The 144,179-nt window shown below is 39.2% G+C and overlaps 5 protein-coding genes and 1 pseudogene across 6 annotated transcripts in view; 2 read left to right on the plus strand and 4 right to left on the minus strand.

The window, feature by feature from the left end:
• Positions 1-4,396, minus strand: part of pkaap (A-kinase anchoring protein pkaap) — a 22,587-nt gene extending 18,191 nt beyond the window's left edge. The window contains exons 1-3 of the mRNA XM_089240304.1: positions 3,964-4,396; positions 2,542-2,682; positions 524-1,351 (exon numbers count right to left, since the gene is read on the minus strand). Coding sequence (XP_089096430.1) covers positions 524-1,351; positions 2,542-2,682; positions 3,964-3,988 — 994 coding nt within the window. The 5' untranslated portion in view covers positions 3,989-4,396. The remainder of the gene's footprint in view (positions 1-523; positions 1,352-2,541; positions 2,683-3,963) is intronic.
• A 1,138-nt stretch (positions 4,397-5,534) lies between these two features.
• Positions 5,535-8,694, plus strand: LOC149079697 (nuclear valosin-containing protein-like pseudogene; annotated as a pseudogene). Its single transcript, XR_016193682.1, has one exon. The product of XR_016193682.1 is annotated as a nuclear valosin-containing protein-like pseudogene (transcript).
• A 14,388-nt stretch (positions 8,695-23,082) lies between these two features.
• Positions 23,083-31,430, minus strand: LOC149079698 (uncharacterized). The gene is made up of 2 exons (XM_089239980.1): positions 31,330-31,430; positions 23,083-24,396 (listed from the first exon to the last, which is right to left on the minus strand). Exon 2 carries the CDS (start codon positions 24,370-24,372, stop codon positions 23,140-23,142), a length of 1,233 nt encoding a protein of 410 aa, XP_089096106.1. The 5' UTR covers positions 24,373-24,396; positions 31,330-31,430; the 3' UTR covers positions 23,083-23,139.
• Positions 31,431-31,721: 291 nt separating this feature from the next.
• gry (trafficking protein particle complex subunit 11 gry) lies at positions 31,722-66,782 on the plus strand. Its single transcript, XM_089240306.1, has 31 exons — positions 31,722-31,800; positions 33,702-33,928; positions 36,451-36,620; positions 38,422-38,492; positions 39,513-39,627; positions 40,252-40,351; positions 40,535-40,608; positions 43,015-43,111; positions 44,466-44,599; positions 46,299-46,440; positions 47,014-47,104; positions 48,238-48,320; positions 48,475-48,553; positions 50,502-50,556; positions 51,936-52,081; positions 52,251-52,312; positions 53,528-53,663; positions 53,775-53,847; positions 55,458-55,515; positions 56,091-56,243; positions 56,743-56,921; positions 57,334-57,509; positions 58,088-58,176; positions 58,409-58,468; positions 58,596-58,721; positions 60,349-60,456; positions 61,371-61,422; positions 62,655-62,760; positions 62,904-63,129; positions 63,299-63,475; positions 66,612-66,782. Exons 2-31 carry the CDS (start codon positions 33,725-33,727, stop codon positions 66,666-66,668), a joined length of 3,399 nt encoding a protein of 1,132 aa, XP_089096432.1. The 5' UTR covers positions 31,722-31,800; positions 33,702-33,724; the 3' UTR covers positions 66,669-66,782.
• Positions 66,783-71,178: 4,396 nt separating this feature from the next.
• LOC149079700 (cobalamin binding intrinsic factor-like) lies at positions 71,179-98,448 on the minus strand. The gene is made up of 10 exons (XM_089240307.1): positions 98,313-98,448; positions 87,595-87,741; positions 87,306-87,434; positions 86,275-86,689; positions 85,907-86,178; positions 78,745-78,908; positions 76,229-76,430; positions 75,953-76,130; positions 75,663-75,850; positions 71,179-72,574 (listed from the first exon to the last, which is right to left on the minus strand). The coding sequence occupies exons 1-10, from the start codon at positions 98,440-98,442 to the stop codon at positions 72,510-72,512; spliced, it is 1,890 nt and encodes a 629-aa protein (XP_089096433.1). The 5' UTR covers positions 98,443-98,448; the 3' UTR covers positions 71,179-72,509.
• A 24,429-nt stretch (positions 98,449-122,877) lies between these two features.
• On the minus strand, positions 122,878-137,186 carry LOC149079701 (uncharacterized protein CG3556-like). Its single transcript, XM_089240309.1, has 8 exons — positions 137,055-137,186; positions 131,263-131,482; positions 130,897-131,150; positions 130,636-130,805; positions 127,549-127,729; positions 124,110-124,281; positions 123,848-124,017; positions 122,878-123,074 (listed from the first exon to the last, which is right to left on the minus strand). Exons 1-8 carry the CDS (start codon positions 137,164-137,166, stop codon positions 122,956-122,958), a joined length of 1,398 nt encoding a protein of 465 aa, XP_089096435.1. The 5' UTR covers positions 137,167-137,186; the 3' UTR covers positions 122,878-122,955.
• Positions 137,187-144,179: the final 6,993 nt, after the last annotated feature.

Raw genomic sequence — 144,179 nt, forward strand, 5'->3', positions numbered from 1 at the left:
TGGTCTTCAAACCCGAACAAACAATTTTCATCAAATGATGGCTGTGAAAACCTTATCAACTATTTAAATTTAAAATTGTGCATTATTTTCAGTGGGATTAAACAATAAGATACCCAATACAGTGCACAGCACTGTGATCCAATTAGGGGTCAGGGTTTCAGATAACAATAACCAACTGATAACTAAATCCAAAAACAAATCCAGGGGGCGGGGGAATATAAGGACTATATGGTCGAATGGGACACATGAAAATGTGATGCACAACTACACTGCAAGTCACTGAAATGATATGGAATGGCACCGTGGCCACTTCAATGATCTGAAACTGTGCCACTTGGTTCATTTTTACAAAATCATGTTTAAGGTCACTGGCTACATCAGATGGCTTCAAGGACCATATTTTGGATTGAGAATGTATGGCCTAAACAATAAACTACATAACTAAATTAAACTAAATAAACTAAACAATAATACATAAGACGCTGTATGTAATGCAAATTCTTGAAAGAACTTAATAACATACCAGTTATGCAACTATATAGTTCCTCACTTATTCCGATGGGGGATTCACAGCCACGAGCAATGTATTTATTATAAATAGCTTTTGCATCCTGGTCTATACTGGTGTGTAGCCGCATGAAACCAACATTTTCTTTATGGCAACCAAGATTCAGTTTCGAGGCTTCCTCTGCTAATTCCGCAACAGGATCGTCAGACAAATCAGACAAGCCATCAGAATTAACACTTATTGCTATCGGATGAGTCTCTAGAATATTAACGGATATTTCTTGAGAGCTCTTAAATCCATCATCTTCGTTACTTCCGGTGAGCTCGTATTGAATGTTGCAATCCCTGTCCACCTTTATTGCTTCATAAGAACTTCGAATAATACCACACTCATCTGGACTAGTTTGATTTCTACAAGTTTGGCTGGATGGTGCATCGGCAGCACTGTCTTTGGGAGAATTCGATTGGCAATAACTGTTTCCACCTTCTGATGTGGCCGTCACTTTTGCTGAGTTGTCGTTGTCTACTTGACTAGAGCCGTTTAGATTATTAGGCACAGTATCTGTATTACCTATATCACTAATCTGGGAATCCAAGGAATAGAAACTCGAATCTCTTCTAGATGTGGCCACATCAGAACTTGATAAGTCCCGCAACCGGGATGTGACAGAAACGTGATAGCTTTCTGCTTCCAACCAGAACTTGACCAGGTGTTTTGCTTTCTTCGCTTCCATGAACTGGATGAAATAGGCCAGGGCACCATTGTCTCGAAGGACATTTTCCAACGTCTTAGATAGCCTGGACTTGCTCCTAACTGGCAGAGATGGGTCATAGGTAGCTTCAGCTAGAAAACATTAAAAACAGATAAATTAAAAGAAGGAAATACTTTGCAATATGAACTCATCATCTCACATGGCATTGTATGGTCGTACCTCGACTTACAAGATGTGTTCCTGCAAGATACTTGAAAAAATCAAAACCCTAATCCAAACAGGCTTTATATTAAGAGGTTTTACGGGGAAGATGATAAAATAAATCCATAGATCCCTTTGATTTGTTCCAAACCCCCTCTCAGTTACTTTAAACATTACCTGCAATTAACATGTGTGTGTATTTCCAATCAAAATTTTTATATTGAAAAGCAATATTCGAGATTTTTGACGTGCCGGTTAAAACCGTCCAAAACATGCCAACCCTGAATAATACCAAATGCAATTGGCCAAGACAAAAAACGCACAGATGGTTATAACGGAAGAGTACCCAAACTCTTACAAATATAAATTATATTAACTCTGGAAAGGACCTGGACAAAAATTAAGACAGTGCTGTCTCATAGAGTGGTAGTAATAAGTACTCATTCAACATGTCAATATAAAGAAAATTCCATCTATTTTTTTCTGCATAGATAAAATGATCAGCACATCTTTGCATGGGATAAAGAACAAAATTTAAAAAACAAGAATTTTGCACCAGTGTTTCAGAACTGGATTATCGCATTCATATGTGTCGTGACTAAGGGTCGGCACATGGAAAAAAATCAATGTACAGTGGAACCTCACTAGAACGATATTTGATGTAAGGATAAATCCCTCTACAACAATATTTTTCCAAGTCTTGTTTGGGAATGTCTACACTCTAATGTTAAACTGCTGTTTCTCGATATAATGATAATCCTTCTACAACAATTCTGTCTCCGTCTTCAGAGTAGTCATAAAATAGTAATTAGAAAATTAGCAATTCAATCAGCATGACAGGACGCTCTGTTATTGTGGATGTTCAGTGAGCCAATCGACATGATTTTAATGAATCATTATACAAGTATTAATATTTGATCGACCGAGCGACCTTACGTAATTTTGAATATTTATTGAATAAAAGGTGTTCCAGAGGTACCCATGTCAGTAAGGGCAATGGCCGATATCGCCATAAGTTAATGTGGTCTGGGTGGCTCCAATGAGTATGGCTATATAGAGTTTCACTATAATATAAATCAAGAAAGAAAAATAGCAAAATATGCTAAACCAGACAACTCACCAAATGTCAAAAATGGCGGCTGATTCTCATCGAAGAATTCTGCCTTTCTGTCAGAACTTGGTTCATTTCTGGAATGCGATGGAGAATTTTGTGATCGTCCTTGACCGTACAGTGACAACGAGCTGGTTTTCGGTAGTTTCTCTGCAAAAAAAAATTCATAATCTGATCACCAATCTACCACTACATTCACATCCTTGAATAACCATTCAACCTCATCATGTCTAAATACTATTACAAATCATAACAAAATTAACACAGTTTGGGAAAAAATTCGATCGGAGACAGGATGAACTTCCCAACACATAGTATATTGCTGTTTGGTAACTTTTTTAATCACAGACGTGATTTAGTGCTATTTACTAAGGTTATCATTGGGATGATATGGGCGATCACAATGTTTGAAAATGCACCAAGGAGGATAATTGAAGTACTACTCAGTCAAACTGAATAAGACAAAGTGGTTGAAGACAAAAATGTGGCAAGTGGATGGTTATAATGGGAAGTACCTACTTGATACTGCGTCTGACTTTCCAGTACTGCATACTACCATCTATGTTTCAAGCTGTGAGTTAAATGTAATGATTCAATATTTGTATTGTTATAGGCCTGATGCTGTCTGTGGTTGGACTTTTAAGCAAGGAGATCAGCTCATATTCACTCCTTGAAATTGGGAACCACAGATAAGCAACTTCAGCCAACCATAACTGGCACTGGTGCGGTTCGAACACGGTCCTCGTGATGCAAATCTGTCACAATGATCACTAAAAAATGTCTGTTCTCTAAGGTAGATTTACAGTTACACCAGCACATTAGTCTAATTTCCCGACCACCTATTTCCGAAACTAGTTGCCCCCTAGCAAAGCACGCTTAGTGTGTCAGTAAATTCCCAAAACAGAATATGCCGAAATGTGTGACATACGTCACAGACCAATCAGTGCTACTGAAGAACAATTTGGAAGAATTTTAAGGAAAGGTGAAGAAAACACTATTTTATGGTGGTTTTTAATGCACACAGAACATTTCCGTTCAACAGAGGGCTCGTTGCAGAATAATACTAAATATTCTGCTTTGGGGCAGCAAATATGCCTCTGCCCCAGGACCACCTTAAGAACATAATAGGTCCCCCCCACCTCATCCGCGGGTAAAACTATTTTTCTGAGGCCTCACACTCGGCTAGAAATGAATGCCTATCAATTCACATGCTCACTCTTTAGAATTTTAGCCATATCCCATTTTTATGAGGCCCCGTTTACACTTGAGGGCCATCACACTGACCCTGGGCGGGGACAATGACGCATTACTCTGACCACCCCACAATAAAAATTGGTGCGGGAAAAAAGTCTATACTCACACGAAAAAAGGGAACATATTTTTGTGAAAAATTAGGAATTTAAAAAAAATCTTTGTAAAAAAAATATATACCTGATTTCCGCCGAAACAGTGGCATTGCGCTCTCACTAAGAAAACATTCAGTGGCGTAATAAGTGAGCCGCTTTTGTAGAATCCATCCCAATATGACGCCTTCATTTATTGTCACCAAGTGCTATACGACACTGCGAAAACTACATTACCAAGATCTCGGAAAACTTTATAATTTTCTTTCCCATGTTTACATTCCGAAACTATAGCATCGCATCGCATCACAAACTCAGCCGCCCCTGTGGGATGATTATTAAATCTTCAACTCATCTAACACCATAACGATGAGTGCAAGAACCATTTATTAAGGAAATAAAGATGACTCGAAGATGCGGAACCTAAATTGCACAATATGATTTTTGCAAGATATTTTAGAGAATTTATAACGAATTATGAAAATGCCAAATTCTTTAATAACAACATTCCCACAAATCAAGAAATCCCTACCCGAAGAAGGAACATAAAGGAGACTACGCTCTTTTATCCCTCTACAATGAAGGATTTTCGAAAATATGGCAGACATTTTCATTCTTTCACAACAAACTAGTTTTTTTTTGTTTTTTTTTGCACACTTTCTTTGAATATAAACTTTTATGGCAAATTTGGAGTATGAAGTAAAATTCAAAACTCTTAGGCTCTTAATAAGTGACAATAGTTGTAATTTACTGCTGAAGTAACTATCGATGCCGAATATCACTTTCTGTGACTATAATATCATAGTCATCTTTTGCTGTCAAAATTCAGACAGGAACTGGAATTTATCAGAAGTTGCTTGAGTTCGTAACTAAATACTGATCATAGAACGTAAAATTGGATATTCATCAACTCAGTAGCCAGCATCAAAACCATTGAATTCGGTAAAAGGATTGGACACGAAACTTGGGCATCTTCTGATGATTCGAACCGCTACTGCTGGAGAAACATCGAGAATTCAACAACATCCCACCCAAAGACTTTCTGTATACTTTTTGAATATCAGAAGTTGAATTTCGAATTGAAAATTTTGTGACAAATACATCGAAAAGTGTATGAAATATAAATTCAAGCCAATTGACAAATAAGACTGCAAATGCCGTACATGAGAAAAGAACAAACTAAAATCGGGTTGAAACATTTTATACTGATAGAGCTGCCATCTCATTTCAAAATAATAGTTGACTCATGAGGTGGTTCAACAGAATTTTCCGAAGACAGCTCAAAACCAGATTTCCACTACCTGATTGTGCTGTCATCTAACTTTGAAACTACAGACGATTTATAAGGTGATTACTAGGCTTTACGATATTCTGCACAGAAGGCGTGGGTTTGAGTCTGCCGAGGAGTCAGAGGTGAATTTTTCTTTCCAAAAAGAGCAGCATACACAACACCCAGTTTTCTGCGTACATTACATTAACAAGTGGAGAGGACATCTTTCTCTACATGAAAATACTGTTGAATGGCACAGCAAGATTGTCAACAATGAACAGAAGGCCAAATGCTGCAATACTAGTCGTTGTAAAGGCAACCTCAACTTTATATCAATGTTCAAACAAGAGAACAGCCAGGCTGCTGTGAATCCTGTATAGTTGAAATTGAATGTTTAAACACGTGTTGTTTTTACAGTAAAACCGAAGCCCTGTATAATTATTATCCTAGTGTATTATTTACAGGATATCATGTGGCAACAAGATTGTTTGTGTTTGTTGATTCTTGTAACAGGAAAGGGTGGTGGATGCATAAATCCTTGAATAGTATTCTAGTCCAGCGCGAGAGGGTGTGATCATGGAAGCTCTTTATTTACTTTACGTTTATCTAAATTTAATATTTAAAGAAAGTGATTTTATATAGTTCCCAATAGCAATTTTTTTAAGATTGAGATTTATATATCCTCCATAATTTTACTAATCTCTGTGTTGCAGCCACGTTTGAAACAAGATGGACAAGCTCTCAAAAAAGAGGAAAAGCATCGTTGATAGAATTAGCAAAAATCGACGGAAATTATTGCGTCTTGAGCGTTACATAGCGGCCAACGAACTGCGGAAAGAAGCGGATAAAGGCCAAGACTCACTGGCGTCACCTTCAGTGACTGATGATGACAGTGATAGCGAGGTGAATATTTTTTATGATGGACTAAAGCACGCCAATTTGGCAAATACCAGTTTGAGAGAGATATATTCTAGAAAAGCTGAGGAAAAGACACTCCAAGTTTCCTCTATCTCAAAACCTATTGTATCGTCAAACGAAGGACTCGCTAAAAGCAATGGGAGTTGTACACAGAAAAAGATCAAGTTAAAAAGCCAGCATGGTAGCTGTACTGAAGATTTGCATCACAATACCTCATTAACCGATGCGTTTGCTAAAAGCGGAGCCTCCAGTGGAAGTTCTAAACAGCAAAAAATTGAATTGAAAGCCCAAGTTAAAAGTACGAAGGATTGCAACGAGGGCAGGACTTCTTCTTGTCCAATGCCATCTACTACTGTTGCAAGTGGGTCTGGACATCAAGTTGTTTCTTCATCCAAGGATGAACTATCTTCACCTAAGGCACCATCTTCATTCGAAACACTGATTTCGATAGAGGGTAAAACATATAGACTAGTACCAAATGACTCCGCATTTCCACCGCCCTATTCCTGTGAGTTACCCGATACACCTCCACTGATAAAATCAGAGAGGTCTGTGCCATCACATTCTCAAAGTAATCAAGATTCAGAGCTTAAGATTGTGAACGATCCGAAACATTCTCAGTCCTTAAAGAAAAAGAAGAATAAAGAAAATCTGAACCCTTTATTCAATAAAGGTGAGACCGAAGCAAGTAGGGAAATAAATTTGGAACGATCAAGCACAAGATTTTCAGACATCGCTGGCCTTGATGGGATATTGAAAGAAATTGCTGTTTCGCTGTTGCATTTGAAACACCCTGACTTGTACAAAAACATTGGTTTGAAGAATCTACCTCGAGGGCTATTGCTGCATGGACCGTCAGGTTGTGGGAAAACACTCATTGCACATGCCATCGCTGGTGAACTGGAGCTGCCATTCATAAAAGTAGCTGCCACTGAAATGGTATCGGGTATCAAAGGTGATTCTGAAAAAAACATTAGGGAGCTGTTTGATAGAGCGATTCTTAGTGCGCCCTGTATATTGTTCATAGATGAGATAGATGCCATAGCTTCCAAGAGAGAGACTTCACAGCAAGAATTTGATAAACGCATGGTCGTGCAAATTTTAAAATGCATAGATGATCTGAATGCCAAAGATGCAACTGTTCAGGTTATGGTGATAGGAGCTACAAACAGGCCGGACTCTCTTGATCCTGCTCTGCGCAGAGCCGGGCGTTTTGATCGTGAAATTTGCATAGGCATTCCGGATGAATCTTCTAGGTTACAAATCTTGAAACTCGTATGCGAGAGTTTGCGCTTGGAACCCGATTTCGATTTGCATTGGCTAGCTCAGGTTACTCCAGGATATGTCGGAGCAGACTTGCAAGCTGTCGTTCGCGAAGCCGCTGTTGCTGCCATCAACAGGACTTTTCGATCTGTCGTAGAGCGTGAAAATCTAGAAGCTTCCTTGAGTAATGTTTGTGGTGATAAATTGAACATCCCTCTACCGATTATACTTTCATGGCTGAAAGACAAATTACCTTTCAAAGCAGATGAGTTATTTGTTACTAGCAGAGATTTCGAAACAGCTATTCAAGATTATGTACCGTCATCAAAAAGAGAAGGATTCGCAACTGTGCCGTCCACCACATGGGAAGATGTTGGAGCTCTCAATAGTGTTAAAGAAGCTTTGCAAAAAGCTATTTTATGGCCTCTAAAGTATAAGAAGGAGTTTAAAGATTTCAACCTATCCGTTTCATCTGGTGTTTTGCTGTATGGGCCGAAAGGTTGCGGGAAAACTCTTCTAGCTAAAGCAGTAGCTAATGAATGCAACATAAATTTTCTGTCTGTGAAAGGTCCAGAGTTACTTAATATGTACGTTGGTGAAAGTGAGCGAGCTGTTAGAGAGTGCTTTCAGAGGGCAAGAAATTCTGCACCTTGTGTGATATTCTTTGACGAGATTGATGCATTGTGTCCCCAACGTTCTAAAGGCAGCCATTCGAGTGCTTCTGATAGAGTTGTTAACCAACTGTTGACAGAAATTGATGGTATCGGTGGACGAAAACAGATATTTGTGATGGGTGCTACAAACAGACCCGACAACATAGATTCTGCTATGTTACGACCTGGTCGACTAGAGCAAAAAATATTCGTCGGTGTTCCCAATGAAAGCGACAGGCTTGAAATTCTGCAAACCATTACGAAAAATGGTACCAAACCAAAAATTGCTGAGGATATAGATTTAAATCAATTGGCAAATGATGGTCGTTGTAGTGGTTTCAGTGGGGCAGATTTGCACTCCCTCATTCGCGAAGCATCTTTCAAAGCTTTGGAAAGTTATATTTCTGGACAAACAACCGGCACTCTGGGTGCTTATGAGATCCAGTGGGAACATTTTGAATCTGCATTTGCGAATGTAAAACCGTCTATTTCGAAAGTGGACAGACGTTTCTTCAAAAATTTCAGTTAAAATTGATTTTTAAATTTGATTTTAAAATTGATTTTTAAAATTGATGCATAAAATTTTTTTATGCATCATAATGCAGCTTGAGAGTTCCGAAGAGACAGTTTATGACATTTAATTGGGTGATTGTGTTCCAATCATGTTGATTATCATCAATATTTCTACCATGTTGTTGAATATATTTATAAAATCGATCTAGTGGCATTTTATGAGTTGTTTTCTTGTTATGTATCTCTTACTTTAATTTCACATTTATTACATTATTTGACGTTATTTGTAAAAGAGATATACTTTTCAAACTTTGTCACCCGCGGCTCCCTAGAATAGTTTATATGGCAGATATTTTCACTTATAAAAGTACCACTTCGAAGTGTAAATAGGTACACAAAGTATAACCAGACAATAATGATCCAGATTATAAACACAATATATCCAGTTTGCTGCAATGCACACTTTGATGTATATAGGGATATGAGGGTAACATATTATGTGTGTGTTTGTCTGTCTGTCTTAACTTTTCGTTATGTGACTGGGAACCACAGGCGGTGATAGACTTGAAGAGGGTGGGGGTGATTTGGTGATGGTAGAGGGCAAGGCTTGACAAATTGGAAAAAAATCTAGGTGCCGGCCAAATATTTCAGGAACCTTGCACATCTTTTATCTGGAAAAATAGTCCAAAATAATGTTTCAGCTATTTGTGGACATAGTAACTCTCTTCCATTTTGTGAGATGTGCTGTTATAAATTTCACTATTATATATTTTTTTGTTGTGCTCATAATGATATTTACTACTAATCACATGTGAAAAGAATTTCAGGTTCCAATATCGATTTTTCAGTACCCATTGGCAACCTAGCATCTGCGAATCGTCAAGTCTTGTAATAGGGCAATAATTTGGCAATGTATGCTACTAATAGATTTTTTCTGCAATTCTAGATTATCATTATGAGCAGTTTACTACAATTTACATTTTATCGACTGTGTGTGTGTTGGGGGTGGTACGAAACCCCCCCCCCCCCCTTTTAGATGTCATTTCAAGTGTTGTCTTAGGTTTCGGAAAATTCCCCTTTTTGTCCTCGTTTTTAGGATTCTAGAAGAATTTCCCTTTTTTTCTGGGGAAATTTTTTTTTCCCCCGCTTTGAAACATATTTCTTCATTGATATGAGTGTTTTTGCGATTTTTTTCCCCACACGCATTTACCAAAAGCCACTAAAATTCCCAGAATTTTTCTGTTTCTGTTTTTTTAGCAGTTCTGTTGTTTTAAAAGATTCTATCACATACAAGACAAAATTATTCTTTGATTATTTACATAAGGACTATTACAGGCTTATTATCTGTAGATGATGCTATGATCACAATTTTTACTCCAGATTCTTTATTGTATATATGTATATCGTTGTTTGTTATTTTCACATACATTAATACATTTCTGGATACACCCATCCCCCGGGAAAGCTTCGATATCTCTCTGAGATGGGAAGCGGGGTGTGTCCGGTCCTTCAATGTTTTAGAAGAGCTGGCAAAATTACCCAGTTTTATTCGTCGGAACAGTGGCGTCATCTATTGTGAAAATTGGGATAAGTGACATTATGGTGTGCATGCAGGCGTCCTCTTTTCTCAGTTTTTGAATCAGGTAACCCTAGTTTCAGTGCATATGTATATGGATTTTTAGTGCTGTAACGAATTCGTACACTCCGGAATGTGCGTGTACGGGTTGTGAACCTAACGTGAAGTTTACCTCGATGTAATTCTTGTTATATGTAGTGACCCACCAATTTTTCAAACAGAGTGAAGTGATTGCATAATTGTACCGTTGTAGGCCCGTTGCTCTCTGTGGCGAGATGTTTTTAACGGGGAGATCGGCTCGCATTTGCGTCTCGAAGTTGGGAACCACAGAAAACCAAACTTCAGCCGACCACCACTGTGCCGACGGTGGGGTTTGAACCATGGTCATCGCGATGCGAGTCAGTCACTATGACCATTGGACCACCACAACGGCTATTTGTCCTGACTACTACTACTTAACGGTACATCTATTTGTCTTGACTGTAAGAAGTTCGTTGCAAAAGCATCTACTGTAACAGTGGTTCAAACTGTCACAAACCAACTTTTGTCACTAGCGGCTCCCCAGACTAGTTCAATAGATATTGTGCATTCATAAAGGAATCGCTTTAAAGCATAAATAGGCACACACGTCAATATTTCCAGCACGTCGCGACACCCCTTCGGAGCCGCAACGACACTTTGAGAAACACTTAGCTCAAAGATCGCCAAAAGTGAACCAAACCAGCACCTCCTAGAAATAGACGGCCTCGGCAGTCTACTTGTGACGTCAGTAAGTAGTCCATTTTTCCCTCAGAATATTCAGGGGGAAAAAATTCCCCGCTCGTGCCAGTATCGTCGTGAAAAAAAGAAATGATCGGGCTCAGAAATGGCGAATCTATGCCCCATATCCAATCACGTTCAAACGTTCATCAAGACAAATGTGGGAGAATAATATTCTTATTTATAGTCGTGATTATCATAATATAATTTATCAATTGAAAAATAATTTCAATCTTTGACTTCAATAAAGAATGAAAATTCAAGTTGGTTTCGCGTAAAAAACGGGAAAAACCGGGACAGCCAAAAAAATAGAAAATACTGGGAAATATGGGACGTATGGTCACCTTACTTATGTAGTCATGACGATGCTCAGGTATAAAAAACGAAATTCTTCATTCAGTTTTGCTTCTCATGAACAAAGCTGACCAAAAAGATCAAACTTCCAGCAGTAATTTTTTCAAGACCCAAAGAGACATCCAAAACAAAGGACCTCTACACAAGCAGACGACAGGTATGATAGTAAAAAGTGAATTTTTCTACACTCCACTTTATAGTAATGTGCTGCCATCTAATCTCAAATTTAAAAGCGACTCATGTGATGAAAATTAAAAAAACTATATTCTTTATTCCGCTCAGTTCCTTATGAACATAGCTCATAAACTGAACTGGAAATTTAAACTGAAAGTTCGGTTATTTTATTTGAGCATAAGGAGACGTCTAAAACAAAGAACCCCTTAATGAGCAGACGACAGACAAGAAGTCGATTGGTTCGGTTCCCTACAAGCTAAACTCACAAACAGAACTGGAAGTTTGAACTGCCAGTTCAGTTAATTTTTCAGGATATAAGGAGACGCCCAAAACAAGTAACCTGGAGAGAAGCAGACGACAAAGATTATATATTACAGTAGGGAGCATCCAGCCACCGCGACTGCAGCGACATCAAATGCAAGGAAATCACGTGACTCGGTCAAAACAAACTTCCCGCCTGTCGATTTGTCCATAGAAATGTACAGTTCGGTCTCAAAATATTGCGTTTTAAACATTTAAAAAAAGTACAGAGAACTCATCTAAAGGTGAAAAAAGATTAAATTATTTATTTCATTAATACCGGAATCATTTCTTTCATCATTTCTTGAATTTTAATTCATCAATTCGGGATTTTTCTTCATTAATTCTGAAATTTTCCTCCATTATTTCTTGAATATTCTTTCATCAATTCCAGAATTATTTTCTTTATTTATTATTATTTCTTTCATTACTTCTGAAATAATTGCTTTCATCAATTCTGGATTTGTTTCTTTCATTAATGCTGAAATTATTTCTTTCATTAATGCTGAAATTATTTCTTTCATTAATGCTGAAATTATTTCTTTCATTAATGCTGAAATTATTTCTTTCATTAATGCTGAAATTATTTCTTTCATTAATTTTGGAATTATCTCGTCGATGCTGAAATTATTTTTTCATTTATTGTTTTAACCTCCTACTTATGCCATAGGGGTAATTCAAGTATTAGGTTAGCATCGACGTGGGGGGGGGGGGGAGGTTTCCGATTTGCTGACTTTTGATGACAAGGGGGGAGGGGGGTTTGAAGGTTGCTTACGTCATTAACCGCTCCTTTTTGAAGATATGAAATATTCTAAGCTGCTGACGAAATTTTGTTGACAAGGGGGGAGGGGGTCATAAATGTCTGAAAATCTGCTTACGTAACTCGACAAGTTTGTAAGTCGGGGAGCAACTACATAAAATTTTTTGAGAGGAAGTCGCGATGCATTGGGTCGGAAAATTCTCCCAAGCCCGGACCTGTCTCCGATTTTTGAATTTAAATATCTCAGGTAATAATGCAGTTAAAAACATGTAATTTGTTTGTTGGGCTCAGAAAAGAAAGAGCAACAACTGTCTAATTGGAAGTCAGAGGATGGGTGGGGGATTGTATAAAAATTTACATTTTTTTATTTTGTGTACACTGTATTTTCATCTTCAAAACTCGTACAGGGTGATTTCTGGTCACATTTTGAGAATTAGAACCATATCACTACGACGAACTGTTGATGAGATGAAGGCTATAATAACACTTCAAGGAGAAACCATTGAATCTTAGATTGGCCATAATATTACCAATAGGCAGGGCCGCAACTAGTGGGGGGGGGGGGGGCAAGTGGGTCTGGTGCCCCGGGCGCATCACAAAAAATGGCGCAAATTCAACCTATCCTTCAGCATTACGGGGGTGGGGGGTGCCTAAATGAGTAGTTGCCCCGGCTAACCAAGTATCCAGTTACTGCCCTACCAATAGGTATCTTATTTCTGATGAATCAGCACTATATTGTGTATTTTTTTTGTTTTTGTTTTAGATACATTCTCAAGTTTGTAATTTACACCTGGTGGCATTTCTTTCACTTCTATAGATCAAACTACACACTTGATCCACTAATGTCCCACAAAAATCATGTCCTTATTCTATAGAACTTGGTTTACTACATGGGCCCATCTGGGAACTTCTGGCACCGAGACGTCAAGCAACAATTAGATCTGGTTCCGATTTTTAACAGTAAATATGCAAATAGGTTGGTAGGAATTTTTAGCAAGTAGTGCCTCTCTCAGAAAAATCGCTTTGTATGTGGGCGTATGATAATGTTAAGACAGCCCTGGGCGTACTTTATGAAAATTGTGAAAAGCTAATAAAAAAACTCAGCAAAATAATGTGGTCTAGTTTTATTAGTTTCTTATCTTTCGTGCCATTCTAGTGATAATGATCTTCAACTATACAATCAAGTGTTCTTACAATTTCAGGATCTTCTATCGGATGATTGATGTTGAAAAAAAATCGTGCATTAAAAAGAAAATACCATATGATATATTTTTGGTGGTGCCCCCTTTAGTACTGATGCCCTTTAGCACGTGCTTATTTTGCTTAATGGTTAATCCGGCCCTGTGACTGCGCACATGATTTCTCTGGAATATGAATGTTTCAAACAAATATTTAAAAATTTTTAACACGTATTTTAGTTAATTTTTTTAAATTCATAGTAAGACTACAATATGAATCTACATCGTTGATGCATGCATTATTTTTGAAAATGATGTGAAAGGTTGAACTTTTCAATTGTGATTCATTTGTGTGTGTATGTACTCCCTCATTACTACTTTTATGCGTATGAAGAGAATAAAATTAATAAAACTACTTGCTACCACTTTTTGCGATTTTTATCACTACAGGAATGCGTATTTTGGAAGCTACAACTGACATTTTCATACAAAAAAAGGTTGAGAACCACCGCCCTAGACGAAGAATTTCGGCTAGACGTAAAGTCTATAGGAGACCGAAGCAGATCTTTCACCTTCGGTGGGAGAACCTGATATAGCGGTGTTGTACATAGTGTATATATAAATTGCACCTATATCACATTTTTCCCTATATTACTTTGATTTTTCTTGAATATCTTCTTGCTCCTATTTAATCGCATCTTATCCGCATTTTACTCGCATTTATATCAAAACAGAAAAAAAAAAAAAAATCTTTCCTCCCCGAAGACTTGCTTTGAACTGTGAAAACTAATGTCATAAAAATTCTTTGATGGTGGACCGTCTCTGAGCTTGCTGTTTTACATATGTAATCCATTTTTAGTGTACATGTAGTGTTTTTGTGGGCTGCTTTCATCTGTAGCTTAGTTCGGATCTGTTGGTGTGTGGCGGCATTGTGAACTACATTTTGCCTGGCATAAAATTTCTTACAGCCATGACCATGCTCCTCAATTTTGACCTTAATCTTACATGAACTCACTCACTGACATACAACTTTCTTACACCTCTTCAAGGCCTATCTGGGCCCGTTTGGATTTCCCACTATCAGCCCATAGGCGCTGGGAATGGGGGAAAAATTCTGATGCTGGTCTGGTAGAGGTATGATTTCAAGTTAAACAATGCTGAAAAGGCGTTCGAAAATTACCCTGTACCAGTTTTGAGCGAGAAAATGCAGTGCGAACAAAATAAAAATCAAAATTTTCATACGGACCTCCCGTGCTCTAACTTCCCTGTTGCCGACAAAAACATCCCATGTCTCTAAGTGCAATATTCACAGAGATATTCGAAAAACGAAGGAATTTCGCAATGAAAAAATCTCTAAATACGAAAAAGCCGTTTTACCCGCATTTAACGCCGTTCTTTCCGAAATTATATATCCGTTTTTCGAATTCAAATATCTCTGTGAATATTGCACTTAGGATAATGGATTTTTGTTTTGTTGGTATCAGGAGAGACAGGGCAACAACTTTCTAATTGGAAGTTAGAACGCAGGGGACCGTATAAAAATTTAGATTTTTTTTTAAAATATTTATTTTGTTACGCACAGTATTTTCCCTCTCAAAACTGGTACAGGGTGATTTTTGAACGCCTTTTCAGCATGTTCAATAAATTGAAATTACACCTCTACGACGGACGGTTGACGGCATAAAGGCCGTGCTAGCACTTATAGGACACCCTGTATATTATGGCCCCTATAAGAAAAAATTGAGGCAAAACTAATTTTTCCCTACCGAAATTTCCTTAGAAAGTATCTATTCAGTAGCGTTGACTTATTTTTTGCAATGAACATTTGTTCTTGTACATTTTGGACACAAAAAAAAAACTCATCATGACAAAGACTAATCCTGTGTTTTGCTACTTTGAAAAGAGGTTTAACTATGATTTCCTCAGCTCTTGTAAATTTGTAGTTTCATTTTCACTTGGCAGTCAACTGACAAGGTTTGAAGTATGATACGTCAGGGCCGTCTTAAGAGCATCGTGGGTCCCCGGGCCAAGCGATTTTTCCTACCTGAAAAATTCTCGAAGAAATTCAACTACATATGTTTCTGAGGCCCCTCTTCTCTTGAGCCCCTGGGCCGTGCCGGGGTGAGCTCATGCGTTAAGACGGTAGTTACACTTCCGGCACAACTCACTAGTTAGTAAATCGCCCATAGATGGTGATAGACCTGAGTTGTGCTCGGTTTAAAAAAAAAAGATGCCGATCGCATTATGTGTGCGCTGAATGAGTTGATTTTGGCGGAAGCATCAATGACACTCTTCAGTAGGGCGATAAAATTGCACAATTTCTGTCAGAAATTTCCTTTGTCCGCCATTTCAATTTCGCTTGTGCCTGCTACCAGTATTATCCGGAAGAAATTTGAAGGGTAATTTCACTCTTTTTCCAAACTTTTAAGGGGTAATTTTGTAAAATGAGAGGTATTTTTTTTATGAAACACAGAGTATATATATATATATACATACTTTATATACTACTAGCTATAATACCCGGCGTTGCTCGGGTTTTCTTCAATGGGGCTGTTAGAAACATGTGATATCTCCCTCTTTCTTTGAGGGACATGCAAACCGTGTCTAAAGTTAACCAATATTGCGACTTCCCGCGCGACTCATGAAATAACCAAATCTAGATTTAAAGAAACTTTAAAATGAAGAGTTCCCCCCCCCCTTTTTTTGATGGACGCTAGGTATTTCGATTCCCTCCCCCTGAACTTCAAGTTATCCATCTCTGCCTGTTTCAGCTTCCAGAAATGCTTAATTAAAGCTGTGGAATTTTTTCGATGTACTTTATGGGTCCATAATTAATTTTAAAACATCCTAAACCATATGAATTAATGCAGTTGAATATCAAAAGACAATACGGAGACATTAATTTTCATGCTTGAGAAGATGTAAATAAAAAGTTTAAATCAATGTTATTGCATGAATGTCCAACTCAAAGTAGGTCCGGCTAATTACTTCGTATTTAATCTCCTGGGCTTCGTATATCTATCTCTAAGCGACCTCAATATTTCAGAAATCGAGAATTCTATTCAATTTTTAAAATTATTGATGGGGCGGAAAACACCACCAAATTTCCGCATTTCTTCAGTAAAATCGGCAATTTTAACACTAATTTCTATGGGAATCATCCTTTGCCTGACCCTCAAACTGATGCGGATGATGATTATGACGTCTATTCAAAAAGCCTCATTACTGGGAGGATGGAAAAAGTGGCCAACCATTATAAAGGCATAAACTGTTATACATACACCGAGCTATAAGTAAACTGGAGTGAAGACTTATGACTCCCTATTCAATAACACAGACGTTCGCGAGCCGACGCGGAGGAATACAAAAGTGGGCGTGACGGAGCGAGACTGGCAAAACATTGCTATTTCAGCATGTAATTTTATAAAAAAATAGTTCCTCTTCAAGTTTTGGAAAAGAAAGGGTATTTCGTGTACGAAAGTAAGTATTCATTTTTATACATTTTTTTGAAGATAAAGAATACATAATTATTGGCCGAGAAGTGAAAAAAAGTGGAATGTACATGTCTCGTATTTGAAATTGCCCCATTTCATTAACATGGTCAGGAAATGTTTTGCCCGGTTCGCTCCAAAAGGGTGATGCGGTCGCGTAGGACGATGGCTCGCGCAGTCCTCACTCCACTTTACTTATAGCTCAGTGTAGACATATACACTGGCAGCGTAAAAGAAGCGACAAACCATTGTAAAGGCATATAGACGTCTGAAACGCATTGCTAAGGAACCATGGTAACCAAAGTAAACGTTCGGAAAGTGATTGTTGAGGCCGAGAAACCATTGTTGCCCGACAGTTTTTTGCCCATTTGGGGCATTTGCCCTCGTCTGACGAAATTTTAAAGTAGCCTATCGTTCAAGTCGGGTCCCATTTGGTATATATGCAAAATTTGGCGACGATCGATCTAAAATTGTAGATTTGTATAGAGAACATACACACACACAGACACACAGAAAATCAATTTTATATATATATAGATATTAAGGAAATACACATACTTGAAATCTGAAGGAGTATTTTCACTCCTCTACGGATGGAGGGGTAAAATTGAAATTTGATCGTGGTCGGCTGAAGTTGGTTTTCTGTGGTTCCCAACTTCAAGGCGCAAATGCGAGACGATCTCCCCGTTAAAAAGTCTCGCCACAGAGAGCAATAGTCCTACAATGATAAATCATTCAATCATAACTCTTCACTCATAGTTAGAAAAACTGGTGGCAGATGGCAGCACTACACATAACAAGCATTACAGAGAAACAAAAAAACTTCACGTCAGGTTTCACTACACGTACACGCACATTCCCGCATGTACCGATTCGTTGGGGGTTCCGCGAGGGGGGTGGGTTTGGGGTGTAGCAGTAGTAGGTAGGGCCTCCAAAAAATGGCTCGGGGATCCATGATGTTCTTAAGTCAGTCACCTCGTTGGGAAATTTGCCTGTTGTGGCGTTGTATTTGTATAATCACGCGTTTAGATGCGTAATGGCGAACATTGCCTGCTACCTAAGACCTGCATTTTCTCTGCTTAGGGGCCATTCAAGTATTACGTAAGTAGATTTTCAGCCATTTTTGACCCCCCCCCCTCCCCTGTCAGCAAAATTTCGTCAGCAGCTTAGAATATTTCATATCTTCAAAAAGGGGTGGTTGAGTGCTTAAGCAACCTTCAAACCCCCCCCCCCTCCCCATCAAAAGTCAGATAATCCGAAACCCTCCTTTCCCCCCCCCCCGATGCTGACGTAATACTTGAATGACCCCTTACCAACTGTAGAGTTAATTTTTGCTCAGTCAAAAGCAGGGCCGTATTAAGAACATCATAGGCCCCCGAACCAAGTGATTTTTCTGAGGCCCACCAGACACATTTTCATGCTTACTCTCGTAAATTTCACCTAGATCTCATTTTTGTTAGGCCCCCTTTTCTCTCGAAGTTTCCGAGTTGTGTCCGGGTAGGCCCATGCGTTAAGACGGCACTGGTAAAAAAAGCGGTTTAACGGTTTTACCCGCTCTAAACGATGTTTCCCCCTCCCCATTCCGTTTTTCGAATTCGAATGTCAGTAAATATTGAACTTACAAACATGGATTTTTTTTTTGGTTGGCATCAGAAGCAGGGCAACAACGTTTTAATTGAATTTTAGGGCACACGGTACACATTAACTTATAAAAAGCGGATTATTTTTATTTCAATAACTATACAACCTCTTGGAACATGAATGGCATATCTGAATACTGCACGTTATTTGGAAACTTTCTAATTGGTAAAGTATACGTCAAGGATCAACGTTCGCCAGTAAAATGCCGTACCCTCTGTTTGCTATGCACTCTGTATACAGCATTTTGAAGAAAAAAACTTTTTAAAAAACAAATATATATATTATATAGCAGGCTCATCACTCTTGTAGTGGAAACCCTTGTGAGCCCGGTAATAGCCGACGATGTCTCGGAAAGCGTGTAAAAAAAATCGTTAAAATTTACTTCACGAAGACGAGAGTATCCAGTAGGCCCAAAGCCTCCTAGAGAGAGTAGTATCTACGATCATCATCTCCTACTAAGCCCCGTTCACATGTGCAAGATTGGGGGTCGCTTTGGTGATAATTACCGGCATGACAACTTTTTTCCCCTCGTAGGGAAGAAAAAGGTGGGAAAGAAACTCATCAAAAAAATCCATCTTTCTTGGGGTGGATTGGAGGTCGACACCGACCTTCTCTCCCATAATCCTTTGCACCGCGAAAACTGCTATAAGCTCCTTCGTCAACCATCTTGAATCAACCACTTCCGTTCAACCAACGAAACCAGTGACGACTTCCGGAAAGAAGAGGGGGATTACCGGCATAAACTTAACGTCATGTGTGAACGGTTTGTAGCGAAAATCCCCGTTACCGGGAACTTCCCGGGATGTTTTATTGTACATGTGAACGGGGCAGAGACAGAAGGCCTCTGCACTGTTTGCCATAAACGTCATTCACGAGCAAGGAATTTCCCCCCCGCCCCCGAATATTCTGAGGGAAAATGGACTGCTTACTGACGTCACAAGCTGAGTGCGGAGGACTTCTATCTCTAGGAGGTTCTGCTAGGATGCTTCGGTGTAAGCTCCTTCTACGTACCAATATTAAAACAGAAAATAATAAATCGAAAACTTCAAGAAATAATGGTTTAGAATAGCTTATATATGTATAACAAAAGTAAATGCGTAGTCGTCATACCCGGCATCTTGAAATTTACTTCACGAATATTATTATAGAACATACTGTAATTCTGGAAAATATACGTGGAAAAAAGACTTAAAGAATTAAATGTAAATCAACTCAAAAATTAATGAAAATTCGTAAATGAAAACAAACTTTGAGTTAATCAGAGAAATAATTCCAAAATTTATAATTATATTACACACACACAACATAGACAATACACACAAAAACAAAATACACATGAAATGCAAACTCAAAATATTACACATACCTATGACATGAATGTCGCTCTCCACTTGTTAATACAAGATATACAGAAGACTGGATGTTGGGAAGATATTTGTTATTTGAGATGTTAATTTTTTAAGGAAGGAAAAAACTCATCTCTGCCTCTACCGGGAGTCGAACCCGGGTCCCTCGATTGCCGGACGAGTGCTCTGACCACTAAGCTACAGAGGAGATAGAGATTTTCCTTCGCTAGAGCGTATCTCCTCTGTAGCTTAGTGGTCAGAGCACTCGTCCGGCAATCGAGGGACCCGGGTTCGACTCCCGGTAGAGGCAGAGATGAGTTTTTTCCTTCCTTAAAAAATTAACATCTCAAATAACAAATATCTTCACAACATCCAGTCTTCTGTATATCTTGTATTACACATACCGTTTACCTAATAGCCCAACAGATTACATAATCCACATACAGGGCATATTGATATTATATACACTGAAGAGCCAAAAAAACTGGTACACCTGCCTAATATCGTGTAGGGCCCCCGCGAGCACGCAGAAATGCCGCAACACGACGTGGCATGGACTCGACTAATGTCTGAGGTAGTGCTGGAGGTAATTGACACCATGAATCCTGCAGGGCTGTCCATAAATCCGTAGGAGTAAGAGGGGGTGGAGATCTCTTCTGAACAGCACGTTGCAAGGCATCCCAGATATGTTCAATAATGTTCCTGTCTGGGGATTTAGGTGGCCAGCGGAAGTTCTAAAGTCAGAAGAGTGTTCCTGGAGCCACTTTGTAGCAATTCTGGACGTGTGGGGTGTCGCATTGTCCTGCTGAAATTGTCCTAGTCCGTCGGAATGCACAATGGACGTGAATGGGTGCAGGTGATCAGACAGGATGCTTACGTATCTGTCACCTGTCAGATTCGTATCTAGACGTATCGGGGGTCCCATATCACGCCAAATGCACACGCCCCATACCATCACAGAGCCTCCACCAGCTTGAACAGTCCCCTGTTGACATGTAGGGTCCATGGATTCATGAGGTTGTCTCCATACCCGTACACGTCCATCAGCTCGAAGCAATTGGAACGGAGACCCGTCAGACCAGGCAACGTGTTTCCAGTCCTCAACAGTCCAATGTCGGTGTTGTCGGGCCCAGGCGAGGCGTAAAGCTTTGTGTCGTGCAGTCATCAAGGGTACACGAGTGGGCCTTCGGCTCCGGAACCCCATATCGATGATGTTTCGTTGAATGGTTCGCACGATGTTGATGGCCCAGCATTGAAATCTGCAGCAATTTGCGGAAGAGTTGCACGTCTGTCACGTTTAATGATTCTCGTCAGTCGTCATTGGTCCCGTTCTTGCATGATCTTTTTCCGGCCGGAGCGATGTCGTAGATTTAATTTTTTACCGGATGTAATTAATATAATTATAATTATTATATAGGCTAAGTATTATAAAGTGATCTGGGAATGTACCGCGGGGTAACTTGAGTGATGTAGAACTACACTGCGGGTGCATAAGTGCTCCAAAACTAGCCACATGCCATTTAAGGGATCTTTAAATGCGCCACGGACTACTTAAGGGGGCCGTTCAAGTATCACGAGCAAATTTGTAGCTATTTTTGACTCCCCCCCCCTCCCCTGTCAGCAAAATTGCGTCATCAGCTCTGCCCCCTCTGAATCCCAACACATATTGGTGGGATCAGAAACGTACGCGGGAAGGGGGCATGGGGGTGGGGTTCTTGTGCCTTTCCCCAGACGAGAGAAAAATAATTTTAAATGTAAAAAAATTTAAAAAAAAATTAAAATTTCTAAAGAAAATACCTTTATACATGTAATTATAGTCGATTTCTGTTAATTTCATTGCTATTTGAAAGGTAAGAACTTCAAAATATCTCTAAGAAATTCATTGCGACCAACCCTTTAAGTCATATATGGTAAACCCTTGACCTGCGGACCAAATGTGGCTCTGAAGGTTATGTGATGTGGCTTGCCCCCTCAAACCCAATTTTGTAAAAATGAGCTAAGCGGCACACTTACAGAACGCTTAAATGACCCGTGGCACAATTCCAGAGCATCTAAGTGGCCCGTGGCACATTTTAAGATCACTGAAGTGGGCCCACGGCACATTCAAAGATCACTGAAGTGGGCCCATGGCACATTCAAAGATCACTGAAGTAACCCGCGACACAGTTCCCTTAAACGATCCGTGGCACATTTACAGATCCCTTGAGTGAAATGTGGCACAATTTTAGAGCACTTAAGCGGCACCCCCGGTGCAGTTCTACGTCACTCAAGTTACCCGCGGAACGTTCCCAGATTACTTAAGTGATCCCCGGCATAATTACGGAACACTTGAATGATGCGTTGCACAGTTCCAGAGCACTTAAGCGGCCCGGAAATTTTTCCAGAGCACTTAAGCGGCCCGGAAATATTTCCAGAGCACTTGAAGGATCCGTGAAATATTTAGAGATCGCTGAAGTGCCTCTGTAGGGGACTTATTATTAGGAAGAATGTTATTTCAGGTGCCCACAAGCTAGTGAAAGATTTTTCTCGTATTTGGCGCAACCAAAGATTCAATTCAATTTTAAAAATTATTGATGTGGCGGAAAACTCCACTAAATTTCCGCATTTTTACGCCAAAATCGGCAATTTTAACATTTATCTCTATGGGGATCATCCAGTGAATGTCCCTCAGGAGTAATGCAGATGATGACGATGGCTATTCGAAAAGCCTCATTATCTCAGACGCATTTTCTGGGTATACTTGAAGTATGTTAAGGCACGTGTACACTTGCGCGCAGATCGTGCAACGCACGACCCCCTGCAGCGGTTCCAATCCGCTCGCGGGTACACAAACTTCCTTTGTGTTCGTTGAAAAAACCGATTCCAGGTGGGTTCAGTAAAACAGCTCAAGAATCGAACAACCATTTCCGAATGCTTTCATTGCAAAATCCGATAGCTAGTGTATACGGGCCTTTAAGTTGGGAACGACTGATTTGAAACCAAACAGTAACAGTGCCCTCTCCCGAGAGATTAAGAAAAAAAACCATAGGTTTTTATTATTTCGAAATACAGCCACAATATTATTCACTTCATTCGTCCATCATCGCTTGACATTCTCTCATCTCTTTTCTGATTCCTTTGGCCCTTCGCGGAGCCAAGCTCTGGAACTTCCTCGCATTGCCGACGGGCACCCAATCGCCGCCGTCGTTTCTGATGAAAAGCTCGCCCCTCCCGTCATCCATGTAACACGATTGTTCGGTGTATCCGTCGCGCGAGCAACCCCGATAATCCGGGTCGACGTCCATCTTGTAATACAGCCTCGCCGGATAGCCGGTCGCCCTCCTGATCGCCCTCGCGGCATCCCTGACGTCGCCGACCTGGTTGAAGTCCGCGGTGTAGCACTTGATAACCCCGGTGTCCGGGTCGCCGGAAGCGAATCGCCTCTGCCTTCGCAGGGAGGCCCTCGTCGAGCACGAAATCCGGATGATGACGCCGCGTCCGCCGGACTGCTTCGTGAGCTGCACGACCTTGGCCCAGGCCTCGTCCAGCTCCGTGAGGCCGCCGCCGTCGTCCGACTCTTCGGCGGCGTCCTGGAAGAGCATCCACTTGCCGACGTGCAGCTTGTTGTCCGGTGCCTTGATGTACCCGGAATCGAGGTAGTCCTTGTAGGTTACCCTCGAAGGGACCAGTTCGACTTCGGAAGGGACGCTACCGTTTCCCGAGTTGATCATCCTGGATTCTTCTTCCATCTGCTTCACGCGTTCCGGATTGATTTCATCCAGTCTTTGGGCGTCCCCGACGTCGAACCAATTGTCACCGTACCTTTTGGTGAAGAGTTTGTTTTTTTCGTCAAACTTGTACAGGGATATGTCCACTTTACCCTGGGACGACAGCTTCTTCAGCTTCGAGTCTATTTCCGCCTTGTAGTAGAGGACTTCGGAATGGTTCGTCGCGGTCCTGACTTCGAGGGCGACTCGCTTCACGTCGGCAATGTTCTTGAAGTCCCCGGTGTAACATCCGATGAAACCCTTCTTCCGATTGTGTGCGCTGCTGGTCGAAGTGGAGGCGGACCCTGTTCCAGCGGCAGAGCATATGATTCTGATGATCCTGTTCGTCCTCCGTTCCAGTAGCGGCACGATTCTTGCCCAAGCCCTGTCCAGTTCTGTCAGACCAGAGGCGTCCGTGGCGACTTCGTCGAGAAATAACAGCCATTTCCCGACCGAAAGCTCGTCGGATGGTTGTTTCAAATATCCGGAGTCCAGCTTGCCCGTAGACACGACTTGAGAGGGGATCTGGTCGATGTCACTAACCGTGGAAGCCATTTTAAGCCGGAATGGGAAAATGCTCTGTAATGGATAAAAATAGAAACATGAATTTTTAAGGTGCTATAAAAACTCACTTTTTTTTGCGCTAGTCAAGTTAGTGTGTACCCTGATTATGGCCTCTACGCAAGGCTTACTTACTAACCGAAACGGCACGCATTTCGGCTCCCCGTGTAATGAAGGAGGAGCAGTTAAAGATCAAATCGGGCTCCCGGCTCAACAGACCCACCCAGGGGCGTAGCCAGAAATTTCGTTCGGGGGGGGGGGGGGACCAAAGTGACAGAACAATGGATTTGGCCATCTTTTTCCTTTTTTCGGTCATTTTCTCACATTTCGGGGGGGGACCAGACCCCCAAGTACCCCCCCCCCCCTGGCTACGCCCTTGGACCCACCTGCTGTACGGTACAACGTATGGGAATTAATGGCGTATATACTGAGGAGCTGGCGAGCTAAAAAAGCCCAGGGTGACAAATTACAGGAATGAGTGTCCAAGAAAATTAGTATAACGGAAGAAGGGCGGCAAAATTTTGTATAGTTCACATGGCAAGCATGTGAGTGACCTACAGAGCAAAGGACTAAGCGAGTGGCTAAAAAAAAAATGACCAAAAAAAAATTTACCAAGCTAGTGTGCAAGCATGTGAGTGACAAAAAGAGTTACTTAGAGAGTGGAGTGGAGGGCGGCAAATTTGAGGAATGAGTAGTTCAGAAAATTAGGCTAGAATGGGAGAAGGGCGGCAAAACTACAAATCTCCCCAGACTATAGTTCAGCAGATATTGTGCATTCATAAACGAATCACTTCATAGCATAAATAGGCACACACATCAATATTTACAGCACGTCGCGACGCCCCTTGGAGCCGCGACGCACACTTAGATTAAACACTTAGCTCAAAGATCGCCAAAAAATGCCAAACGTGAACAAAACCCCGTAATCAAGATGGAAGTCTGAAAAATTGCCGAATGGCGGGACATGAAGGCGGCGGGATTCATAGGCGGCTATGGATTTGAAGGTCTGAGGGTGGTGGGGTACGATGGTGTCAATGCTGCTGGGAACACAGCTGCTTATTTTCGGGGGTAGTTTTAGTAGTTTCCTCGGGAGGGAATGATTAAATAGGCGAGGACGCACGGAAGACAAATCCGAGTTGAAAAAAAAAAAAAACCCGTAACAGGGACTCGAGCCATCCCTATAGGTAGGGTGAAAAAACGATCTGATTCACAAAGAACCCGTCCTTGATAAACAACATGATACCAGAAAATTGTGTTGTTGGTGTTCTGTTAATGGACCGACAAACTCAGAGGATTGTTAGTAGGCATCAAGGGGAACAAAAACTGCAATGGCGTCGCAAACCACGCTGAGAGGGTGAAAATCGCGAAAAACGCGCGCAGGTTTCGACGTCACGCAGGGACGACAAAAAGCACAATAATAACTACAAAAAGATTTATTTGATTAATTATTAAAAGAGTTGTTGGAAGTGGCGGCCGCTGACGTCATTGCGCAGTCTACAACGACGTAAAAACGATTCCCGGGCGCGATTCCAGACCGCCGTGTGCTGCACATCGATATTCAGCTGCAACCGCTCGTATATTTGTCGACGGGGAATCGGCAAACCGGTTCAGCACGGTTTCTTCCATTTCAAGAGTGCGTACATTGCGCAGTCTCACGGCATCTCGCCGTTCTGGGCGGAAGGTCCACGTCTTCCGTAGTAGTCGATCGATCGTGACGAAGGTTTGCATGGTGCGGAAAACGCCCCATCGGATATTGATGTTGGTACATCCGATGTGCTAAGCGCCCATTGCTATCTGCTCGACCGTAAATCAGATGCATGTGAAGTGTAAGGTCATACAGATACTCATTGAAACAGACAACTAACTGCTACACGTACTTACTATCACAATTGCGCTAATTTACGTCGTCCGCAGCGCGTGATCCTACCCCTTCGCGACGCTGCTTACGTCAGATGCGTGGTGAGCGAACCCACGAACGCATTCAGCGATCAACTGACATCCACCTTTCGTCTTCTCTGGACTCAGAGCTTGCATGCGTTCTTCGCGATTTCCACCCTCTCAACGTGGTTTGCGACACCATGTTCCGTTACAATTTTTGTTCCTCTCGATGCTACCAACGACCCTCTGAGTTTGCCGATTCATTAACAGCCCTGTATAATGAGTTGAAACAATCAGCTCTATTTGGCAAGAATCGGATAGATATTTGGTTCTTGTTTTATTCTAATTTCGTCACAATAAACTGTCTAATTATGCCCCCCCCCACATTCAATGAGGGGGTGACAGGAGCTCTGGGGGGGGGGGCAGCGGGATGAATCCAATCCAGTTGCTCCGCGATATCCTGCGTGAGGAACGCCAAAGATCTCGGCACAGAGGCCCAGCTCCAAGATGTCGCCAGGCCTGGATCAAGAGAAGGAAACGATAGCCAGGGTCTGTTCCTCATACGTTCGGGCCCTGGGCAAATATGAACTTTTGGGACCTCTTATAGAGCGCACATGCGTGTAACTACAATTCTATAGAACCCCCAGTAGTCTTCTTTGAGGTAGAAGCGAATGCAGGGGAAGGGGGGCACATGTACAAAATAATACATAATCTGGGCCTAAGATGTAAAATGCAGCCAATTTCGGGTCCCTGGGAACGTGCTCTCCCTCCACTTGTGGCACTAAGCCCGCCTGCTCCCTAAACCAGGGCATTCGGTATCCCCCCCCCCCCACTCCCGAATTGTCAGAAAATGACCAATATATATGGAATAACATGATTTGAAGTCCTCAAGAACCCAATAAGGGAAAATAATGGGCTTGCACCGTAAAATTAGGGTCATCTTAAGAGCATCATGTCCTCCTGAAAACCAGGCTAAGTGATTTTTCTGAGTTCCCCCCCCCCCCTACTGAGGATAGAAATACCCCCCCCCCCACCCACTAGTTTAATGCTTACTCTTGAAAATGCTACCCTGATATCATTTTCACGAGCTTCTCCCCCCCCCCCCCCGAGCCATGCTCGAGTGAGCCCATGCATTAAGACCGCAAATACGTAAACCTCCACCTTCATCATGGCCCTCGAGCTGGTAGTGAAAAAACAGGAACCAAGGCTGGGCCGCAACTAGATCCGGGGCATATCGGCATTTTGGCGCCCACGCCATGTTGAAAAAGCAGTTAAAGGAAGGTTAAGAATTCGGTGTCCCCTTTTGGTCCAGCGCCAGGGTCACTAGGTCCGCCTGCTCCCCCTCCCGAATTCATGTGGAATAACATGATTTCAAGTCTAATTGCTCTATCACTTTGGTCCTCTCCCCCGAGAGAAATTTCTGGCTACTGCTTCGATCGCCCTGGATGTGTGGCAACTTTTTTTTCCTTCATACCAGTGGCATCGGACAGTGCCGTCCCAACTCATGGGTCTACCCGGGCTCGGCTTGGGAAGGGGGCACAAAAATGTGATCTAGTTGAAATTTTCGAGAATTTACCATTATCAGGAAAATCACTTGGTCCGGGGGCCAATGATGCTCTTTACACGGTCTTGGTGTTGGAGCCGGGGGGTGCTCGAGCACCCACGATAATTTAGAGTACGGGTCCGAGCACCCGCTGAATTGATTCAGAAATCGAAATTTCCTATATAAAAACCAAGACGAGCACCCACAAGTTCCAAACATTTCCAACGCCCCCACTTTCGCCCCCTGCAAGGGTGGAGCTGACAGGGCTCCAGTCGTTCTGAATTTTTATTAAATATTATTGTTCTTTCCAAGATTTTGACTTTTCATTAGCTCTAAATTTTCTTTCATTATGGAGTTATTTTTAATTTCGGAATTAATTTTGGGATTCATTAATTTAGGAATTCATTATTGGATTCATTAATTTAGGAATTCATTATTGGATTCATTAATTTAGGAATTCATTATTGGATTCATTAATTTAGGAATTCAGTATGGGATTCATTAGTTTCGGAATTCATTATGAAATTCATTCATTTCAGGATTTTCATTGATACACCGAATTTTCACTAATTTTGTGATTGCTTCCAAATTTTATAAATTGTCATTAATTCTGAATTTCAATTAATTTTTATGCATCCATAATTTTCATTAGTTTTTAGAGAAAAAAATCCACTTTTATTTTTCTAATAGCCTACGAAATTAAATCCCATTAAATTTCTGAATTCGGCGTTAATTTCGAATATTCATTAATTATGATATTTTATCGATCGATAGAGGAATAATTTTTCACTAAATCTGAAATTAAGTTATTAATTTCACTAATTCTGGTGTTTCATTAATCTAGTCGTTTTCCATTAAACATTAATTTCCAGCAGTTATGGAATTATTTATTAATTTTTAATTGTGATCAATCCTTTCATTTGTTTCAACTTTTCACAAATTCCAAATTTTCATTCATTATGGGATTAATATCGGAAATTAATTTCGGAAAAATTCCATCAATTCCGCTAATTTCGGAATATTCATTCATTCCAATTTCTGTTAATTATATAATCTTTAATTTCATTAATTGTGATTCATTCTAAATGTTGAATTTTCTTAAATTCTATATTTTCATTAATTTTCATAAACCCTGAATTTTCATTAAAATTTTTATCCCTCCTAAATTTACGTTAATGTTTATGTATTTTCAATTTCGATTAATTTATGTAAATAGTTTTCATTAATTTATGTAAATTCATTATTTATGTTACTTTAAGGAATAATTTATCAGAAAAATCTGAATTTTCAATAGTTTTTAATTATTCATTAATTTCGAATTGCCATCAATGCTGATTTTTTATTTCATTGTGGTCACGTTTTTACATACGGTATTTTAATATATTTTTCAGCGCATTCCTGTACTTTATATTTTAATTAATGTTATGTCTTCATTAATGTAAACTTTAATGACCAATATATAATATCCAGGCTCCGGGAACCTCCCAAATCCCAAGGTTGTAGGCCCCGAAATCGTTTCCTTTTGAAAACGCGCGTGCACTTGAAATACGTGCATCCCCACGCTACGTGTCTGGCGTGTTGACGTCGTCGCACTCGGGTCCCGCCCACCCGCGAACGCTGCACGCGACTCAATTTGCGCTTATAGCTTTATTACAGAATGAATTTTGTTGGAATAACGCTTGTGTACCTAATAGTCTGGATGCGTATCTGTAGCGCCGTGCGTGGAGATCGGAGATGCGTGGGAAATCGCCACTTGTCACGCGGCACAAAAAAGTATTCCTAGAAATAGGTAATAATTAATAGTACATAATTACGCTACGCGTTTGTTTTCCTAGCTTGGAACATCAGCTCAGGGCGGCTGTCGTCTGCATGCTCCGGTTTGAACGGAAGGGAAAGAAAACAAAAATGAAGAAGAGAGATGAGCGAAACGCGCGGCGCATTTGACTCTAGAAACAGTTGGACCAATCACGCCCGACGTAAAACTGAATAATATAACAATTCAAGAACAGTGTCCCCTTAACGCACGGCCCAGGGGCCCTCAAGCGAAGAAGGGGCCTCAAAATTAAATCTGGTTGACATTTCCGAGAACTCACCAGATAGGGCCTCGCAAAAATCACTTGACCCGGCGGCCTATGATGGTCTTGTGACGGCCCTGTTCAAGAATAAGACATTCCTTGAAAAAATATGGGGGGAAAAAACCAAGCCACATTTTCCCTCCACATTTAAATATCAAGTCGCTTGGAACGCCTTATTCAGGACCCCTATAGGCATGGCTTTCACAAGGGTAGGGTTTCAGCCCTGGAGGCGATTCTCTTCATGTTTTGGTTTTTTACGCAAAGGGACAAGTGAAATTTCTAGCCTGGAGGCGGGGGGCATAGGCGGTGATAGACTTGGAAGTCTAGGGAGGGGGGGGGCCACGATGATGTCAATTCATATATACATTAGATGTGTCGACTCCACCTTTGACGTTGGGGGGGGGGGGCAATGCCCCCCACGCCCCCCCCCCGTATCTCCGCCCATGGGGGAAGCCAGTGCCGTCTAAACGCATGGGGCCTACCTGGGCACCTCTTGAGAACAGGGGCCTCACAAAAATGCAATCTGGTTGAACTTTTGAAGAATTTGCCAGGTAGGACCTCAGAAAAACCTCTTGGCCTGGGGCCCAATGGGCGGAGATACGGGGGGGGCGAGGGGGGCATTGCCCCCCCCCCCAGCGTCAAAGGTGGAGTCGACTGATCCAATGTATATATGAGCTAACATCATCATCATCGTGTCCCCCAGCAATAATGACCTTGCCCCCCCCCAGACTTCCAAGTCAATCTCCGCCTATGGGCCCCATGATGCTCTTGAGACGGCCATGGGGGAAGCGCCAAATGTCCCAGCTAAGATGTCCTGCTCTATAATTTGGGGGGGGGCCCCCCCCACAAGGGGTGGGCTGACAAGGCTCCAGCCCTGGGACAGTGTCGTCTAAAGGCACGGCCCGGGGGCCTTAAGAGAAAAGGGGGCCTCACAAAAATGGGATCTGGTTGAGATTTTCGAAAATTTGCCTGGCAGGGCCTCAGAAAAATCATTTGGCCCGGGACGATTTTCATAGTTTTTCTTTGCTTTTCACGCTATAAATTCATCATAAAGGGGCCCGTGAGAGATCCCAGCCCCTAGGCTGGAATCTTTTACGGGCCCCCCGACCAGACTTTCATGGGGCCCCCTTTATGATAAATTTATAGCGTGAAGAAACAAAAAAATGATTAAAATTCTCCCGGGCCCCAGGGCTGGAGCCTTGTCAGCCCACCCCTTGTGGGGCCATGGAAGCATGCCACTACGCTGGGATCTTTTGAGGGCTGAAAAATTTCACCCCATATAGCGAATTCAGTGTGGGGGAAAAAACAAAAGAATCTTCCCCGGGGATCCACGTGCTTGACGTCATCCCCAAACGTTTTGGGGGGGGGGTCTGCATGTCTTTTATGCAATTGAAATTCTTAAACTTGTTAACATAAAAAAACAAGAGAAATGAGTACGGTGCATTGTTTACTAACCTTTCGAAAAATTGACCTTATTTTCTTGAAGGAAGAAAAACATACGTGCTTGCATCCACAGGGACAACAAAAACCAAAAACAAAATTATAACAAACTGTAAAGCTTGATCTGGTGCTGCCATCTACTAGACACATGTGTAACTTTATACGGGGAAAAAGGAAATTGAATTGCATAGTTGTAGTTAAAAATATATATATTTATGAGTTTAAAAATAATTTCAATCTTTGACTTCAATGAAAAATAAAAATCCAAGTAGAATTCGCGTAAAATAAGGGAAAAACCGGGATACGCCACAAAATCGGGACAGCCAAAAATACAAAAAATACGGGACGTATGGTCATTATACTTAAGTAGTCAAATCAAGTCGTAGTCTTCGAAATCGAATCGCAGTCATCGCCGTCCAGAACAGGCTCTAAAGTTTGTTTACGTTACGAGTTCCGCCCTAGCCGGAGAAACAAATTTCATGCCCAGTAAGTAGGAAAATTACACTGTATGAATTCAATACTTTATAGATTAAAGTTTTATGATTTATATAAATTGACGATAGAAAAACACAATGGGTTGTTTGTGATAATTGATGATTTTTATCATTGATGATGTTCATCAATGATTATTGTGATGATGTTCCATCAATGATTAACCTATGTTGAAATATATTATTTGGATTAACCAATGGTAAAGCCGGGTTTTCCTAGGAGCAGGCTTTCTCCTGCGCGTCCATCGTGGAAACTGTGATTGGTCAAAAACCCGAATTTCAAGTTTTTAACCAATCAGCGTTTTCACGCTGCACAGAGCGCAAAAGTTTTTCTCCTAGGAAAACCCGGCTTGACTGGAGAGCGCAACGCGGCTCACGATAGCTCTTTAAGTCGGGCGTGATTGGAGGACTGCTTCTGGAGGAGACAAATGCGTCGTGTGCCGCGCGTTTTGCCGATGTTCTCTTCACTCTTGTGTTTTCTTTCCCTTCCCTTCAAACCGGACGACAGAGTAGCTGATGCCATGGCCGTATACTACAATATAGCCGTCCTGATCTGATGCGCCATACACTAGGAAAACACAAATGCGTAGCGTGATTATGTAATATGTTTCTGCCGACGCGAAATTATACTATTCGGTTCACGCGGCGCAAAACACGTATTTTTAAGAAAACCCGGCTTTAACCAATATTTTTATGTTGTATACTAGGTGTGCACAGCCGAAAAGCGGCTAAAATGTGGTCCGCCAAGAGATTCCATTCGGCACTGCAAAGAGTGTTCCGGTGGTAAACTATCAATCCACGCAACACGATAAAAGCCCAAGCTGATCACATTTCCTTCATTAAAATATTGGAAATCGTGATATCGCCATAAGCTAAAAAAAATTGTGGAAGGGAAGTTAAGGTGTCAACCACAGCTAATAAAGTTGTCACAGGTATCTCAACTTGCCTTAGACAACATTTCTGGCGGTATTTGGCCAATAAAAATTTTTAAGGTAAGTAAAGTTGCCAATTACAGCCAAAAAAAATTGTCAAAGGCAAGTGAAGTTATCAGTTTAAGCTAAAAGGCAAGTAAAGTGCCCTAATACAGCCAAAAAAAAAAGTGTTAAAGGCATTTAAAAATTACCTTTCGCAACTTTTCCTGCTGCCGAATGCAGTCAAGAAAGTTGTCAGAGGCAACATAACTTGCCTCTGACAACTTTTCTGGTGGTATTTGGCAAAAAAGAAAATTCAATGGCAAGTAAAGTTGCCAATTTCAACTGAAAAAATGGTTAAAGGCATCAATTTATGTCATGAAAGCAATCTTAATTCTTCATTTAAAAAATTAGAGTGAGCCTCGTTGGAAACAAAGGAGAAAACGGGACATTTTATTAAAAAAATAAAAAAATGGGATGATTAAAATTATAAGCATATTCTGTAAAACACAGGTCAAATGATCACCCTACATATAGGCCTATATAAAAGTTTCTCGCCCATGAGCAGAAGAATTTCAGCATATTTGTCCCGCAGACAGAAAAGGTTGTGCACCACTGTTGTATGCAGTAAAATTCCACTGTATGGAACCTAGCTTACAAAGAATCCTTGGATTACAACAAACAGGAACTTTTTTACTTTGTCCCATATGTGCTCTTAATTGATCGGAATAACAAACATAATTTTTGTTCTCTTGGAGTTCGTTGTAACAAGATTAAACAGTATGTATTGATAGAAAAGCAACTGTAGTTACTATAACTTTCATCAGGAGAAACCATGTGTAAAAAATACAAATTCTCAAAGAAAGAATCTTTGATGCTTTCGTTATCAGTTGCATTGAAGACTGATTTCTAGTCTGGTAGTAATTTTATATGCATAAAAATTAGCTTTGCACTTGAAAATAAGCTTTTTCTTCTCTATTTAAAGTTTATTCCAGGTACTGAAGGAAAATGGTGCTCTTGGAGGTTGGTGATCTTCCCATTGAACTCACGTCCAGTCCTTTGGCATACGTATCATTGATTGGTCTCAACATAATCAGTAATCCAGTTCACAAAGCAATATGGGAGTCATTTACGATCAATAGGAATGATAGACCCCCTCTTTATTTGAGATTATTGCCAGAAGGATATGAATTCCCGAAGGCTAAACAAAAAGTAAGTTTGTATTTTCTTTTCCGGTTTTAAGATCCTGTACATACATTTGGTCTTAATGAATTGGGTCATGATAAACCTCCAGATGTAACAAACATAGTTTTGGTCCCATTGGATGTTTACAGGGAGTCCGGTAACCTGGGTGGATAATATTTGCCTAAGAGAGCAAGATACTTGCCTAAAGTACCATATTCGTCCTTGACAGAAACTTTCCTGATGCTGAGACACAACATAAACAGTGACAACATAACCACACACACACAGGAAAAAATTTCTACTGCAGGGAGTACCACATTGAGGGGTTAGCGCACCAACCTCTCGGTAAGTATAGAAAACTGATAGATTTTGAAGGCTGCCATTCAAAATCTGCAATAAATCGTAGATTCCCAGTTTAATTAGCCCTTGTGTACAGAATGGGCCAATTTTCGGTTCCCCTCCTTGAAACCTCATCTGACTCTGTGGTCATCTTTACTGAGATCCAATGATTTTTTTCCTTGATTCATTGAATAAAGATACAGTGAGCAGAGCGTAATACAATCACATTAGAATTAAAAGTTTTTGATAACAACAAACCTATTAATAACTATATCAGAAAGAAACCAGGTAACACAATGTTTTGGGCAGTAAACGGGACAGCCCCATTTTATTTACACTAGGAAACGTTAACTGGCTGGGTAATGTTGAACTGTGCTGCTGCATTCCACAGACTCAGTTTTTTTTCATTATAATGTTCTTGAACACAATTTTTTCTCTTATAAGCTGAGATCATACTTATTCATTTATTTTTTTTGATTCAACTATTGTGAGAAGTCAAAAAAAATTTATTCAACGTGAATCACATAGGTGCCAATGCTTCAGATTTTTTTCAGCCTTATTAAAATTTCCTGTCAAAAATGAGGTTCTTCCGGCTTCTTCGTATCATTATAAAGAAAAATCCCTGATTATCCTCAAACTGCGCCATATTAAAATGGAACCCCCCCCCCCCCTCCAAAAAAAAATCCTTTCGTCCTTGTAATTCTAGGTTGACCATGTTTCCTCAAGAAAAAAAATATTTTATTATGATTTCCAATACAATAGAGATCACTAATTGTTGCCAAATACGATGCCATAAGTGAGCAAAGTTGCCAATTATTGGTAAATTAGCAAAAAATTACTGATGGCAGGATAGGAAGCTACTGCAAATCACAGTGGTTTTGAAATAAATTCTTTCACACATGACTGATAGTTGAGATAAAAATTAATATTGATATTCATAATTATCATAAAATAGTTTATATGCTGGTGAAATAATTTTAATCCCGATTTTAGTATAGGATAAAAATGTAAGTGTTGAAAATGGGTAAAACATGGGACATCTTTATAACAAAAAAAAAGTTTGAATAGTCTAAATTACAGTAAAATGTAAAATATTCCAAACAAACCGGTTATATGCAGTCTCCCAAAAAATACCCAATTTTCTCATTTATTTGTATGACACATTTTGTTTGGCAGCGAAATATTTAGTCATATGACAAAATATTTTTTGTCGATGATTTTTTGTCAGGAAATTTGCACCAATGAGATTGCAGAACTTTCCTAATGTGCAGCATGATCCATAGATCCCCTTAAGAAAGTCTATTGGCAGAAAACTGATTTGGCAAGCTGTCTATTGTAAAAGCAATTAAATATACATACATGAATCATAGTGGCTATTACAGCCGAGTGGTCATAGTGTCGGATGCATCATGAAGATCCAGGTTTGAACCCCACCATCGCCACAGTGGTGGTGGGCTGAAGTTGGTTTTCTGTGGTTTCCAACTTCGAGACTCAAATGTGGGCCAATCTGCTCATTAAAAAATCTCGCAGCAGAGGGCAAAAACATACTTTTCAATCATTAAACTTCATGCATTTAGTTATAAAAATTGATGGCAGATGGCAGCAGTGCACAGAACAAACATTACACAGAAACAAACTTCATGGAAGATTCTCTCTCTCTCTCTCAGTACACTTACACACACATTCCAACATGTACCAATTCGTTAGAAGTTTCACAAAGAAATGTGGAAGAGGTGCATGTGTGGTTTAGTAGTAGTGGCTATTACAGTCCAATTGGGACGATGTGAACTACGTATGGAAATGTTTCTCTCAACAAGGGAAGGAAGATGCACCCTGGTCTTCTAAATAGTCATTCAGATTGAGGGAGGGGGGTCTGGTTCAACCTTATTCTCAAAAGGGGGGAAAAATTGATAACTTTAACCAAAATCCTGACAACTATTAACAAAACTTTTCATCTGTTATGATATAGGTCTGTTTAGTACTTTGCAAAAGTGAAAGCAATAGCATAATTATGACATTATTTGTGATTCCTATATGTGGTGTCTACTGTGGTATTTTCATCTCATTTGTTAAATATGGGTTTGATTGGATTTGTATTTAATGATGTTGATCAGGATTTTAATCTTAATTGGTCGTTGTGATGTATTCAATATCTAATAAAAGCTTTCGAGCGTTGTAACATTTGATAAGATGTTTTGTTCTTTTTCCAGCGTACTTCGTATGAATGGTACGTTCCTAAGGGAATTCTGAAGACGAATTGGATGACCAAGCATCTGACAGAGATACCTGCATTAGCGGTGCAGTTCATAGATTTAGATTGGGACAGTCCTTCCTGGATGGAGAGGCGGACAGAATGTGCTACTAAATTAGAAAGCTTGAGGTATAAACAGTTTTTTTTATAAAAAAAATATATCTTCTAATAAATTGTAGTTAGCATAGATGTTTACCATATTTTTTCAGACTTTTTTATGTATAACTTTTAAAACTATACCCAGAAGGCTTGTGACATTTACACAGATGCAGTGCGTATGTATATATTTTTTATTTCAAAAAACATAATCTCTAAGAAATTGATCATAAGCATCATTATACAAATATACAAATACAAATACAACGCCACAACAGGCAAATTGCCCAACGAGGTGGCTGACTTAAGAACATCATGGATCCCTGAGCCCCTACCTACTACTGCTACACCACACATGCACCCCCCCCCCCCGGAACCCCCCAACGAATCGGTACATGCGGGAATGTGCGTGTAGTGCAACCTGACGTAAAGTTTTTTGTTTCTGTGTAATGCTTGTTATGTGTAGTGCTGTCATCTGCCCCCAGTTTTACTAACTATGAGTGAAGTGTTATGATTGAATGATTTATCGTTGTAGGACTGTTGCTCTCTGTGGCGAGACTTTTTAACGGGGAGATCGGCTCGCATTTGCGCCTTGAAGTTGGGAACCACAGAAAACCAACTTCAGCCGACCACCACTGTGGGGTTCGAACCCGGATCCTCGCATCACGAGTCCGGCATTATAACCACTCGACCACCACAGCGGCAAATTATATGCTAGTCAAATACCAACTAACAATAGCATATCAATTACAGGAAAAGTTTGTTATAATGAGTATGGCTTGTTGCAAGAATCACGAATTCCACAGAGGAATGTGTACGAGGTGCATGTTCGTTTATGTTGCTGTAGTAAGAATCTTGTTATAACGAGTGATTTGCCAGTGATCATCAAATAGCTAATGTTAAAGATACAAAAAATATATTTGGTTGTAGCGAGTTGAAAATTAGGAGGCATTCGCTATAAAATCAAAAGAATTCCAAAAAATACTAGTTTTTTCCCTCTTTCTTCAGGAAGTGAACATGATGACTCATTGCATCATGACTGCATGATGACTGCATGATGCATCATTGCAGATGCTCCTTGTAAAAATTACTCGGAGGTACTTCAAACAAAGCATGGGCACCGGAAAGTCAAATTTTTTAACCCGCTTCTTATTTTTGGGCTTTCCCCATATATGCATGGGTTATGTGATGATTTTATTCAACTCTCCTGTAGTGGCTAAAAGATCATGTGACACCAGAACTTGCAGTTTAAAAGTCATTTCCGATTGACTGCAAAAGTTTTGCTAAAAGAACTTTCAGATTAGCAGGAAAATGGTGATGAGTTCACACAGCCATGGAAGTGAGCAGTGATATATAATGATTCAGAATTTTAATTGTGCAGTTGGTCAACTGAATCAGTTTGATAATACGAAATTCTATGCAAAAATGTTTTAGGGAGTTGAGTTTTAGAGTCCTGCATTTTTTAACATGTGGTTAGACCAAAAATAAATTTCATGACTAGAGTTCTGTTTATTTGGTAATATCAGAATGAAACAACTTAATTCTGAAAGATGTTTTAATACAGACAAAGCTGCAATTTTCTACCATTTTGTAACCTGACATAGCAAGAAATGGAGATTCACTTATAATGAGAAGTCTGTTATAACAACAATTTTTCTCTTGATTATGAACTGGCATTATAATAGACTGATACTGTACTTAGAATTTATTCTATCCTTGTCATAATTATCTTGGGCATTAGCAGATGTGATTTCATAATGAATTTATGAATTGAAACATTTTAGAATTTTGCTGTATGTTATTTAATCAATGTCCATTTCTTGAAATCATTCAGGGCAAGTCTGCAAGGACGAAGTACAAGAGTTGCTCTAGTATTGATTCAGAAAAGAGCTACACTACCTGGCAGTAAGTATAATATTACTTTAAATAAAAAATGTACTTTTTCTTTAAATGGCTTTATTTCTACTTTTAAACATTCTCGCTCGAATCTGATTGAATGTACAGGGAATCATGTTATGAGGTACAGATTTTTTTAGAAATTGTTTCAAGTTTTCTTCAAACTGGAAAATTATTATTCATGAGATACCCTTAACATGTTGCAAGAGTCACTAAAGCAGTTGTGGTATGTATCTGCATGTGAGGTCTCCTTTTTTGAGCATTTTTGCCATCCATGCATTAAAGTTGCAAGCCTTTATACAGGGTACATATGTAGCAGGGCATATGACATTTACTGTCAAACCGTTGATCCTAGAGACATACTTCCAATTAAAAAAATATCCAAATAATGTGTAATACTCAGATATGGCATTCATGTTGCAAAGGGTTGTATAGTTATTAAAATAAAGAAAAATTACTTTTTATACTGTCCCAGTGTGCCCAAAAAGTTGTTGCCCTGTCTCTCCTGATGCTAACTTCAAAAATTCCACATTTCTAAAGTGTGATGTTTGCAGAGAGATTTTGAAAATAAGGGAAGAAAGTTGGGGAAATACAGCTTTAAAAGTGGGTAAAACGGTTTTCCATTTGGATTCCATAAACCTTTCAGAAATTCTAATTGGAAGTATGCCTCTAGAATCAATGGTTTGCCAGTAAAATGGCATATGCCCAATTGCCTATGCACCCTGTATGTATGTATTTCTGCAAATTTTTTTTTAAATCAAATCCACATGTATTAAACAATTAGATATAATTGGGTAGTCAAATTTTTTTCTTTTTGTCCTTTCCTGTATGTGTAACACCCTTGATGCTGCCTGCAGACACAAATTCTTTATAAAAACCAACTGGTTTTTGTATGCCTGATTAACTCTCGAAAGTTTGACTAAGACTTTTTTGAACACTCTGTATAAATATGTAATTTATAAATTTGTTTTTGTTGTCACCCCATTTTTTAAAAATTAATATTCTTTTATAACTTTTTTTACTTTGCAGCAGATGATCAGATTGCCTCAGAAAGAGCTGCATTTTTATGTAGTTCATGTGATCTTTCGGCTAAAACACTATTTGTCTTACCTCATTCAGACCACCTGTTTGAATATACCTTGAGGTAAAGTCACTTAAAAACATTTCATTCGGGATAGTTATCTATCATGTACAGTCAAATCCTGTTATAAAGAACTTCACAAGACCGGAGAAATCACTTGGTTGTAATTAAATTCCGTTACAAAGGAATTCCAGGTTTTTGCATTGTTCCTATGCGAACTTATCTGGGAGATTAGAAAAGTGTTTGTTAAAACAGGATTCGACTGTATATTTTGTTGAAATTTTGACAATAATCATTGTCATATACAGTAAAACCCCTGTTTTACGGCCACATAATAATTACCGTTTTTTAAATTTCTTCATTAACAACCCCTTCATTAAGAGGCTTCCCCCTTTTTTATGAATGAATTTTTTTGTTCAGCCAGTGTCCGCAAAACAGAGTTTTACTGTATTAAAAAAAATACAATACAATTGTTTCTATATAAATATAGAAAAAAGTTTGTCACTTGGTTCACATTTTCATTTACTGTACATTGGAAATTATTTCTCTGTAATGAAGTTTTTGATAGGTCAAAGGGGCTTTGCTGTATGAAGAGTAATTATTTTTCGAAGATTTTAGAAAACCAGTCAAATTTTCATGCTCTTTAAAATTTTATAAATTTTTAAAGTTTTCTTTTTTTCTTATTAGGCTTCAAAATGCATTCTGGGAGCTTTCTCAGACTTATTATCATCATGAAAGTCGTCGCATAAAAAATCATCGGGAGCATTTGAATAAGACTACCCATCAGGTATGTATGTACATCTTTAAAAATTCATATAAATCTCGATTTTGTGTAGCAATTCCATTGATAATTTTATGCATTATTCCAAACACTTAAATTTATGCCATGATGGGGGGGGGGGAATACTTTAATTTTTGATGCTTTCTATAATAAAATTTAAAATTTTAATTTTAGTTTTTTTCATTTTAGCTTTTATTTGTCCGTCATCAATTCAAAATCGCATTCCTCTCTGAGTTAAAGCAGGAGGCAGGAACTGCTCTGAAGTAAGAATCTTAATAAAGAATTTTATTACTGCTGTGTGTATATAACTTACCATATTATGTCTTAACTTTTTTTGTGATTTCAACAGTGGCGGGTCGTGGTAGGATATTTTTGGGGGTGGGGGCACAGATTTCCAAAAGTATACTGCCATCTATCGGTGATGATATGCAGTCAAATACATATACTATTTACAATTAGTAAAGTATTGCACTGCATTGAAAACTTTTATTTTTGTTTTCAAATTATTTTTCACATTATCTGTATATCTATGCAAAACTAATAATGCTCTATCAATGCAACATGTCCATAAATAGTTTGTGCAGTGAGCCTAATCGATATCTTAACAATGCTGTAAATCATCATTTATGTTTAGCAGTTGACATCGCCTAGTGATTTTCGCGCATTGTGAAAATTCATACTTTTCTTCCAATATCAGGGGTCTGCACCCAGCCAAAATTTGGGCCCATTTTCCAGACCGTTCACAAAATTCCGGATCTAAAAAACTGACCCTTTACAAAATTCTGGACCTGAAAAATGATCCTTTCACAAAATAAAAATTAGTGAAACCATGAATTTGGAGTTTCATTTCTTTTGTGATAGATTAGCTTCACTTCTCCCAAAATTGATGATCCTTCTTACAAAAATAAGAAAATTTTTTGCAAAAACAGGACCCTACAAAAAAAAGTCTGGACAGACTCCTGTATATTATACTCTTAATTTAAAAGGTGTATAAATTTTTATGATAAAGTTATAAAATATTTATATTTTTTATTCAAATACTGTATATTCTCATTTAAAAGATACAACAAATTTAAAATATAGAAAGTAAATGGCAGAATCAGTATCTGTGGTGTGTTTTCAGTACGGCCAAAACAAGCATTATAACCTGTGCTAACTATCTCCCTTCTCTCATATTTCTACTCATATGGCACACGACGGAAAGCGCCTAAAGAGGAAAGAAGAAAACAGAGCTCTCTACATGGAAAGCGCTGCTGAACCTTGACCATATGACCCATATTTTATGGGATTTTTTTTTTATCAATGCTTCCAAAAATATTTATTTTCTAATTTATCAAATTCATTAAAAAAAAAAGAAAAAAAAAAGAAAGAAATTCAATGTTATTATGTTGGTATCAAATCCATTTGAAGAATTAAATTAATGACTTATAATTGCAGGTGCACTCCTACATATCTTCTTCACGAGCCGCCCCTAGATTTCGAACAACTCTGAAAGCTGGAAACCATCGTATTTTTATTCTAAAGCAAATACAAAGGCCACAACAGGGAAAAATCCACACTAGGGGGCTGAAAAGAGGTGCCCATAAAAAACATGCATGTCGAATATAACTTAAATACAGCAACCTAAAATAAAAGAAATTATCACACAAAACAAAAAAAAAAACCCCAACAAATACACACTAAAAGAAAACTAATGCAAAAAAATGATAATGATAAAAAATACACTGCCATAGAAACTTATGGTTGTCTTATCTAAGTATGGATTGCTTCTCGATTTACCCCAGTATGTTTATCGTATTTCTTTTTTTGAACGTGTCAATCGTGTTAAAAATTCATGACCCCATAGAGTAAGCTATTCCATTTATTCACACCTCTATTAGAGAAAAATTCCCTGCAGCACTTTAACCTGGAATTGTCCCTTACCTTAGAGCAGTAGATTGACAGGGTATAAATAACATGTTCCATCCTATCCATACCAGTTGAAAAATTTAAACACATCAAGCATATCCCCTTGCACTCTTCGAGTGTAAACATATTCAAAAATCAGATCTTTTTTTATTGCTCAAGCCTTGTGTATCAACAAGAATGCACGTAGCTCTTCTCTGCACCCCTTTGACCAATTCCATATCTCTTTGTAGGTATGGTCTCCAAAACCGTACTAAAATAATTCAAGACAAATCTTGAATTATTTAAAAATATTTTACTGTCATTTCTATCATCAACCAGGATTTGTACGTGTATTATGCTCTTCCAGTTCGGATTTTTCTAAAAAATGTCTTTCTTATGAACTTTTATAATATGCAAAGATAATAGCTGAATGGTTAATATCTAGTTTTGAAAGTTGTGCACTGACAACAACAACTAATACGTGAAGGCGTAGGCTTATGTTCATGCACACCACTTGTATTGGAAATGTAGTATCCAGAACATGAAAACAAATTTTTGTCTATTTCATTTAGCTTTAAAATAAATCACTGTTGACTAGACTCGCATAAAGTGAAGTGAAGACAACAAACTGGTTGGTTATTTTGTATAATTCATGTTAAAGAATGTGGGAGAATTTTTTGGTGTAATTGCTTCATACATATAGGAAAAAAAAATCATTTTTCAGTGTTTTTGTTGGATATGTTTGTGTACATGCTTGCCAAAAGATAATTTTTTCTTCTCAGAAATTATAAACAAGCCTATGCTAATTTGATGGAAGTTAGAGCAGCTGATGCTAATATGCTTGAAATAAAGACCATTGCTGGTTTCATCAATTATAAAGTGAGTGTTGAGAAATTTCAATTATACTTTTTCTTTAAACATGAAATAGCTCAAAAATCTTTATTTGATGGCTGAATAGTCTACTTAATAAAAAACTTGCATCTCTTTGTTATGCATACATATAAAATAAAGATCTGAGGAGGGTATCTGACTATCCAATACTACTACAGTCGAATCCTGTTTTAACGAATGCTGTCGTAGCGAAAATCTCATTTTAACAAACACTTTTCTAATCCCCCATATAAGTTTACATAAAAACAATGCAAAAAACCTGGAATTACTTTATAACAACATCCACAGTATAATAGGGTCATTTCACAGCATTTTAGCATTTATTCGTAAAAATGCTTCAAAATCTGGTTTGAAGCACATTTTCATCTTATCAGCTCTCTCATATATGAAATACATTTTGCGTTATTAGGAACAAACTAGAAAAATTAATGAATTTTTGTTTCATGCACTGTTAACACTAGAAAGGCCAGACTACGTTATTCCTATAAGGGCTCCCGGCAGTCATATTTTAACTGCTGTTTCTTTTCAACACAATATATTTAATCACACTAAATTTTTAAAATAAAAAGCAAGCATTAACCTATGTGGTCAATTAATTTCAAAGAAATTTACTTTTTCTTAAGCATACAGGGTGTCTATAAAATTTCTTTCCAACTTTAAATATGAAAATCTAGAGGACAACTGTTGACAAGATTTTCCATGAAAAAAATATAGATAAACATTACACCCACATCCCAACGTACATTGCTTCATTTTCATGACATGTGTCTTTTTGTATGCGTATCAAAGTCTTTTATATTCAGACTATTTAGTTGTTTCCATGCACACTGTGGATAACATATAATCTCATGTCAATATGAATTTACATTATTGGGGAAAAATACTAGAGCGCTTATTATAATTCTTTTCTACAATTTATAAAGAGAATACACTTTCTCTTTATAAATTGTATTGTATTGTATATAAAAAATACATTTTCGTCTTTTTCATCAGTGTTATCTGATTCAGACCAGTCACTTCTGGTTCTCTTCAGTGTAGGCCAATCCCTTGGGAGGTAATGTGCTTATATCTCTCATGGGACAGAGCCTGGGTCATGTCCGGCACTACAGTCACTTCTGGAATCACCATTTTCTCCTTCGGAGGGATATAGCAAAAAGTCATGATCTGCATTGTCAGAGTTTCCATCATAAATCTCCTCAGCCATAGATTCAATGTCCCAAATATCATTTAGTATTGATAATATATCATTTTTGTTCCTCTCCTAAGAGGAGAGGAAAAACTTTGCTTTTAGCTTGATATATATATGTGTGTGTTTTAATATTTCTTTGTTTTTTATTTATAGATGTGCCGTCTTTCATTCTTTAGTGGAGCTCCTTTAGATGCCATTGCTCAGTTCCGCAAGCACATAGATATATTCAAGAGCAAAATTGGACCTCAGAATCTTGCGTTTGAGCACAGCACTTGGATGTCAAAGCAGTTAGTGATTTTTTTAAAATGCATTTAATCATTTGGCATATCATTATTACATAACTGTTATCTTTAAACATAGTGAGAGTTTCTATATACATTGGAACTTTTTGGAAAAAACTCATTGGAACAATTTTGATTCAATTAATGAGCGATGATTTGCATTATGAGAAAAAATTTTGCACTTTGTTTACTTATTGTCGAGTTATCACAACTGAGCTGATGGTTTTTCACTTTTGTCCACACACGTACTGTGGAATTGTAGGTAATATTCTCTCCTATACAGTCTTCTCCAGTCAGCATGCCTTACTCGAAAAAAGAAAAAACCCATGTATATATGCTTGACTAGTTACAATACGAAACTAGATGTCAGATTGTAACCATGCGTATGAGCGCTTGGAGCTTTTTGTTATTATTTTTTTTAATATGAATTCTGATTGGCCAGGAGGTGATTGTAGACAAACTGATGGACCTCCATTGCCTTCAACAGCAAGATATTATGGAGGGGGGGGGGGTACCTTTTCTGAGGAAGAGAAAAGTGCCTCACTTCAAATAAGATGAGAGAAATGTGTAAAATGTGGGAATTCTGTAGAACAGAACCAATCAACTAAAGCTGTAGCAGTGTACAAGAAATGAATCTGTCCAAGAAAAATGCAAATTCCCCCATACTTGAGAAATCCTAAACAGGAGGCTAAAGCAAGTGTCATTAGATACGCTATTTTTCAAAGTTGGACAAAGAGAATAAGTTTTCAGAAAAAAAAGTGGGTCCCTAAGTCGTCCAAAACACTATTCCTCCTCTCTCTCGTCGTTTAGAGTAAGTTACTTTGTAAACCTTATTGTATTGCATGTTTATTTATAGCGTTATTATATCATATATATTTTATTGTATTATTTATTATATTATTATTGTGTTGTATTATTCAATGAAGCCATTTTTATTAGTCACTGTATTATTTGTGAATGAATTTGCATTTTTGAGAATGAGTAATCGTGGAACAAATTTATGCGAACTTCTAGTATTTCCTACGGGGAAGTTTGATTCAAATAATGAGCAACTCGTGTAATGAGCACATTGGTGGAACGAATTAAGCTTGTTATATATAACCGAAGTTCCACTGTATATGATGAGGAAAGTGGTAATTTTTATATGGAATCAGCTTCTGCATTTCTGTATCAGATATTTACAGATTATTCGTAAATTTTGGAGATATTCTCATGAAAACTGAAAATGTTATTGAAGTATTATTGGCTTTTTTATTGTGTTTATTTTCATTCACTTTGAGTCATTATAAACAATTTACCATTATGAACCCTGTTTGCATGGACAAGATCATGGGAACAAAGCTTGTTCGTTTCTTGAAATGGGATGTGCTTGATAACTTTTTTCCCCGCTCATTGGGGGAAAAGAGGGAAAAATAATTGCGTTCTGTTTTTTTTTGCTAAATTATACTTTTCATGGTGAATAGAACAGAACTGTTAAAAAATGTCAGACATTTTGGTGCAGTGTAAACAGGTTTTTTAGTAAAAATTCCAAACACTGGTAAAATGCTGCCCTTTTTTTTTCTCATGTTAATGGGTGTGGCTATAGCATTTACTCTCAGTGAAATCACAAATCATAATAAAAGTGATTCTGTACCAAGTACATGCTGTTGTTATTTTTTTAAATTACATCTGCAAGGGATCTTAAAAAAGTTAATGTAATTTATAGGTTTAGTCATTTTGGTGATCTCTTCGAGGAAGCTGTACAGCAAGGCTTGAATGCAATACAGACTCAGCACCCTGGATTTTACTATCAACAAGCTGCAAATCATGCTGTTACCAGAAAGACTTTGTGTCATAAGTTATGCAAAGTATGTCTAAAAAAAAAATAAGCCGAATATAGCTGTCATCAAAATCAAAAGGTTGTAGGGTTAGAGCTGTGGTCCAGAGGAATTATTATTTCTAAATATTTGAAAAAATATGCAGGGAATATCTTCGGTAGGGAAAAGAGCAGGCTTCTTCTTGACTGTCTAGAGTTGCCACATTAGAGCTGCATTTAGGCTGCAGTTGGGCTGGGGACCAATCACCAGTGATAGTGTGGCTTTACTTTCAGTCAAGTTTTATAGAGTACAGCTCGGTGCTAAGCTTGGCTGAAATATAGATGAAAGGTTTGGAAATGATAATTTCTCTGAAGCATGGTTCTCTAGTTCAGAATTTTCCAACCCTAAGTTTTAATTTCTTTCATTTAGTTTCTTTAACACATACATTTCGTTGTTTTGCTTTGTCTTTATTTCATTTTCTTCTGTGATATAAAAGGGTATTTTCTTTAAAAAATTATTTAAAAAAAGATTAGCACAAAATATCATGCAGCTAGATTAATGTTTCTGTTTTTCAACTCCTTCATTCAATTTTTTGTTGTATCATATCTCGTTTTTTTTTCCTAGCCGTCAGCTGAAACCCCTAATCTTGAAATTTTGGCTGGAGTTGATAGTCTTGAATTCTATGGGCAACGCCCTTGGAGGCCATGCTCTCAAAGTAAATGAATTCATAGTTCATCTTATATCTTATACAAAGTAAACAAATTGCAATGATCAGGTATTTGTTTTAAGGCATAGTCTTGCTGATAAAAAAAAATACATATGTTTCTATCGCTATAAAAAAAGGTGCTTTGTATATATATCAAACTGGAAACACTAATATGATGTTTTTGAATGCTGTTTTCATTAGGCAATATTTCTCTTTCCTGCTGTTTGAATTTATCAAAATATTCCTTCTTCCCATGAATAAAGTATTCTATTTTCTGATTATCATTAATATATAATTCATTCATCACAAATAAGTTGCGTAATGGGATGTATAGAATGAATATAACTTAAGTTCATCTGTTCAGAGCTGTCTTTACCTGTAATTATCTACCAGATGGGAAAAAAATTAAGAGTAAATAGAAAAAAACCCCAAATATTTCCAACATTCATCACCACTAGAGGGTATTTTCCCCACACAAATTATAATGTATATCTAATTTCTTGCAGGCATGTAACCAAACTGCTCAAGCTTCATGAGTGGGCGTCTAAACATTTCCAGAACCATTTCCATTCTTGTATATTCACTGAAAAATTTGATGTTGAGTTTACAGGAACTTACTTTACTGCTGAAACTCTTTCAAGAACACTATGAAAATCATGCAGAAGTTTTGTTTTTTACTGGGTTTCCAAAATTCTCTCCTGTACTTTCAGTATGACAGTCTAAAAGTTTCATTTTTTTTTATGGGTAGTTAAAGCTGTAGACAACGTGCCAACTTTAATTACAAACATCCTGTACATTTCTTTCTTGTCTAGACTTTTCAGATAAGTTGGAATAAGTCATACGAAGCAGCTCCAAAGCAGAATGTTTAGCTCTGTTCTGCGACGAGCCCTCAGCTGACTGGAAATGTTTTGCAGTAAAAATCCCCATACATATAATAGTGTTTTTTGAACTTTTTCTTAAATTTTTTTCAAATTGTTTTACAATAGCGATAATTGTTCTGCGACGTATGTCGCAGATATCGGCACATTCTGCTTTTGGGCAAAGCGGAAAAACATTATAAATGGGATTTGAATGTGTATGTTTTATACTTAGTAGGCTTATTAATTACTAAGCTGTCAATAAAACTTTCTCCCTCCTCAAAGGTTTAGAGCCTCCAGATCCTCAGCTAGAGCATGAAGGCACATTGGCTTTGCAGTATAAGGAACTGCAAGAAACTAATCATTCGGTAATGTGGAACCGTAATTTCTACTAATTTAGATAGAAATAAATATGTATGTAGAATATTTTTTAAAATCTTTTTCAGTGGATATTAGAGATGCCAACTTGAATGATTACCATGTTTATAATTTATGTCCTCTTCTCCCTTATTTTTATTATAGATGACGATCATACCATTGCTGAGTAGTGCTGTAGCTCAGTTCAAGAAATATAAATGTCCACGAATGAAGAGACAGCTAAGTATGGTTCTTCAAATTATATTTGGAAACAATAATGTCTTGATTAGAATCATATCCATATATATTTCCCTCAGTATCTGATGCACTTAAATTATATTGTAAAAACAGAACATAATTAGAAATTCAACAAATTTTAAAAAAACATGAGAAAAATATTTTTTAGGCATGAATATGTACCGAGAACATTGAGAAATGATCATTTTTCAAAGGATAAAAAACATGAACTATGGAGAAATCACATCATATTCATTCATCACAACATGCTATTATCATCAATGGCCTTTACATCCTCTAAGCAAGAAGTGAACGTTCTTGTAATAGAAATGCAGGAGGATCCCAAATATCTGCATCTCAATTAACCAAGTTTTAGGTTATCTGAGGTACTTTTCATGAATTCATTTTAAAAATTAGATGCAGTAAAATAATGTGGAAAACACCTAGTGTTGAGAAAAACTCGTTCAGAGAATGCTGCAGGGTGTAAAAGAGCTCCATATGGGTTGTGGAGTTTTTCGCTCTTAAGAAAGACGATATTGCCCTTAGGAAATTCTCTGGAGTGATGGGAGTTACAAATAAAAGATGAGATCTTATGGGTTGGCTTTCCCAGGGGTTGATAATTTAGTTTTTCCAAGGAGGTTGATTAAAAAAATTAATTTAAAATACTCTTGACTAGACAAACATTTTAAATCATGTTTACGATCATCATGGTGCTCTCTGAAACATTTGAGAGTGCTTGATGACAGAAGACTATGCTTTAACCTTCTATGGTCTTGTGTATATTTGAATATACATGGTGAATACATGGCCAAAAAAACCAATTACACCAGTTCTTTTTCACAATTTTTCTGGTATTTCAGAAAGTACATCTTTTACTGTCATTTCAGTACAAAATAAGGCTATATGACTATAAAATGTTTTTTTATGAGAAAAAGTTGATTCCCTGTGGGTGTTATTTATATAATAAAGCTGCTGAAATTTTACATGTTCAGCAATTTTTGAAATTGCACCAAATTGAGGGAATTGGAAATAAAATTCAAGGAAACAACTATTCCTTTGCTGAGTGAAATTCTATCTGTTTATAGATAACAGTAGAATAAAGGCAAACACTATATTTCACCTTTAATTAACCATTTTAGTTAATTAAAAAGTCCACTCTAATTAATTGCTGTGTTGATGTATTGTTTCAATTTAAAATATGCTAACACAGTACCAATTCACATCCGTTTTTGCAATTTTTTTAAAAAATAAATTTTTATTGGGGAGGGTAAACCATAAAGAATTAGAGCTCTATGTGTACCTATCTACTAACTATCTCTACCCTCAAAAAGTTATAAACTGTAAATACGTTGCAGTATTTAATTTAACTGTACTTTTTTTCATTTGATCATTTTATTGCACTATATAACGATTTAAAATAACTTTTGCGTAAACACAATTTACACTATTTAATGACTTTATTTCATTTAACGCCAAAATTATGTAACATCTGGATTATTCAACTTAATTCTGGTCCACATTAGCTTGGACAATCAGGATCCTACTGCATTTAGGTTTTGAGCTTAAGGATGCACCAAGAAAATTTAATAGATATGCAACTCTGTGGTGAATTGATGCTTTGGCATGGAATGTTTAATGTAGCTATAAACTTGTGTAAAAGTCAGGTTGAAATATCAGTGGATTGAAATAAGTGTAGTGAAACTTTCCACTATAACTGTTTAACTATTAATGGTTTATTTTGTTATGTAAAGACATCGGATCTGGAATTGTCATATAACTCGATAATTGGGAAGTGGTTTAACCTTTCCATAGTCATTTTTTTACAAATTTCAAGTTATGAATTTGGATGTTCAACTCATATTTATATTGAATTTCTCTAGATTTTTTATGATTTTTCCATTAAATTCTACATCTTTATTTATTATTGTTTGTGTCTTCCCTCCCTTTATTTTCAGCTGTAGAAATGGGAAAGGAATACTATTGCTGTAAGGATTACACCAAAGCATTAACGTAAGATATGTGCTTAAATCTTTTAAAAATAAGATTTCTTCTGGGACCACGTTTCTATGTAGAGACAAATCCATAAAGAGTGTTTGTTAAAATCAGGGAAAAAATTATAGGCTCTCACTAATCTGGCATATATCAGGGCGAGATGGATCACTGGAAGGTAGTGGAAAAATGCCCATCTAAATGGCATAAATATGCAGACATGCAGTGACGTGTTTTTCCATTCTACACTCACAAGAGACCTGCCTGAAAACGCTGGATTACTGGACAGCCAGATTATATATAAAAGAAAATAAATAAATAAATTTAAAACTAAATATCAGAAACATTTTACTGTATTTTTATCAATATCAATAATGATAACAAAGTGAAATATTTTCCTTGATATTGCCATTTTTTTAAATTACTTATAAATTCTTGTTAATTATATTGCTGCACATATTATGATAAGACAGTTGGGGAAAATAGAAAAGTGTATTTATTTTGCACTATCCAGATAAAAAATAGTGTTACAATAATAACATCACAATTACCCAAGTTGAATAATGAGGAATTCCCAAAATTTTAATGTACACAAATGATGATAATTTTTAATACATATCTTGTCACAGCTCTCCTTAATCCCCCAAAGCAGAACGTTTTACATTATTCTGCAATGAGCCCTCAGCTGGCTGGAAATGTTCTGTGGTAAAAATTTCCATAATATAGTGTTTTTGCACTTTTCTTGAAATTCTTCTAGATTATTCTGCAGCAGCACTGATTATTCTGCTACGTTTATTGCAGATTTTTCAGCATACTCTGCTTTGGGGGCTTCAATTTTGATACTCATCTATGACACTCAAAAGTGCCATAACATATTTTTAAGAAGGGGGTGTGGCTATAACCTTATTACTATGTCCAGTTAACCCCCTTGTAAAATATCTCATGGCATAGAATAATGCTGCAATTCATTATTTGGGCTTCACTGGTACATAGTCATTGTTCAACCCGTTTTCCAACAAAATCACTCCCTGCCCAATCCTAAAATCCCTGTCATTTCATACAGAGCTTAGTTCTTTTCATGTGCATTAATTTTAGTTTGAATAGGATTTCAATCCGCAATTATGCATCATGATTTATCCCAAGCGAAGAGATTTCATTTGTCAAAACTAAAATTGATAATCAAATCTACTCAACTGATATGTTTTAAATGTCTTCAAGTATCTAATGTAGCTCTTTTCTGAAAAAATAAATCATTTATATTATTTATTTTCTTGATTCTATAAAAATTTCAATATCACTGAAAATTAGTTCCATCGCTTCCCATGCTTTATTTATGGCATGAATCTCTTCTTTCTTGATTTTAAATTTATCATTGATTCTTTTTTACTTATATTTGTTAGATTGCTTAGGCATGTTCTTTGGGACTATCGGATTGAAAAATGGAGACCGATTGTTTCTAGCATACTGTGGCTTGCCCTGAAATGTGCATATTTGTCTGCAAATGTGCAGGAATATATATTTTGCGGCTTAGAAGCTATCAGCTACTGTATCCTTTCTTTGCGTGCATGAATTTTAACCAATTACTAATAGAAGTGCAACCACTGTATGTTTAGTTTTGATATTTTGTAAGGCTGATGGAGATTATACCATATCTTATCATCCATTGCCTCACATGAATGAAATTTTTTATTTATTTTTCTTGATTGAGATACTAGGGATTTTGCATAGCTCGGAAGAAAAGTCAGTGATTCAAAGTAGTCTCAACAATTTGATTCTGGTATTTTGATTTCATTGTCTCTTTCAATATAATATATATTTGTTCACACTTTGTTTCCCTCTTAATTTGAACTTTTTCATCTGTATGCATGCTAGAATAGTTTGTCAATATTAAGAAAAAAATATGTATTTTTGGAGTGAATCGGAAAAAAAAAATTCAAATTTAACCTGCACCCAGATTTCTTGACTGTAAGAATAAGGCACATTTCAGATTCAGATAAATACAGCACATTATGTATGTTTAAAAACTTTGGCAAGTAGCAGCCATTCAAGTGTTTTCTGTATGATAGATAATTTTTGAACATTAACTGTGAAAAGGTTTGTGTGAGGTAAAAAAAAAAAGGTGCATGGCTGATTTGATTCTTTTTTGGAGTTTGATTACTAAACAAAATCTCAGATTCAAGTTTTATTATTGGAAGAAGATCCATGACAAATTTTTATAATAATATGCATAGATACCAATTTTTTTTATAAATGGGCATCATAGAGATGCCAAATATAACTTTTTTAACCCTTTGTCAGACACAATGCACCTACCATTTGTATCTATGGAAACTTTCGATTGGGATAAAAAACATGAATCAAAATTAGGCATAAACCTTCTTATTATAGTTCTTTAGTATAAATCTCTATTTAGTCGCAAATGAGAAAAAAGAAAATAACCAACAAAAAGTAATCAGATTGCTCTACATCTGCTTCAATACTACCAAGGAAATATGGTAAATTCTTCTTCAATCACTTTTTTACAAATTGCTGTTGCAAGCTCAAAAATTTTTTCAAAGTGTTAGAAGACTTCTTCTTTATTATTTTGAAATTAATTTAGTTAATTTTCTAAAATTATTATGAGGAAACACAAAAGAAAAATATTTTGAACAAGAGCAATTTACCCGTCAAGTAATTTTTTTTCCAAGTAGTTTAAAAAAAATCTGTTTACACCGGAGTCATAAATACAACAATATGTTGTAATGTTTCAATTGGTCATTCCAGTAAGATGAATAAAAAATAAATTTAGAAAACACTATATTCTGAAAATTTTATGACAGTGATTTGTTTTTAATTACAGTGTTACAAAAAAGTTTTGTGAATTTTCTTTTCCAAATTTTAAGTTTTAAGCCTAAAAAATTCTGGGAGGGGGATCCTTATACACAAGGGAGCCTTTTTTCTTTGAAATACAGTAATATAGTAAATGGTTTGATATTCAATCTCGTTCTTCTAGGGAAGCTCGCCAGGTATTATACCAGGGTTGACAGAATTTGAAATTAAAGAATCTGAGCAGCTTTGGGCAGAAAGCCTTGCTTCACTAGCATTACCCGCTATCATCACTGTGCAGATGGCATCGACTGTTCCATTCAGTATGTTTTTTATTTGGTTCAAGGCAATTTTGTATTCATTTTGTTAGTTCACAAGTTTTTTTTTCTCTTCATGTATGATGAGATGTTTTATTCCTCTCATTTATTCACCAGTTGAATGTAGAGCTGGCTTCGCTTGTCAAGATTATATGCTGGATCAAAGAATAACAGTTACCACTTATATCAGGTACATTGAAAAATATAATGCATTCCTTAGATTGAAACTTTTGTCAGTAATTGCAATGCTTTGAGTTTCACCGGTAAAAGGCAAATTAAAGAAAAGTTTTTGTTTTGTACTGGGAATTAAAAACTATTTTTTACTTCCATGCACAGTTAGTGATGAACAGCATTATACTATATAGAGTGTTTCACGAAAAGTGTCAAAAAAAAATAAAAAAATAAATGAAAATTCTATGGTTGTTTCTGAAATTAAAGTAAAAAATGAAGAATTATCAGCAAATAAAAAAGAAATTCAGCTACAGGAAATGGTATTTCTGTTTTCAGTTATATTCTGGGTCTTGCGACAGAGCCTGGGTATCTCGCGGTTTCTCCAGTTATATTCTGGGTGAATGTGAAAAATAAGATTTTTATACAGCCCCCATCAGAAAGACAGAAAAATTTGCACCTGTTTATTGCACTGCAATAAATTTACTCAGTAACATGTCAATTAAAATTAGATGAAATATCAATTTAGTTAAACTTCTGGATTTTTATTATTTTTTTACACACTTAAATATTTATTTCTCAATACTTTGAAAAGGTGTGGAAAGTAGAAAAAATCAAGAGTTTCAATCACTGATATATTGTTGTATTTGCATCAAATTCATGTTATGGTGTAAATCAAGGCTCGACAAATCTCAGAGAGTTTAAATGCAGACTTGAAATAATACATGCTCACAACAATATTTTATATGTGCATAGATGAAAAAAACTTTACTTCCAGTCAAGATTTTCACAATCCCAGGCATGTCGGGCAATAGATCCGTTCAGCCTTTGTGTTAACATCATTCAGTGCAATAAAGTAACAAATATTACTGTGATAATTTCTTGCATATAATCCATAGATTATATGTTAAAAATCATGCAGATTATAGACATCTGCAGTACATTTGTAACTTTTTCTTTCTGAGAGGTTGGAATAAAAATAAATGTTTCAGAAAAATAATTTCAAATCAAACAAGGGCCCCTAAACTATTGAAGGCTTTCATTTATGTACATATTATGAATGAATGGAATACACTGTCAATGCTTGATGTAACGACCCTCCCTTCATCCCATCAAAAACAGACGTTATATTGGAAGAGTCATTACATTGAAATTAAAACTTATATGATAGTCGTTCTATGAAAACATTTGGGACTTATCTTACCAGTCATTGTAATGGAATGGTCATTATAACGATGAGTCAACTGTATATATATTTTATTTAGTGTCTTTCATTAAAATAAAATAAAGAGTCCTTCAAAAAATGCTCAGGTCTTGTCTAACTTGTTAACATGGTCTTGCCCACAATTGAGAGAAAGACAACCGTTGGCTTAGTTGTGATCACACAACGCTCAACAAACAACACGAATACGCAAAGCCTCGTACAGACTAGTCTTTATCTAGGAGACTTTGGCTATGCATATTACTTGTATTGTGAGAAGTCTCCCATCTATCAGTCAAAAAATTTTAAAAACTTTTGCTTGTCTTGCAATATACTCTTAACCCAAGTTATTTGCAATCTGAACGTGTATTTGTTTTTTGTTATTCAAGAGTTAACAAAGGTATATCTTGTTTCCTCATCATGTTTTACAGAATGAATTGTCCTCTTCCAATGAGCTTCACAAAACTGACAGTTCTCTTCAATAAACCAGTGAGTGCTTTTGTTTATTTATCATTGAGCATGATTACACTTTGGTGATTATACACAACCCTGGTTTATCACAAATGAGACGGTTTGTTACCATTTTTCCCTTGAAGACGTGGCTGTGTCAGAACCAGCCAGTTATTTTTTGTGGAACCAAACTGTACATGTTATGTGTTCTGGCACTGCCATCTATCTTCTAATTAAAATAAAAATGGTGAAAAATCGGCAGTGGATAAATATTTTTATGAGGTGATCTAAATGCTGCAAACCTCCCTTTTGAAAAAAAAAAATTCAAGGGTAGATTAGCTGTCATTTGTACCTGAAAGATGAAAAACCAAAAACCATAGAAAACCAACCTCACCCAACTGTCCAGTTGTGCTACAACCAGGGCCGGCTTCACTGTTCAAAAGAACGATAGTTCAGTCCATGGAATGAGATGAATATTGTTTTTCACTTATTTGCTAGCTTTGAACAACAGTAATTGGTTTAAATGTGTAACTGAAACTTTTAAGGCTTCAATTTCGTTTATGCACATATTACTCCTATTTTACTCTTTCCATACAGTATGCTTTCCTTTTCAGTACTACAACGGTTTTTGTGAAGTTCCGATGACAAATCGGGAGATGAAAGGTCAAGATGTGGGTTCATGCAAAATGAATCTGGTTCCTCGAAACACTCATACATACAGCTTCAACTTTATTCCCAATCCAGATGATACTGGGGAAGAGATACAGGTGAGATGATAAGATCTGGATTTATTCCTTGTTTGCATGATAATTAGTTACATTAGAAGTAAAAATACATAATGATTCAAAATAATGGTTATTGACAAAGTTATTTAAAGTGGTTCCTGGATCATGGGATGTACCATTGATACCCTAGTATAGGGAAGGGCCTATGCCTATTCTCAGGCATAGAGAAATTGTCCAGATAGTTGTACTGCACATTAATCAATCATTTTAATTGAACTGTCACATTTAAAAAAATTCTGATCATAAAAATAAACATTAATTTCTTTTACCCTCAAACCCAGAATATATCAAGCCTGGAAATTATTAAATTTCTCTGATGAGTATATTACGTGGTTTTAGTTATATAGAATTCATACTTAATTACATTATAGGGCCAGACACACCTTGCTTCACGTGCCAGAGAGAGGTATCAATGCATCATATTTATTTGCAAATAAGTTCATCCGTATTATTGATTTTTCATTTTGTCTTTATATTCCAGATAACATCCATAGCTCTGCATCTTGGTTCAGAAAAGGGGCTGAGTGTTGTTTTGCACTGGATTGGCTCAGGACTTGATAGTCTATCATCTCGAAATCTGTTGTCTCCATATGCAACAAAAGCAGCATCATTTAGTGATGAGCCCACATTCCATCGGATCATGCTATATCCCTTGACCAGGTACTGTGTAACGTACATTCTTTAGTCATGTGGGAAATATTTCAATGAGGTAATTAGCATATTTGACATGACTCCTTTAGATTACATAAGACAGTTTCATTATTCCTAACTTTGTATTGCCAAGTCTTCGTTTATATAAATAAAAGTAGATGCATGCATATGGGTGAGACCAATGGTTGTGAAGTTAAAATTTAATAATATGATTGCGCTGATTCAATGCACAAATGTGAAACCAAAATCGTTGTAACTACTTTTCTTAGAATTAAATACTCTTAATTTTAATCATTCATTATCATTGAGTCAAGAAACAAAATTCACACAGTTCTGCATTATCCACAGTGATAATGCTTTCAAATACATCATGTTTATGTTTGTGATATCCTAACCTACAACACGTGTATTACTTTGTCAGGATACTGCCAAGAAATCCAAAGTTGCAACTGAGCGTCAATCATGAGCCACCTGCTCTGATAAATGAGTTTTATGCATTCACAATTGATGTCACTAATGAAGAATCTGGTGCGATTGAAGATGTTTTCCTTTCAGTTGGTTTCATAGAAGGACAAGCTCAGAGTTTACTTGAAAATAGTGAGTGTATTTATAGCCGGCGTCCTTTTGGTTTTTTTTTCTTTTTACTCTTCCACAGTGTCCAAATATTGTGTAATTTGAAATGAGAGTTCTTATTGCCAAGTTTCTTGTGGCTATAATTTTCTTATTCAAATAATTTCTTTTCTGAAGTTTTCGTACTAAGATCCTGAGTCAATCAAACGTTGATTTAACATCACCATTAATTTTTCAGAATTCTGATACTGTTACAAGTTTGGTGTTGCATTGAATTATGGTTGAAGCAGTGTAATCTCTCTTAAGTATGAAAGATTAGATCAAATTCACTGAAATGGTGGTGCTAGGGCAACATTGAGGGGCACTGTAATAGGGTTCAACCAGTGTTTCATGCATCAAAATTCAGTTTCGCTCCAACTTCACATAAAACTTGCATTTTTACCACCTCTTCGTATTTTAATATCTTATATTATTCGCAAGTTCAGGCACTTGAAATTTGAGGTACTACCGTATTGTTTCGTATAAATATTTTTTATATAAGGAAAGCATAAAATTTTATCTTAAGCATTAAAATTCTAGTTTCATTTTTTTTTATATATTTTCAGCTATCATTACCGATGATTGGCAATCGGTAGAAAATAATAGGCCATTTCTATCAAATGTTCAAATGAAAAACTTATTGCCTGGTGAAAAAGTATGTTTTATGATTTTTTTCTCAGAAATCCTTCATTTAAGTAATCTTTTATTAAAGCTTGTAATTATGGCTTCCAACCAAATCTTCAGATTTATTTTTGTATTTTTAAATATTTTTTAGGCCACAAATTTAATGTATAGCATGACTTCTTAGGCTTCCCAAATCCTTAAAATTAAGAGTAAATAGGCTTCATTTCTGATGAATAATATAAATAGTATATTTTACTTCACAGGTGTCAAAGAAAGTATTTATGAAAGCAAGCAGTGTTGGGGATCGAAAAATAATTTTTGAAGTGAGTTTTTAAAATTACTCTTTTTAAAATTAAAGATTTTTTCTCCAGTAAGTTCTATAGCATTTTATGAATTATTCTCATTTTATGACCACTATACATTTCCTCTTTGTTCCTGTCATATTCCCAGGTGAAGTACAACATAACAGTTGAAGTAGATGAGCAGCAGCTTCTTTGCACTTGCAGAAAACTGGCTAATATCAACATTAAAACTGAAGAGCCGTTTGAGTTTTCTTTCAATATTTTGAATATGAAGGTGAAGCAATTATAGTGATTTCTAATTATATAAGTTGTTTATTCTTAAGCCAGAATTGGGACTAGATAATTAGTCAGCCAAGCGAAACACATTTTGGTGCCCCTGTATGATGTTAAATTAAAGAAGCATTTTAATTGGTGAATTTTGTGCCACACCTGGGACATCAGTCCTGTCTGCCACCCTCCTAGTTGTGGCCGTGTTGGAAGCCTTTGATAGAAATTTCAATACTTGTGATACAATTGTTATTTTATGCAAGATCTATCTGCATCCAAGTTATGGATACATCTACCTCCTGTTCAGCAGGTTTGAACAGTAATCCACCTGAACCTCAAAATTTACAATCATATACAGTAAAACCAGGCCCATAATTAGGTTGAGCCAACCAGGGCACTGCCCCAGGGCCTCAAGCCAAATGAAGAGGCGGTCCACAAAAATGTACACTTGTTTTTCATAATAATAACCTTTTCAATGGAGGCTCCTAGAAGGCACACTAGGGCACTGAGTAAAACCTTTCTTTTGCGGACACTGGTGGGACAAAAAAAAATTGTCTGTAAAAGAAAGGTGACTGTCAGGGGTTAGAAAAGCATATTTTTATTTTACTCCGGAGGAAGAAATTATTATTTGGCTGTAAAAAAGGGCTGACCACACATATAAAGGGTGTCTGTTAAGAGCGGTTTTACTGTATATCATCTTGATCGACATTTCAAGAACTGGAATATGAAAATAAAATGAGACAATGCATTCTTTGGGTTCAGTTTTTTAGTGATAGAAAAGTTTGATTGCCATTTGCAATTACAGTGTATTAAAGTTGCATCATGATGGACTTCATCACTGCAACTCAGGTTCGATTTCCGCAGGGGCACAGCTGTAGTTGGCTGAAATTATTTTTCTGTGGTTTTTCCCAACTTTTTTTTTCCCGTGGCTGAGTGTTTTGGTCACACCAAGACCAATAGCAATTTTTGATTTAATTTCAGTCCTAAACTTGTTTTACCAATTGCCACTGGGCCATTTGGCACATTGGTTCATTTTATTTAAGTCTTCTGTAAGATGCCGTACATCATAATATATTATGTATATCATAAAAAACATTTATGATATGACGTAATATTGTTGTCGTCATCCCCGTATGCCAGCAGCACAAATGTGCAAATTTTCTTTGTTTTTTTAAATCAGCTGGTTGGATACCTTATTAACTCATAAGTTTTGCCTGAAATGGGAATGTGCATCCCCATTGAAACACTTTACACAACATTTTAGGAAAATTATTTTCACAGGGTAAATGGGTAGAGAGTAAACATTCAAACGTCATTTCCCACAGACATTGCACATTCATGCTTCTGGCGTGAGGGAGATGATATTAATATTCAAGTTAGGGTTAGGTTACTGTTAAGATGTGCCAATTGGATTCATTTTAGCCACAGTTTATGTTCAATTCCAAATGGCTAAAACAGACTTTCAGTCTTGTATAATATCACTATTTGCTTATTTTCATATTCAATGAACAAATTAAAAAAGTTTTATTTTATACTATTAGTATCTAGTAATTACATTAAAATATAACTAATATCTCAAAATGTACATCCAGTACCACAAAATGTTCACAACTTGTTTCTTTTATCTGCTTTAGTATCATCTGCAGCAAAGTGTCAGAGCAGAGGAGCCATTCCTCCTGAAAGTGAATGTTACTTCACGTTCTTCAATACCTTTGTACCTTGAAATTGGAAAATTAACCTTGGTAAAAATTTTCCAATATTTCAGTTTTGTTCATTTCTTTCCAATTTGATTTTGAAATGTTATGAATCTCTGACATTTTGATAACGTCAGAGGTACGAAAATTAATTTTTGTCAAGTTTCCTTAATTATTTATATCACACATAAAATTTGCCCGACATAGAGGAACTTTCATATTAGGACTTTCATATCTGCTGTTGATTGGTTTGAGTTTCTTCTATGGATACCTGAAGTCCTGATGTCATTCTATTCTCTTTCTCCTGGGCCCTTGAACCCTAGAATACCTGATTTCTTTATGAGAAACATTTTCTCTGGGATTCAGGAATTAATTTTTTATGTATCCTGTTTTAAAATTTTGGGTATTTGGTATTCTATAGCGTATCAATCACATCACAAGCTCACAAGCATGAATGCAATAACATTAGCTCGCAAGCTGACCCCCCCCCCCAATTTGAGAATCTTATCCAGTCAATGTAAATTTAAATTTAATGTCTTTATATGCAATAGAATTGGGCAAACTAGGAACATTTTGATGGTCAAGGGAGCTGCATTTTCATAGCTAAATGTGTGGTCATATTAACTTGCTATGATTAATTCATCAATTTATAATAGCGTTAGACTCTGTTATGACAAACCTTGTTTATAATGGGTAGCCTGATATAATGAGCTAATATTATCCCATAAGATTGTTTCTTTAGATCGGATATAACTCAAAATTTCTGATCCCTTGACATTTAACATAATAGGGTTTGACTATATTTTATACCGTAGTTAATATGTTTACGATGGTTACTTTATAAATGTAAATATATACATATGTGTGTCTGTGTAATTATGCCTATATGCATGCAAGTTTTCGAAGTATGATCAGCTGAATTATGTGAAGTAAAGATCTGTCTTTTTTTCCTTTCAATCCAGGTTGATGCCATTGCATCTGTTGATGAAGAAATTGTATCTTCACTGCAAAACCGTAAGCTGTTGTGTTTTTATATTGTAAATCTTGTAGCATTAGACACATACATAGTTTTTTATACATTATTTTGCACTTATGTTATGTAGAGATATGTGCATATTTGAACTTACGTGTATATATGGAGCTATCCCGACACAACAATATAATTCTGAGTAATTAAGCCATGGGTGGAGAATTCAGACTGAAACATTTTATCTATGTATAAAAGACACACAGTATACAATCTTCTCTTTGCATTTTCCTATTGTCATTCTTTTGCTTTTCCGAGGCTTAGTTCGTTCTGGACTGGAATATGCTGTTAGGTTCTGGAGACCATACCTACATAGGGACATAGACTTGGTTGAGGGGGTGCAGAGAAGAGCTATGCATGCTCTTGTTGGCACGCAAGGCTTGAGCTATGAAGAAAGACTTGATTTCGTGAATATGTTTACATTGGAGGAACGCAGGTGTCAGGATATGATAGAAGTGTTTAAAAATTTCAACGAAATGGATGGGCCATGAATTATTAGTACACCATCAATCAACTGCTTCAACAAGGGGACAACTCCAGATTGTGGTGTTGCAGTGAGTTTTTCCCCTCTAATATTGTTGTCAATAAATGTAATAGCTTACTTCTGGGGGTTGTGAATTCTAACACAATTGACATATTTAAAAATGCATACGATAAACATATTGGGATAAATTGAGAAGCTATCCGTACTTAGATAAAACAACCATAATCTATTTTATGAGCAATGTATAATGTATCATTAAATATTTTTGAGATATATGCTTTTATATTGGGTTGCTGTATTTTAGTTATATTTGACATCCATATTTTTTATGGGCATCTTCTTTCAGCCACCTCATTGGGAAATTTGCCTGTTGTCGCCTTTGTGTTTGTATTTGTACACAGTTGTAGCAGGCAGATCTTGACACGATACTTACATAACACGAAAATTCATCTGACATTTTCACTTAAAAATATGATAGTCCGATGGCAGCACCAATGGAACATAAAACACTCATAACTCTGACAACATAAATGTAGTAGGGCCACACACTCATATCACACAGTCAGTGCCAGCACAGATGTGTTAGAGATTCCAGAGATGAATGTTTACGAGGTTCATGCATAATTAAATAGCAGTTAGTTGTTGCTCTAAATAGAAACGAGAGTAATTCTTTTGATTAGTATGTTTGATCCGTTTCTCTGTTTGACCTTTTGAACATTTCTCTTCCTTGTGTAGTGTATTTGATGCCTGATGAAGTGGGGAGTGAATGCTTCTGTTTGGTTTCTGATGAAGAATGTCCACCATCTTTGCCACTTGGTTCATATTCCATCAAATGGAAAAGGTATGCATGTGCTGAATAAGAAATTGTGTTATTAAGTTTGTGAAGTTCTTGGCTGAAATAAATTAAAAAAAGAAAACAGTTTTTGTTTGTTTATATAATAATGCTACATCACCTAATTGATTTTTTAAATTGATTTGATTTAGGAGTTCTCCAGATGGATCAGACTCTTTAGTCGAGACCACAGTATCCCTTCCAGTGATCGATGTTGTGCACTCGCCTGTTTTTCTTGAACTGGAGCATCCTTCACATGGGTTTGTTCGAACACCAATGACTGTAACTTACACGCTTCATAACCGTCTGCTCACCATTCAAGAAATAGGATGGGTTGTTGATAATGATGGTTCCTTCATGTTCTCTGGGAACAAAGAGGTTTTAGCATTTTTAATTTCTCTATTCTATTTGTTTTGAAACCTTAAATATACAAGGTGTGGCAACTTTTTGAGGCTTTGACTCGCAGTAGAATTAAATTATACATTTCATTATTAGAAAAAATACATAATTTGGTTATTTCACCATTGATGAATCAATTTGATTTCAGATGCACTTCAAAGTTATGCCCAGAAGTTCCACAAAGTTGACCTATAACTTGTATCCACTGACACCTGGATATGCCCTCTTACCAAGACTTCATATCGTAATGAATCCTCATCACACAACCTCACAGAACATAGATGAGCTGATTCAAGAGATGATACCAACCCACTTATTCATACTAGTAAGTTTTTGTAGCTCATAATATATAATTTAAGATAAGTTTTCCATTGAAACGCTGGGTTTTTTGTTCACCACAGCTTTGCATAACCAGATGTGTCATCTTCATTCAGACATTAAAACAAATTTGATTGAAATCTAATTTTGTACATTTAACTTACTGTTTCAGTTTTCCTCAAAAGTTCTATAATGATACTGATTGAATATTAGGCATTATTCTTGAGTAAAAAAATACTACATGATGAACACTCAAATTCCTTTTCCGCAAAATTACTGGCGAACCGTTGATCCTAGAGGCATATTTCCAGTTAGAAAAATTATCCAAACAACATGTTGACTTTAGATACCTCATTCGTATTGCTAGGAGCTGTGTAGTTATTAAAATAAAATAATTTTTTTTATATAGACAAACCTTGTACTCTAAAACCCATTTAGAAAGTTGTTGCCCTGGCCGTCTTGAGGGTAAGGGAAAAAAATCCACTTTTCTAAGTTCAATATTCACTGAAATATTTGAATTAAAAAAATCACTGAAAAGAAGGAAAAGAACACAGCATAATGAGCTTTTCCGTTGGTTTATTCAGTTTTTTTTTTTTCTAATTTTCAGCAATTTTTGAATTCAAATATCTCAGCGAATATTGCACTTAGAAACATAGAAATTTTTTTTTCTTGGCCCCTAAGACAGTGCAACAAATTTCTAATTGTTTTTTGAGCACAGTATGTCTGTATATAAAAAAATTATTTTTTTTAAATTTTAATAAGTGCTCAACTCCTTACAATATGAATAATGTATCTGAAGTCAAAATGTTATTTGAATACTTTTTCTAATTAGAAGCATGTCGCTAAGATCAACGGTCTGCCTGTAATTTGCAAGAGAGCCAATGGACTTGAATGTACACCCTGTATATTTCTCACCTATAATCAAAATAAGAATGCACCGTTTTATTCAATTTTCTATATTATTCATTAGAACACCCTCAAAGTTGGAAAAAATGTTATTGAATAGGTTTCGAATCTGCAGAAAGAGCTAAAAATTAACTTTTAAAGCAAGTTACATAAGCTGCTGCTTTATTACAGGAAAATTCATTAAAAGAATTACGGGAGGAGGAATATCCAAAAGAAAATGTTTGTACAGAGACCCAATGGAGTTAATGATAAAAACAATGTCTCTGACGTCAATATCCCACAATAACCCACAGAGGGGTTTGAAAGGCATACTTTAAATGGGGTTTTTTTTCCAGAGCAAATTATAGTTTGAAACTTGTTCCCCCCTTAAAAGTTTTTGCTGGCCATTTATTACTTTCCAAACAACCCTCTTTCTTTTCTGTACATAAATACTGTGGCTATGGTTATAGACTTTCATAGGAGTATTAATATTAAATAAGGGAGGGCAGTTAACATGGTCTTGATTATTTCATATCAAAAAAATTTGCTTTGGGATATAAGATTTCCATTAAACAAATGACTTTCAGTGGCAAATAATTACATACATTCCTTGCTTTACACGATTAGTTGGTTCTGCTAAATATTCACATAAGACGAAATCACGTAAAATGAGTTGAATTTAGCATGGGTAAGATAGCAATTGGGGAGGGGGGGGGGGTCTTCAGTACAATTAAAAAAACCAATTTAATTTAATAAATTATTTAAGCTTACAAATAAATCTGGTAATAAATAAAATCTTTGTTTGGTTAAATGAATTTAACTAATGCTATTTTACACTGCTCAAAACAATTACGGGATGTATATTATTTATTTAAATTCATTCAATTATTTGCTTTAAATTCATTAAATTAATTAATTTAAATTTATTAAAATTTTGTTGATTAACTCTCGTGACACAACTCTTTGTGGATACCTAATAATGTTCTTTTTATCAATTAAAATGTTTAAAAATCACAGTTAAATAGAAACTACATTTCCCCTAATTGTTTTGAGCAGTGTATAAATGATATATATATATATTTCTGACCATCTTCAGTTGAATGATGAATGGACAGACTAATTCTGAGAGATAGACGACCTTTTTCCTCAGCTCAAGATATCAAGGAAACGGGTATTTACTGGAATTAGGCTGAGGTGAATGTGGCAAGAAAAGTAATCTTTTCTTTCCTGTGGAGACCAGATGACTTTTCTTTCAGAATTCACCTCGGCGTAATTCCAGTAAATATCTATTTCCTTGATATCTTGGATGGAGAAAAAAAAAACTGCCTATCTCTCTGTACCGTCCCACCTGGGGGCCATTTACTGAAATTAAGAGAGGCTACTAATGCCTCTATGTACTTCAGTGTCTCACACCACAGTGCATGAAATAAAGAAGGCAGGGTCATGTCTCTAGTAATGTAGATGGTAGCATGCTTATCCAGTATGCAAGAGGGCTTTTGTTCATGTCTAGATGACTTTTCTTTCAGAGTTCACCTTGGCATAATTCCAGTAAATATGTTTCCTTGAAATTATTTGTGGTCACTGTGTGTCTGCTCTTCTGAAATTCTTGGGTTGATATGCTCATATGAAACAGACTTTTATGAAACAGTCTAGATTTATCTTAGGGATAGTATTTTTCATTGTATCTCTATTAACAATTTCTAACTACCTCTCACGAATATGAAAATTCTATTCTCATTAGAATGATTTTTTTCATTACAATTCTGATGGCACAATCAATGTGTTAAAAAAACCAGTCATTTAATTTGAAAATTTGGGGAATTTCTCCAAATTTCTTGAAAATTTGGATTGTATCCAGAAATTTCGTTCGGAAGGGGGTGGGGCAAAGTGATGGAACAATAAATTTGGCTATCATTTCCCCTTTTCCTCAGTCATTGCCTCACGTTTCTGGGGAGAGAATCTGGTTCTTCCCCCCTCGCTACGGCCTTGTTTGAAATGTTTTAAACCCAACTTTTTGTTTCGAAATTGCATTGAAGCAAAAACACATAAAGCGAGGGATACCTGTACTGTAAATTCAAAAGTACTAATACATTATATCTATATATATTGATGATCAAGTTATACCCAAGAGGAGCGTAACATTTATTCCTCAGAATATTCATTTTGCATTGATATACTAATGAAATTGACTGTATGGGATTTCAAAAAGAAGAATCTTCTATTTCTCACTTCTTTTAAAATTTTTCTCCAAAAAACAGCCACAAGATAAGATTATAAAGAATGCAGATTCCTGTGTAAAATCCAGTGAAGGATAAGTACATTGAAGGAATCCGGAGTAGCATTGGTGAACTGCAGGATTGAAAACTTGACAGTTTTTTTAAAGTTAATTTAATCTGTATAATATTGTAAATAAAAAAATTTCTGCCTTTGCAATGTGTTTTCATAGCTTTTGGTTATTTCTGACCATTTTAAAGAAGGCCCATACTATTTTGAAACCAAAACAGTTTTTTGGGGTGATTTTAGTACTTTTTGGAATTTTGTTGCATTGTGTGTGGAATTAGCTATTACTTCTTGCACTCCCACAGGAACATTTCCCTTTGTTTCCCCTTACACCATAATGGATCTTGTTTCTGATTAGGCGTGTTAGTGTCTCATGCTTGCCAGAGATGCCAAACTGCCTGTTAGCAACATACTATAGGATAAAAATACTCATAAGGTTTTTAACAACTGGCTGATGCGAAGATGAATTTAGGAAAGAAAGAACATTCAACTGCCCTTGTGAGTAATCGAACCCATGTCCTCTCACTTGCCGGGTGAGCACACTAGACTACAAAGGCAACAAGTCACAATCTTTCCTTAGAGCTTGTGTGCACTGAATGGGACCTAAATTAGTGCAAACAAGCATCATAGGCAAGTCGCCCAGCAAGTGAGATGACGTGGGTTTGATTCCCCGCAAGGACAGTTTAATTTTCTTTCTTTCCTAAATTCATCTTTGCATCAGCCAGCTGTGAAAACCTTTGTATGGATAGCGAAAATGACATCATCCTTGGATAAATCATCATCTGATGGTAGTGTCAGAAATTGTGAGCTTTGACCTGAGTTAGGTCCGACTGGCCATGTACAGTCCTGTTCAGTGCACACAAGTTCTAAGGAAAGAGAAATTCATTGCCTAGGGTGCTCACTGGGCAAGTGAGAGCACGTTCGATTCCCTGCAAGGGCAGTTGAATTTTCTTTCTTTCCTAAATTCATTGTCACATCAGCCAGTTGTTAAAAACCTTCTTGGGGATAAGCGTAGAGTGACATCACCCTCGGATAAAAATACTTGTTTGGAACCAAAAATATGGAATGGGTGGTTGTAAATACAATTTTATGTAAGTAAGTCCTCTGGTCACCTCTATATGCCGTGATTTGTTTGTGTATAAAGCATCCATTTATGTTTTTTACCCCCCTCCCCTTTTTTCCCATGTTGGTTCGTTTGCATCTGTCATTCGACTGTTGTATTATAGTTAATAAAATAGTTTTTCTACAATTTATTTGCTCTTCCATACGTATGTTAAGTTATTTTGGCCCCCCACATGTTGCCCCCCCTTTAATTATACTACACCAATAAGCATACTGATGCTACTTTACTCCAGTAAGTTTAACTTAGAACACTTTCACTTGAATCAAAATGTGCAGCATTTTCACTTCTGTGGCAGCAAATATCCCTCATTAACTTTTCCTAAAGAACATATAAGATACTGTTACTTGGTATTACTTGAAGGCGAAAAGATAACATTTTTCTACATTCCTTACTAAAGGATAGCCTTAAAAACACTAATTATGCTGATAACTTAATTTTAACTACATTTGTGATATATTTTGATTCTAAGCTTTTTCAAATCAAAATTTTAATTACCGTATATACTCTTACTCTTGTATAAGCCGAGTTTTTTTGTGTCGACAAGGGGGGGGGGGGTTCAAAAATGGCTAAAAATTTGCTTGCGTAATACTTGAATGGCGCCATTTGATCATTCTTCTAATTTTGCAGCTGTAAAATCTACATAATTTCTGCTACCAGGAGACACCTTATAATTTTGGGGCATTTTTCGATTTCAAATCTGCAAATGAATGCTCATGAGATGTTGCTAAACCAGTTAATGAAAGGAAATTGACAAAAAGTGATGACATCACACATCAAATATCTTTTCGGTGAAATTTGAAAATGTATAATTCGACATGTATACAGCTGGGGGGTTACTTGGAATCATTTCCTGGCTGGGTCCAAGTAACCCCATTTTTTGTTTATCAGCACATTTTTTTTCTGCACAGACGCCAGCATTTTTTGATCTGGAAAGAAATAATTCTGGAACTTGCTATTTTCGTCTAGGAAGAAATAATTCTGGAATTATTTCTTTTGCTATAGAATTCTGCATTTTCATCTCAAGAGAAACAATTCCAGAATTCTGCATTTTTTATCTAGAAAGAAATGATTCTGGAATTATTTCTTTTTTGATTATTTTGAATTTTTAGGGATTCCTGAATCATCTGTCCATTATTTTCCTAATTGTCGACGATGTATAAATTTTTGGATGCCCACTACCCTCTCCTCCAGAATTGTATTCATTTATTTATTCAATATTTGATTGGCAGAGGCCTATACAAGAGGATGTGGAATTATATATGGCGAAAGTGACAATTAATGGTAGGAGAGAATTCGGAAATCTTGGTGTAATCTACAATATTTGATGGTAGGTTGTTCCAGTCGATAATAGTTCTTGGGAAAAAAGCAAGAATACATAAAATCGGGGCGCCGAAATTATTGAGACGCCTCTGGCCCCGCGATTATTTCTGCACCGGGTCCCGTGTCTAGTGAGGGTGGCCCCGGGTACGGCCACACCCTTCGCACCTGCCCAAGTCCAGCGGTTATTTTCTCTCTCCAAAAAAGAAAAGTTCAAATTCTGGAAAACACAACCAAGGCTGGAATTCCTCCATCACAGAAAACAGTACTTAGGACCCAAGGTCAAACAACCCTTTCCCCCCCTCCCCCGCCCGCCGCTGTGATATTAATCTCTCCATATTATATCTTAAAAACGATTAATGTCATCACCATCATGCCTTCAGACTATTCCATGAATGCAGAATATCCTCATCATCATCACACACAACTATTTCGGAACCTTTTACAAACGAAAAACAGAACTCGACACCACCATTGATCTCCCTGTAATAACACTAATCCAACGCCGATCCTTCATAAATGTGGAGAGAGGCGATGACATGTCATCATGAGTTTCATGTTCACTTCGACGAATCATCATCTACAGACGGTAATGAGGTCTAAAGAAGAGATCACACAACAAAAGTTGGGGGGGGGGGGCGGCTAAAAAAAAAAGAGAACTGGATAATTCGGCAAAAACACGCGAGACGCAAAGAGGTCCTCAACAAAACACTGAGGAGGAGGGAATTGGGTCATGAAGCCAAAACAAATCGGCCGACGACATAATGGACAAAAAAAGGGACCTGTCGTAATAATAGTCCTTTTTTTCCCCCTTAAAGAAAACAAAAACTAGAAAAAAAACAACAAAGGGATTCTTTAAAGACCGAGTCTCGAGGACTCTTTTCGGTGCTTGAGAAGCGCGTTTGAACCACTTCCGACCCAACGAACACTGTCCATACTCATGTCTGAGGTTTCTAAAAGGTCCCACCTTCTTCACTCTTCCCGAAGACTATATCACATACAACGTCTTATTGTTTCGGTGTATGACCGGGACCCTGAAATGCGACATTGAAAAGAAAAAAAAAAGATGGCGACCTTGTTGGGTCCTCTCTCTCTCTCCACTTCCCTTTCACTGATTAGTATAATGAGCATTGTGAGCTGGAGCTACCGTGAAACTGGAGCCTTTCATCAAAGTAGAGCGCTTGAAGACACATAAAGTACTGAGAGAAGTACGACGCACTTACTATATTACAAAATAAACTAGACTATACTATTATCGATGGTTCGACGTTAAGAACTGCTCTACTGGCTAGTGATATACATGACCTCGATATATGTCGATCTCTTCAAGAGTTATTATTGGGCATGACAGAAAAATAAACACACTCCACTATATTGCCTTATTTAAAACCGAGTCACTGGGTATCCCAATTTAGTGGGACAATCTACTGATTCCGATAGAGATCACCGAAACGAGCATTTTGATATTAACGTGAGGGGACCACTGAAATCAAAGATCTTGTCTTAGGCAGTGAATATGTTTCGATCAGGGGTGGTCAACCCGCGGCACAAACGTCACTCGAAATGTTTCTAACGAAAAGTTGAAGAAAGTATACTTGATTTTTGAATCAAATTTTTCTCTCCTTTCATTTTTTTAACAATCTCTTCCACAATAGTCCCTACCAAACATATGTTTGGTGTGGTAGACCTTAACGAGGATTATGGGAAAATTTCCGACTAAATTGCTTACTTACATTCAAACGAAAGTAAATTAAACAAAATTTATGAGATAATAAGGAGCATTTTGAGATAACACTATCGGCCCGAGCAAAATGATACAATATTCTGGATTCCTATCTAGCTCAAATTACCTCTCAAGTGACCCGCGGCATATTCACAGATCACTTAAACTTTCTGCGGTGTTGTTCCAATTCGCTCAGTGAAGTGGCCTGAAACTAGGTTTTCGAATCAATGACGTGGCTCCGCACTCTCTTGAAGGTTGAACACCCTTTTGGTTTAGATTATGGGCTTTCGGCAAATTCCTCACTTATCCAGGAAAACGCTGTAGGAATATTTAAGGATAACGTGATAACGCAAAGTCATGTCCAGAATGAATGTCAACGACATATTTCAACGACCAATTTATTCAGAGTCCAGTGCATCTACAATTCAATATTATGTACATTGATATTGCCAATGTCCTAAGTCTAGCCAGTTGGTGAAATGGCCGGCCACTCCACGTGATGCCTAGAATTCGGACATTGGTCATTACATATATAAGCCTTACACAGATGAAAGGGACAAAAAAAAAAAATCACAAAAATGTTTCGAACACTACCCCCCGCGAAAATCTTCCCACGTGATTTGAACACTGACTGTCCAAGTTGTGAACCTACGCAGGGCTTTATTTTGGAGCACATGAGCAGGGCTTTCCAGTTGATAGTTTAAAGTTTTCTTGCATCTCGATTAAATAGCGAAATTTCGAAGGAATTCAACTCGGGAATTGAATAGGTCTTACACGAATAACATTGGCTAACAATTTTGGCGAAAAACTTCCGCCCTATAATTTTTTGTTTTGATAACCCGTTAAATACCGAAATAAGAATTTAAACCAATCCCGGTACCGTTACAATCATTACCTCCTACAGTTACAGTCCACCCACCACGAGAAAAGACTTTGCCACGCCTACGTCACGTGATAAGTACATTCAACGAATCAGGAACTGTGACGCACAGCAGCTGAGTGGCGAGAAAAGAGAAAAATTTGGTGACAATACAGGAAAAACGTTATTTTACAAACGTGAAGAATACACGCAACTCTTCGTGTATAACGAAATAGCAACCATCTCTTACGAAAATGGCGTGTGTCCGTGAAGTATCAACCCCTTTCACAGAAAAGGCATGGCTAAGTCTCTTGTCGCGGTGACCGGACTATAAATACCATTTCTGGAATTATACAGATAACAAAGACAAAATACACAACTTCACATGAAACCTAGCAAGAAATGAATCATTGAAATTACACTTAATTCATCCTAAATATGAGGAAAAACGAAGCTATTATTAACAGGGTGGGGGGGGGGGGGGAGATAATGCTCACGTGTTTTCCTGGATTATGCACCAACACAGTCGCATGTTCGTTTCCTTAGATCAAATCTTGGAAGAAAGGCTCAATCAATCAATTTGTGAATGTAATCGTGCACATCATCATCATCTTCGTGAGATAATAATTACCATAATTGTAATCCATGGTCACCTGATAATCATCAGGATGCCTATTAATGAAAATAACTCGTTATAATAATCTAATGCTGCGGTCATTTTTTTTTTCAAGGTCACGGAATGTGTCCGAAAAATCCTTTTAACGCTCTCCTCGAGGAACACAGCTCTGTCCAATTACTCTCGACGTTCTTCCTCCTTCAATATCGGGTTAATGTCTCTATGAAATGGGGCTCTGCTAATAGTAGGGCTTGAGCCAAAAGGCTAGATGCTCGCCGTCTTTCGGATGGAGTTTACGGATATCTGAAAGAGGAAAAATATATTTATATATGCCAGACTCGGTGTAAACCAAGACAAGGCCCCCCGCACGAAGCTTGTGACGTCAATGAAGAAGGCCATTTCTCGTATTGCCATTGGATATATTGCAAAAGAAGGTAAAGATATCGCATGCGTCGGCCTGCTATATCCAATGGCAATAGGTAAAATGGCCTTCTTCAGTGATGTCACGAGCTTCGTGTGGAGGCCTTGCTCTATAGGTGGTGTTGTGTAAACAAGAACATATAAGTGTCGAGAGAGAGTAAGACGGCTTTTTTCTCAGCCCAATACATTCGAGAAATAGACCTTTTCTGCAAGATGGAAGTACAGCGAGGTGTATGGGACCGTGATTTTCGTATACAGGGTGATTAAAAAAGATTCATCCGATTTCAAAATGATTCTACACTTGAAATCGACCATTAACAAAAATCGCTAATAAAACGTAGACACATCCCCCCCCCTCCCCCGTATATTCACATATTACTTATTCTATTCCGTGCTTTTAATTTTTAAGAAATACACAGTATTGAAATCGGGTGATTCTCTCCAAGTCACCCTGTAAAAGTACTAACTTGATATCGTCCGCCGCATGCCAGAAGCACCAATGTACAATTTTTCTTCTTTTTTTTTTTATCAGGTGTTTGGATACCTTGTTTTGCTACCTAAGTTGTGCCTGAAACTCGAGTGCGTATTCCTATTGAAACACATGCTACAAAACATTTTAGGAAAATAACTTCCATAGAATAACATGGGTACAGAGTAAACATTTAAACGATATCTCCTACGTTCTTTTTTTTTTTTTTTTGCAAGGACATTGCACATTCGTGATTTTGGCACGACGGAGCCGATATATTGATTATTGTACAGGTAGAATTTGACGAAATTGCGTTGTGTGATACATGGTAATTAGCTCAGCTAAATAAATGCATTCTTTAGTTTTGACGCATTTTTAAATAAAAATAAATTTCTTGTTTGGGAGTTTTTATTTTGGAGAATCTCTCGTGACCCCCCTCCCCCCAGTTCGTAATGCGTAGATCCACGGTTCGCGCACTACTGCTCTATGGTCTCGTGTAAAATTTGAATATACATGGCCAGTGGCGTCGGAGCCGGGGGTGCTATGGGTGCTCGAGCACCCACGGAAGTTTGTAAAACAGGTCCGAGCACCCACAGAATTGATTCAGAAATCGAAATTTCCTACATAGAACTCAAGACGAGCACCCACAGGTTCGAAACACTTCCGACGTCCCTGTACATGGCAAATTCAGTCAAAAAAAAACCCCATTATACATATTTTAGAAAGTACATCTTTCAGTGTCATTTCAGTACAAAATAAAACAAGTACACTTTTAAAAAAAAAAAATCTAGAAGGAGTTGATTCCTTGTCGGTGTCATTTTTTGACAACTGCTGAAATTTTACGTGTGCGGAGATTTATAAAACCGCAGCAAATGGAATCTAACCAGCTTTGTGTTTAGATTCCATTGCTGCGATTGCTAGAATCTAGCTTTACAAGATTTCATCTGTAAATAACGGTAAAATAAAGGCAAACTGTACATTAAGGTACCCTCAACTAACCATTTTAGCCGATTAAAACATCCACTCTAATTAATTATAAATCAGTGTATTTATGAGTTGTTTCAATTAAAAATATTCTAACAGCACCAATTTACATCCGTTCTTATATAAAAAAAATTCTATACGTTTTAATGTGAGTGGACCACAGAGAGCTAAGCTGAGGCGGACTCGAAAAGAAAAGTCATATGGTCGGTCTCCACCGGGAATAGAATACAGGTCTTCTTGCAAACCGGGCAAGTGCGCTACCATATACACCACTGGAGACACGACCCTGCTGCCTTCCTTATTTCACGCAATTGTGGCATTAGGTACTGTAGTAGAGGCATCAGTAGTCTCTCAATGTCTCTACTTGAGCAGTATATGGGTAACGCATTTGCCCGGTTTACAAGAGGCTTGGGACTCGATTCCTGACGGACAGCATATGACTTTCCTTTCCGAATCAGTAAGTTTTCAAGTATTACGTCAGCAATTTTTTTTCAGCCATTTTTGACACCCCCCTCCCCCTTGTCAGCAAAATTCCGTCATCTCTGCCTCCCTACCTCTTATCACATATTGGTGGGATCAGAGACTGTACGAAGTGACCTTCCCCCCCATCAAACGATCAAAAAATCATATTTTGAATTCAAAAATATTTAAAAAAAAACCAAAATTGTGAAAGAAAATACCTTTTTATGTTAATATAATCAATTTCTGTGAATTTCAGTGCTATTCGAAGGGTAAGAACTCAAAATTTTCTTTTAAGAAATTCATTGTGACCCACCCTCTAAGCCATATAATGATGAATCTCTTAATAAATTCAATATAAAATCTGGCCCGTGGACCAAATTTGGTCCGGAGGTTATCTAAGTGGCTTGCCCCCTCAAACACAATTTTGTAAAAATGAACTAAGCGGCACATTTACATATCGCTTAGGTGACCCTTGACATAATTCCAAAGCATTTAGGCGACCCGTAGCACATTTTCAGACCACACAAGTAGGCCTGTGGCACATTCACAGATCACTAAAGTGACCCGCGATACAGTTCCAGAACACTTAAGCAATCCGTGGCACATTTAGAGATCCTTTCAGTGACATGTGGCTCAGTTTTAGAGCGCTTAAGTGACCCCCCAGTGTGGATCTACATCACTCAGGTTACCCCAGATTACTTAAGTGATCCGCGGCACAATTACGGATCACTTGAATGATACGTGGCACAGTTCGAGAGTACTTAAGCGGCCCAAACACATTTCTAGATCACTTGAAGGATCCACGAAACATTTTCAAATTACTAAAGTGGCTCTCTAGGAGACTTATCACTAGGGAGATTGTTAGTTCAGGTGCTCACAAACCACAGTTCAGGATGCCATTAAGAATATTTCATATTTTTATAAAGGGTGGTTGATGACGTAAGCATCATTCACCCCCCCCCCTCTCCATCAACAGTCAGCAAATCGGAATCCACCCATCGATGCTGACGTAATACTTGAATGATCCCAAAAAGGTTAAAGTATTAGAGTGCCTACCTTTTATGTACTTCGTCGCCCCGAGGAGTTTTAACCTCGCCGTGGTAGCGGTGGCGTTGTGGATCTGCGGTCGGAACGGCAGCGGTACCTTGCGGTACAGCGTCCAGTACAAGCTTCTCTCGATGTCTATCGATCGTCCAGCGATGGATTGGACAACCGGACCCCTGTTGCCCATCCAAATGTCGTGCCTGTTTAGGGGGAAATACAGAGAATCAATCCGGCCCTTTTTTCAGAAATAAAATAGTGATGTGTATAAAATCTGTTAATTGAATGGGTTATGCGACCCGTACTTGTATTTAGGATTGGCTTTGGCTGCGGCTTCCATGACGTCCAGGAAATTGGAATGCGGTGGTAGGGTCAGGGTGATGGTGTGCATCTCGTTCTTGTCTCCACCTCCGATCCACAGCGAGTAGTGGACGTGGAGTTTCTTCGTCTTCTTCTTGCCCCTCTTACCCTTATTGCTGGCTTCTGGAAAGATTAACGGGAACATGGCATGGAGTCTCGGAATAGTGGAACCCACATACGTGCAAAATACCAGTGAAACATGATATATATACAGTATTTACCGGTGCTGAGAGTCGAGCTGGGCATGGATTTGCAGTGGCGTTTGCTGATGGACGCCATGCTGTTCAGGTTCAGCGCCGGCAACGTGTAGAAGTTGTCGACTTCGCTGCCGAATGTACCGTCCCATTTCTGTTTGAGCTTGAGGTAGGTCATCGCCCGGCCCTTCGCCGACTCTGTACCTTGCTCTTGGGCCGCTATCAATGCCTTAAGAAGAGAAAATGGCGATGGAAAATGCATATCTATATTATTGAATACTATTATTTTTATAAATTGCAATTGACAAACGCTATCAGCCAGAAATCATGATTCATTTCCATGAAAATAGTAATTTTATTAGTAATTTTGAACAGATTCCAAGACATGGAGAAAGTATTTGGGGGGAGGGGGTGTGTGAAAGGGGGGCTTGTATTCCCGTATATACGGGACTCAAGCACGTACGCAGGAGGAGGGATGCGTTGCATGGAAAATTCATTATGGACGTCATTAAGGCGTAAATGACCTAATTTTCACGTCATATATGATACCATGTCACTACTTGATGTATAATCAGAAACCGATAATCGGGAAAATGATCGATTATTTTGAATAATTTTTTTTTTTCGTTTTGGATCATTACTGATTATTTCATGAATAATCGATATTTGACTATCGTATATGATGGGTGATTGCACATGATTAATTGTTGGTAATCATCGATTATGGATTACAGATTGTTTGTAATCATGTTTTGCACTGCGGATTGTGGGCAATCACGAATGTCCAATCAATAATAACTGATTGTTATAGTGTTCACGGATGGTCAGTGATAAATAACGATTGTAGATAATCACGAGTGATTGATTTAATAACCGTGTTATCGGTGGTCATGAATTATCAATCGTGAACCACAAGCTGTTAGCAATAACGAGTGGCCAATTTATACATTTTTGATTGTGGGTAATCACGAATGTGGTTTTTTTTATGATGACAAGTTTTCAATCATGGAAAGCAGATTATCTACGACCATAAATAATCGATAATCAATCATAAATGGGCCGTCATGAATTATGTATTTATTATTGACAATCACGATTGTGGTCAATCACTAATAACTTGTTGTTTGCAATCGTTAATGATCAGTTACGAACAAACGATTGTATGAATCGAGAATTACTGATTGTATGCTGTAACGAACATGTGTTCAATCACGAATAGCCGATTGTTGGAGATCAAGAATAATCAATTGTTGGAAATTAAGAATGCTTACAATCATAAATAGCCTCTTGTAGGAAACACGTGCACGTATCCCCTCCCCCCCAACCCTTAATAAATGCTGGTGATCCAACACCGTCTATAGTAGAAGGCCTCCGCGCGAAGCTCGTGGCGTCACTGAAGAAGGTCATCTCACCTATAGCTATTGGATATAGCAGGCCGACGCATTCGCCATATTTATCCCTTTTTTTTGTAGTACATGGCTACAGGTCAGATGAGATCTTCTTCAGTGACAACACGAAGTCGCTATAGTGGTCGAGTGATCATAGTGATGTACACGCATCGGGAGGTCCCGGGTACAACCCCCCCCCCCCCAACGTCACCACAGTGGTGGTCGGCTGAAGTTGGTTTTCTCTGGTTGCCAACTTCAAGGCAAAATTCGAGCCTGATCGCCCCGTTAAAAAGTCTTGTCACAGAGAGCAGCAGGCCTACAAACATTATATAAATATTAAATCATAACACTTCACTCACTTCACGTCTGCAATATAGATGGCAGCACTGAAAAATCATACTCGCTCAGACTGTTAGGTGCGCACACTTACACTTCTGGCACAACTCCGTAGGTAGTAAATTGCCCATGGCGATAGACCTGAGTTGTGCTCGGTTTGAAAGAAAGGAAAAAAAAAGACGACACGAGCTTCGCGTGGAGGCCTGCAGCTTTAAATGGTATTGGGCAGGGCCGTCTTAAGAGCATCATGGGCCCCCGGGCCAAGTGATTTTTCTGAGGCCGTACCAGGCACATTCTCCAAAATTTCAACTAATTCTAATTTTTGTGAGGCCCCTCTTCTCCTGAGGCCCCCGGGCCGTGCCTGGGTGGGCCCATTCGTTAAGACGGCACTGGTGTTGGGTGATCACGAATAACCGATTAATGGCTTTCATTCGTGCAATTGTAGGCAAGCACGAATTAAGAGCTCGCGAGTAGCCTACGTGATGACAGGCAACCTGCTAGGCTAGTCGGTGGCTTCTTCTGTTTCGTCTACATACGCGTGCTGTTTGTTGTCCTTGAATTGTTTGCTGAAATTTTCATCAATATATACGGCTTTCAGTCAGGGAAAGGCGCACTAGACAAACGTCAAGCTTGGGACGACCCACCGACGGTAGGAAAATCAAAGAGAATTGTGGAGCTTCGATCGCAACCGGTTTATTCGTGGGGCGGAGGAGAAAGAAGAGCACGCAATATAGGGGCGGCATACCAATTAATAACACCAAAGTCGAAGCAAGAGTATATGTGAGTTTTGCCTTTAGGTTTATGGCATACGTGACATACCTGTAGCGCTAGCGCAGTGCTGTAAACACTGCCGAAACTTCCGTCGCCCAACTGCCATTCGGTCAGATTCTTCGACACGTCCTGCTTCAGATGATTCCACTCCGGTGACGTGTTGTTACGTTGGCTGTAGCACGAGATGGTCAGCAGAGCGTACGCTTGCGTATCTGACAGAACAAACAAGCGTAAATTACAGATCTACACAAGCATCAGTAATATTGCAGAATCTTTCAGAAAAAATATCAATCACTAGAGACGGAATTTATGGTTTTGCGGCCTGTAGAAACTTTTTGCTGCCCTTCACCCGACGACTCATTCCTTCAATTCGCTGCCCTAAGCCATAGTCCGCTTAACCCCTTCCCCCCCCCCCCCGTAAATATGTCCCGTCTAAGTCACGCTGCTTTAGACCATTCACATGCGTACGCACTCTCTAGGTTATTAACTGACGTGGTTAAGCACCTCCTAGAGATAGAAGACCTCTGCACTGTTTGCCATAAACGTCATTCACACAGACTACCTAGCAAGTTTGCCACATTTTGAGACACAACATCCTATTCCGTTTCTTCTAATTTTGGCGTAGAATCTTCCTGATTGACTCACAAATACCGTATAGTGATTGGATGTGGGGCATAGAAATCGCCAATTCTGAGCCCGATCATTTCTTTTCCTCACAACGGATTTTTTTCCCCTGAATATTCTGAGGAAAAATGGACTACTTACTAACGTCACAAGCAGACTGCGGAGGCCTTCTATCTCTAGTAGGCGCTGCTTGGTTCCCCCTACTTACATACACATACTTGATCACTCACTGACCTGGCCCCTAACACCAGGTCACTGTTTTGGCCTCTCACTGACGTGGTTTCCCACTCTTTAACCATTCGCACACTCAACACTCTTGGTCGCTCCCACTCGCAAATTCTATAGGTCACTCTCCACTCTCACGCACCCTCTAGATCACTCCCGTACTTACACACTCTACGTCAGGGGTGGCCAACAGCTGGCCCGTGAAGTGATTTTCTGAGGCCTGCGACAAAGTAAAAGTACTATGAAAAAAATTAAATTTTGTGATTATTATTTGAACTATTCCGGTTCCAACAGCAGATTTCTTGATTAACAAACTGCTTACAAACTTCTTATTTCTAGTGACGAAATTAATTTAATAACTAAATAATGCAATTCAATTAATAAGCCCGCGACGCTATAGCTGACCATTATGTTGGCTCGCGAACAGAAAGAAATTGGCCACCCCTGCCCTAGGTCATTCTTTCGGCCACTCACTGACCTGCCCCCCCCCCAGAAAGAGGCGGATTTATGATTCTGCCGCACTCCCCCCCCCCCCCCCATCTCTAATTTTCTTGACCACCAATCCCTTTAACTTGCCGCCGTCCTAATCCTAAGCTGCAAACCTCCCCGCTCAGTCCACCACCCCGTAATCACTGCCACAAACCTCTCCATAATTCCCGCCTTATCTAAAAACCACTAATCCAGACAATTTTCGGAGAGACCTTAAAATTTTCCACCAAGCATTCCTCCGAAAGCCGTTCACCACGATAAGCCATCACACACACACACATCTCATCTCATCCGAACCTAATTAACCACAGGATCCTCACATCGAGACCCGACACAGATATCCCAAGCACGAACAAGGCGTCCTTTATGACAATCTTTATTTTTAATCATCATCATCATCATCAGAAACCACTTTGGCTTGTGTGGAACCCATCTTCGTTCCACACAGCAAACGAAACCAAAAAAGTAATGTGGAACTCGATACACACACGATTTCGCGGAATAATAATAATAATATTAGAACTAAGAAACACGACAAGATCTTCTTCTTTGATGGCATTAATTATATCCCGGCATTCCTCGAGACGACCCCCATTTGGTAATTTTGTTTATTTATCTGTCGTTATTTCACTCACATTTGACACATGGATGTCCATAAGGATGATACAGTATGACCCTGCTATTTTGAAAGAAAAACAAGTGTCTTGGAGGAAGAAGCATCCGGTTCAATGATGGCCGGTTTGAACAACAAGAACAATAAATTGTTCAATGTTCTTAAGGAATAAAAACCGGGGGTGAGAGAGAGAAATTGTTTATGATTGGATCTGATATGGCTTCTTTTTTTGAGACACGAATTCAGCAGCAACATGAGAAAGAAGAAGTCTTTGAGAGAGAGGTCAAGTGGTCATCGCTGCTTATATAACAACTTGTAGTAGTCATCTTTATCCGGTCTTTGTAGCGGGATCGTGGATCTTTTTCCACATCTTGGATTTCTGCAAGTTATTAATGCCAATAGATGATGAATCCAGTCCTCTTTTATTTTTTTATTGATCGATTGATTAGTTTTTTTTTTTTTTTTGTTTGGTCATCGTGTTACGAGGTGCTCGTCACGTCGTCGATTTTTTGTGTGTTTGATGCTTCTTTTATGCTTATAAAATGATATAATCGGCGTGGATCCGTAAACACATTGATGAGGTTGGAGTGGGGATTCGTGTTGAACGCCACGTCAACGTGCATCAAATCACGACTTTTCTGGGGTTTTTTTTTTTTTTTTGGAAAGAAAAGTAGAGTCTCATCGCAGATATTCGATGACATATGATCTTTGTTTTTAATGGTCTGCAGCTATGTTGGAAAAAAAATGGCGGTGTTGGATTATATCTCTCTCAAAATGTGTCGGGAAGTGGGACTTTAGGGGTTGATCAAAGCTGTAACCCAGAGGTTCTTAACCTATGGATCGCGACACAAACGAAGCTTAAGAGGTGGGTCGTAAAAATCAGTTACAGCGAGGGATTCCCTAGATATGGGTCATACACAGGGCCGCAACTAGATGCTTGGTCACCCGGGGCAAGCGAGCATTTTGACGTCCCGTTGTAATGTTGAAGGAGAGGTTTCAGAATGAAATTTGCGCCCCCTCGGGTCCAGCCCCCGGGGCACGAGACCCGCCTGCTCCCCCCCCCCCCAGTTGTGGCCCTGGTCGTACAAATCCAGTTACAGCCAAGGATTCTTGAACCATAGGCTCCGGAACCTTGGAGAGGAGTCCATTTGTGTTCCCCCGCCAATAAATTTTATAAGGGGTCTGAGCAAATGAAAGTCATGCTTAAATGCTTTAAGGACTGTAACACTTTAGAAGAAATAATCTGCTTTGTGCTTGGAAGAAAGAAAACAACTTCTGCAGCTACGAGTTGAAATTAATGAGTTTCAGACCAGATGCATCGTCTCATTAAAGAGCATAACATCAAGCAAAGTTACATTTTAAACTGGTGCTGGACTTCAGGTATAAAGATGTGACCTTCTTTGAATAGCAGATACCAAACAAGAAGCCTTGGGATTCCATTTATAAATCCCGGCAAAGTTTCAATCTTTATACAGGGTGTCCAGCAAGTGCTAATGCGGCCTTTATCTCATCAACCGTCCACCGTAGAGGTATGATTCCAGTTTAAGAAAATGTTCAAAAGGCGCTCAAATATTACCCACGTGCCAGTTTTGAGAGCTAAAATGCAGTGCGTCACAAAATAAAAAAAAAATCTGAATTATTATACGGTCCCCTTGTTCCAATCAGGAAGTTGTTGTCCTGTTTCTTCCGAGACCAACAGAAAAAATTCCACGTTTCCATGTGCAATATTCACCAAGATACTTGAATTCAAAAATCGGAGAAAAGTCATGAAAGAACAGCTAAAAAAAAAAAACGAACGGACACGACGCTCCTTTCCCTCATTTATATGCTGTCCTTTCCCCCAACTTTTCTCCGATTTTCGAATTCGAATATCTCGGTGAATAATATTAAAAATGGAAACATGGAATTTTTTTTGGTTGCCTCGGGAGGTGCAGGACAAAAACTCTCTAATTGAAGGTTAGAGGACGAGGGGGACCGTATAAAAGTTTAGATTTTTTTTATTTTGTTGCACACTACCCTGTACCGTATTTTCACTCTCAAAACTAGTACAGGGTAATTTTTGAACGCCCTTTGAGCATTTTTTAAACTGAAACTATATACCTCTACGACACACTGTTGATGAGATAAAGGGTTCATTAGCATTTAGGGGTCATTCAAGTATTACGTAAGCAGATTTTTAGCCATTTTTGACCCCCCCCCCCGTCAGCAAAACACTGATTCCCCCCCCCCCTTGTCAGCAAAATTTCGTCAGCAGCCTAGAATATTTCATATCTTCAAAAAGGGTGGTTGATGACGTAAGCAACCTTCAACCCCCCCTCCCCCCCTTTGTCATCAAAAGTCAGCAAATCCGAACCCCCCCCCCCCCGATGCTGACGTAATACTTGAATGACCCCTTACAGGTCACCCTGTATACTGTAGGCTCTTAAAAATTGTTGTAGTTTCATCTCGCATCACGTTCTAATCGAACAAAACAATCCTTTGATGGCTTTTTCTCAGCCCGAGATATCAAGGAAACAGTATATCCGGAAAATAACTGTTTCCTTGAAATCCTTTTCACCCTAATAGTTTTCTCCCGCTCTTACATGCATATAGCATAAAAATACGCTATATGTGTGGGAAAAAATCATCATTAACAGGGGTCTAGAAAGAAAGGAGGGAAATAAAAAGCAACTTCCGTAGAGGATAGGGTTACCACAAAGCTCCACGATGGTGAAGAGAGAAGATAGAAAACGCAGAATTTATTCCACTGGCGTTTGGACGCGACATTACGTTCGCGATCGTAAAAGGGGGTTTAAAGTAACTGCACGTCATTTGAAAACTTGTTTTTGAAAGCTTGTGTCTCTCTAATGTCAACAGTTGCAGAGATATCTCCAGTTTACAATTAACAACTTTGCAAGAAAATTAACAAGTTTCCATAAACAATTTGGGACACCCTGTATAAGTAATTTGCATTTGGACCATTAATGAATGCCAATGGATGATGAATCGAATCCTTTTATAATTGATGATATGTCTTCAACCTCACGCCACGAGATGCTCGTCACGTCGTCATTTTTCTTCAATGCCCAGGCAATTAATGAATCGTGGAGACATTGTGAGCTCTTTTCGAGCAACGTGCATCAAATCACGATTTCTTTTTTCCTCCTCTGTTTGCCATCGGATGATATATATTCGATGACATCTGATCTCATTGGATGTAGTTCACCGCAATCTTGTTTATTGCAACGTTGTATTATTTTAAATAGTGTCCTGTCGACAAGAGTCTGCTTGTCAGTGTAAAAGAAAGAGTTTGCTTGCTCGCCTTTACTCTTTGACAGAGGTCATATTTACTGGATAAGTAATGTCAGAGATCTGAATTTTGACGGAAAAATCCACTATATGGCGCTCTTTTAGTGTTCTTATCGAAGAGGAATGTTTTAAACAAGAATACGAATCCTCTTTCGGAGTCGAACACACACTCTCGTCGCTGAATAGATCAGAGAAAAATAATTTTGAAATCAATGACAAATCACAGAAATGATGAGAGAATTAATTTAATTGTAACAAACAACTCCATGATTTGCGATAGTTCAGAATTAATGAAAACCAAGAATTTCGGAATTGACGAGAGAAATAATTTCGGAATTAATGAAACCAATAATTTCAGAATTAATGAAAAAAATAATTTCAGAATTAATGAAACCAATAATTTCAGAATTAATGAAAAAAATAATTTCAGAATTAATGAAAAAAATAATTACAGAATTAATGAAACAAGTAATTTCAGAATTAATGAAACCAATAATTTCAGAATTAATGAAACCAATAATTTCAGAATTAATGAAAAAAATAATTTCAGAATTAATGAAACAAGTAATTTCAGAATTAATGAAAAAAATAATTTCAGAATTAATGAAACAAGTAATTTCAGAATTAATGAAACCAATAATTTCAGAATTAATGAAACAAGTAATTTCAGAATTAATGAAACAAGTAATTTCAGAATTAATGAAACCAATAATTTCAGAATTAATGAAACAAATAATTTCAGAATTAATGAAACCAATAATTTCAGAATTAATGAAAAAAATAATTTCAGAATTAATGAAACCAATAATTTCAGAATTAATGAAACCAATAATTTCAGAATTAATGAAACAAATAATTTCAGAATTAATGAAACCAATAATTTCAGAATTAATGAAACAAATAATTTCAGAATTAATGAAACCAATAATTTCAGAATTAATGAAAAAAATAATTTCAGAACTAACGCCATTTCAGAATTGATGAGAGAAATAATTTTTTAAAAGTAATTTATGGCAGTTCAGAACTAATGCGAGAAAAATAATTTTAAAAATTTTAACTCGAGAAATAATTTTAAAATTAATAAAAGTTCGTAATTGATGAGAAAAATAATTTCAGAATCGATAAGCATTCAAAATCAATAAAGATATTTAAGAATTAATTAGGGGATCCCACTGGCTACCAGCTAAAGCACTGGTTAGTGAGCTCAATTGGCTAGAATCACTACGAGACCAGAACTTCTCAATGCATTGGATCTAACCGGACACGGCTCTGGAGCCGGGGTCTTAAGTGTATGGGGGGGGGGGGGGCACATGATGACGAGATTTAGACCTAATGAGGACTTCGATTTTTGAGAGTTAGTATGCAAACTGGAAGTCAGGTACTTTTAGCGAAATAAGGGCCTCAGAATATCATTTTCCGAAGGCCCATAGTGCTATTAAGACTGTGCGAGACATCAGAAGAAACTAATTACAGAGGCATCCGTCTATCGGAACTATGCCCGTCTTGCAGCTTGTCTCATCCGCTTGGTTGTCCTTTATTTCTAAGCGAATCAGAGCGCCATCTCACCCGCTTGGTATTTCTAAGCGAGTCAGAGTGCCAAGTTGGGCACAAAAATTAGAATAGCATTCATACAGTTTCGCACCATTTTATCCATTTTCTTATAGTAAGTTCTTTGACATCAAGGTCTGGATCCTAACTGGATTTGGATTTAATCTGGACGCTTACCCTCACTCTCTTGGACATTGATATTGGGTGGATAGGCCTTGATAAGCCGATAAAAAAAAAGTACTTTGGTTGATGTTACGCTGGTGGTGGTGGGGAGTGGGGAGGTAGGCCTTTCTCGAATATAATGAAAAAAGTCCGGTGAGAGTAGTTTCAATGTGGATTGAAGCATGTATTATAGTCACGTGACATTGTCCGTATGATACGTGATAGGGTTCTATAATAGAGGAATGTCAATGTTTCACTTACCAAGCCACCTTTGTTCCTGACTCCTCCTGTAAGCCATGTTTTTCATCCTCCTGATGACCTGTGCATCCGGGCTGCTGCCGTCTCCGGCGTTGCACAGAGCCAAGTACACTATGGGAGCCACAAAAAGCTTCTTGGTCCTCCTGTGGGACATCTCCTTGCGCAGCAGCTTGAGCAGGTTCACGCCGTAGAAGTTCCTCGGGTTGTGGCAGGTTACCAGCAGTGCGTGGACGTAGTGGGCCAGCTCGGGCAACCGCAGGGGCGATTCGTCATTTCTAGTAAGTCGAATGAGAAAGACAATGACAACTTTTGGAGATTTGCTCATCAAACCTATCGTTCCAGTGAAGTGCTTAGAAAAAACGGGCTCTTACTTCATTAGATCGACGGCTAAACGAACCTCCAACTGCTTCGCGCTGAGCTGGCCTTCGAAATTGTCTGTGTCGAAGTAGGTGTGATTGGCAAGGTACAGGGCGACGGCCATCTTGGCTGTCGATCTGCCCCATCCCCATTGCTCGTCTCTTTCGTCCAAGATGTGCCGGATGCCGATCTTGAGCGAATCCGCGGACGAAGGTAAGGACGACAGCAATGGGAGACGAACGTCACCGCGGCCCTGCTGGTCATCGTAGTCGTCTGTTACTGTCTTTTCTTGCTGCTGATGGGGCGTCGTCGCGGCCGAAGATGCTTCGGTGATGCTGCTGGATTCCCAGCGTAGGCTAGGCGTTGTCGGGACTTCTTTGAGGGTGGTCTCCTCTGGTGTTGGATCGAAGCCGTATTCGAAGTAGTAATCTGGAAGGGAATCATGAAATTACGAATAATGATTAACTATTTGAACCAATATTCAATACTATTTCTTGTAAGATACTGCCTCAGGGATTACCCCCCCCCCCCCGAGTTCCGTGGAATGCTAGTTGAGAAAAGCAGGTAAAGAAAAAGTGTTAACAAAAGTGTCACAAACTGTTAACGACCCAATAAAAAAATTATTTTGGACCGGTATGGGTGGAAAACTTCCAACAGGTAAATAGGTTTTCATCATTTAAGGCCCTTTGCCTTAACGATGGGCACCCCGGCCCCCATAATATTTTAAACTAGTTTGACCAATCAGAGACCTTTTCTGTACTATAAGGAACTTATTACGGTTTAGCACAGTGGTTCTCAACTTTTGTCACTCACCCTTGCCCTTTTCATCTGTGGCTCCCCAGAATAGTTTGGCAGATGCCTCTACCTATAAAAGAACCACTTCAAAGCATAAACAGGTACACAAATTTATATTTTCAGCTCGTGGTGACGCCCTTGACAAAGGTTGTGACACCTCTATGAGCCGCGACCCCACACCTCCACAAAAAAAAACACCGTGAACCTCTTGGGGTCCATCTAGTTTTAGAATCACAACTTGACTTCTTACCGCAATTTTCTTCATCTTCCCCAGAAGAGCAGTCTGGCATGTCATCGCATCTGGCAGCTTTCGGGATGCATTCATCCGTCTCACATCTGAAATGTAGGCTCTTCTGGCAGCCATTGATGTTTACCTCTTCTATTTGAGCCAAGAAAGGATAAAAATTAATTTAAAAAAAAACAAAAAAAAAACCAGCCAATACGCATTACTTCAAACCAGTATTATTGTCCCCTATAACAGTAGACCGGTGGTGTACCAGGGTAAAGTTAAGTAAAGGTAGCGTCGATGTCATTCTTACTGTCGAACGGACTCCTTTTACGGCAGTACAGCTCGTCGGACCCGTCGGAACAATCTGGAGGCCCGTCGCACCAGCCTTTCCTCATTATACATTGGCCATCGTCGCACGGTAAGTGACCGAATTCACACGCCTCCGAGGCATCGAAACCTGCAAAAACATGAGAAAACACCATCATAACCACGAAACACAAGATTACACGTTTCCGGAAAAAAAGTGAAATACCACAATCAGAAAAATTACTCACAGACTCCGGACAGAGAGAAAGTTATGTAAGCACAGACGGTATCTATACTCTATTTCTTTTGAAAGAAGCAGATGTTATCCCATCACTAAATATTTAAATTCGGAGAAAGGCGGGGGTGGGGGAGGGCAGAAATTCAGAAAAGGGCAATAAACATTAATTCAAGAAAAGACAGAAGTTCCAATGGGGAAATGAAGCAAGATTAGGATATTCAGGAAAGAACATGGGGTGGGGGCGATTCAGAAAAGGATAAAGAAGGGTGGCAAAAATCCAGGAAAGGATAAACAACGGAGGCATAAATTCAGAAAAAGATAAAAAACGGGGGCAAAAATTTAAAAAATGATATAGAAGGGAGGCAGAAGTTCAGAAAAGAATGAAGTAGGGGAGGCAAAAAATTCATAGAAGGATAAAGAAGGGTGGCAGAAATTCAGAAAAGGCAAGGTTAAAAGCATAAATTCAAGATGAACATACCGTAAGAATGGCATAGTGAGTGACCGTATGAGTGACCATGTGAGTGACCGTATGAGTGACCATGTGATTGACCACATGTGTGACCTAGTGAGTAATGGTCACTCACTTGATCATTCATATGGCCATTTACTCAACCATACAGACACTGATACTCACTTACTCTCACACGATCACTCACTTCGTCACTCATACAGTCAATCGCACACTCACTTGATTACTCATACAGTCACTCACTCACTCATATGGTCACTCACTTGATAACTCATATGATTATTTTCTAAACCATATGGTCACTCACACTTGCTTACTCATATGATTATTTACTCAACCATATAGTCACTCACACTTGCTTACTCATATGATCACTCACATGGTCATTCATACTGTCACTCATACGGTCATTCACACTGTCACTCATACGGTCATTCACACTGTCACTCATACGGTCATTCACACTGTCACTCATACGGTCATTCACACTGGTCACTCATACGGTCATTCACACTGTCACTCATACGGTCATTCACTCACACAGTGGATTACACACTCACTTGGTCATTCATGCATGCACTCACTTACTCATGTGGTCATTTACTCAGCCATATAGTCACTCACACATACACTCACTTACTCATGTGGTCATTTACTCAACCATATAGTCACTCACACATGCACTCACTTACTCATGTGGTCATTTACTCAACCATATAGTCACTCACACTTACTTACTCATATGGTCATTCACTCACACAGTGGATCACCTACTTATGTGGTCACTCATACGGTCACTCAATCGTACACTCATTCACTCATACAGTCAATCGTACACTCACTCACTCGTACAGTCAATCGTACACTCACTTGGTCACTCACTTACTCATACGGTTACTCTAACGGTCACTCACGCAGTCAGTCACTCATGCGATCAGGGCAGGTGAAATGCTAGATGCGATATGTCCGGGGCGAAATTTCCCGATCCCCCCTCCCCCTACGATAGGTCGATTAGGGGCCGTTCAAGTATTACGCCATCATCGATGGGGGGAAGTGGGTTTCCGATTTGCTGACTTTTGATGACAAGGGGGGGGGGGGAGTTTGGATAAGGCTTACGTCATCCACCACCCTTTATGAAAATATGAGTTAGGATTCAGAGGGGCAGAGCTGATGACGAAATTTTGCTGACTAGGGGGGGGGGGGGTCAAAAATGGCTAAAAATTTGCTTACGTAATACTTGAACGGCCCCTTAATGACCGGACGTCGGCAACGGTACCTTTCATTCTCGCCATCAAAATAGTCATCGGGTGCTGGCATAATTATTACTAGAAGAACGTGTTATCACGTCGGAGAAATTTCTATGTCCCTCTCTAAATGAAGACATTTTATATAGACTCCACTCGTCATTCATCATGAAATATGATGGCTAATTCTCCCCTCCCCCCTCCCCTCCGTCCTTCCATTTTGAGGAAGAGTCTCATCGTCAGGGAGGGGGGGGGGAAATGAAATTTGTTATTGACACGCGGAAGCTAAAGATTGTTATTATGTTACAACTAATATAATAATGATCCGAAGGATGCTTATTGGGCAAGAATGAATGACGAGATAAAAAGAGATGAGAGAGAGAGAAAGAGATCGGGAAAATGAGAAAAAGGAAGAGATAAGACGTGCAACAAGACAACGTATTGACAGCCATTGATCGGAATTGAGAGCGAATCTGGAACGTGACACTGGGTGTGACCTCCTCTTCTTCGATAGACCGCATGTCCGCGCTACTTCCAATCTTCTCCTAGATCTGAATTTATAGAAAATCAATCGAATTCGATGATTCATCGTCTGTCGTGGATAGCGTGGGTGGCTCGTCTCACTTTGATTCCATTTCTGGAGATGTCGGCCCGTGACGTGGTGGGTATCGAAATTTCGCTTGACGTGAAGAAATTGAGCAGCAATGATTCACGGCAGAAAAAAAAATGTCTCTCCGATAAGCAAGGTTTTGGTTTGTGTTGCACCAAATACAGGGTGATTATGATCAAGGTTCACTCCCGAACTCTGAGTAGTTTTTCCTCAAAAACTGCTTATCCGAATGCAGCCAAATTTTTTAGGATACCTTAATGAGACCATGGGAGAGAGATCTTTGAAATAAAAAAAAAAAAGTCAAATTTTCGACCACCAGGTGAGAAAGTGGCGCTTTTTTATTGCATTTTACATTTTCCTATGGTGCATATACCAAGTTTCGATGGAATACGTCTACCCGAATGGACGCTATATAGGTCTGAGTAGTTTCAGTATATTGACACTACTATGAAAGAGATCAATGTAGCTCCCGTCGCCGTCGGTATACTGACACTACCTATGTAGCGCCCGTTTTGTGTGGAGAACGTATTCCATTGAGATACTTAGTATATACAAACTGTATATTGAAACTTAGCTGCATGGTCCATGGGGGAAAAGGAAAATTCGATTGAAAAGCGCCAATTTTTTGCCCCCTGGTGGTTTGAAAATTTAACTATTTCTTTATCTATATATATAAAATTGATTTTCTGTGTGTCTGTGTGTCTGTGTGTGTGTGTGTGTGTGTGTGTGTGTGTTCTCTATACAAATCTACAATTTTGGATCGATCGTTGCCAAAATTTGCATATGTACCAAATGGGACCCGAATTAGGCTACTTTAAAATTTCGTCAGAGCAGGGCAAATGCCCCAAATGGGCAAAAAACTGTCCGGCAACAATGGTTTTTGGGCCTCAACAATCACTTTCCGAACGTTTACTTTGGTTACCGTGGTTCCCTAGCAATGCGTTTCAGACATGCATATGCCTTTACAATGGTTTGTCACTTCATTAATGCTGCCAGTTATGTATAATAGTTTATGCCTTTATAATGGTTTGCCACATTTTCAATATTCTCAGTAATGAGGCTTTTGGAATAGACAGCATCGCTTTGAGGGTCAGGAAAAGGGTGATCCTCCTAGAAATCAGTGTTATAATTGCCGATTCTATTGTATAAATGCGGAAATTTAGTGGGGTTTTCTGTCACATCAATAATTTTAAAAATTGTATTGAAATCTCGATTTTTGAAATATTGAGGTCGCTTAGAGATAGATATACGAAGCCCAGGAGATTAAATACGAAGTAATTAGCCGGACCTACTTTGAGTTGGATATCCATGCAATGACATTGATTTCAACTTTTTATTTATATCTTCTCAAGCATGAAAATTAATGTCTTCGTATTGTCTTTCGATATTTATTTGCATAAATTCATATAGTTTAGGATGTTTTTAAAATTAGTTTTGGGCCCCGTAAAGTGCATCGAAAAAATTCCACAGCTTTAATTAAGCATTTTTGGAAGCTCAAACAGGCAGAAATAGATAACTTGAAGTTCAGGGGGAGGGAATCGAAATACCTAACACCCATAAAAAGAAAGGGGGGGGGGATTATTCATTTCTACGTTTCTTTAAATTTAGATTTATTTCTTTTATGAGTCGCGCAGGACGTCGCCATATTGGTTTACTTAGACACGGTTTGCATGTCCCTCATAGAAAGAGGGAGATATCACGTGATCCAAAAAAGCCTCATTGAAGAAAACCCGGGCAACGCCGGGTATTATAGCTAGTTTATTTCATAAATTTAATTTCTCTCCAATGGTCTAATATTCTAAAAATTTGGCTGTATTTGTATAAGTAATTTTTGAGAAAAACTACCGAGTATGGGAACTTTGATTATAACCACCCCATATGATCAATTTTTGTTTATCTTATATTATTTTACCATTTTGATTATTTTTACATTATTTTATCATTTTGATTATTTTTTACATTATTTTATCATTTTGATTACTTTTATATTATTTTATCATTTCTATTATTTTTACATTATTTTATCATTTTGATTACTTTTTACATTATTTTACCATTTTTATTATTTTTTACATTATTTAATCATTTTGATTATTTTAACATCATTTTGTCATTGTGATTATTTCAGAAAATTCCGAATTAATTAAAGAAAAAATTTTTGAATATCTGATAACTCCAGAATGATCAAAGAAACAGTTTCGGAATTTCTCAAAATTCTGAAATGATCGAAGAAATAATTTCGGATCGCTGAAAATTTCGAGTTATTGAGAGAAATAATTTCAGAATTGATAAAAGGAATTGTTAGAGAATTAATAAAGGAAATAATTTCAGAATTAATAAAGAAAATAATTTCAGAATTAATAAAGGAAATATTTTCAGAATTAATAAAGGAAATAATTTCAGAATTAATAAAGGAAATAATTTCAGAATTGATAAAAGGAATTGTTAGAGAATTGATAAAAGGAATTGTTAGAGAATTGATAAAAGGAATTGTTAGAGAATTAATAAAGGAAATAATTTCAGAATTAATAAAGAAAATAATTTCAGAATTAATAAAGGAAATATTTTCAGCATTAATAAAGGAAATAATTTCAGAATTAATAAAGGAAATAATTTCAGAATTGATAAAAGGAATTGTTTGAGAATTGATAAAGGAAATAATTGCAGAATTGATAAAGGAAATAATTGCAGAATTGATAAAGGAAATAATTGCAGAATTGATAAAGGAAATAATTGCAGAATTGATAAAGGAAATAATTGCAGAATTGATAAAGGAAATAATTGCAGAATTGATAAAGGAAATAATTGCAGAATTGAGATAAAAGAAATAAATTCGAATTGACGGAAATTCAGAATCAGTAAAAAAAAAGGGGGGGGGGGAATAATTCCGCAATTGATAAAAGAAATAATTTCGGAATTGATGAAATTTACGAATCGATTGAAGTAGTAATATGCATTTTCAGAATTAATGAAGTCCTCGTGTGCGGTAGCCCAGGTAGATAAGATACTCGCATTAAGTACCAAAGGATGTGTCTAGAGGTGTCGTGAGTTCTCTACCCGGCTCGTCCTTGTCAGAAACTTTCCTGATGCAGGGTTACAAGAGAAACGGTGACACGACCACAGAAAAACCAACTAGCTGAGTATATAAAAAATGCTGCCGTTCGGAATCAGCAATAAATCGTAGGTCCCGGTCTAATTAGACCTCGTGTGCAGAAAATGATCGTGGTGCGACAAAAAAAAAATTATCAAATCAAGTCCTCAAATTAATGAAAGATATTTCACATTTGAAAACTGAAAATTCTTCAACGATTTGGTGTCGCTGTTGGACTGGGTCCAGGTCCTTTTCAGCCAACAACCATTAATACGCCACTGAAAAAGTCACACAGTCTCGAAGTACAAGTTTCCAATATTCACATGTAGAGAATGCACGTTAAATTAAGAAACATATCCACATAAAAAAAAAATTGCTATCATTTTTTTTTCAGGGAACAATTTCCTACCGCCTCCAGGCTATTCCAGGTCCCACAAATGAAACTGGAAAATATCTCCAACAAATTCTTATCATTTTCCCCCATGATGCTAAACTTACGCATTGCTGAACACGAGACGCTCTATCTGAAAGGGAAAACATGGCAAAAAAGCCATAATTTGCTCATTCAATAACACGCAGGAACCATCATGGAAGCGTTTTTTCAACCTTTTTTATGATAAAGTTGTAGAATGTATAAAATTCTATGATCAGTTTCCATTTTTGATATTAATCGTTACAGAAAAGCTGCGTGTGATTACACATGAATTTCATGTTAAGAACAGAATAACTGCTTTTTTTTTTTGGAACATTTCAAAATGTTTCATCAATCGATTCCCAAATTTAAATCTATTTAAGTCGAATCCCGTTTTAACGAATACCGTTATAGCAAAAAATCTCGTTTTAATGAACACTTTTCTAATCCCCCTGATAAGTTTACATATTAACAATGCCAAAAACCTAGAATTCCTTCATAACGAAACTTCGTTGTAACGAATCGATTTCTCTGGTCTCTGGGAGTCCGTTACAACGGGAATCGACAGTATTTAAGAAAAATAATTCAAAATTTAATATCTCTATGTTTTAATGGTTTAAGGCCGGGGTCTTCAACACATGGATAATTTCTTTCATTCTAGAATCATTTCTTTCATTCTAGAATCATTTCATTTATTCTATAATTATTTCTTTTGTTTATTCTAGAAAAATATTTCTATCATTTGTTCTAGAAAAATATTTCTTTCATTTGTTCCAGAATCATTTCTTCCATTCATTCTAGAATCGTTTCTTCCATTCATTCTGGAATCATTTCCTCCATTCATTCTGGAATCATTTCCTCCATTCATTCTGGAATCATTTCCTCCATTCATTCTGGAATCATTTCTTCCATGCATTCTAGAATCATTTCTTCCATTCATTCTGGAATCATTTCTTCCATTCATTCTAGAATCGTTTCTTCCATTCATTCTGGAATCATTTCCTCCATTCATTCTGGAATCATTTCTTCCATGCATTCTAGAATCATTTCTTCCATTCATTCTGGAATCATTTCTTCCATGCATTCTAGAATCATTTCCTCCATTCATTCTGGAATCATTTCCTCCATTCATTCTGGAATCATTTCCTCAATTCATTCTGGAATCATTTCTTCCATGCATTCTAGAATCGTTTCTTCCATGCATTCTAGAATCGTTTCTTCCATTCATTCTATAATCATTTCCTTCGTTCTAGAATCATTTCTTTCACTCGTTCTAGAATTATGTTTTCATCAATCCGGAAATTATTTATTCCTTTTATCGAGGAATTCTTTCTTTCATTAACATTCTAGAATTAACTGGTTTTTCACCGTTTTCAATGATTTTCTGGAAATGAAAAGACATCCCTGCCCCTGCTGTATCATGTATAGGTATTTTTTTTCCCCACCTTATTTATGCTCGTATATCATCTTTCCAAATCAAACACTCACGGCCGTAGAGAAGAATTTTTCGTTCTAAGGAAGAGCACCTGCAAAGGATCACTACGAAGGTAAGAAAAGCCAAAATTAAAAATAAAACAAGAAAGATAAGTTTTTGCGGCCGATCAGCAGCAACGATCACAAAACCCATGATGATGGTGATCGGCCTGTTTTTAAGAAAGAGGAAAACAAAATAAATATTTTAATAATATAACAGAAAAAAATAACTTTTCCCGCCCTCCCAGCAGGTGCCTTTAAAAATGGCGGCACGATTGTGTTGTTGTCGTCTGTATCTCTTACCACAAGAAATACCGGTCCTTGATTGATGGTGGTGGTCGCTGGTAAAGTCACTTTACTCTTGAATCTCTGGAGTTGAACCTTTTTTCTATGTGGATGGATACCAGTGGTGGACATAGGCGTATTTACAGAAAGGGGGGCTATTGTCGGGCTATATAGCCCAGGGTGGCAAGTTCTGAGGGGTGGTAAATTTGAGGAACGAGTGGTCAAGAAAATTAGCAGAGTACGAGAAGGGTAGGACAGCTCACGTAATACTTGAAGGGCCCATTCACGGGGCTCTTTTTCGTTAGCCCCGGCCCATTCAAGTATTACGTCAGCGGTTTTTTTTAGCCATTTTTGACCCCCCGCCCCTTCCCGTCAGCAAAAGTCAGTAAAAATCTGAACCCCCCTTGTCAGGAAAAACTTCGTCAGCCCTGCCTTCACCTTCTAACGCACACGTGGGGTACGAGCCTCCCTAAGCCCCCCCCCCCCCCCAGAGACGATCACAAATTCGTTTTTTTATGCAAAAAATACTTAAAAAATAGTAATGATTAAAATATAGGAAGAAAATACCTTTATATGCTATTACAGTTGAATCCCGTTTTAACGAACACCGTTATAGCGAAAATCTCGTTTTAAGGAACACTTTTTAATCCCCAGATAAGTTTACATGGGATCAATGCAAAAACCTTGAATTTCTTTGTAGCGAAATTTCGTTATAACGAAGTGATTTCTCCCGTCTCCTGGAATTCGTTATAACGGGATTCGACTGCATAAGAAATTTCTGCTGATTTCGATGCTATTTGAAGGTCAAGAACTCGATCCATTTCGATCCATCCTCTAAGCGACATACATGCTGAACTCATGTCCCACCGGTCGAATGTGGCCCTCGGTGTTATCTGATGCGGCCCGCCACCTCAAACCTTTACCTCAGGTGCCGACAAACTAGGAAAAGCACCCTCTTCCCTGCCATCCCAGCAAATCCCAAACCCTTCCGTCCCTATCAATACTGACGTAATACTGGAATGACCCCAGACGTAAATACGTCTCTGCCTAGATAGCGATACACTACGTCAGTGAGCGACCAAACAGCGTTTACAAGCATGAGAGTAAACAAAAGATTGACCTAAAGAGCAAGAAAGCAGGTCAATGAGTGACCGAAAGAGTCTGCAGGCATATGAGTGACCTATAGAGCCAGAGACCAGGTCGATGAGCAATCAAAAGAGTTGTGGTTCTGAACCTTTAGAATCCCGCAACCCGGTCGAATTCCTTTTTTGAGCGGAAGGCCCGGACATAAACACGACTAATGAGGAAATACATGCGGAAAAAAATGAAACGATGAATTACTAACGGCCCGGGTTACACTGATGTCAGGGCCGGGCGGTTGAGAAACACTGACATCGAGAATGAGGGACTAGGGCACACACCCTAGTGAGTGACGAAAAGAGTAACCTAGAGGAGTGTGTGAGCATGGTAGTGAGCAAAAGAGCGACCTGCAAGTGACCAGGTCAGTGAGCAACCAAAAGAGTGATTTAAAGAGTTTCCAAGCATGTGAGTGATTTAGGGAGCAGGGGGACAAAGTCAGTAAGAGATTAAAAGAGTGACCTTATAGAGTGAGACCAGGTCAGTGAGAGACTAAAAGAGTGACTTAGAGAGTGCGTGTGAGCATGGGAGTGAGCAAAAGAGTGATCTGCAAGTGACCAGCATTGGCCTCACAGGGTCCAAATTCATGTTTTTTTAACCAATCCGTAACGGCGCCAACACGGAGAATCGGAGACCAGTATGCACCATGTTTGTACTCACAGACGGGAAGACCATAAATCCGCCTCTGGTGGAGGATTGGAGGACATCCATGGACAAAATTTAATTTGGGGAATTGAGTGATTGTGTAATAGCTTAAAGAGTAATTTTCCACACCCAAATCGGTCATTTAGACAGCTGACATTCATGAAAACGTAGTTGGAAGACCATTGTTGTCAAGCGATTGCGATATTGTTGCATCTCCGAAAGGAAATTCCAAACCGATACCAAATCCAAAACTTTTTTTTATGCTAGGTGTTCTTTACGAAACGTGTAAATCCAATCTTTTCTTTCGATTGTTGATGGAACAAATACAAAAAAAAGAGCCATTGTTGCGTAACAATGTTTAATATTGTTACTAATAATTATCCATTGTTACCATTACTTACCGTACTATAACAATTGTTAATTGTTCGTTTAATGCGTTTTAATGTTTTGAAGTTAACAATGTTTATGTGAGGAAATTATTTCACACCTCAGTTATAACATGAAAGAAGTGGTCGTTCAACAATGCTTTCAAAAATTGCGAAGTTTTCGAGAAATTCAGCAGCCAACAATCAGTGTCCTGGGCAAATATAATTTTTTTGGGGGAATCTTTCTTTGAGATAGAGGCGAAAGCAGGGTAAGGGGAGGGGCATGAGGGCCGTGTATGAAATATACAAAAATCTGCCGATTTCGGGGGCCCTGAAAATTTGTGGGTCCTGTACAAGTGCCCCGTTTGCCCACGCGAGAAATAGGCGCACTCAACAATTACTTCAATCCACCAATGAACAACAAAAATTGAAAAATTTTCAACTTATCTCTGTTAACTTTAACCTCATTATTAAAGACACATTTTGAAAGTATGAAAATTTCTCATTGGGGGCCCCCAAATCATCGAAATAGGGACCCGATGCTTGGATATTCAGTGGGGGCCCAAGGGCAGTACTTTTAGCGGAAAATTCTGTAATCAAATTTATCGTAAAAAAAGTCATATCCAGGGTCCTAAGGTTAAAGCCCTTCCAGTTATCCCCCCTCATATGGGCCCCCCCCCACGATCTCCATTTAGGGAAGCAATTTCATACACGCATTATCGATGGCATATCAATCAATCAATCATCACTTACCAGCATCGTGGGAAAACTCTTCGGCAACCATCGGACCGATCACCGCGGCCAATAACAACAACACTACAAAGGCCGGGGCCTTTAATAGCGGCCCTAGAAAGCCTGTCGCCATCCTCACAACACGTAACATTATCACGGAATGATCACTACAAACTGAAACTTTTACCTCCAACAATCATTCTTTTTCCGAAACCATCGCCAAAATATTATTCGTCACCAAAAATTATCGCCAAACCAAAAATAAATTTCGCCCCTTCTCCAAAATCCAAAGAAATCTTTTCCATCGGAGAGAGACTCGCACAAAAAGCTCTGGAGGATCGATTTCTCTCAGGCCTCACCCTTGCGGACCGGTGGAAATGAGAGAAATAATTTGCGGACCTGAAAAAAAATAAGAAAAATAATTTGTGGATTGCAAAATATGGATAAATTAACATTTTGCGGACTGGCAAAATATGAATAAATAGTTTGCGGTCCGGGAAAAAACAAATAAAAATGGAAAATACTTTGCGGACCGTTAAAAATAAATAAATTTGGAAAATAATTTGCGGACCGTTAAAAATAAATAAATTCGGAAAAATAATTTGCGGACCGTTAAAAATAAACGGAGAAGAAAATTAATTTTCCAACGGGTGAAGAAAATGTATAAAATAATTTGCGGACAGGCAGAAATGAAGAGGAAAAAGGATTTACTAACCGGTAAAAAAAAAAAAAATAATAATTTGCGGACCGGCGAAGTACAGGTCGGCCTACAATAAGTAGAAGTAGTAATTTGCGGATCAGCAAAAAATAAATAATAAGAATATTAGTTTGCGGACCGTTAAAAATAAATAAACCGGGAAAATAATTTGTGGATCGGTAAGAATAAACAAAGAAGAAAATTAATTTCGAACCGGCGAAGAAAGTTTATAAAATGATTTGCGGACCTGCAAAAATAAAGAAAAATTAATCACAAAACCAGTAAAGAAAACATGAAAAAAATTGCGGACCGGTATAAATAAAGAGGCAAAAATAATTTGCTGACCGGCAAAAAATAAATAAATATGAGAAATAATTTGCGGGCCTGTAAAATACAATTAAATAGGTAAATAAAATTGCGGACCGGGCTGACGGCAAAAACAGAAATAAAAACAAATTCTGAATGCTAAGGGGCCGTTCAAGTATTACGTCATCATCAATGGGGGGGGGGTTTCCGATTTGCTGACTTTTGATGACAAGGGGCTATACAGCCCCTTGTAGATGACGAATGTTGGGGCTATACAGATTTGGTGATATTTTTTTGCGGACAAGCACAGTTGAACAGCAATTACATCACTATTATTTATTTCGCTGCTCTGATCTCGCGACGCTCTAAAATCTGGCAGGAGTGGATTCACGGAAAAATTCCGGAAAAAAAACGGTCGATTTAAAGGGCCAGCAAAGGCCCCTCTCACACGGAGCGGACGCGGGTCCGGAAGAAATTTTAATAATTGCAATAAACTGAGCCTTTCACAGACGAGCCGAAATTCGCGCGGGCTCCGCATCCGCACATATAAGTTTTGACAATAGGTTTATTCGGAGCTATTCACACGATGCGAAGCGAATTCGTCCGCATCTTTGGCTACTTTTTAACGGAATTTTGCACGGAATTCTTTTTAATTATTTGCCATAAATACCCTTAAAAACACCATATGATGGTCCCTGCTCATTAATATAATGTACCTACATACGTCTATCCCTCTGAGATGGAGATATAGCAACTTTAACTGCCTTTTGTCCATATCTCACAAATTTATACAATAAAACCTGCCAACAACGGCCACTGACGGGACCAATATTACAAGCCCCGTTCTGTTCATTAAGAATATCTAATTGACTAAATACTTTAATAACTTCTAAATTTAATTCAAAAATTTTAATTTTTTTCTTTTTATTTAAATACTTAAAATTATTTAAAAAATATAAATATTTGAAATTATTCTAAGTATATATATATATATATACTCAGGGCCGGATTAAGACGTTTGAAGACCCCAAGCACTTGAATAATTTTGGTGGTCCTCCCCCCGATACCTACAAGTATATTTTACTGTTTACTCGATATTCAGTCTATAAGGTGCCATTCAAGTATTACGTAAGCAGATTTTCAGCCATTTTTGACCCCCCCCCCCCGTCAGCAAAACACTGACTTCCCTCTCCCCCCCCCCCCCGTAAGCAAAATTTCGTCAGCAGCTTAGAATATTTCATATCTTCAAAAAGGGGTGGTTGATGACGTAAGCAACCTTCAAACCCCCCTCTCCCTCCCTTTGTCACCAAAAGTCAGCAAATCCGAACCCCCCCCCCCCCCGATGCTGACGTAAAGCCGGGTTTTCCTAGGAATAGGTGTTTTGCGTCGCGTGAACCGAACAGTATAATTTCGCGTCAGCAGCAACGTGTTACATAATCACGTTACGCGTTTGTGTTTTCCCAGCGGAGCGCATCAGATCAGGGCGGCTATATTATAGTATATGGCCTTGGCATCAGCTACTCTGTCGTCTGCATTGCTCCGGTTTGAAGGGAAAGAAAACACACAAGAAGTGAAGAGAATATCGTCAAAACCGCGGCGCACGACGCATTTGACTCCCCCAGAAGCAGTCGGCCAATTACGCCCGACGTAAAGCGCTGTCGTCAGGCGTATTGCGCTCTGTAGGAAAACAGTCATGCTGTTTTTCTTACTGGTGAGTGGACGGCGTGTCGCGCTGGACGAATCACGTTGCGCGCGGCACAGGAAACCTGCTCCTAGGAAAACCCGGCTTAATACTTGAATGACCCCTAAACTGAAAAAAAATAAAATTTTATGTTTCAGAAGTGACTAATCTAAGGATGGGATTTCACTCTAAAAGGTTTATGAAAGTTATTTTATAAAACATGAAAAAAAATTCAACCAATAAAGCTCATAGGTTACATTCGAGCAAATGCAACCGATAAATTTATTGGTTGAATTTTTCAAGTTTTATAAACGAGCTTTTACGAAACTTTTACAGTGTTATCCCGGCCTAAGACACAATTGTGATGTGAATATTTCTACGCACAGACATTTTGAAGGTTCCCGCCCCTCCCCTTCTTTTTCTACTTGCAAATTCTTTGATATCTCCTGAATTTATTTATTTGGAACATTATTGGATGTTTTTTGGAATTTTTCTTTCATATTTTTCCGAAACACTTTTAAAATCTTTTGAAAATATTTTAAGATATTTTCCCGCATCGACTACTTGTGAGGATCGGAATGAAGGCATCTTTAGATCCATATTCTATGGGGCTCTAGATGAAACCACCAAAGAATGGCTCTGGGCTGCCTATGGCACTGAATGAGGGAGGAAGAAGAAAAATAATTACAAAAATTGCGAAAAAACAATTTTTATGCACGAATTTCAAACTAAAGATGCGGGCGATTCACCGCATCTTGTGTGAGCGAGCCTCATAAATCACATAATATTATACATCACACACTCGAAATGCCGGGTGTGAAATATCCGGGGCTGAATGTCCAACTCACTTAGTCAGTCACTCACTTGATCACTCACTTTGTCACTCATACAGTCACTCACTTTTTCACTCATACGGTCACTCACTTTGTCATTCATAGGGTCACTCACTTTGTCATTCATAGGGTCACTCACTTTGTCATTCATAGGGTCACTCATACAGTCACATACTTGGTCACTTATACAGTTACATACCTGGTCACTCATACAGTCACATACTTGGTCACTTATACAGTTGCATACTTGGTCACTCATACAGTCACCTACTTGGTTATTCATTACTCATACAGTCAAGTCACCTACTTGGTTATTCATTACTCATACAGTCAAGTCACCTACTTGGTTACGCATTGCTCATACAGTCAAGTCACCTACTTGGTTACTCATTACTCATACAGTCAAGTCACCTACTTGGTTACTCATTACTCATACAGTCAAGTCACCTACTTGGTTACTCATTACTCATTAAGTCAAGTCACCTACTTGGTTACTCATTACTCATACAGTCAAGTCACCTACTTGGTTACTCATTACTCATACAGTCAAGTCACCTACTTGGTTACTCATTACTCATAAAGTAATTTACTTGGTCACTCACTTTGTCACTCATACGATCATGCTCTTTTTCACTCATACGGTCATGCACTTAGTCACTCATACAGTAACATTTTAGCCACTCATACAGTTACGTACTCGGTCTCTCATACGGTCATGCACTTAGTCACTCATACAGTAACATTTTAGCCACTCATACAGTTAGGTACTCGGTCTCTCATACAGTCACATCTTAGTCACTAATACAGTTACTTACTCGGTCTCTCATACAGTCACTTACTCGGTCTCTCATACAGTCACTTACTCGGTCTCTCATACAGTCACTTAATTGGTCACTCATGCGATCATCCATTCGGTCAGGGTAGGTGAAATGTCAGGGGATGAATGTCCAACTAACTTGATCACTCATAGGGTCACTCATACAATCACTCACATGGTCGCTCACTCGGTCGCTCATACGGTCAGAGTAGGTGAAATGTACCGGGGACGAAACATCCCAGGGAGTGAAATGTCGGGGACGAAGTTTCCTCAAACCCTAAAAAAGTATGTGGGGAGCGGGCACGATCTACTTATGGAGTTACATCTTAGTTCGGAAATCGATAATCCTCTCAACAAAAAAAAAAAAGAAGAAACCCGCAATTGATCGATGGCGTCGGGAAAACGATAGTTCGTTCTAAGGGGAGGGGGCGGACGGATTCGATCATTTTTTTAACGATGAACAATGATCCTGTGAGGGGCCCGGTCGGACAGTCGACGATCCATCACTGTACATACAAAGCCCGGATAAAAAATTCCAAGATTTATAGAGCAAGAGACTTACTGGGTATGAGACTTTCGCAAGTACACCCCGCAGCAAAGAAAAAAAATCACCCAGAAAGAATTGGGGCCCCCAGAATATGAAAACTGTCAGGGCTTTGACCGTGGGGGGGGGGGGGGAAATAATAAATATGAATTTCATGTTGGTTCCACAAGTAACACTTTAATCGAGCACATTCTGAAATACGTAGTTGTAACCCATCACGTGTTCATCCTTACCCATTGCATTCATCCTGTTCAGGTCATTCATTTCCTGGCCCAACTATGTCTTTAATCGAGCTTGTCTGGGACATGCTTGGGTAAGTATGTATCTGCAACAGGGCCTTCTTAAAAGCATCATGGATCCCCGGGCCAAGTGGTTTTTCTGAGGCCCTACCAGATAAATTCTAGAAAAATTTAACTAGATCTCATCTTCACGAGGCCCCTTTACTCTTTAGGCCTACGGGCCGTGCCCGGGCGGGCCCATGCGTTAAGTCGTCACTGAGCTGCACAACCATCATGGGTTCATTCCTTACCCAGTGTCATTAGTCTGTTCAATTTCGTGGCCAACTAGATTCACCCTGTTCAGTTCATTCCCTCTTACTAACTAGTCCCACCATGTTTAGCTCCTTCCCTGGCCAACTAGACTCATCCAGTTCATCTCAATCATTCTGTTCAGTTCAATCCCTGGCCAACTAGACTCATCCAGTTCAGTTCAATCATTCTGTTCAATCCTTGGACAACTAGACTCATCCAGTACAGCTCATTCACGTTGTTCAGTTCACTCCCTGGCCAACTATATTCACCCTGTTTAGTTCATTCTCTGGCCCAACTAGACCCACCCTCTTCAGTTCAATCCTTGGCCAACTAGACTCACTCTTTTCAGTTCCCTCTGTAGTCAGTGAAACTCATCTCTTGTTCAGTTCATTCATTCTGCTCAGTCTATTTCCTGGCCAAATAAACTTACCCTGTTCAGTCAACTTCTTGACCAACTAGATTTATCCTGTCCAGTTCATTCCCTGGCTATGGGCGGAGATAAGGGGGGGGGGGCATGGGTGGTGATGCCCCCCAGCAATCATCCTGATTTCCCCCAGACTTTCAAGTCTATCTCCGCCTGTGAACTAGACTCATCTTGTGCAGTTCACACTTCACTCAACAGCCAGCTAGACTCATCCTGTTCAGTTCACGCCCTGGCCAACTAAACCCACCTGTTCATTCAAGCCCACGTCTTAACGACAGGTTGCCATCGTTTAGTTACAAAATAAATATTCAGTCACGCTATTCTAACTATTCCATTCTCTGTACATACGCATTTCATTAAAGTTATTGGACAATTCTTTCAGGTAGCGGCGTGTTTTCCTCTTTATTCTGAAAACAGAATACATTTGGCCGACTAAAAAAAGTCGCCAGATGATGAGAATTTTATATGATGCCAAATTTATTATTATTATTATTTTTTTTTCCATAATTATTATCATCTCACAGCGATGTTATATATATATATCCGTTCTTCTTCTCCTTTCAACACACTGTAAACAGATACTGATGAAGTGGCCCAGGCCCCGCCCAGAGCCTTCAACGCGTCCGTTGGCTGTTTACGCCTTGTGCGGCTTAAATATCATCGCCCCGAGTGGATTAAAAAAACAACAAGGCAGCGGCGGCCCTTCTTGTTCTTCTTCATGTTCCAGTGTTAATGATACTGTAATAGGGCCTTCCCCCCCCCCTTCACTCCTAAGCCCGAAATAACCCAAACAAAATCTTCAAAAAAGGCCGTACCCCCACTTTAGTCGTTTAATCTTTAATTAAACCTACCAGAGCGGCCGCTCAACAAACAACGGGTCCGGCCTTGGTATTCCGGACACGTCCTTGAATTATAAGTCTCAATTTATCTTTGATTTATATATATATATATATATTTTTTTTTTTTTTTTTTGGCCAAGGCCCACCTGAGCGTTTAAGGCTTTCGAGAACGTTCTTGTTTTTTGCTCAATTCTCTTAATGGGGCCTTAATTAATGATAATAAATTGCGCGCTGGGGCGAAAAGAAAAGGGATTCCGCTGGGTATTACGGAAAAAACTAACGCCGTGATGCTTGAGTTGTTGGTGCAGGCCGATTATGGTTGTTCGTTTTGGGGGGGGGGGGGGAGAGATCGGGTTGTTACTAGATTCATTACCTTCACGGGGGTAGGCTGACAAGGCCAGGGATCCATATTCATCAGCAGGGCCTTATGATTGGGATCTTTGGCGGGCTCCTAGGCATTTCCTTTATACGGTGAATTTATGCGTGAAAAAACATAAATTTATAAGAATCGTTCCGGAATCAGGGCTGGATGCATGTCAGTCCCCTCCCCCTTTGTGGAGGTAGGCTGGAAGGCGAGGGATGAAATCTTCCTGGTTTTTCTTGTTATGCAATTAATTCACTTTAGTGGGTAGGGTCCCCTGGCAAAACCTGGACTTGGGCAGCTAAAAAATCGCAATCCTGGGAGGGCGGGGCACATGTTTCTACGAATGGTTGCCCTGCCTGTGCGTTTGGAAGAAGTTACGATAGTCTGAGTTGTGTTTATTTTGATCAGCATGCCCTTCATCCTAGAGCCGGGGCTCTCTGGCTATTCTGATCATGGATCATTGAAATTATTTTTCAACTCAGAAATTTCATTATTCGATGGATTGAAATTGTTTTTCAACTCAGAAATTTCATTATTCGATGGATTGAAATTGTTTTTCAACTCAGAAATTTCATTATTCGATGGATTGAAATTGTTTTTCAACTCAGAAATTTCATTATTCGATGGATTGAAATTGTTTTTCAACTCAGAAATTTCATTATTCGATGGATTGAAATTGTTTTTCAACTCAGAAATTTCATTATTCGATGGATTGAAATTGTTTTTCAACTCAGAAATTTCATTATTCGATGGATTGAAATTGTTTTTCAACTCAGAAATTTCATTATTCGATGGATTGAAATTGTTTTTCAACTCAGAAATTTCATTATGATACATACTTATAACTAAGGCTCGGATTTCTATGTCTTCGCATATTTCGCTAGTTTTATGTGATAGAATATATTTTCAAAATTTTAAGGCATGTTTTGCATATTCCATGATTTCCGATAAAAAGTGAATTTTTTTCCCTCGCTATTACGATCCCGCTTCAGTACTGGGTTTTTGCGGTTCCCGCTTCTGACGAGAGCTCTTAGGGATAGTATTTTTTTATGCACTAAAAATGAAACGCCGTTGCGGATTGGTAGAAAATCCTGAAATTCAGGTTTTTCAACCCATCAAGCAATGATATTGAATTTTTACAGCATAAAAATACTAGCCCTTCAACGACACTGGTGTGTGGCTGTAAATAGATTAATCACCTGAATCGGTGAAACATTGGCTAAAATTGGTAAATGTGATTAATTTTTTTAGCGTTTGTGGGATATGTTGAGTGTTTTTTATCAAATAAAAGATTTACTTATTTATTTTTAATTTTGTGCTTTTCTAAAGCTAAATATATACGCTACTTGGTTAGGTATTCTTACCTATAGACGGCAGCACATTGATTCTGAATTTGGAGGGGAAAAACATACTCAAAAGGGAAATTTTGTCTCGATGAGGTTAGTTGAGGCTGACCATATTTACTCGAGAAAAATACGGGAAATTGAGCTTAGTAATACGGGGAAATACGGAACATCGCTAACTATCGCCAAAAACGATGCCAAAAGTAAGCAAAGTCGCCAAGTCGTGCTAAAAATCAGAGAAAAGTCACCAGTCACGGGAAATGAAGCACCGCTTCAAATTGCAGTGAATTAAAAAAAAAAAAGACAAATGTGTGCGATGCATATTCTCTTGTTTGTAGTCGTAATTATCGTAATGTAATTTCTGTGTTGGAAAGATGATTTTAATCGTTGATTTAGACACAGAATAAAAAGTCAAGTTGGCTTCGTGGAAAAACCGGGACATTTTTGCAAAAAAGTCGGGACAGCCTTTTTGGCTGAAAATACCGGAACTGTCCCGGAAAATACGGGACGTATGGTCATCCTAGTGTAGTTAGTTAAAATGAATAAAATTTATGTTTATACAATAAGTAATGGTTCAAAATAGTTTAGACTGCATCAACACTTCTCATTATCATATTGTTTTGCTTAAACTAATGTTGTTTGAGATAGGAATGAAAAAAGTTTTAGGACATATCTTTTGTTTTATAGGGCATATTTTATAGAGCATTTTTTAGCAGTTTTTAAAGCTTGAAAATCCTAACCCTACTCACAACTATAAATAAGAATATCCATCTGACATATTCGTCAAGTTGAACGTTTTATTCCGTGGCATTCATTTTGATTCACTGCAAAATTCGCAGAAATGCTTCCTTTTCCCCCTCCCCTTGCATTTACGATTTTTCAATGAGGGGTCATTCAAGTATTACGTGAGCATCGAGGGGGGAAGGGGTTTCGGATTTGCTGACTTTTGATGACAAGGGGGAGAGGGGGGGGGTTGAAGGTTGCTTACGTCATCAACCACCTCTTTTTGAAGATATGAAACATTCTAAGCTGCTGACGAAATTTTGCTGACGGGGGGGGGGGGGTGTCAGTGTTCTGCTGACAAGGGAGGGAGGGGGTCAGAAATGGCTGAAAATCTGCTTACGTAATATTTGAATGGCCCCTAATTCACTATTGAGTATATATCTGCCATGTAGAGAATACATCTTTGAGGAATTTTTTACCAACAATATATCTAAGGTCAGTATTACACTATGAAAGTTTTCTAAAAGTCCTTTTATAAAACTTGAAAAATTCAACCAATAAGATTATCGGTTGCATTTGCTCGAATGTAACCTATGAACTTTATTGGTTGGATTTTTTGAGTTTTATACAAGGGATTTTATCAAACTTTTAATAGGGGAAGGGGTTGAAAATGGCTTAAAATCTGCGTACGTAAAACTTGAATGGCCCCTGATTTATTTTCATCAGCAGTTGGCAACTTTGCTTACCTTTGGCATCATTTGGTGATTTTCCGTATTTTTCGTTTAACTGGATCTGATATCCGTGAGTAATTATACGTCCCGTATTTTCAACGAAGCCAACTTGAATTTTTTTATACTTTCTTGAAACCAAGGATTGACATTATTTTTAAACTCATAAATTATACTTTGATAATTCTCTAATTAATAAACGATACTCAATAAATGCCGGAGGAGAAGGGTATCACGGCACAAAAGAGGGTGATCTTACGGGAGAGAGCCGTTGGAAGAGATTATTTTCAGTATGTCTTCCTATGGAGCTCGCTTGTCTTATGAAGCGAATATCTGTCAGAAATAGGACTTGGTGCCCTCCCTATACTTATATGTGTAGTGCACCGAAAGTACTGCAAATTAATAGCGTTATCCTTAGGCTGACCATAGATATCCTCGAAAGAAATACGGGAAAATATGGGACATTGGCAATTATCACCAAAAAAAGATGCCAAAGTTGTCAAATATTCCTGAATCAACTGAAAAATCCACCAATGGTGGGATTAGGTTAAAATCAATTCCACGAAATAAAACGTTTGCAACGACAAACGAGAGAACAATATTCGTAATTTATAGTTGCACACTATTCGAATTCAGTTGTACAATATTCGTATTATTGTATAAGTTTGGCTATAGTTCGAGGCGCCGGCGTGAAGAAAACACTGCGGGGGAGGGGAGCTGAAAATCGTTGGACGATCCGTGTATAATGGACTCGCGCACTTAGGGGGGGGGGGGAATGCTCAAATGGCCTCAGGCCCTAGGTTCCGGTGCCTTTGGTTGTAGTTGTTGTTATATAATTTGTGAGTTGGAAAATTATTTTGATTTTTATAAAGAATAAAAATTCGAGTTGGCTGTGTTTTAAAAAACGGAGAAAACCAAGGCATTTTTTGTAAAAAAAAACCTGGACTGTCCTAGGCAGTACGGGCGTATGGTCACACCAGTTATCCCGGTATTGATGTAAATTAGGCTGACCATATTTCCTCGAGAGAAATACGGGAAATTGGAATTCCAAATACGGGAAAATACATGACATTGCCAAGAACAACGCCAAAAGTGCACAAAGTTGCCAAATATAGCTGAAATTACGGAAAAATCGAAATGGCGGGAAACGAAGCATTACTGCAAATTGCAGAGTATTAAAATGAATTCCACGAAATAAAACGTTCAACAAGACAAATGTGGGAGATTAATGTTCTTATTTATAGTTGTAATTATCATAATATAATTTATGGGATGAAAAATAATTTCAATCGTTGACTTCAATAAAGAATGTAAAGAATAAAAATCCAACCAGGCGTCATGTAAAAAACGGAAAAAACCGGGACAGTCCCGGGAATACGTATGGTATACAGACATATTTACATATAGTTCTTCACCTTCGGCATACAAAACTATAAGAATATTCATCTCATATAATTGTCATGTTTAACGTTCATAAGAATTCATTTTAATCAACTGCAATTCGCAGTAAATGGCGGGCTTCGTTTCCTGCCATTGAAGATTTTTTGTGCTTTGCTTACCTTTGGTGTCATTTTTTTGCGACAATTGGCGATTTTCCGATGTTAGTTTTTCCTTAGAGGAGAAAATAGAGTATATTATAATTATATATTTATACCTCGATGAGTTTTTCCTGTATTTTTTTTTTTCTTTTGCAATCTCCCGTATTTATCTCAATGAAAAATGGTCATCCTACCGCACACCCGTATTTTTGTCAGGAAAATATGGTCAGCTTAATTGTCAAAGAAAATTCTCTTGAACTCCGTAGTGCTGCCATCTGTTCGCATAATTAACAACTAGGAAGATGAATCATTGTTATTCTGGGAGTTCAGCTTTAATGGAAATCAGCATCTCGATTTTTGTTCACGAGCACCACCGGAACACCAAGTTTGATGAGTTGCACCAAGTTGACATGTTTGATGACAAGTTGACACCAAGTCAGTGGTAATCTCCATTTGTGTACAACGTTGGCTGGCTGAAAAATTGTGGTGCACCAGAGACGTCGACATAAAGAAAACATTGAGGGGGGGGGGCTTAATGTCACCAGGCGTCCCGTATAAATGGGACTCAAGCCTTAGAGGAGAATTGGGGGGGGGTGAAATAATATCAGTCCATAGGTTCCATCTCCCATAGTTTATCTGATATGTACAATTGAATCCCGTTTATACCGTTGTAGCGAAAAAAATCTTTCTTTATAACGAACACGTTTCTAATCCCTCAGATAAGTTAACATAGGAACAATGCAAAAACCCGGAATTCCGAAATTTCGTTATGACGAAGAGATTACTCTGGTCCCCTTGGACAGGGCCGGAATTAGGGGAGAGCGGTCTCGTGCCCCGGGCACCGGACCATAGGGGGGGATGCAAATTTCATTCGCAAACCTTAACTTCAACATTACAAGGGGGGCGCCAAAGTGCGCACTTGCCCCGGGTGATCATAAGCATCTAGTTGCGGCCCTGCCCTTGGAGTTCGTTATGACAGTCCCGAATTTCGGGATTCGACTGTATTTTAATTTTAAAAATAGTTCTAAAAAGTGAACAATAGACGACGTTGACTGGCTTTAGTGTATGAAGCAGAGATTATCGGAGGATAAGGATTAACAGGTTCGCAAATTGAGAAAGGAAGATGCCTGCACACGCATCCTTAAGTGACGGCGCTTATCCTGATTTCCCCAATAGATGGCACTACTATTCCGATCAATTAAACTGTCCACCACACAGTAATATTTTTCTCCCCCAACTGTAGAACAAAACTACTAAAAAAAAAGCAAAAACAAAAAAGCTCTTGGAATTTCGACGTGTTCCCATACTCTGCCACGAAGCTGGGCTGGAAGAGACCTCGGCAACGGGATAAGTCCAGTGGCAAAGTTCTGGCGTTCATTCATTCATGGGAATTTCGACGGCTATTGGTGAATACGCGTGGTGGGGGAAAAACACCACAAAAACACATCATATCAATGAAGTAAATAGTGGAAATGTGTGTTTCAAAGAGAAAAAAAATCCCCCCCCCCCACCAGAAAAAAAAATTCCGGGAAACTGAAAAGGGAGGACAAAAAGGGAGAATTTTCCGAAACGTAGGAGGACGCTTGAAATGACATAAAAAAAAGAGGACAACATGTCAGTTGATAACCCTATCGTAGGCTCGAAAATGTAGGTCGCGGACCCTGCCCTCAGAGGATGCCGTTAATGAAGATGGGGGCAGTACCGCAACTAGAGGGGGGGAGCAGGCCCCGGGCGCTAGACCCGAGGGGGGCGCAAATTTCATTCTGAAACCTCTCCTTCAACATTACAATGGGGGGCGTCAAAATGCGCACTCGCCCCGGGTGACCAAGCATCTATTGTGGCCCTGGTTTGGGGGGGGGGGTCGCGAATGGGCTCTGCGTTTGATAATGATGACCCTGAATTTGGTTACCAAGCTATTCATTTACAACATAGCATAGTTGGAGATACGGGGGAGGGGTGGGCTTGGGGGGCATTGCCCCCCCCCCCCAGAGTCAAAGGTAGAGTCGACTGATCTAATGTATATATATATATATTGTGTGTGTCCCCCCCCCCCCCCAGCAATAATGAACGTGCCTCCCCAGACTTCCAAGTCTATCTTCGCCTATGCATAATAGTTTTGTCTCACCGTCCCCTTCTTCGGAAATTTTTTTCTCCCATCGCAACCTAACCCATAGGATCCTGTGTTATACCCGTAGCTTCTACCGCCTCCTGGAACATTACATTGCCCCCAAGGGGGCGTTGACGCCCACGTCAATCCGCAGGATTCAAAAACCATAAAAAGCATACATGGGTAGTTTGGAATTTCATAATAAAACAGTTCCGCCAAAGAAATATTGAAAACTAATTTGATTTCATTCATTACTGCTAATGGAAATTAAAGCACATTCATTAGCCAAAAAAAAAAATCATGAGTGTCCTGGAAAACTGGGACATATGGTCACCCTTAAGGTAAAAGTTACCGGTAAATATTTTATCAAAAGGAGGGTCGCGCTTCAAAAAGTTTGAAAACCACCGTCTCAGGCCAACCGAAAAAATCGGGATTGGAAAATACGGGTAATACGTAGGCTGACCATATTTGTTCGAGAAAAATACGTGAAATTGAGCTTCGAAATACGGGATGACGTGAGCCAAAAAGATCGCCAATTCATGCTAAAATCTCAGGAAATGTCGCCAATCGAGAAAAAATGAAGCACCACTTCCAATTCCAGTGAACCAAAAAGAAATAAATATTCTTATTTGCATTCGTAATTATTGTAAGGTAATTTTTGAGTTGGGAAGATAATTTTAATCATTGATTTGAAGAGTAAAATCCAAGTTGGCTTCGTTAAAAATACGTGAAAAACGGGGCATTTTTGCAAAAAAAGTCGGGACAACCGGAAAAACCAGGACTATTCTGGAAATACGGGACGTATGGTCACCTTATATATAGCGCCGTTTCTAGTAGAAATTCCTTCGATACTTGATATATACGCTATATAGAGCGGGGGGGGGGGGGGGGAGAGAATGCAATAAAGCACCACTTTTTTCACCAGGTGGTAAAAATTCAACGTTTTACTGCACAAATATGGGTTCAAGATATCCGGAAACTGTTCAGACGAGTAGATAAGATTCTTTAGTACGGGAACTTTTATTATACATACAGGGTGTATGGCCAATACCTTCTAGAGCAGACCTAACCTGCTCTAGAAGGTATTGGTATGGCGGTGCATGTAAAATAACGTCAATTCATCACCGCCAACAAAAACTGCTGAAGCTATGAATGGTGTTATATAGACACTAAAAAAAGGTATTTTTCAATTTTGGGGGGGGGGGGGGGGAGAAGAGTTCAAAAGGTTATATGAAGCAATCGTCACTTAAACTATAAATATTGAATTTAACACCGCCAAATAACTCGCTATAGAGGAGAGGGACTTTCAACCTCTTAAGGGCCCTTTCACGCGGAGCGGATACGGAAGAAGTTTACAAACGGAGTCTTTCAGACGATGCGGAATGCGCCCGCAACTTGGAAGTGTTCATGCGGACCCGCATGTGCCAAAACCCCAGGGCTACTAAATTGCTGCTCGCGAGTTGTTAATGGTTGCTCCCTGGGACAAGATGTAAAGTTGATTTTTTTTTTTTTTTTTTGTGGAGAAAATAAATGCTCCCTTCGGGGAACCCCGTATGGCGAACTATGTTTGCCGGGCCGGGGGTTTGTATTTCTTATGTGCAGGTGCGGAGCCCGCACTTAAGATTTTGTACATTATATGGAGCTACACACACGAAGCGGTCCGGGTGGAATTCAAAAGAAGGATTGGCTACTTTTTAAAGATGATTTTACACGGAATTTTAATTAGGGGCCATTAAAGTATTATGTAAGCAGATTTTCAGTCATTTTTGACCCCCTCCCCCCTTGTAAGCAAAACACTGACCTAGAACCCCCTTATACTTATGTATATGAAGGTGTCTTACACTGACCCGTCCCCCCGTCAGCAGCTTAGAACATTTCGTATCTTAAAAAAAAGGGGGGTATTGATAAGGTAAGCAACCTTCAAACCTCCCCTCCTCATCAAAATTCAGCAAATCCGAAACCCCCTCCCCCCTTCGATGCTGACGTAATACTTGAGAGAGAGGGAATGACCCCTTACTTGCCGTACGTACACTATAAAATACACCTTAACACCATATGATGTCCCATCACTTTTTCTCGCCTGTCACACCCATTTTTATTATAAATTCCGGTTGTTAACTTTACTTGGAACCCTTCGGGAAAATTATTTCTGACAAAAATAGGAGAATTTTTGAATAAAATAATCCATGAAACTTTTTTTTTTGTTTAAACAGTTTATTGACATTTTTAAGTAAAGAAAACATTCATTTTTACTTTTTTTGGAAAATTTTAATTCGCTGAAACATTAACAAAAATAAAGACAAAAAAATCGAAAATAGAAGGCTCTTCTTGGATTTTGGGAAATTTTCTGGCAGTTCCTATCCTTTTGGACATTTAAAATATTTGGACATTTTCTTAAAAAAATAACACTAACATTCATGTCTTCGAATCCACTACAAACTTGTCGTCCCTGCCAATTGGTGAAGGTTTCTTGATTTTTTTTTTTTTATTATGATTCGGCACCTCGGATACCAAATTTCGTCAGCTGGGTCAGGCCATGAGTAAAATTTGCCAACTGTCTTTATGCAGCACCTCCTAGAGATAGACGGCCTCCGCAGTCTGCTTGTGACGTCAGTAAGTAGTCCATTTTCCCTCAGAATATTCAGGGGGAAAAAAAAATTCCCCGCTCGTGCATCGTTGCGAGGAAAAGAAATGATTGACTCAGAATTGACGATTTCTATGCTCCCACATCCAATTACTATGCGGTATTTGTGAGCCAATCAGAAAGATTCTACGCCAAAATAAGAAGAAATGAAATAGGATGCTTTTTTTCAAAATATGGCAAACTTGCTAGGTAGTCTGAAGGACGTTTATGGCAAACAGTGCAGAGGCCTTCTATTTCTAGGAGGTGCTGCTTTATGGCCCTTACATACGCTTCCCCAATATGATCAAAAATGGTGAGCATCTGTTAGTTTATCAAAGAGCTGAGTTTAAGAGCCTCTTCAAGTGTTTCATTTGAGTAATTGCGCTCCAGCAATAACTACCCAGCTCTTCCAAACATGCTGGGACAATAACAAACCTAGTGCAAAAACAGGCGAGACAAAGTCACCACCCAATTTTCTTTTGTTTACGCGTCATGTTTCTGTACCAAATGCAGTATTTTTACAAAAAATTCACAGATAGGTATATATTTCTCTTATCGTAACTTCTACATAGAAATATTAAATTTCCTAGCGTCAACGAAACACCTGTCTGCACCAGGAGAGGTTTACACGCACTTGAAAGATTTCGTGTAAATCACAGACCTAAAAAATTCTCTAGACAACAGCTGACGGCATATATGATGCAACAAATGCTGTCGGTGAGTCACCCACAGCCATCGAGCCCATATTACTGGAGGCCGCCGCGACGGCATCGAATAACAAGGAAATGACGTGACTAGGTGTGAAAACAGTTCATATGCCTGGCAAATTTGGCAAAAACTAGGAAAATTAATATTTCTATATACACTGCTCAAAACAATTAGGGGAGCAAGCAAAAAAGTGAAGAAAACCGTGCGAGACAGCCACGTATTGGCATACAATGGATAGTACACGCGTATCAATGCGCAATACAGAAAAAAGACGTAAAAAAATTTGGAATTAAGATTTAATTCTTTGAAAATATGGAAAAAAACATGGAAAGATGATTTAGGGCAACAATTTGGTTACATGTAAACGATAAAAAAAAGTACTGTTTAGACGTGATGCATGAGTTTTAATAGGGCGTGTGGTCTCCTCGGACAGCTAAGACTGCTGCACACCTGTTTGCCATGGATGCGATGAGGTTATCGATCAGACTTTGAGGAATACTGTTCCACTCCTCAAGAAGTGCAATCTGCAAGTCTCGGACAGTAACAGGCGGCCTTGGTCGCGCAGCAATGCGTCGTCCGAGCATGTCGATTGGATTCAGGTCAGGAGAGTACAGCGTATGGAATGGCCAGCGTGTTGTTTCAGCTTCAAGCATGTTCTCCACCAGACGAGCTCTATGCGGTCGGGCATTATCATCCTGGAAAACAAAGGAATCTCCAATGGCTCTAGCGTAAGGGATGACATGAGGTCGCAGTATCTCGTCTGCATACCTTCGGGCCGTCAAAGTGCCATTCCGAATGATATGCAGGTCCGTACGTCCGCCTATGCTGATTCCACCCCATACCATCCAACCAGCTCGTCTGTATTGTGACCTTTCACGAACGAATGCGGGGTTATTTCGAGTGTCCCTGTCCCTCCATACCAGAACACGTCGGGTGTCACACTCCAGACTGAATCGGGACTCGTCTGTAAACAGCACTTGGCTCCAATCATGTTGCTCCCAATCTCGATGTTCAGCAGCGGCCGCGACGGCATCGAATAACAAGGAAATGACGTGACTAGGTGTGAAAACAGTTCATATGCCTGAGGAAATTTTCAGTTCGGTCTCTAAATATTGAGTTTTATATAGATAAAAAGATCTGGAATTATATATCTCATTGTTCCCTAAATTATGTTTTATTAATGCTGGAATTATAATTTGAGAATCAATGAAAAAATGAAATATATCAATTCTCATTAATTTCGGAATTCTTACCTTAATTCTGGAGAATTATCGCTTTTAATCTGTGTGAAATTATCTTTCATTAATACTCTGAAATCATCTCTCATCGATGGTGAAATTATTTCTTTCGTTTATTGTTTTAAAAACTCCTATTTATGCCATTAGGAAATAACGAGGATTGTGTGTTTTCACCGAGTCACGTGATCCTCCGGCGAATGATGTTGGGGGTGGGGGGAACACTGTTCTCAGCACTGCCAAGGCGGAGACCGCTGACGTCATACTCCCTCCAGCTCGATGACTACAGCTCCCGAATCGACATGAATATTTTTGAAGTCAATTTTTCATCCATACACTCCCATCCTAAAACCCGTGAATGGCACATAGTCGGAACCTTGGCACAGTCACCCCCAGTTTACGGTACACCGGCGTTGAGAGGCACAGTGTCTCCAAAAAAAGACAATTGAAAGAGTAATGTTTGAAAAAATAAATGTTCCTTATCTAATAAAAAAAATACTGGTTTTGAGAAAAAAGCATTTTAGTGAAAAACATTAGCATATGTGTATAATGCCTGCCAGCAATTTATATTAAAATGTCTTAAGAATGCTTTTAGTACAGGTAGAACCTTCCTTTTGTCCTTATTTCACAAGTTTATTCTTAAATGAAATATAACTTGAAAATTAAATACTATAAAAAAAAACGAGCTATTCACGTACGGCGTTCACTGGGAGAAAATGAGTAAAGCCGGGTTTTCCTAAGAGCAGGTTTTGCTGTGCCACGCGCGACGTGAATCACCCAGCGCGACACGCCATTCACTCACCACTGAAAAGCAGTATGGCTGTTTTCCTACAGAGCGCAATACGGCCACGACAGCGCTTTAAGTCGGGCGTTATTGGCTGACTGCTTCTGGAGGAGTCGTGCGTTTCACCGATCTTCCCCTTCATTTTTTGTTGTTTTCTTTCCCTTCTCTTCAAACCGGAGCATGCAGACTACAGAGTAACTGATGCCAACGCCATATAATATAGCCGTCCTGATCTGATGCGCCACCTTAGGAAAACACAAACGCGTATAGCGTAATTATGTAACACGTTTCTGCCGACGCAAAATGGTCCAGTTCGGTTCACGCGGCGCAAAAAAACCTATTCCTATGAAAACGTGTGAAAAGGTATGCGGGTCCAGACCTGAGAAGAAATAGAGAAAGCAAGTCTTTTTTTAATTTCTTTCATGCAGCTCCAGCCGACATACCGCGTGACTGCCGTTGGTGGAGTTGCAGTGGTTGGCTACTATCTCTAATTTGGCGCGACGCGTGTTATTTTCCTTCTTTTCTCAGTCAGAGGAGCTCCGCGGTAACCTTCCGAGAAATTGAATTTTTAAAAATCTCAATTTGAATTCAACGAGTTTGTAGTTGAGGCCTTTGAGAAATTCAGTGAATGTTAGAAAGATGAGAGAAATAGAGAGCTTATATTTTATTTCTCCTTTGTGGTCATTCAAGTATTAAGTCAGCGTCGAAGGGGGGGGGGGGGGGGGGTTCGGATTTGCTGACTTTTGATGACAAAGGGGGGGGGGGTTTGAAGGTTGTTTACGTCATCAACCCCTTTTTTGAAGGTATGAAATATTCTAAATTGCTGACAGGGGGTCAAAAATGGCGGAAAATCTGCGTACATAATACTCGAATGGTCCTTTTCTATATCTTAGAAATTCAAATTTCTTGTGTTTATTACATGATGGTTTTTGTTCCTCGGGCGATCAACTTTGAAGAAAGAAATGCTCGTAAAAAAGAATATTTCTTGAAATTTTTTTTTTATAAATTGTTATAACTGTTGCAGAAGTGTATATATCAACTCTTTATCACAGGCGGAGATAGTCTAGGGAGGGGCACGATTTCATATATGCATATACATTACATCAGTCAATTAAATCAGTCCCCTAATTTATTTTATAAAAATTGGATATTAATTTAGCATGTTTTTCTTCGGGGTTAGTGTAAATTTCAAAATTATCTTTTAATCAGTATAAATTAACTTCATTTAATTAAAATTAGTAATGATCATTTTTGGAAACCATATTTCACGTGGCAAAAGAAATTTACGAAAAAAAACCAATTTTTTTGTTTTTAAAAATATTTCTGTTCATGGAAAAAAATTCCAGATCGAAAAATTGAGAAGATAAAAATTTCCAAAAATTTAATTTCTATAAAAAGTCAGATTTCTTTGTAAACAAATGTTTAAAAATACCGAGGCACTCATTAACATCTTTGGGAATTAAAACAGGTGCAATTTCATACAAAAATTTAGTGTTTGGACGACTGAAACGGCCAATCTCATTCGGCGGGAAAATGCGGTCGCCAAGAGAAACATGTAAGCATATCGGACAGCATTCATATAAAAAAAGGATCAAATTGCAACTAATTTCAGATATAACTTCAAAAATGAGTAGTTATTCAATCATTAATAGCCTCATAAGTTAAGATCTTGCATATTTTTCAACAATATTTGTCTTAAGACTTATCACTCTAGAAAACACGCGCGAGCTTTACCTTATATTTATTCAAAACATTCAAATATTTAATATAGTCCTACCACGAGATGAGATTTGGCTACGGCACGTCATGTCAAAAGATTCTATTTCAGCCTAGAAGGACATGCCAATCGTGAAAGCTCAGTCACTGATGAACTTTTTTCGATGTGCAATCGTTTTACCAAAAAAAAATTGAATAAAATCATCCGACGTGACGTGACGCAGCGAAAATTCATCTCGTGGTCGGAGGACTATACACATCTGTGAAGTCCACCTTAGACTTGTTTTTCGGAACAGCCGTCAGCAGCTGGTAACACGCAGTTACCATTTTTCACGGAGGTTTTAAACTAATTCACACACCTGGTCCTGCTTAACATAGAAAATTGCCGTAGAACGAAATTTACCGGCACGGGGAAGGACGGCAGTCACGTGACAATGTTTGCGGAGAAAAAATATATTAGGGTTTCCTCTTATGGCGTCCGCACCGTGTTGAAGAGGGCCCAAGGCAGGCATCTTCAACCCGTTGCTCGCGAGCACTAGTGCTCTGAAGCACCCAGAGATCTCGTATCGAGCACTTGATCAACATCCCAATTAAACACCTTATCCAGATTGCATTCTATGTCAATTTTTCCCGTAAGGGTGCCCCTTTCGTGAGTACTGGCCACAGACTAAAGATATAATAGACAACGCACGCTATTCATAAAACTTGTCGAACGTGAAGAAAAGATGAGCAGTATTGTCGGGGAAAGAACAGGTCCTGCGCTATTACATTTGGCTCGTTTTCGCAGAACCTAGTAATTTCGTGTTAATGCTAAGATGTTGCTGTAACGAAATTTGACTCGATCAAGAATTGAAAACTTTCCTTCATTTTTTCCAATGAATTTCATTCATTCTTTAGTAAAATATTTAGGGAATATATAGAATTGATTTTTTTTCAAATCCCAATGTAAGCAAATACTGAAAAACGAAATTTTATTTTCCATACGGGGTAATTCCTAATAATTTAAATATTATATAGCCTATCTCATATATATACACAGTACTCACAATAAATGTATGATTAGAGTAATTTTAATGTTCTTGGAAGATAATTTTTTGTTTTAATAACCTCTAGTTAAAATAAATTTTCGAAATTAAAAGTGAATGAGAAGAGAATATTTAAAAATATAAATGAAATAGGCTGTGTACAGTCAAACCTCGTTAATGAGTCACTCTTGGGAGAGCAAAAATATGCGGAGTGACTCATTAAACGGATAAGCCATAGCTGTGCCATTTCCTGCCTGAAAAATAATAGGGACTTCCAAAAAGTGATCCGGTAACTAACGAGGTTTGACCAGTCAAACCTCGTTAGTTAGGTGACGTTTTAGTGCGTCACCCGGTTAACACGTCACTCCGCTTACCGGGCCACTTTCTGGAAGCCCTAATTGTCCTCTGGTTGGAATTGGTACAGCTATGGCTTACTCCGTTTAACGAGTCACTCCGCTTACTAAGTCATACTTTTGCTCTCCCAAGAGTGACTAACGAGGTTTGACTGTATATAATTATAATGCACCATATTATGTTATGCGACACATTCACATTGTCATGAAATATTCAAATAATAAGCAGAAGTTTCATTTCCAACATTCCTGAAAAACCTTTTATAACCTTATCACACAAAAATGTAAGCACTTATATATTTCAGGAATAAAATGAATTTTTCAAGAAAATTGCAAAACCTCATCGTCAGTACTTTTCTAAATTATAAGAAATGAAATTTCGTGTAGAGTATATATGTAATAATTTAGAGTATGCAAATGTATGTTACATGTGTAACCTTCGCTCCAGAAGTATACATACGTGAATCTTCATTTTAGGCATCAAGTAGTTTTTAGAATGATTCTTCAAGTTAACATCCGAGGTACACAGTGACTTCAGGTCTTAACTCAGATGGTCCAAATAAAGATATTGACTGAAAATTAATCAATTGATTTTCTTTGTTTGAGGGCAATTTCACATACAACACACAAAATCAGTAAAAAATGTCTTTTCTGTAATATTTTTATCTCGGGCGTGAAGAGGTAAAAATACTATTTTTAGGAGGTAGTTACACATTTTTATGCAAAACTGCCATTGTCTACAGGGCGAGTTTTCATTACATTCTATTTAAATATTTGCCATAAATTCCTTATTCTGAGAAGCATATTTTCTTCAAGTTGAGCGAAACTCGAACAAACTCACTAGCTCGCCAAATCTAGCGGAGACGTATATTTCAGTTAAAACTCATTACTTCAATCATTTATTGCCAAAAATTCTATTAAAACATTTAATGGCTCATGACATTTGAATTTTACCAAAACTAGGAACTTTAACTGAATTAAATCCAAAATGGAATCGTTAAAAACTGCGAATACGTCAGAAATCCATTGAATCGTCAATTTTATATTCCAATTTTTCATTTATGAGAAGGGAACAAGCAAAAAGTATTCCCTTGTGAAAGGATACTTTCCTAAACCGTTCAGAACATCTGAAAGCTGCGCAAGTGTTGACCATTCTAATCAAAAATAAGACTGCACGTGAAGATAGTCATAGGAATAACCATAAGGGAAGCATTGCCAGCGAGATTCCCTCACCAACCTTTTGACCGGAGTCACGTGACTCCGATCTTTGCTTCACATTGTAACCCCTCGCGCGTACTATATTATTCTAACTCTGTGGTACAAGCAGTGCTCGTGACTAGAAAAAGGTTGAAGACCTCTGCTCTAAGGGGTCAAAGCGCAGAGCCAAAACCGCTGAAGCTACAAAACATGGAAATTCTGACATTAGTTTTATTTTGCGATGTAGAGCATACACCCTCAGCCGATGGCCAGCAGGTAAAAAGGCACCTCTACTGCACCCGAGTGGCAAGATGCGCGTTTACCACTGGAGGTTGCAGGTCACGGTTCCAGGTTCAAACCCGAAGAAGGATATAGATCTCCCTAACGAGCTTGGAGGCGACCACAGACAGCGCCTTCATTTCAAACCCATCTCATTAAAGGCAGTAAGGGCGCGGTAGCCCGGTCGATAAGATGCTCGCCTAAAGTACCAAAGGATGTTTAGAGGTGTCGCGAGTTCGATACCCGGTTCGTCCTTGTCAGAAAACTTTCCCGACACAGGGGTACAACAAAAAACGGCGACTTGACCGTAGCAAAAATTGCTACCGCAGGGAGTCCCCATCGAGGGGTTAGCGCACCAACCTCTCGATGAGTATGAAAAACAAGCCTGCCGTTCGGAATCGGCAATAAATTGTAGGTCCCGGTCTAATTAGCCCTCGTGTGCAGAAAATGACCGTGGTGCGACAAAAATGATCAAAAGGCAGTAAATTACAATATAGTGGGGTAAAATGTGGCCCTCAAGTTTAATAAAAATTAGGCTGGACGATGCACATTTCCACGAGACTTGAAATGCGTCGAGTGTTCTGGAACTGTCACGGGCTGAAGTGGCCCGCGGTACGTTTTCAGAGAAACGTAGTAACCTAAAGAGGTTCACGAAGGAATTCAAAATTAAAGCCCTTGGGGGATTTTCCCATTACCAAATCCACGCGAGCGGAGCCGCGGGTAACAGCTTATCCGAAATAAACCTCCAGACCACCGTGGCTCCCGCTGTCCCTCAAGGGGATACAAGCCGGTTCTCCTCAGGAGACTTTAAATTTCAGATTTTCCACAAGTAATAAATTGTCTGAATCCTGTAAGGGCCGGTTCTGGCAACACCCCTATAGATAAGATTATAGGGGGTGTTGGTTCTGGACAGTAAACGAATATTTTGGCGATTAAAAACCGCTCCAGTTGGCGCTTTCTGCTGCCGCAGAGTTTACAGAATTAAAGATTTCCGAGAATCTAGATACTACAGTAAGATGACCCGCGATTCTCTGACTTCATAGAAATTTTCCTCATCTACGTCACTGAAATACGGGACATACTACTACCTCTATGTCTCTGTATTGCGGAACCCACAACTATCACTTCCCCATTCTGGTCTAGAGTTCAAAATCACAATAGGCACAACACAAGGAGATTCAAAGCCAAAAGCATTTCCAAAACACAATTTTATTTAACAAATGATATTTAATACAAGCAATGAGAGTTCTATGTGTCACAGTAAGATTGTTCAAAGATATGTATAAGACCGGTACTGTGTACCGGAAATCACACCGTTAAGTTCACGGAACAGGTTGGTATGCCACCAAATGTAATGGGTTCCGCCCATAGGGACCAGATCCACGGGAGCTGCAAGAAAAAAATTACGAATTAAAAACAGTGATAGTCATAAAGCCCCTCTCCCCAGGCGGATATATAATTGGTCGCCGCTTTCGACACGGGTTCCGATCGTCCGGTATATATTTCACAGGATAAATTTTTTCCAATATTATCTGGCTCTTGAGGGCGGCGATCACCCCGAACCTTTGTATCAGTCCCTCCTGCGAGAAGTTATGGCATTGTAAGACTTGTGGTTGGCACTGCCTCGAGTAATCTACAGCAGGCCTCCAGTGACGTCAAGAGTTTCGCACGAAGTTCATCTCACCCATAGCATGTAGTAGGCGGACGCATGCGCCACCTTTACCCTTTAGTAAATCCACACAATGACTAGGCGAGATTACCTTCAGTGACGTCACTATCTTGGCGCGGAGGCCTTCCGTTATAGATGGTGTTGCTAGAGTCGTCTCTTCCATCGCGTTGGACTTAGAGGATACAGGTTCGAATCCTCCGTTGGCGACAGTGGTCTGCTGAAACTGGTTTTTGGTTGGTTTTCAACATTGAAGCGTGAATGAGCCAGTTTTCCATTTGAAACCCCCACTAGCAGACCCAACATACACCTCTATAACATGAAAATTCAAGCATTTACCATCTTCACTTCGAGATACGGGAGCCAGATGGCAGCAACAGCAAGAAAAACTGAACAAGCACAACCTAGAACTTTCAAACTTGGGTTATAGCCAGCTATATTTCTCCGTAAATAAGATTACAATTGAAAATGTAGTAAATTAACAAACTGTACTTACATTTGTCCATCTCCTGCATCTTTGACCGATGTCGGTTATGGTCAATGTCAGTCTCGTGGACCAGCCTCCAGTACAGTCCCATCTCGGCGTCGTTGGGGATACCGGACATACGGTACACGACTGGCTTCTTGGAGTGCTGCTGACTGTCCTGGACCAGCGTGTAAGAGAAACTGCCAAGAGAAATAGCCGACCATTTACTCCGCTGTAAAAAAGGCATACAAGCTGGCCAGGACCGAACATTCATATTGGAACGGGTACTCACTTGAACTTTGGATCGTCTTCAGCGACGAGGCGCATAACGTCGAAGAACGTTACGTTCACCGGTACTTTTATTGCCACAGTGTGGTACATTTGCGGATCTTCACCGACCTTCAGCGTGTAGTGTACGAAATACTTCTTTTCCATGGACTTCAGATAATCCAACGTGCGGAACCCTGTTGCGAAAAATAAAAACCAGCATTTTATTATAATCAGACATTGGCGGATACGGGGTGGACAATGCCCACCCCGTTCAGTAACATTTGAATGGTGACTTTCTCATGTGGTTGGGTAAAATACGTTCATCTCCCATACATGTGACTAATGATAGTCATAGTCAGTCCAAAAAGGGTAGTACTGGCTGGGCACAGGACAACCACGCGTTTTCACGATATAAAAGTAGAGCTTGGCGGTGCGCCAAAGGATTCCAGTTCATAAAAAGCCTCCCGCAAATTCTAGCAGGTTCCATGGTCATAATTATCTTCGATTTCAAAAGTTTACAGTTTAAAAATAAGGAAAGGAATTTTTTACTAAGGGGCCATTCAAGTATTACGTAAGCAGATTTTTAGCCATTCTTCACCTATTAGCAAAACACTAACCCCCTTCCCCCAGTCAGAAAAATTTCGTCAACAGCTTAGAATATTTCACATCTTCAAAAAGGGTGGTTAATGACGTAAGCAACCTTCAAACTCCCCTCCCCTTGTCATCAAAAGTCAGTAAATCAAACTCCTCCCTCGACACAGACTTAATACTTGAATGACCCTAAACGTCGGGATGGCTAAAATTACGGGTGTTCCGTAAAATACAGGTCCTGTATATAGGTTTTCCGGCAACATATCTGGCCCGCAAATTAAGGTTGCGTACCACTGATCGCCCTCTGTATCCGCTAAATAGATATTAACGAATTCCCACTCGATGGATTATACGAAGACTCCCGACATAAGCTTCCAAGTAACAAGTTATTTTAAGTACTTGCACGTATACTATCGGACAAGTATAATATAAGGAGCTCCACTTTAGATCGTAAAATCTCACCCATAGCGGATTTTTATTAGAAGAATTAGTTACGTATAAGAACTTCTTGAATAATCAAACCCTTGTACAACGAACTCCATTTGACGAATTATAAAACCTATTTAAAAAGAATCGATTTACCGAATTTAAAAAGTATAGAATCGGACACTGATTTTACGAACTCTTTTAACGCAATTTTCACACGTTAATGCGCGAATGCAGCCAATACCGCTTATAGCGTTCCCACTTAGTTTAGAAAGTCGTACTAAGCGGAGGAACTTTCTAATTCTCATTAAAAAGATTTGCCGTTAATAGATTCGCCGCTTACGTTTTCGTGGCAGTTTCTTGGATGAATTCGTATGAAGTAAACTCTTTCCTACGATAATTATTGAACAAAAACTCTTTTGAACAAAATAAATGGAAGGAGATCTATCACCCCCTTAAAATTTCTCATCGTTTCCGATTCGAGCTTACCCATAGGATCCTTATACTAAATAAACCCCAAAGCGTGTACCGGGCCCCCCCCGCCCCCATGCTTTACTTTTACGGCATTGTGTACACTAGCGCTTTCATCCAAAACATTGGGCTGTTCGTATTTAGATTTCAGTAGAGTTTGTGCTCTGTCTTGATCCACCAATCTTGTCATCCGAAGAGAAAGCGTTTTTGGTTAGTCAAAATTGACATTTTTGACAGAAATGCTGGACATGAAAAAAAATGGCTAGATTGATTTTGTTAAAAAGTTTATATTTTTTGATTGTTTTGTCAGAAATAAGTTGTAACGGCACCCCCAAAAATAGCTTACAAAATTTGCAGTTTCGAGAGTATGAGGTCAAATTGATTAGGAGCAGATTTAACGATTTCCTCGATTTGAACAAAAATTGTCGGTTTCTTCAGATTAGTTAGATCGGGCTTAGGCTGTATACCACTAATTACGAGGTTTCTTTAAAACGCGCAACACGTTTGATACATCCTCGAGAAAGTCTGAATCTAGTCAAGTGAAAGAAACTGATCAAGAAAACTGAAAGAACCAGTCACATTGTTATCTTCACTGTAGGAAGGCCATTAAAAAGCTTTACACGTACATTGTAATTGGTCCGTAGTATTCGCCGTGATCAGAGTACGGAAACGTGTCAAAAAAGGGGGGGGAACACATTCTGCCGTTAGATTTCTCGCTCCGTTAGTATTACGTGTATCAACTACAGAGTTCAGCAAATCGTGCCTACGGTGTTCCGGGCGGCCTGCTTCAACCGTCGCCTGAAATGCTGTCTCCAACGATCTTTTTGAATCGTCGCTCTCAAATTGCCTTCTAGTCTTGCAGCTTCATAACGATAACTTACTGGGATAGGTTATCTTAGGGACTATCGTAATTCACAAAATATTTCTAATAACAATTTCTCGTCAAAGTCCCGATTAACTAAAATTTTCCGTTATATTTGACAGTTTTGTTCTCTGGAAAAGAGATAATACCCGAATGAAAACATTATCTTAATGAGCGGAGTCAACTATTTGTATGACAAATAATTGGACCATAATTTATAATAAGAGATGAAAATCTGATTTTCAAAAATTGAACTCCTTGAAAATAGGTCATCCAGAAATTTCGGAATCTTTGAAAACGCGCAACTTTTTATCATGTCCCGTTTATTCGCCTAAATTACCGAAATATCCCGTAAAATACGTGTCATTGCCACTATGAAGTTTCTGGACCGCAAGCGGTACAAATACCACGTGTACTACGGACCCGAGGTTTTGCACCCGTACGTTAACCCTTTAAGAGGGTGAAATATTCCTGATCCGCATTGTAACTGCCACATGGGGAACAAGAACCAGGAGATTTCGTTTGGGGACGACCGAAAATACATTAGTTTGACGAGATATCTCGGGATCACCGGTGTAAGGGCGAAAGAGGCTAAAACCCTCAGTGCGATTAAAAGTTTTCAGAGACTACCCCCTCCCACTAACAGGGAATAACCTTCAAATAAAAACACCAATGCAAAAATTCATACCTCTCCTCTTAGATACAAAATTGCATTGGAGCCATTTCTTGCCATATGGTAAAAGAAAACGCCAGATGACCTTAGAGTCAACACTAGGCGCCATTAAATTAGAACAAAACTAGCATCAAAAGCCTAAACCCCAACACTTCCACAATATTTATAGCAATAAACAGCTTCGTGTGCCCTCCCTTCCCCCAGATTCTAATGCAGGTGGATGAATGATTCAGAAAAGACATCAACGGAAAACCACAAAGAGTCAATAAAAGATGACAAATGTTTATAATAAATCTGCCAAGGCACAGCCACGTGGCTCGGCTGGATGGAGTCATCTCTGAGTGACTCATGGTCACTATTCTTGGCGATATTCCAATATCGCTGTTGAAAATCGCGGGAAAAATCCAGCAAGGGATAAAAAATAAAAATAGGCCTTACCGTCTGGTCCGTAGAGAGGCACCTTCGTCAAGGTGTAGAAGAGTCCCTTTTCCGTATGCCTGGCCATTTCAATGAAATAGTTCAGCAGCATGTTGTTGACAACCGTTTTCTGGGACTGGTCCAGGAACCGTATAGCATCTACAGGGTTCCAACTCTTCTCGTAGCCGTAGACCTTGAGGGCCTATTAAGAAATAAAATATAAAAAATCTGAACCCATAAATCTAGCACATCCGCCATTAGTCGCGGCCTAAAAAAGGCCCCGCAATTGAAAGGCAGGAGTGGATAAAGGGGTTATGCTGTCGGGAGGGACTAGTAACTAGGCTGTTAAGAGCACCGTATTTTACGGGACATAGCAATTTTTCGTGTCTTGGAGACTTCGACCCCAATTCCATTATTTTTTTAATGGAGTTGGGACAGTCCAGCCCCTTTTCGTCGGGGTAATAGCCAAAATTCGCAAGGTTTGGAAAGGGATGCGCACCCCTTTGGCGTATGCAAAGGGAGATCTATGAGTTTCATCGCCTTCAGGCAAGGATGTTCTCGGGGTGGGAAGGAACAGCTATATCCACATCCTTACTCTTGAAAAACTACGTTCCAGATTTCACGCAGCTTTCTCCTATGAACACGAAACGAGGGTTCGGATGGCTTTGGTTCTATGGGCATTTATGCTGGATTCTGAAATTAATCACTTCCCAATCAAAATTCACTTGAAAGCAATCATAGGTACCAGAACCTGGAAGACTGCCAATTTTAGCCCCTCCCCACGATAACTATGTGCCGAACCCCTCCACGTGGGCTTATAAAAAGGAACGATTGATAACTTTTAGCGCCCCCCCCCCCCATGGTTTTCCCCGTAGATGCCTCTGAAGTTTTTCTTCCAGGTCTGGCCCTTTCGATCTACCATGGTCTACTAAAACCTTGCCTCTCAATATTCTACGGCCCATCATTTTAGGCCCCTTCTAATAAGGCCCTCACCTAAGTGGTGGAATGGCCTGTGCTGCCATGGGACCACCGTGAACATTTTATTCAGGTCTGGTCTACGGCCCATATTGACTCCCGTTTATAAAAACCCACATTCGAGAGGGGTTAATATAGGGAGTCAGATTTCTCAAATCAGTCTTCCCAGAGCTTTTGCTTCCTTACATTTCAAACGTGGTCCGTTCCCCGGAATATCTAAGGACCAAAGTGCCCCCCCCAATTGCGGCAAGACTGCGTATAATTAACAGCCACGAGTACGAGGGCCGTTCCAGTCTGGTTCCTTTTGCGGTCCTATGTCGACATAGGATCGCATCTGGGAGGCAACGACCACCCCCGTTACGATAGGTCCTTGTGAACAGTGTTGCCAACATTGTTACTTTCCAACGAGATCCGATCTTTCAGCCGCCTGGTTGCAAAAAATACCCATTAATTACTAGTGGGAAATCTACATTTGGAATACCCTCTAGTTAGCTTTTTCGGCTTTTGTTTTAAATTAAAATATTTTAGAAAAAGGTGAATTTCTTCCATGCATAGTGTTATGTATTCTCTTGTCGCAAGCACATGAAATTTTCCCTACCATGAGGGCGCTGGCGTTCTATATTAAACACTGAAAGGATAGAGGGTCAGTATCAAGTCAGAGCTACTGGAAATAGAATGACAGCGGTCTCCGTAATGCTGTCTGAAGATCGCGACGTTTACCGTCACTGCAGTCGCCATTATTTTCTTATGGCATCCATAGGAGTTCAAGAGAAAAATGGAAGAAATGAAGCCCCCTTTCTACAAGATTTGCTATTCCAGAATCAATGGAAGGTAATTCTATAATTGAAGAAATCCAGAATTACGAAAAAAAAGTATTGTTCCAGAAAAGGAAAATTCAAGGAAAAAAAAATTCCAGAATAGAAGAGATTTCTATAACTGGTAAAAGAAAATTTCAGAATATAATCTTACATTTATTTGGAAGAAATACCCATCAAGTTGCTAGTTTTTCCTAGTCTCTTGTAAAAATTCCGTTTACTAAAATAGTAGTCATTAATTTACGTAGACAAACGGGAATTCCGGACGTATGGTCATTTAAATAATGACCAAAATACATTCCGGTTATTTTCTAGTTTTTGATGAAGAATCTTGTTGGAAAATTTGTTGGTAACACTGCCAGTGAATTCAGTCTCTTAGAACTAGCCCCAAAGGGGCCGTTCAAGTGTATTGCGTAAGCAAATTTTTAGCCATTTTTGACCCTCCCCTTGCCAGCAAAATTTCGTCATCTGCTGTGCCCCAGTGCAGTCTTAACGGATGGGCACGGCCCGGGGGCCTCACAAAAATGAGATCCGGTTGAAATTTTCTAGGATTAACCATGTAGGGCCTCCGAAAAGCCACTTGGCCCGGGGACCCATGATGCTCTTAGGTCAGAGGGGCAGAGCAGGAACGTCTTGACTCATTTTCATAAAGGGTGGTTGATGCCAAATTTCCCCCCCCCCCGTCATCTAAAGTCAGCAAATCTGAAACCCTCTCCCCATCGATGATGACTTAATACTTGAACGGCCCAAAGCTATACAAAAAACGCAAATGGGCCAAGAGCCTTCCTCATTGCAAGGTAAGCGCTACGATGTACGAACTGCAAAAAATCTGGAACGAAACAGCGGCTTTAGACGGGAGGTGGCTCTTGGGCCTGGCGACAAGCTCTTTGAGGCTCAAAATCTGAACCAAAAATCCGACAAAACGTGGAAAGGGCGAGACAAGAATAAGGCTCGCTCAAGTAGGACTTTTCTCCAGCCGTCCTTGGGTGGGGACAATTTTCACCCGCGAGGACCTTTCGGCCCATAAGCTGCACCAGTAAACTCGCAGATTTGCAATATCCAGGGTGGCAAAGGAAATAAAAGATACCGATTATTAAGTATCGAATTTTAGTGTTTGTGAAAGTCATGTTCACCTCCCACCCCAGAAATCTTAGTTGCGGCCCTGCGAACTATTTCCCTCTCCCCCCCCCCCAATCAATTGACATTTGAAATTGTACAGAATTTTTTCTGCAATTATTCCCCAACTCAGATTTGGCATCTTCTACAGCGGAAGACTGCTTCCCAAAGACACCCGAAATTAAAAACAATCAGTCATCACCTGGAAAATGAGGGCAGTCGTGTACACGTTGCCGAAGCTGCCGTCTTCCTTCTGGAATGCCGCCAGAGCATTGGCCGCGTTGTCCATTTCTTTGGCGATATTCGTCCAACGCGAAAAATCCTTGCCCTGCATGGCACAGGCGATGGCTTTAAAAGCGATTGCTGCCAGTTCTAAAAAAGAAATAAATGAAGTATTAAAATAGGGAAAAATAGATTCTCGTCGCCATCTTCGAAGATGGACGCAAAGCAATTCTCGGCATACCTTTGTCCTGTCCAGTTTTCGATGGGATATTGTGGAGATGTTCCCGCAACTTGTGCAAGTGGTCATCTTCGACTGCACGTGCGCTGCAGAGCACGAGAATGAGGAACGGGTGCGGCTTGTTGTCGCTTTTGACCGCCTTCAGCAGGTCCTTGACCAGGTCCAATCCGTAGAAGTCACGGGGATCCCTTCCGATCGCCAGCAGAGCCTGCACGTACAGGGCGAGGTCAGTAGCCGAGGGAATGGTGCCACCATGCCTGCGAATGAAACGGATAGGCTCAAATTGGACCAAATTTTCCCTTAAAATATGGACGAACCATTGTTTTCTGTATACATTTGGCGCAGGGCCAACAGAATTGTAGGCAATACCTGAGCATGGTCCCAGTCAACTGGATCTCTAGTTGATGTCTCATGAGATTAATGTCTTGCTTGCTAATTTTTCCGCCATAGTCCTTGAGCTCAAGGATGACGATAGCCCGATGAGTGTCGTCGCCCCACCCATAGTCAGGTTGTCTATTGTGAAGGACCCAGTCAATACCGTACAACAGCGGTCCATCACAGTCTTCGTTAGCCTTTGCCGTACTGGATTCTGGAAAGAAAAAGCGCAAGATAAAAATTGTAGGCCACCCTAGCCAGGTGCGGATCCAATGCAGGTCGGGGATGGTCTGCACATTACGTAGATTCGTTGGATAGTCCCGCATAACGGGGACCGATCCCCGGGCTGTAACTAGGGGCAGGGGCGGCGTTTTAGGCGAGAACAAAAACAGTTATAAAAAAGATCCAATTTTAAAGTTGTGGGGGCGCTAGTTACGGCCCCCATGTTAACTTGGGAGAAACGATAGCACTTTTTGGATTTGCCACGGGCCTAGAATTAGGGTTGAGGTCTCAAAGCATACACGTCTTAGATTTCTTGGGGATCCTGAAGCACCCCATTACGTTCCCATTACTTAACCCTGAAATGCCCCGCCACAAACTAGGAGCAGGAATATTTACATTGGCGGTGCCACTGTGGTGGTCGAGTGGTTATAGTGCCGGACTCGTGATGCGAGGATCCGGGTTCGAACCCCACAGTGGTGGTCGGCTGAAGTTGGTTTTCTGTGGTTCCCAACTTCAAGGCGCAAATGCGAGCTGATCTCCCCGTTAAAAAGTCTCGCCACAGAGAGCAACAGTCCTACAACGGTAAGTCATTCAACCATAACACTTCACTCATAGTAAAATTGGGAGCAGATGACAGCACTACACATAACGAGCATTACACAGAAACAAACTTTACGTCAGGTTGCACTACACGTACATTCCCGCATGTACCGATTCGTTGGGGGGTGCATGTGTGGTGTAGCAGTAGTAGGTAGGGGCTCGGGGATCTATGATGTTCTTAAGTCAGCCACCTCGTTGGGCAATTTGCCTGTCGTATTTGTAAATTCTAGGGGGTAGCAAAAATAGTTATAAAATCGACCTACATATGGACTAGCGTTTCCCCAACTGCTCTATAAACAAGGGCCAGTGAAGTGTCCGAAACAGTGACCGACCACTTGTATCCCGTATTACGGGACATAAAAATCCGAACAAATTGCATTACACATTGGTCCCGTTTTTCTTCAACGATACTTTGTGTATTACGACCTTACTTGAATATAATTAACAATCGCGGCGAAAAATAGACAATCGTCTTGCCTGTCAGAGGTTCAATGTTTTTCCCGCAATTTTAATTACGATCGATGATTGAGCCCACTTTTGGCATTACAATTGGTGATGTCCCGTATTTTACGGATTTTAAGATCTGTTCGTCTCAGCGTGTTGCGGGAAGGCTCCGAACGGAAGGCCCCAAACAGCCATTTCTGAAACTCCGTTTGTTTCTCATGCCACAAACCAGCCCAGCCATGGTAGTCTCCATCAAGTCCCCTTCACACCTGATATTGAGTTTATAAACTAGGGGGCCTCTGTTCCCCCCCCCTTCCGCCTTTGGCGGCCAATCCCTCCCCCCTTCTCTTCACAACATATCTTGTTTATTTCGTCCCACTTCAGCGGGCTATGGAAGGGGACGTGTGAAAATACCAGCTTACTGAAGTAGCTAATTTTAATAAAAATAAAACAAAAACAAATGAGATTCATCAAGTACCCACGGAAAACTTCCCCATGGGGTCCCCAGATTCAATTCTCCGAATTTTAGTGGGGCCCCACACTGGATTATCTCAGGCTACCGATGTGTGTGGTAAATCCTACATTGTTAAACAAAAATCAATGAGATATATCCAGGGGCCCGGAATTAGAATGTCAACATTTCCATGGAGACCTGACGTGGAAGATTGTCGGACACCCCCTGTGAGGGGCCACGAAAATCTCATTTTTATCAATTTCACAACGAATAAAATCCAGGGCTCCACATCCAGTAGCGGGGACACACGCAGATTTTTAGTGGGGAATCCAGACTGGATTTATCTCTAGAATGTGCAACAGCGGAAGCCAATGTTAAAAAAAAATCTGATTCACCCAGAGCCCCAAAATGAAACTTGTAAAAATGGGGCCCTCGACTTTGAAGCTTGTCGGTCATCCCCTGGTGAGAGTGCCATGAAAGATTCTCATTTGTATTCCTTTCACCAACGAATAAAATCCAGGCCCATCCACACAACTACCGTGACCGAATTCGCAAATTTTATGGGTCCCCCGACCCTGTGTTGGGAGCACTGCTGTTTTATGTATAATATACATGCCTCTCGGCATGACCCCACAAGGGCATGGCTGACAGGGGGCACAATGATTTTTATCACTGATTTTTCACACTATAAATTAACCACATGGGCCCCTGAAAAGCTGGTTTGAGGACTCTCCATCTAAATTCCAGCCTAAGGGCCCTGCTGTAGGATGTGGGAGCCTCTCGGTTTATGCACATAACATGGTCCCGATATATGCTACAGTTAAATGAATACTTGACCCACAAAAACGTAAGATTTCCGTCACAAAAAACTTCACAAACTGGAAAAGGGCACCCCGTTTCTAAGCAACCGAAATTAGTGATTTTATATTATAGAGTAGATAACGAACACAAGAATCGCCCCGGTCATTAGTGTCAACATTATCCTTGCGAGGGATACGCCGCCCTCCCCCTACCTCTAACAGTTACATAGAGATCACTATTCAAATAAATTTTCCGAGACCGATTTTCAGTTGATGTGGTTATTTTAAGATGTGGGCTTCCGGACCAAGAAATCCCCTTTGGGGTTCCCACGAAGGGAATAGCTTTTGGGTCTCGTGCACCAAAAAACGAAAGGCAGCGACTAGAGGAGCCCAGGCGTTAATACGAGGCCATCGTACCGATCACATTTCCCCTCAACTTTAAGGAAGACCCGTGAAAGGTGTAAAAATTGGAGATTCTTATACGGTACGTACATTTAATTTTTTTTTATAACGTACAGAGGACCACTAATCCACCCCAAGGCCTGTTTTGCAACCACAAGACATGTGGTCGGATTCCGGGGCCTCTCGCAAAAAAAGACGCCACAGCTGTTCGCCAAAGCAAAGTGCAGTGCATCAGAATAATCAGACCCCCCACACGAGAGGAGACTAATCTTTTCTGGTTAAGGGGCAATCTTATTGCACTATAATTTTGCCATGGACCTGTAGGCGAAATTGACAAATTTAAGCAGTTGGTCAAAATCAACTGCTTAAGAGAATCCACTGCAGCAAGTGACGCCCATCAAAAAACCAAACCCCACATGGGAGAGTGACCGAGGCTGTCAGGGTCACAACTAGGGAGGGGAGAAGGCGGACCTGGTGCCCCGGATCAGGGGGCGCAAATTTCACCTTTTCACCCTCTCAAACATAAGGGGCGCCGAAATCAGCGCATGCCTCTGCTGACCCAAGCATCTAGTTGCGGCAGTGGAGATGGATTTTTGCGAGTGGGGAAACCTATAGTTAAACTTTTTGTTGCCGATTACCCACCGTAAAATTGCCACCGGAAGCATTTGTCACTTAAGCTCCGGCCCCGCCAATCTGGAATAATTATTTTGGGCTCCATTTGCCATGGGCCCCTCGAAAAATTGACCCGTCGCGTATACGTTGTACCCCACTCAAGACTTGCTCTTTAACCCTTACAGGGACAATCCCGAGATATCTCGTCAAACTTGATCTGCTTTATTTCGGTCACTCCGAAATATCGGGTTCTTAACTGTCACTGCGGGGGGGGGGGGGTCACTTTCGTTCCAGCCGGAGTTTGACGCCAACGTGGTGTCACGGCCAATGCGTTCAATTATGGACCCTATCCTACCATTGGCGTTTTAGAGTCTTGATTTTACATTCCAGAGCGAAAGCGCTTTTAACTCCAATGTGGCAGTTATAATGCGGATCGGGAAAAACTGACTTAAGCGGTTTTAAGAGTCCATTGCAGCAATACCATTTCCATAAAAATCCCTCCCCTCCCTACATGGGAGACTCCATCGGGCATTTGAAAAATTTGTCCCATAGACGGAAATATGGGGGTCCATCAAACATTAGGGAGGCCTCTGCCAGGGGATCCACCCCAAAGACATTTCAGATGCTTATCTCAAACTGAATCCCGACTGGGAATTCCACTTATTGTGCTACAATTTTGTCATTGGGGAAATTAGGAATTTAGGGAAAACTCCTTAAGACAATTTTCCCTAGGGGCCAATTCCAATCAACCTTTCATTTCGTACACCGCTGCGACTTTATCAACCATTCCAATGAACAGATATCCAATTCAAGAAATTTAAGTGCTTATCTCAGAAACTTGCCGAATTCATGGTCATCTTTGCCGAAAAACCACCATGGACAATGTCCAATGAAAATTATCAGTGCTCTCAATGAAAAGACAGTACCACTCGCATTAAAAAAATCCAAGTGGCCCGTGTGGGGAAGACGGATTTGCCCCCTCCCCCCCACAACCGGGAATGACAATAATTCAGCTATGGCTCCCGCAGCTCTTTACCAAATTTACAGACAAAAGCACAGGCCCAAAAACAGTATCCAGTGGCTCCAACCAAAAGAAATTTGAAACTTGCCCTGGGAATGTCTTCTCTATCTAACCACATTCAGGAGTCATCATTGGGGGTTCAGTTAAGATTCATCTTATTCCGAGCTATAACTTTTCCGTGGGCCACCCCGCGGTGAAAAAAAAAAAATTACCCCACAGCGCACATTGGATCCCAGACTGCTTACCGTTTAAGACGCCATTGCATAAAGTACCACGTCCAAAAGGAATTCAGCCCCCCCCCCCCCATGCGAGAGCGGCCAATTGGCGCCTTCTCCAGTTAGGATTAATGCTATTTCGGAGTTAAATTTAGCATGGAGATTCGCTTCAGACAGTCTTCCCACACAGTTTAAGGGTTACAAAAATTAAACCCATAAGCATAAAGTTTCAAATCTTATGAAAACTTGGCAATTTCAGGATCGCCGATAATTTCAAAATTCCATAATCGTTTAAATTTAGTCCCAAGTTACAGCACCAAGCCCATCAAAATATCCTACCCCCCCCCCTTACACGGGCCTAGTTTCACTTATGTCGCTCAATAATTTAGCCATGGAGCTCTTGAAAAATTGTCTTCTAGTCTTTAAGGCCACTGCGGCACCGGCCCAAAAACCGAATTCTTCACAAAACCGATATTTGGGGCGGGGGCCCTTAAGAACAAAATTTCGTGTTTATCGCGAAGACTTACAGGAATCATCGGGGTCATCTTCACGGAAACGAACCACCGTGCACAATGGTGGGAAAACAAGAGCACCGACCCGACAATATCTTATTCCCTGTTTAATTCAGTCCCAAGTTACAATACCACGCCCATCGAAAAATCCAACCCAAACACGAAATAAGCCGACTGGAGGACCCCCCCCCCCCAATTCTCCAACTAGGACTGGTTCAACTACCTCTTTAACTACGGGATCCTGGAAAAATGGACTATTTTCGCGAATACTTGCGCAATTTTTCCAGGGTCATCATCTGTCCGTTTGTACGTCCACGAGTCAAAGACTGAATTTTACAGACGGCAACCCCATAGGCGGAGATAGACTTGGAAGACTTGGGGGGGGGGGGGACACGATATCAATTCATATATACATTAGATCAGTCGATTCCACCTTTGACGCTGCACCCCTAAAGATATCTAATTACTAAGAACAAATTTCAAATGTTTATCTAGAAAACTTACCGAATTCATCGTAAAAGTCATTTTCGGATTCATCTCTTCTACCGAAAAGGCCACTGACAATGGTGAAGACTGCGAGAAACAACAGCACTGACAATTTCACACACATCATCATTATTATTGCGTTTTGAAACTTCAACTTAAGCAATACGGCAACGAGCAGCCACTTAATAAGGATTCGGCGACTGCGTATGGCGCGATTTGTTGATACGCAACTACATCCAATCCATTCTAATTCGTCACATCTGTTAGCCAATGGCGACGCGCGTGCGTGTTGTGGTGTGTGTACATATATCTGCATACTTCTCGTGGATTTATTGCACCTCTGGGAAAAACGAATGGAGAGGAAAGAAAGGGGGAAAATATATAAAAAAACAAAATGGCGGACATCACACATCCCAATAGAGGAGAAAAAAAAAAGAATCCGACGGAAATGGCGGAAATAATGGTCATAAAAAGAGTTTATTTGACATCTTGAGACAACTTGTGTCTCGGTATGTCTTCGAATTGATGAGTCTCGTGCGGACCCAGTGTCTTCCGGTTTATGGAAAAAATTCACCAACCAACAATTCATCTCTGGGAAAATTCACTGACAACAGTTCGACTCGAGTCAATGATACAGTACTTTGTCAGTGAGTGACAGAGTGGTAGTGTTGGTGAGAGAGTGAGTGATCGACCTAGAAAGAGAGTAAGTGAACTAGTGAGTGTGTCATGGTGAGCGACCCAGTGGTAGATTGAGGGATCTAGTAAACGAGTGTCATGGTGAGCGACCCAGTGGTAGACTGAGGGATCTAGAAAACGAGTGTCATGGTGAGCGACCCAGTGGTAGACTGAGGGATCTAGTGAGTGAGCGAGTGACCTAGTCAGAGGAAGTAACAGACTAAGTGATCTAGTTAGAGAGTGAGTGACAGAGTGGTAGTGTTGGTGAGAGAGTGAGTGATCGACCTAGAAAGAGAGTAAGTGAACTAGTGAGTGTGTCATGGTGAGCGACCCAGTGGTAGATTGAGGGATCTAGTAAACGAGTGTCATGGTGAGCGACCCAGTGGTAGACTGAGGGATCTAGAAAACGAGTGTCATGGTGAGCGACCCAGTGGTAGACTGAGGGATCTAGTGAGTGAGCGAGTGACCTAGTCAGAGGAAGTAACAGACTAAGTGATCTAGTTAGAGAGTGAGTGACCTGGTGAGTTGATGACAGAATGAGTGACCTAGTTAGAGAGTGAGTGACCTGGTGAGTTGATGACAGAATGAGTGATCTAGTTAGTGAGTGAGCGATCAGGTGCTTGAGTGTATAACTGAGTGAGTTGATGAAAGAATGAGTGACCTAGTGAGTGAATGACAAAGTGAGTGACCTAATGAGTGAATGACAAAGTGAGTGACCTAATGAGCAACCTACAGGTAGTCAGTGAGTGATATAATGAGTGACCTAGTGAGGAAGTGACCCATTGAGTGAGTAATAGAATGAACTACTTAGTGATCGACTGAGTGACCTTGTGAGTGAGTGAGCTAGTGACAGGCGGTTTCGCTCATTCACTCATTCATGTCGAATTGTTTGTCGGTGAATTTTCCATTCTGTGAATTGCTGGTCGGAGAATTTGCCGGCGGTGAATTTTCTGGACACGGTGTTTCCTCAACCTTTCTCCAGCCCATGGCCAGAGGCGGGTTTATGGCTCTGAGGGCTACACTAATGTTGCCATCCCCCTCTTCTGCCATTCTTTTAATTTTCTTGACTATTCGTCAAATTCCTCCCTGCAAACTTGCAGCCCTGGGTGCCCCTCCCCCTTCCCTTTAAATACGCTTCGGCCAATTGCTCCGTCAGGACCTACTTTATGCTTGTGGGAAGTGGGGGGGGGGTGCGCTTTACTTTCCTTTGACAACTTTTCTGGCGATAATTGGCGATGGCCCGTATGGATCCCGATTTCCCGTATTTTTATGAAGGAAATATGGCCAGCCTTTAAACTACTACTTTTTTTACGGGAACACCTTTCGTGTGGGAGGGATAAAACCCCCTGCAGGGCCGAAGGCTGTACAACCCTCCCCCCTTCCCGCTATACACGAGAGAAAAAGCTGGGATCACTGTTGCCATCTATTGTGGGACTTGGCTGAGGATGTTTAGTTTGGGGGTTGGGGACGCGAACGTCCTGGTGGTGGGTTGGCTTGGGGTGACTTCGCCTGGCTGATACACCAGTAGGCAGGGCCGTCTTAAGAGTATCATGGGCCCCCGGGCCAATTGATTTTTCGGAGGCCCTACCAAACAAATTCACGCAAATTCCAACCAGATCTCATTTTTGTGAGGCCCCTCTTCGCTTGAGGCCCCCGGGCCGTGCCCGGGTGAGCCCATGCCTTAAGACGGCACTGCCAGTAGGTTTTCCCGGCACGTCCGCGGTCTTATGACCACTGTGCTTAAATTGCAATAGCGATAGAGCCTGGACGTGCTCGGTTCATTCTGTATTCTGCCACCTATCAGATAAAAACAAAAACTATCTGTACAACAAACTACGTATATAACAACTATATAAACAACAAACTATACACGTTTGTTTGTTTCCATGCTGCATGTCGGCATGAAACCAATAACTGATTTTATTTGAAAAATTGTAACAGATGGTTTTGCTTCTATGTGATAGGTGGCAGCAGGGGTCGCACATTTTTTGTTATGGATGCATTTTCAGATATCTTTCTCTGTTCTACAGAAGCCTCGTAGTGGCTGCCATGCTATATGCGCGTGGGGGGGGGGGGGGGCGGGGTGGCCAACTTCTCTCTGTTCGAGGGTGAACGTAATAGTCAGACGCTGTGTTGCGAGCCACACAAAGAACATAACTCCAGTACATAAGCCGCATAGCGCAAGGGGAGAGAGCCCCGGACACCCAGTATGATTGCTTGCCTGCTGGGGGCACCACGGGGGGGGGGGGCCCTCAAATAATTTCGACGGGATTTAAATAATTAACTGAACTTTCCATTCAATTAAATACTAATTATAAATAATTATTAATGAATTATTGCTAAGAAGTTATTCATCTTTCTTTTATTTCAGCAAATTATGAATGTTAATGCTCTCACCAGTGCATGGAGTGACCCCCCCCCCCAATGAGTGACCCAGTGAATGAATGACAAAGTGAGTGACCAAATGATCAACCTAGTGAGTGAGTAATATAATGAGTTACCTAGTGAGGGTGTGACAGAGGGAGCGACCCAGTGGCTGAGACCCCCCAGGCTGGACTCCCTAAGCCGTTCTTTTCACGGGTCCCTTCTGTGACGAATTTATAGCATGAAAAGCAAAAAAAAAATGGTGGTAATTGTCCCAGCGCCCCAGGACTGGAGCCCTGTCAGCCCTACCCTTGTGGGGGGGCGGGGGCATACACCAGAGTGGAGAATGTTTGCTTCATAAGACATTTTTATCAAACAAAAACAAGTTTCATACTTCAGAATTCGTTTCATATTCGGAATTTCGTGCAAAAAATATGCTTTTCTAGTTTGCTTTTTTGCCCCTGCTGATTTAATACTTGACTTAATATTTTTACCGAAAGACGGCAGCACATTAGTTTTGAATTTCTATGATAAAATTTTTCTCATCGAGATTATCGTCTCGCTGACCTCCGATGTTTACGCAAGAAAATCCGCTCTACTGTTACTTCAATAACCTCCCACAGTAGGTTTTTGAAATCAATCATGTGACCTGTGTGTTTGAAGAGGTTTACCTCTGCTATCATCCACACTCACCTAGAGAGTGTGTGTGTGTGCAAGCATGTGAGTCATGGCCCCCACATCCTGGAGCAGGGCCCCTAGGTTGGGATCTCTTGCGGGCCCCCTTATGATGAATTTATAGCGTGAAAAAGCAAAAAAATTGGGAAAATCGTCCCGGGTCCCAGGGCTGGAGCCTTGTCAGCCCACTCCTTGTGGGGGCCATGATGTGAGTGTGACCAAAACAGTGTGCAAGCATACGAGGGATCAAAAGAATGACCTGGTGAGCGAGGGACGAAAACAGTGACTTAGAGCAGTGTTTCTCAACCACCGGGCCCTGACATCAGTCAAACCGGGCCGTGAATGATTCATCTTTTAATTCTTACCCATTTATTTCCCATTAGTCGTGTTTTTGACCGGGTCTTCCACTAGAAAAAAAAAAAATACTCAACCGGGCCGCGGGCTTCCAGAGGGTGTGAAAGTATGTGAACGACCGAAAAAGTGTCGCGATCCGCACAAAATACACCTCGCGGGGCCTGGTAGCGGCCACGTGCTTAGGGCATCAGTACTAAAGAGGCACCACAAAAAGATGCCAAATGTTCGTTTTTTTTAATATAAAATTTTTTTTCAACATCGATCACATCCGATAGAGCATGCTAAAATTTCAAGAACACTTGATTGTATAGTTGAATATCATTATCACGAGGACGGCACAAAAGAGATGAAAAACTAATAATATTTCAAACTAGACTGAGTTTTTCGATTAGCTTTTCACAATTTTCATAAAGTACGCCCACGGCTGTCTCTTAACATTATCACACGCCCACATACAAAGCGATTTTTCTGAGAGAGGCATTACTACATAGCTGAAAAATTCCTACCTACCTATTTGCATATTTACTCTTGAAAATCGGAACCAGATCTAATTGTCACTTGACACCTCGGAGAAGTGCCCAGATGGGCCCATGCAGTAAACCAATTTCTACAGAATAAGGATATGGTTTTTGTGGGTCATTAGTGGATCAAGTGTGTAGTTTGATCTATACAAGTAAGCGAAATGCTACCAGGTGTAAATTACCAACTTGAGAATGCATCTAAAAGAAAAATACCCAATATAACGGTGATTCGTCAGAAATATGATACCCACTGGCAGGGCCGCAACTGGATACTTGGTTAGCCGGGGCAACCACTCATTGAGGCACCCCCTTAATAATGCTGAAGGATAGGTTGAATGGTGAAATTTGCGCCCCCCTTTTGTGATGAGCCGGGCACCAGACCGCCCCCCCCCCACTACTTGCGGCCGTGCATATTGGTAATATTATGGCCATTCTAACATTCAATGGTTTCTCCTTGGAGAGTTGTTACAGCCTTTATCTCATCAACCGTTCGTCGTAGTGGTTCTTATTTAAAAAATTCTCAAAATGTGACCAGAAATCACCCTGTACGAGTTTTGAAGATGAAAATACAGTGTACGCAAAATAAAAAATGTAAATTTTTATACGATTCCCCCCCCCCCCTCTAACTTCCAAGTAAGACGGTTGTTGCTCTTTTTCTTCTGAGCCCAACAAACCAACAAACAAATTACATGTTTTTAACTGCATTATTCCCTGAGATATTTAAATTCAAAAATCGGAGACAGGCTCGGGCTTAGGAGAATTTCGCGGCCCAATGCAAAAACAATTTTTGCGCCCTCCCCCACTCTAAAAAAAATTTTATGCAGTTGCTCCCCGACTTACAAACTTTTCGAGTTACGAACGTAAATCTTGACGGTTCATTCTATTACATTCATTTTTTTCATTATTTCAGGAACGCGTTGATAGTCTGGATCGTAATCAAACGCGATCCATTGAGAGTGAATGGCATTTAAATTAATTTCACAAAATTCATAAATTATTAATAATAATTAGCGCGTGGTCCACGTGCTGACACTTCATCGTGGCTCGAACCATATTGAACAGACATAAAGTTTTGTCATATTTTGAAAGCACTTCATCATCTTTTTATCAAATAATACGTTGCAATTCGATAACTTTGATAATTTTTCGAATTTTTTATTGCTGTTTTTGTTTAATCAATGAAAATTAATAGAAGTAAAAGAATCAAGTACTGGAATTCCATGACCCCCACAAGAGTGGGCCTGACAGGCAGGATCGTCTTAAGAGCATCATGGGCCCCCGAGCCAAGGGATTTTTTGGAGGCCCTACCTGAAAAATTCAACTACGTCTCGTTTTCCTGAGGCACTCTTGAGGCCCTTCGGGCACGGCCTGGGGTGGGGGAGGCGCGTTAAGAAGGCACTGCCTCGGGTTCACACCAGGCGTCCTCTTTTTTCAGTTTTGAATCTGGTAACCCTATCTGAAGACCACTTAATCCGTATCTTCACTTATTTGTTCGATCATCCGTATTATCCGAATGTTTTTGTGCAAAGAAATAATTATTTTTTTTTTGTACATAAAATCGATTATTGCAAATTTACGAATTTTTTTACCGAAATTTTCGTCTCATAAAAAATTTTATGCTAGAAAAATCAAGCTTCCATCGAGCTTATGTTACTGGAGAGAGCATGACGTCAGCGGTCTCCGCCTTGGCAGTGCTGGGAACGGTGTCCCCCCCCCCCCCATCCCCAACATATTTCGTCGGAACATCAATAACCGCAATAAACAAACACAATCCCCAGTTATTTTCATATGGCATCTACAGCACAGGCGGAGATTGACTTGGAAGTCTGGGGGGGGGGGGGGCAAGGTCATTATTGCTGGTGGGGGGCACGATGATGATGATGTCAGCTCATAGATACATATATACATTAGATCAGTCGACTCCACCTGTGACGCTGGGGGGGGGCAATGCCCCCCTACGCCCCCCCCCCGTATCTCCGCCCATGATCTACAGGAATTTAAAACAATAAATGAAAGAAATAATTTCAGCATTAATGAAAGAAACATATCCAGAAGTAATGAAAGCAATAATTAATAAAGGAAATTTATTAATGAAATAATAAAATTATTATTAATTAAAATTAATAAAGAAAATTCAAGAAATAATGAAAGAAATTATTCCAAATTAATGAAAGAATTGATTCCAGTATTAATGAAATAAATAATTTAATCTTTTTTCACCTTTAGATGAGTGCTCCATCCTTTTTTTAATCTTTAAAACCCAATATTTAGAGACCGAACTGTACATTTCTATGGGCAAATTGTCAGGCGGCAACTTTGTTTACACGTGATTTCCTTGCATTTGATGTCGCTGCAGTCGCTGCGGCTGGATGCTGCTCCCTCCAGTAATATACGCTCGGTGCAAAATCTCTGTCGTCTGCTTCTCTCCAGGTTACTTGTTTTGGACGTCTCCTTGTGTCCTGAAAAAATAACCGAACTGGCAGCTCTAACTTCCAGTTCTGTTTGTGAGCTTAGCTTGTAGGGAACCGAACAAACCGTCTGTCGTCTGCTCATT

This window comes from Pholcus phalangioides, unplaced genomic scaffold, assembly GCF_987345545.1.
Source record: "Pholcus phalangioides strain wild (caught in Gottingen) unplaced genomic scaffold, Ppha-v1.0 ptg000012l_1, whole genome shotgun sequence".
Taxonomy (NCBI): domain Eukaryota; kingdom Metazoa; phylum Arthropoda; class Arachnida; order Araneae; family Pholcidae; genus Pholcus; species Pholcus phalangioides.

Excerpts from the sequence above, each read along its gene's own strand:
- LOC149079701 (XM_089240309.1), bottom strand. The coding sequence starts at position 137,166 with ATGATGATGTGTGTGAAATTGTCAGTGCTGTTGTTTCTCGCAGTCTTC. Across the intron at positions 127,730-130,635 it reads CGACTGCCCTCATTTTCCAG|GCCCTCAAGGTCTACGGCTA; the intron begins GTGATGACTGAT and ends ATTTCTTAATAG. Across the intron at positions 124,018-124,109 it reads GAAGACGATCCAAAGTTCAA|TTTCTCTTACACGCTGGTCC; the intron begins GTGAGTACCCGT and ends TTCTCTTGGCAG.
- LOC149079698 (XM_089239980.1), bottom strand. The coding sequence starts at position 24,372 with ATGGCTTCCACGGTTAGTGACATCGACCAGATCCCCTCTCAAGTCGTG.
- LOC149079700 (XM_089240307.1), bottom strand. The coding sequence starts at position 98,442 with ATGTTACGTGTTGTGAGGATGGCGACAGGCTTTCTAGGGCCGCTATTA. Across the intron at positions 86,690-87,305 it reads GGAAGATGAAGAAAATTGCG|ATTACTACTTCGAATACGGC; the intron begins GTAAGAAGTCAA and ends ATTCCCTTCCAG. Across the intron at positions 76,431-78,744 it reads GCACTGCGCTAGCGCTACAG|GCATTGATAGCGGCCCAAGA; the intron begins GTATGTCACGTA and ends TCTCTTCTTAAG.
- gry (XM_089240306.1), top strand. The coding sequence starts at position 33,725 with ATGGTGCTCTTGGAGGTTGGTGATCTTCCCATTGAACTCACGTCCAGT. Across the intron at positions 55,516-56,090 it reads CAGTTCTCTTCAATAAACCA|TACTACAACGGTTTTTGTGA; the intron begins GTGAGTGCTTTT and ends TTTCCTTTTCAG. Across the intron at positions 63,476-66,611 it reads CAACCCACTTATTCATACTA|CCACAAGATAAGATTATAAA; the intron begins GTAAGTTTTTGT and ends TCCAAAAAACAG.